We start from the raw sequence: 144,179 nt of genomic DNA, 5'->3' as shown, positions 1-144,179 counted from the left end.
CCAATCTCTATATTATTAGTCATATCAAGAATGTGGCCTGTGTTATCATTCATCTGTCCTCCATTTGTCTGTATTCTGTTTTGTTTTTACCATTGCTGCCTTCAGATCAATGCGCTCAAGTTACAGGTAAGAAGCTGTTCCATCATTCATCCTTTTAGCCCGCGCTTCCTTTAGTGTAGCTTCTCAGGTTTTCCTTCACGGCGTCTGTGTGTGCCCTTACACGTTTCTGATTATTGTCATATACACTTAAATGGCAGATTTGACATTCACACACACACACACACACACACACACACACACACACACACACACACACACACACACACACACACACACACACATATATATAGTATGCAGAGGAATAAACAGACAAATAAGCAGGTTTGAGAAAGAGAATACTTGAGCAAGAGACCGTGAAATGGAAGAGCACAGGATGAAAAGAGGGTGGTGGACTTCATTCTTTTGCCTGGCGTAGGAGTGATGCTAGTCGATGAGCATTACAGCAGTGAGACAGAACTGAACATGCACACAAACTTCCTTTTTTCTCAGTACCTGGGCCTCTTTCCTAGTAAAAATATCCCCAAACAACTTACCCTGAAACAGTTCTTTATCATTTTTCTATACTCAGAGTGTTGCCTGTCCATTCCTGATCGACCCGTCATCCCGAGCTACACAGTGGCTACGCACACATCTTCAGCAGCACAGACTAGAGGTTATCAACCAACAGGTAAAGCCACACGCACAATCACACTCATGCATATCTTACATCACACATTAGGGGTAATTCACTCTCCTATTGCATCTGCAATCTTCACACATGTGCACTCTGGTGAAAACTCTAAACCTAATTTATCTCTGAGGTAACTTTTATGGTTTCAGGAGCCTGTAAAGCCATTACTGTTGAACATCTCTTTGAAGTGTTTCATTAGATGTCCTCGATTGATCTTCTTGTCTGATGAATCCAAGTCTATTTTAAGTTCATTGGTAGACCCTTATCATTCAGTGCATAGTGCTCCTTCACCTGTCAGGTTGTTAATTTAATTGTGTGTGTGTGTGTGTGTGTGTGTATATATATATATATACGGTATGTGTCTGTGTGTGTGTGTGTGTATATATATATATATATATAAAAGAAAAAATACTTATTCATTCATTCATTCATTCATTTTTTATTTTTATTAGGGATGATAATGATATTGCTCTGATATGTTTCAGAGTACTGTCTCACCAACCAATATTGTAATGTAAGATATTCTTTCAACTGTGTGCTTGTTTTCTATAGGATAGTAACTTCATGACATCCCTTGAACTGGCGGTCAGGTTTGGAAAAACCCTCATCATCCAAGAGATGGATGGAGTTGAACCGGTGCTCTACCCGCTGCTTAGGAGGGACCTCATTGCACAGGGTATACACACACACACTCACAAACACCACTTTTATGCAAAGAAGGTGTGGTGATAATGATTGATTATGCAACCCCAACCACTGTTTGCTTGCTCAAAAGCCGACCACTTTTCTACACACTGTAATGAAATCCTGTTTTCAGGGATATTGCCTCAATGTGAATGTTGTTAATGAGTGCAAACTATTCTGCACCTCGACGTTATCTACCCAACTATGATGTGTGCCTGAAGAACTTTCAGATTGTGGATATATATATATATCTCTTTTATATTCAAAGAGTTTCATCTAGAATCCTGGGTCCTCATGTGGCTCCTAAAGGGCCGGGGCTGATGTGGTGCAGTACAACCGACAATCACAATCACAGTTTTTATGGTTGTGTGTGCTGGGGGGATCTCTTAATACCCATGCTTTCGTCAATACTTTCAAAACCCTATCTTCAAAAAAAGGGTTCTTTAGAAATAAATGCTTGTGGGTCGAACCTCAGCCCTTCAGGATGAACCCTTTTGGAACCCGTATTTCTAAGAGTGTAAAAAGGTGAAAATAGGATTTAAAGTGGACACTGAGGACACAAATACAAGCTTCTTTGATACAGTATAATGTTGTTAACAGAGACTCTCTTTTTGTCTTTCTGTCCAACTTCGACACATCCAGGTCCTAGATATGTGGTTCAGATAGGAGACAAGGTCATTGATTATAACGAGGACTTCCGTCTCTTCCTGGCGACACGGAATCCCACCCCCTTCATCCCCCCCGATGCTGTTTCCGTGGTGACAGAGGTCAACTTCACTACTACCAGGGCAGGCTTGCGAGGACAGGTAACCCATGTAACCCACCCTCAAGTGCTGTGTAATAATGCAGTGTATATCCAGAGCAAGTAGTGTATGTTGTAGTCATACTGTCTGTCTTTCTGCTGTCATGCTGTCTGTCCACTTGCCAATTTGTGTGTGTGTGTGTGTGTGTGTGTCTTTGTGATAGCTGCTAGCCTTGACCATCCAGCAGGAGAAGCCAGAATTGGAGACTGAAAAAACAAGACTGCTGCAACAAGAGGAAGACAAGAAGATACAGCTGGCTCAGTTGGAAGAATCCCTGTTAGAGGTACACATGCAGACATATAGCATACACTGTGACAACAATGTAGAGGAGAATTCTATGTGTTGGAGTACTACGAGAGCTTGTTGCTGGGGTAGCACCCTATACTGTATTATGTATAATACAGTATGCCTACCATGTCTACCTACTAAAGCACAATTATGTAAAATGGAGCTTTATCAATATATAATCATTAGACAGGGTTGAGAAAATCAGTGTTTGTCTCCCTTTTATTCTTATTTGGAATGCTCACTTACCCCTGCACTGCAGAGCATATAGTTTCTAACTCACACTGCTGGTTTGAGGAGGGTGTAGTAGATACATATAGATACAATGTTTACAGATCAAGCAGGGGGAGTTGCTGAGCTGCAGCAAGGATGTGATTTGCACCACCCTGCCACCTTAATCAGAGGGCTACCATAGGAATGTTGGACGGGAGTAAAACCGCAACATTTCTTGCACTGCGTTTCTTTTCAATTATTCATGCGCTTCAAACCTGGACAGAGAAATTTGTAGACAGGTGTTGGGTAATTTTACGTCCACAGTAATGAGGAAAAAATGGAGACAAAAAGTCAAACAGATTGTTACTGTCCAAATACTTAATGGGGCGTCCTGCACTTCACTATCAAACACACACACACACACACACACACACACACACACACACAGTTGATAGACATTGTGATACATAGACACTCAGCCTAATGATCATTTTTTATGCACACAGTCTAAGGGAAATTTGGGCACACATAGATAGTGCCAAGAGTAGGATGTTAGTGCTTCAGTGGTACTAGTGGTATGTAATTATTCCAGAATTGTGGGAGTATATTTGACTTGACATTTCCATGCTCCACTGCTTTCTCATATATTTTATTTGAATAAATTCCATCAGTTTGTTTAGAGAATAGATTCCACAGGATGTAGTGGGCGAGTCAAGCCTAAAAATTATGAATAAATAAAAAAACTCCACATCAGGCTATTTTAAAACAACACCTCTTGCTCCTGCAACTGTCAGATCAGACCAGATTTCAGCCAATTGACACATACGGGACAAGATACTCTCTGTGCATCTTGTACTCTTTTATCTCTTACTTATTAATCGTCTAATCCTTGCCTTATCCTGTTGTTTGTACCTGTCTGTCCATTGCTCCTTTGTCAGACCCTGGCTACATCTCAGGGTAATATTCTTGAGAACCGGGAGCTGATCGACAGTCTGAACCAGACCAAGGCAAGCAGTGCCCTGATCCAGAAGTCACTGTTGGAATCACACCAGCTGCAGGCCTCCCTGGACCAGGTACTGTACCTCATGCACACATGCACACACACACACACTCTGAAAAAATGCCAGGGAAAACTTTTCATGGCTTACCTCACTGCACCACTGTTTAATGGGATTGTTCGGATTATTTGAAGTGGAGTTGTATGAGGTACTTATCAATATTCAGTGTATTACCTACAGTAGATGGCGGTTGGCAGGCCCCCAGTTTGGAGAGGCAGGCACGAATACTGACACGGAAGAAAAGCAATGTACCACTGTGGACGGGGGTAGCAGCAAAATATACTTTAGCCACCTAAAAGAAAGTTTCTGTTTGAATCGGTTTGAGTTTAAGCTTTATTAATAATAGTTTCTTAGACAGCCCTTTTATCTATGCTCTCTTTAAAGTCACAATACCCCATTGACACATACAATATAGATACATTTCAGTTCAGTTCCTCAATGGAAAATATTCTAAAAGTAGCGTACACTTAAAATGATGCTGATTATTTTAGGGGCTACTATATGTTTTGCTGCTGCCCCCGTCCAAAGCAGTACATGACCCTGCTCCTGTGCTCGTACTCTTGTCTGTTTCTCTAAACTGGGGGTGTGCCTACTGTGGATACGCTGACCATCGATAATTACCACATACAACCCCACTTCAAACTAACCAAACTATTCATTTAAGTGGTTCATTAATTTTGTAAAGGCTTTTTAGTCATGAAAAAAGATAAAAGTGATGCAGAGAGAATCTGTATTAAACAGTGGATCACTATAGTGTAATAACAAAAAAGCTTCACAACAACTGCTATTCTCTTCTAACTCACTGATGAGAGAGAGGAAATGGGGATGGAGAGAGAGAGAGAGAGCACAGATGACAGATAGACTAAGGTAGAGGGAGGCATTGACGTACAAAGATACCGACAGTCAGAGATTCAGACAGAATGTGAAATGACATTTATTCCCAGTCTGCAAATGTAAGACGGCTCCAGTTTTGTGTAATTTCTTGAACAATCCTGAATACAAAATTAAGATGTTTTGGCTCTTACTTAAAAATATGCCGTGTTATGCAGTATTTGGGCACAACCATTTCGGCTCGTCTGAGTGGTCTACAGATAAACAAACTCACAGCTGCAGTTTGCAGTAACATCAGATTACACAGTTGCACAAGCAAGGAGCGACCGTAGATTCATTACACTATCATCCTCTAGGGCGCACTGTTAAACCAGAACTCTTTTAGTTATTTTCTCTCAGTTGCTTTTATTTATTTTTCTGAAATTAACCTCCTCACACCTCCTGTCGCATCATACATCGCGTTGTCTTCTCTTTCACTCTCCTTCCATCTCGTTTGCAAATACATGTTTTCTATTCTACTTTTCTTTGAATCCCCATATAAATCCCTTTCCCTGCGATCCTTCCATCGGTGGTATCTTTTGTAACTCTCCAAAACATCTGGTTCCTTTTCTGTTGCCTCTTGGTGTCTCTCTATCTCCCTTTCTCTCTGTCCTCTTTTTCACTTCTACCATTTTTTGTTTTTTAATGTAGGAGCGGGACGCCTACCTGCCTCTTGCAGAGAGTGCCAGCAAGATGTATTTTGTCATCACAGACCTGTCGAAGATCAACAACATGTACCGCTTCAGCCTTGCTTCTTTTCTGCGCCTCTTCCAAAGGGCTCTTCAGGCCAAGAAGGTGACTGGTTGACACAACTCTTCTAGTACTTCCCTTTCCATCCAGCACAGCAGTGTGTTAACATGTTTATTGTGCAAAAAGTGTTCCAAAAAACGTGCCCCTGAACTGAAATCGACATCAATGCAACACCATCATGCAGCTAGACTAATTAATAAGTGATTAAATTGATTGACACAAATACTTATATGCACATTCAAAAGTAGGCTTTCACGTAAACGCACAACAGTTCGGCAATCAGGGCTTAAAAGGGAACACACCAGCACACAATCAGGCTTGTGTGAGACCCGGTTCCACAGTAGCAGAAGATGTTCACTGATTTTCAAAGTCAACTCTTCTCCTTCACATTTTACGGCAAATTGTCTAAAATATCAAGGATCCTCTCCTCTGCAGTTCTGTTATATTTGATGAAATACAGTGTCACAGCTTACGAGTTATGACTTAACTCGTGGGGCCATCTCTGCCATCACTGCTTTATAAGTCCAAAAGAAAAATGGCAGGAATATTATCTATAAGACAAGTTGTTGAGGGGAAAATGTATCCCAGTAAAGTCTCTGAATCTTGTATTATCCACTTTTCAATGTAAGTCTACAGCTGGTTAGCTTAGCATGGCTTAGCATAAAGACTGGAAACAGCACCTCTGAAGCTCACAAATGAACACTTTGTAGGCAGTGCATTTACATGGGCACATTTGACAGAAATATATGTTTAACTCCATTTACTTTATTTCGATATATTTTATTTCAGTTCAGGTCAGCTTGATTCATTTCATCTCCTTTTTGTTTTTACTGAGTTTATCTCAGTCTAACCTGTGCAGCTGGAGAGCATCATAGACTATCTATCACGCTGCTGTTCTCCATCTGAGCCCTAAACACTCTCTGATAACCAGAGTACACACACACACACACACACACACACACACTCACACACACAGAGGCACACAGACATTGGGTTGAGAGATTGAGCACTAATTCCTCAAATCCTGTGTGGGTTGTTAGAGCCAGTGCTGTCATCCAAGAATGTCACCAGGCAGCAGCTGGTCACCACTGTTACGTGTGTGTGTGTGTGTGTGTGTGTGTGTGTTGGGAGGCTTGTGGACACATTCAGTGAGTGAGAATACTCTCTCTCTCCCTTTGTATCTTTTAGTTGTTTGTTGTATTCAATGAGAATGTATTATTTGCCATGAACTGCAGATGGTTCCTGAGATCTGGAAGAGAATTTGAACCTCTCATGTCTGACATAACACACTGAACAGTCCTCTTTTTAGTTCACACACACACACACACACACACACACACACACACACACACACACACACACAAACACACACAAACTATTTAGCAGTCACACACACAATGTCTATGCTCAGGTACTGTATACACAAAGTGCTAACTTGCACTCATTAAGCAGGGTTTTACATGAAATACATGCTTGCAAAAAACCTCAAACAGTGATCCAGGAAGAGGAACAGAGGAAAAGAAATGCTGGACTGCGAATATGGGACAGAATAAGAAAAATCCATCTGGAAATTCCCTTTTTTGTCAGCATATTCCTCTATTTCTCTGGCATCTTATCTCTGTGTTTGATTCTCATGGTCCCTTACTTATGTTTCACTATTGGATTTTCTTTTCTTCTTGTCTGACCTTTTTGTGTTTAAAAGAACACCAACTGATAACTTTTTAACATCATGTGACACATATACTGCGTTTTATCAATGGAACCTGGGGGGGGGGGGGTACTAAAGCTTCTTATGACATCATATCCACCATCATACCTCATCTCAGCAGTTTAACATCTCCTCTTTGTCCGTGTGTGTGCATTTTAGGAAGCAGAGAATACTGAAGTCAGGATTGCTGCTTTGGAGGCCAGCTTGAAGAATATGGTGTATGAGTATGTCTGCCGGTCGCTTTTCAAGGTAATACACACACTTACATACAGAAATAAAACCAAATGTGGTTTTGAGCATCTCTGACTTAAAGCTTGATGAAAACCATCAGGGTGTGCACTGCAAAACAGGATCAGTTTGTTTTGAAGTAGACCTCCAACTGTTTTATTTCTGCCTTGTTGTTCCTTGTTAAAATTATTCAAATGATGGGATTTCAATCTGAAAACAACAATCTGCCAAAAACACTTCACTCATCATGAGCTGAAAAAGTCTCCTCTTTCTCTATTCATTGCTACAGAGAAATGATTTTGCTACCAAATGAATAAGTCAGTTGTTGATTCTGCAAACAATACTTCAATTATGTTTTTAGCTCAATGGACTATTTTGCATGGCATGGCCTAAACTGAAATATGGGCTGAATAACTAAAATACAACAAGTGCCTCCAACAAATATTAAGATTTATCCCAAGAAAAAGTGCAAGTATTATTCTGGAATGTTGATTTCTTCACCTGCACACTCCTGCTTTACTTCTCCAAACCTTTCTCCCCCACTGCTATCACAATGTGTTCTGTCTGCTATCACAATGTGTTCTGTCTGGCCTTTCAGCCAATGAGAACGCAACTTTTAAGCTGGTTTACTAGTAACCGGGTTGGTTGTTCTCCTGTTATCTTTGTGATTTTGTAATATAAAGTAGAAGTATAGCAGTATTATTGATTCTCTAGACTTAATGCACAATTGGATAAACACACGTATATAATCAAACCTCTGCAACTAACACAGTAATGAAGTGTCAAATATTGACCAACAAGAGCAGTCATTGCATCGATCAGGCAGTAAATGGTAAATGTAATTTCTCTGTTTTTTGTTTGTGTGTGTGTGTGCGTGTGTGTGTTGCCTGAATGAGCAGAGTGGGGGTGGCTGTTAACTGCTGATCACGTCTAAAGGCTATAAACCCAACACTTGCACACACACACACACACACACACACACACACGTAGACAGCAGCAGTCCAGTCATTAGCAGAGGAAACACTGGACTACATTAGCAGTGCTCCTGTCAACACCCCCTATCTGTGCTACAGAAGACATCACTTGGGGGGGTCCAGTAAAAAGATAAAGGTGGATAATGAGCGACAGAGGACACAAAATGAGGGCAGCATAATGGGAGAATAGAGAAAAGCACAATTTGAGAGGAGACCATATTAGAAAACATTATAATATATCCATCTTTGTAGAAAAAACAAACGAACCATCCCATATCTTTGGAATATCTCTGTTTTTCATTGCCATGGTAGGCACTCAGACTATTCTATGTGCGTTGAATTCCTCCACAAACTGATTCAGCTTAATAGGATATTGATTGAGCATGGCTAGACACATCAAAGTTTGATTAAGAATCAGGGTTACTCTACCAAATATATCAGATTGGTGAACCTCAATCACAAAGATTGTTTTTTAAATGTTTTTATTTATGGGTGTAAACTTGTTTATCTAATGTTACTTGACTTATAATGAGATGTTTCATATTTGAACAGCTTTTATTTTCTCCAAATAAGCGTCCTGAACAACAATATTTTCAGTGTTTAACTATACTGCCTGGATTTCCCCATGTCATATTTAATTAAGGCTTAACAGCATTTTGTTAATTGACATATTAAAATGAAAATGATTAATTAGGGACGTGTTTACTGAACAGGCAGGCAGATATCTGGATTAGATACTGGCAAGTCGAGCCATTTTTTTTTTTTTATAGCTCAAAATCATAAATTACAAATTTGCCTCATGGGGGTGTAGCAACTCATAACGTAATAATTGTCGATAATGTAACAATTTAAATTTATTAAAAGCTCATCATTTAAGAATCAGCCAATCATTTCCAAAAACCATGAGCACATAATGTAATAACATTTTTATGCATGATGTAAAAAGTTATTACATTTGGACAAATGGGAACCCTGTAAACCGACGATGCTCAAGTTAATATACTTGCATGGGAATTGACTTGTCTTTACATAATGATTCTAGTGATTATAATACAGTGATCAATTAGTCTCACACCAGCGCACAGAAAAACTGGGCACATGCACGGGATACGAGCACATACCTGTAGAACTGTATCTTCTAGCAGAAAACCGTTCTCGCGAGGGAGCATCTCTGCTTTGGAGGCAGTGATGGAATAGACGGTGGCTGATGTCTCCGCTCCTTTGATTGGTCATTTTGATCAGATCACCGTCTGTTATCGGTGGTTCGATCCTCGGCTCCGCTAGTCCATGTCGATGTGTTCTTGGGCAAGACACTTAACCCCAAAATGTGCCTGCGGCGTGTGAATGGTTGTGAGATCGATAGAGATCTTAGCCCGCTTGCTTTTCGTGGTTGTAAATAGAATTTACGGCTGTAATCTGCTGATTTTGAGTGGTTATTGTGAATGCTCTGATAAATAAATGTAAATACATAATGCTTTGTTTGTGATGACGGTTTGGTTTGAATAGCAAGCACCTCGGCGTTGTCCAGTGTGCTCCAGGCACTATGGATTTTTTATTTTCTCTGCCCCTTACCTGCTGTAAATCCCCTGTCAGAAACTCTTATGCATGCACACTTTGACTCGCACAAATACAATCAATAAATAGTTTTCTTACATTATGTGCTGATTGTTACTTGGGTGAGTGCGATGCATCCCTCAGTACATGCAGTAGTTTGAGTTACAGTCATGCGCAAAAGTGTGACATACCAGAAACAAAAATATTTAAAACAATAAATACAACGACAGAGGGTGATTTTCATTATGCTAACGTGCCTCCTGGCCTCCCTCACTTGCGTCTCTTCCTCGCTTCCTCGTCTTAGCTTCTCACAGCGAGGATGTGAGAGAAGGATGCGAGGATGGAGGAGCCGAAGCTGCCAATTGAGAAATCCTTGGTTCCACAGCGTCAGTCTTAAGCGATGGCAGTTGCATCAAACTGTGTGTCACACAAGGTGCGGGATTTATGTCACGCCACCTGATAAAATACTTTTGCATTGAATACACCTGTGTTTCCTACATAGGTATAAAACAGATGATGTGACATAATCATGGGATCACTGTCTGCCATCTTACCTGGGTATTGTTCTACCTTGTTCTATACTTCTAAATCTCATTTCATAATATATATTACAGTTGGCAAAGGTACTTCAAGTTCGACTCTCATCATCCCCGAAGTGCCTCAATGTATGCCATTACTATATTAATTTAGATTAGATTGATTTTCTTTCTCTCATGTGTATCTGATTGTAATTGGCTGCCTATGGGACATAATTCTGAATCCATTTAGGATTTCTAAATGAACTATATTGCTTGTACAGTACATTAGCCATTCAGAAGACCAAAGACAAGTCTTGCATATTAAGTTCAGGCAAAATTGAAAAAATATTATATACAATTATGAAATTCAACCAGAATGTTTGTTTTTTTTCATTCTCGACAGACCCAGTTGTCTTACACTCATTTCCTTGAATAGAAAACAGTATTGGTGTTTAGGTAGAGAAACACATGGATTATAAAGACACCATTAGCTTCTTTAACCAATGGTTCCAATAACAGCAAGTCTAAGACTGGACCCAGGTTAAATGGCCGCCATATGGTTCCATCCCAGAATGGCACGTCTTTAGAAGATGTCACATCTACTGTTTTATATGGTTTCCTCGCTCTAAGCTCTTCCAGAAGCCTCGTCGCTCCTCAAGATGCATTTGAGGTATTTGAAGATCTTCCATGATGGCGGAAGGGGAGCACGAGTTAGAATAATGAAAAGCAGGCTGAGTGAGCACAGGAGCCAGCAATATATAGCTCAAGGGTCCAGGTGAGCCTCATCAGCTGGCGACCCTCCCATGTCAGCCAACAAGCCTGCTTAGGATGGCCAAGACAAGCCTTCAGGACAGTGGGAGGGGGTGTCACACCTGTCAACGGAGGTTCCTGTCCCGTCAGAGTGTCAGTATGACAGCAGACTATACACTCACAGATTTGTATCCTCTTTGCACTTAGTTTGCTTCATTTCTCTCTGACACATGACATGTGCTCACCAGAAAAAAAGCGGGACATTGTGTCACTTTTTGTTTGATCCGTCACATCATGTTGCTCGGCTCCCTCGGGGTTCAACTGCACCCACAGTCACTTCCGTTGATGGAGTTGAGCTCGGTGTAAATCATCCAGACGTTGGATCAAGAGACAAATCATGAAGAGGGTCGGGAAAGAGGGCATGGTACTGGTAGTGAAGAGCTCTAGTCCAAATGTAGCCTGAAGGTTATCCTTGCCGCTACTGAAGCTGGCTTTTCAGCTGTTCGTAAATGATGGAATGTAATATTAGTTGACAGGCAAATATGTGCTAAGAAGGTTTTTCAGTACGTGGAATATACGCTTGGAGTACTTTGAGTGATTTTTTTGTTTTGTTTAACTCAGTTCTTGCATGTGTACAGATGCCTACCAAAGAATGCAGAGCACCTTTTACAAGCTTATTTTAATTTGTTCAACATTTCTCCTACACTTTCAGTTATATTCTTAAACCTTTATCACTACTAAACATGGATTCTAAGATCAAAACACACCGAGCTGAGCCCTGCAACAGCTGAGATGGAAAATGAAACAATAGGGAAACACTACACATAATGTGTGACTGAAATCCACCACCTTCCTTGGAAAAAAAGATATTGTGTCAGTCTGTGGGGGTGAGTGTTTATGTGACACACTACCTGACCCGTTTCCCATGCGCTCAACCTTCTGCAGACAGCTTGACACAGGAATAATGTGGTCATGTGGATTAGTGTACAAGGGTCCCGCATGGGCTGCATGGTCCTCTGTTTGGAAATGTAGGCAGTTGCACACGATTGGATTGCATTGGCAATTTGCAGAATAGCATTATTCCTCAAGTGTTACTTTAGTGTTGCTAGTAGTACATAGTTTAAGATGCACTTTAAGGTGGCTGTCAAAGACCACTGGGAGTCTTCCTAATTATACCCTTACCTAATTATGTTGTAATTCAGTAATCACATCTGAATGATTATAGCCACTGTGGCTGCAGGACAAGTTTTTCATAGACTACTGTCTCCATAATGTACCTTTTTTTTTTTCAGTAACACATCTAGTAGCAGTGATAGCAGTTATATAGCTAACCTGATTAGATTAACACACTCGTCTGAATTATCGCCACTTTACAAAACACAACTGCATTACATGCTTTTTCTAATTCAGTTAGTCCTTGCTAGCCAGTTGTTAAGTGCTTCAAATTAGATATACATAAGTGCACCAAACGGCAAGCTGGGAAGCAGTGTGGCTGTATTTTAATGGGAGTTACATCGGGTGCATTGTCTGTTATTGAGTTCAGAGAATCAGTAATAATACGTCCTGTAACTGAAGAGAGAATTATAATGCTTTTGGAGGCCATTCACACCACATACATTAATTTAATAGGTCAGGTATGTAAGGAAAAGCACATCGAGTGTTTGTGTGCATTGTTGTCACAATACGGCTTCATGGTCTAAAAGTAATGCAGATGCTTGTGGCAGGAAAATGAAGAACCAGGTTAGCTGTGTTTCAATATCGTTACAACCTCTCATATGTATTTTTGTCTATCTTTCTATTTATCTCTTGAATTATTTACAGTAAATATTTGATTGTTTACAAGTTGTACTTGTTAGTGATTTTGTAAAGATTGGAAGAAAAGTATGGCATGAGAGCAATAAGACTTGCGTTAGATTGCTTTTTGCATTTAGGGAGGTTACAACAGCCAGTGTAGTTCTTGAAGTCTCTGTTGTTGTTTTTTTACCAATGGATAGCAACTCTTTACAATCCCTGTAGCTAGGCAGATATAGCCGCACATCATACAACGGGAATATGAGTGTGTTTGCTCTTGGTCTAGAAGAGATGCGAAGACTTTGTGCTCTGCCATGACTTTCTTTGTTAGTCGTTGGGTTTTGAGAAGAGCAGAATTCTATGTGATCATATGTGACATATTACAGCCGTGTTTAGATCTCTCCTTCTCTCTCTCTGTCTCAGGCTGACCAGTTGATGTTTGCGATGCACTTTGTGAAAGGCATGTACCCCGACCTCTTCCAGGAGAGTGTGAGTAATCTTTGTAGATTATAGTATCTGCATATTTAGGATTGCATAAATACAGATTTCAGTGAAAAATGAAACATGGCTAATTTCTAGCTTTGGACCTGCCACATGTTAACACGACTCTTTCCTGTAGGAATGGGACGTCTTCACTGGATCCATTGTAGGAGAAATGTTTAAGAAAGAGGTAAGGGAGCAGCTTTTTTTCGGAGAAAACACAAAGTGCTATTTCTGTACTTATACCCCTCTCCTCTCTCGGCAGGACTTCCCTTCTTGGATTGATCAGGAGAGGCAAGGGGCAGTGGCCATTTTGAAAGTAAACACAGTGATTTACACGCTGACAAACTCCCCTCAAAATGTGTACATTATTACACCATCAGCTACATGTGCAATTATTTATTTAACATATTATTAGTTTTTTTCCTCCAACCAGCAGACATGTAAAAAAAGAATAGCTTATTGTGACTTACATAGAACGGCAGTGAAGCCTTAAAGTCCTTACTGAGTTTAAGATTTATCTCACATTATTTCTCGACCACTCTTTCACCCTTTTAACTTTTGACCGTCTCTCTTTCACAGACTACATTCCCAGCCCTCTACCAATCCCTGTGTTTGAGTGACTCAGACCTTTGGCTGTCCTTCTCGCAGAGCTCGCAGTGTGAACAGGAAATCCCATCATCAATTGCCAAGAAGATTTCTCCCTTCCAGCAGGTCAGCTTTCAATCAAAAAAAAAAAAAACACTCATTTCATCAGCCAAATGGAACTAGGTATCGTCATCGAGTGTGTCAAAAGTCTACACACACACACAGTTGTGTTTTTCGCCTCAGTTTATTTGATTGTTTCTCAGCAGATTTCAGCAAAATCTGTTGTAATTAGTAATTAGTCTGTGGGTCAGGGAAGAGCTGATAATGCTTTAGTGCAGATAGCACCACCATTTATCAATCACATTTAATGTTGCCTTGCTCTTCTGTGAAACATAGAAACAAAATTACTTTTTCCCTGGAATTATCCTACTCAAAATGAGACTACGGTATAGTGCACACCAATTTCTGCCTAAACAGATTGTCTGCTTTTTTATATTGTTGCAAAACTGTTTTTGATTAACACTAAAACTACTGTTTCATTTATATGCCGCATAATGCTCTTAGATTTTTTTTGCCAAATTCCTGTATGTGTATCCTATATTCCATACACGCATAACTCTTCAACACATTGTGCATTTGCAACTGATTTAATGTTAATTCACCTATAGACAATTTCACAGATGTAAACATTCCAAATCTGTCCCAGTTTAAATCACTAAAGTCAAGTATACACACTTGACTGTCACAGCAATTGACCTCATCTTTTACTTTTTGTTTTGTGTTCTTAAAAAAATATCCAAAAAATCAACATCTAGAATGTATCCAAAATTATGTCTTTTTTTATCTTTTGGATATATAACATTTTAGTTTGACATAAGTGGAATTGACTTTCTGTCTATACGGTTTTAATTGATGGCTGTTGTTTTTTTCTTCCCAGCTGTTATTGGTTCAGGCAGTCAGACCCGACCGACTACAGAGTGCCATGGCAGCATTTGCCACCCAGGCCCTGGGTAAGTGTTTCATATTTCATTATTATTTTTGATAAATGTTGCCTAAGCTGGCTGGACTTAAGCTCAGGACCGTGTCTACTGACATGGACCAGAATACACATAAAACAAAACAAATTATTATTCACAATTTCCCACTGAACAGCCACAACAAATACATCACACTCACGCCCACCAGACACCTAACTGCTCTGGAAATGGGTCTCGTCTTTATTGATATTTTTAAAGGTTTCTCTTCCTTCCTTATTTGCTCTCACTTGGTCAGACCTCGTATCACGTGAATGAACTACACACATTCTATTCTTATGCACACCTTTTTAAAGTGTATTGCAGATGTTGAAGGAAACCAACCAACACACAAACTGATGCTCTGCTCCGTACAAAGCAAGTTACGTTTGATGAGCTGCTGAAAAATGTGAACAACAGGACTTGTTTTGTTCCGATAGAGGTTCAGTAAATATTTGCCCTTCTGAATTTGAGTGTGATTACTCTGAATAATGAGCTGTAATCATCACGACTAGATCCTCATTTACTGCTTTTGATAAACGACTTCTACTTCTGCACTCATTCAGCTCTATCGAAAAAATGTTTTGTTTTTCACAAGCACCTTCTGCCTTCACACTCCACTCAAGCAAAATCTTCCCAAACAGAGCTTTTATGTTGGATCTCGCCACACTTGTCCACTTCATGACAATGGTGTCATTATTTTTTTCCCCCCCGATAGTCCTCTCCAGCTCTTCTCTTCATGTGTTTTTCAACACGTTGTCACTTACCTTGAGTAAATGCGACAAAAACAAACACAATCACATACTTCTCTCAGTCTGTTCTCTTTTCTCATTTTCTCTCTCCAACACTGACACGAACACACACACACACACGTACACACACAGTAATAATGTTGCTAGAGAGTTAGTTTATTGTGCCTAATGAACCCATTCATTGAGTCCAGATAATCCTAATGGCGTTTTGTGTGTCTGCTTCTGCCTGCACTCTCTGGGACGCTGCTAATTGCTGTCAGGTGAAAGTGATATGCAGGTGTTAATGTATGTGTATGAAACTCATTTTTAGTTGCGCGTGCTGTGTGACAAAACACACAAATTGACTTCTGATGGTTTTAGGTTTATAGGTTCAGCTTTTATTAGCTACATAGTATTGTTTTGTTGTCTGAACAAGAGCATGTACATTCATCTGTCCATCAATGTCAGTGTGTGTGTGTGTGTGTAGCAGTTTTTGAGCTGCTTACAATCCAGTTATTCACTAATGCCTAAAGTAATTTTCCAGACAATTAAGCTTGCATGTTCAAAAATATAAATAACATTATATTTGGAAATTTACAAAATAAAATCATGTTCAAAAAATGTACAACACAAGACCCCTGCTGACTCAAAGCAAATTCTGTGTTGTCCAAATGTTAGGTCTAAGTCTGCCTCCCTGATCATCTCATTGGAAATATGAATTGGTCACACTATTAAAATGGTTAATATCGACCTTTGTAACAGCTTACATAACACAACATTTATAATATAACTTAAGGTTTCAGTTTAAGTTAATACAATGTTGTATTTTGAAGATGTTATTCTCTGGTCATGCACTCTACCAAACACACACATGCATTTTAAAAAGCCTTACTGGGTGTGTTAACCTTGGGGAAATGATGTGCTTTGGATGTCAGCATCTTTGTCATATGAATATTCATTAGAAATAAACAATAACTCAAGGCCAAACATTACTTATTTAAATGAGAAAACACACCGCCAAATAGAATTTACATTTTGCTCTCCCAATTGCTTTTGACAGTAAAGTAAAACCGTATGAATGTATGATGTCATCAGGTAACAGTGGCCCAGTGATATTGAGTCTTTTTTTGAAGGCTACAACCAAATAAGCTTTTCTTAAATATTTAGGTAATAGCTCTTATATCAAACAATATAGCCACATCCCAGTGAAATCACCATTGGTGCTGTTATAGGGACCCAGTATTGGTTCCATTGATACTTTTCTATGGAGAATCTTCAGGATGTGTCTGTAGTTGACTTTTTCACAAAATGATTCACTCTGTTGATCTACATGTGATTCATTTTAATAAAACGCCAGCCACAGGTAAGACTCAAACTCATAACCTTCATATTATGATACTGACACGCTGCCTAATTAGGTTTAAACATTGTGATTTATTTGTATATTTGTATTCTAATGCAGGTGTACATGCACTCTACTTTAAATCACCCGTCCAATCTGAGGCTAGAACTCACATCCTTTAGATTATGACACTGACACTCTGTCTACTGCACCGACAAGGCCACGGCAACTCAGGCAGTCCTAGAAAAAAACTCAAAGAAAAACAATCCAGTCTGGATACTCAATTGTAACAGCGTATCTGCACACCAAATTACTCACACAAAGACTAATCCGAGTCTATCTATAAGAATGAGCCCAGTCACCCTACGGAGAAAACAAATTGAGTCTATTTCTTTCTGTCACTACCTGAATGTCACGAACGTAGTCGAGTGTTGGAACTTAGATTGACTGGTTAATGGAAAGCTTCTCCTTGCTGCTCAGATCCCTCTTCACCACAATGGTCCGATGCATCCCCTGAATTATTGCTTACGTTGCACCAAATCCGCCATGACTGGCCTCACACTTGGAGTTGTTGACATCTCGACCGCTTCACACTCGACGGCAAAACGCCCCAGTGCATGCTGAAGCTAATGGTCTGATAAAGCCAAAAGTTTTGCATCATCTGCAAAGAGCAGAGAAACAATTCTGAGGTCCTCAAATGGGACAGTCTCCTCCCCCCAGCTGCACCTCCTGATCCTTCCTATTAAAATAACAAACAGAATGGGTGACGAGGGACAATCCTGGCAGAGCCAAACGCCCACGTTTGACTTCTTTCCAAGAATACAGTTATAGCTCTCACTAGAATATACAGATTACTGTGGAAAATATCAAATACAAATGGAAGATATATATATACATACAAATGCAAACTGTGCAAAAGCTAATATAGCTAGACAGCCTGCAGCCTAATGACAGAATGCAGGTGACATTCGCTTAACGTTAGTCATCAGCAGGCAGGTTAGTTTGTCAGATGTGTTACCGTTAAATTGACTTGACATTAGTAACGTTAGGCTGAACTTAGGAAGTCTCAAAATCGATATTAAAAAGCAGGCTGTAACGTAATGGTGTACAGTGATAGGGAAGGTAACGTGAGCTCGAGACGTTAGCTAGAGACGTTAGCTAAAGACGTTAGCTGGTCGTTAGCGGGTCATTCATTCAAATATCGATAAATCTCAAATCATTTGTATTGACAATAGCTACAAAGGATTGACTTCCTTTCGCAATGCCGGTAAGAAGACAATTGGTCAATTCTTGGTCGCGATACGAGCGCTGATTGGCTGCAGCGGACAATTCTTTTGTAGATGTGTGGTAACAGACGGAAAGGTGATTGGCTGTCACAACCAAGAGTGAGCTTGACTTACGGGTGGCAGGGAGGCCATGAAAGACCTTTAAATCGTAGTAAAAGCCTAAATTAATAACAATCCAGTCTGTATACTTAATTGCAACAGTGTATCTGCAAACTGAAATACTCACACAAAGGCTATAATCAACCCTAGATGCTTTGTGTCGTGACCCAGCACTACAGCCACGACAAGACAACTACACCTTAACTTGTTTTCTCTAAACTAAATCCACTCTAGCATTGTTTCACAGGTGGTTTCAATATGACATTCAAAGGAGCCCCAGTAGAAAAGATGAGGTGACAAAAAGGATGGAAGGGAGAAGATGTAGACGGGGAGAGAGAGAGAGAGAGAGAGAGAGAGAGAGAGAGAGAGAGAGAGAGAGAGAGAGAGAGAGAGAGAGAGAGAGAGAGAGAGAGAGAGAGAGAGAGAGAGAGAGAGAGAGAGAGAGAGAGAGAGGAGAGAGAGAGAGAGAGAGAGAGAGAGAGAGAGAGAGAGAGAGAGAGAGAGAGAGAGAGAGAGAACTTTGATGAGCCAGAATACTCTGACTGCCTTGCTTCCTACTGATAGCAAAAAGCTCTATTGACTGAAACGAAGTGTCAGCTGTTGTGCAGCTGCTCCACGAGTTCTAATAATAACCCTGGCTCATTGAGGGGCACACTCCAGCCTCTGTGGGTGCCTATCTGTATATCCGTGTTTGTGGGTGTCCATCTTTGAAGGTGAGTATTATATTTGCACCACATTGACTGTGCAGTAAATTTCTCCATAGACTCAAACTCACAACTTTCAGACCACGAGACTGACAAGCTGCCTACTGCACCAACGAGGCCACGAGAGCTTTTGTCCAATATTGGAAAAGTAAAAGAATAACCATTTAGGATGACACTGGAAAAGCTCACCTATCTTAGCTCTACTATTCTGTTTTTCTATTTGAGCTAATTCCCCGAAAGCACACGTGTCACTTTTTTTGTCTCTTCTCATTGGTCTGTGGGCAGTTCTAATACATCACACAAATAAAACCGTCCCGTACACCGTCTCGATGAAGAGATAGCCCTCACACGCCTTGAACGCCAAGTGAACCCATTGATTGAAGGTGTGATGTGTGAATGTGCATGACGTGGGGGAGAGTGTGTGTCTGAATGAGAGAATGAGAGAACGAGAGAGAGACATACAGATAAAAAAAGAACAGGAGACATGAAGATTTTGTGTGTATGTGTATGTGTTTTTGGCAGCAAATCAGTATGCTAATGAGGCATGGTCTGTAATCCTTTTACAGCTAATCTGACTCAATCCCTCCAGTCCAGGCCTGGGCACTGCTCACGCACACAGGCATGCCTGGGTGAACACACACACAGACACACACTCTTTCGCTGGCATGCTCTCTCTACTTTTCAAAAATACAAAACCCTCTTTCCCATATACATAAAAAGCATCTGTCTTTTCGTTTTTTTTTTCACATCAATCAACCAGCTAAGAAGACGTTTTAACAATCAATATGCAGATGTTTCCGGGCACTTTCTATAATGTCAAGTGCTCATTCATTCTTAGCCATTCAGTGCTTCCTCCACTAATCAGTGTTCAACCATAGGGAGCCTATACAGCATCCTCTTTTCGTTGGCTCCTCGTTGCCCTGATTGTGGGTCATAAAAGCCAAGGTGAACTTTGCTATTCACAGACAAGAGGATGCTGGTCTGCAGCAGGAATACTGATTACCTGCCCATGTCAAAGGTAGACGTGTATGTATTCGTGCACGCACGCGCATGTTCTGGAAATGCAACCTTTTTTTTTGTAGTCGGACCGCTCGAGCCATGTGGTCAGATGACTGTTTTTCTTCGTGTTACCATGGTGATGCAGCAAAAGGTCGCTCTGAGATGTTCTCAACCAAGACCTTGTGCGCGTGCACGTATACGTGTACTTCTAGTGCAGCAGATTTCATTTGGCAGCAGACACCAAAAGAGTTTTTTGTCTCAACCAAAATAAGCACAGTGCGTGTGTGTGTGTGTGTGTGTGTGTGTGTGTGTGTGTGTGTGTGTGTGTGTGCACGCGTGTGTGTGTTTGTCTGAAAGAGATATCTGCTGATACATGTGTGAATAACATCACAGTGGAATTTCCAACAAAGCCACTCACACTGTGTGAGCCTGTATCGCTGCTTGTGTGTCACTATTAACCCATATCTGGTATATCATTCATTACATTACAGCAGGATTAGAGCCTAATGCTCAGCGAGGAAACACACACACACACATGCAGAGACACACACATGCACTCAGGCGCATACACAAAGAGCCTGGCTTCTCGACGCCAGGGGGCTGACTAGGTATTCTTCTGCTATATGTGTGGTGAATACTGCTGCATACCTAGCACTCAGTATGCACAGCACATCACGCGCCTAATCTCTCGCTCCCTCCATCTCTTCCTCTTGTGCCCTCTCACTCTTTCTTCATCAACGCCTCCCTTCTGCTCTCTACCTCTTCTTCTACTTTTTTCCCCCAACCTCCCTTCCCCATCATTCCCCTTTAGGCACTGTCTACCCCTCCCCGTTCATGCCCTCCCTCTATCATTCTGCTTCCTTTATCTGCCACGCTTGTGTCTCCGTCTTTGCAATCTACCCTCACTTAATGCCCTTTCGCTGCTACGTACTGTCATTTACGGCCACTTCTTGTTTCCTGCTCTTTTTTTTTTTGGCGTTTTGTCTGTCCCCTCCTGGTGTACCGTCTCTGTGCAGTATATCCGGTCACTTTGAGTTTGAGTAACATATCAACGTTAAACGCAACGTCGAAACACTCTCTCACAGATCTGTCGTTCTCACCCTTTCATTCGTTTTCCGTCTCCCCTTCCTCTGCAGGTATGAAGGAGCTTTCTCCCCCTCCTCTGAACCTGCGCCGTCTCTACGCTGAGACACTGGAATTGGAGCCGGTGTTGATCATCATCTCTCCAGGGGCAGACCCGTCCCAGGAGCTTGCAGAACTAGCAGCCGAAACTATGGGCAGGGACAACTTTTATGAGGTAAAGACTAACAAGATGAAATGGGGAAAGTAATAGCAATTTAACAAATGCTATGAAATGTTTTCGACAGAGATACCAAGATCAGATAGTCGATTGTAAATCTGATGAATTCTAAAAATGGGAGTCGTACAAGTTGTTGAATGTCGTATTGAAACACAGTTTTGAGGCGTAACTCTTGCTAATGTTCTGCCAGTGGAGTTCATCCATTGTAATATATTTCAAGACAGCAAGACGCCTGAGAAAACGGCTCCTTGTGGTTAATACAGCTATTCAAGAACAATGCTGGTGTCATGTATCTTTTTTGTAATGATCAAGGAATCCACTGAAGAGATCAAAACCCACAAAGAAATGTATTTATTTGACTAACGAGTAGTGTCTGTGTAGTCCAAGCGTTATACACAGGAGCCACTGTGCCATATAACACCGCCCCCCTCCCCCACTGTCTTAAAAAAACTCCAACACATCCATGAGTCATATGCTTAGCGTGACATGTTCCTTCATTACAGTTTGAGTTGTATTTTTAAATGGCTTTGAAAAGACCTCTTGCCAAAGAATTATCAGTAAAGTGCAAATTGAATAATTGTTATTTACAACTTATATAATATATTCTATTTTGGTCTCTATGTTGATGTACGTTTTTCTTTTTAAGTAGGCGACTCCTCCCACAATCAGCTCACACTCTTAAGGCTCAAAATGATTTAATCATATAAAATGTGTTTTATCCAAGAATATTTAGACAGTTAACAGAAAATACATATTTTTACCATTTCCACTGTAACTACCACCAACTGTGTGTTCAAGCGAACCCATATATGGGGCACTAAAGCCATACACGCTATTTCCACTGGTATTGGTGCTGCATATAACATTATTCTAAGTAAAATCAGTTACATATAAATCCGATTAGCTACAAGTTACTAGCCTCTATGTTGGAACTCCATTGATAAAAATCCGATTGGGAATCCCTCTTACAGTATTTCAATGTTTCTCCTGCTGAGGAGAAAGATGGATTCAAATATGAGATCAGATTATCTGTCCACTTACTTCTGAGAAATGCCATTGAAGAATAAAATGTTCCACCCCACTGCCTCTCTCCACCTACCGCCCCCACTCTGTGTGTCCAGATCTCCATGGGTCAGGGACAGGCGGATGTGGCCTTAGCTACACTCAGAGAATGTTCCCACAATGGAGACTGGCTTTGCCTGAAAAACCTTCACCTCGTCACTACATGGCTACCGCTCCTGGAAAAAGTAGGTACTCTGTGTGTGTGTGTGTGTGTGTACGGTCTTTGTGTGTGGTAAGGCCTTACGGACATGCGTTAACATCCATCTGTGTGTGTGTGTGTGTGTGTGTGTGTGTGTGTGTGTGTGTGTGTGTGTGTGTGAGGGTGAGATTGTTTTTTCTGCAGTTTGTGCTTTTTGGCTGAGAGGGGATGTGTATAATATTCTGCTATCTCTAATTATTGAATAATAGGACCTGACAAGGACCCCTATTTATCAATTCAGGGCGAGAGTGATCAAATGAACCCGGTTACCCCACTGAGATTCTGTATGTTTGGACAGAAGGATTGCATTACTGTAAGATGCATTGTGTCATCATTTACTGTAAAATGATATTAAACTGCAGCCCCATTTGTTCAAAGGCAGGTGTGCATCAGGGGCCGTGGTTGGGGAAAGGCGAATCAAAAGAGATAAACAAACTATGTTTACCATGCGGTTCAAATACATGATGCAATGAGCCAGCAAGGGGACTATAATAAGTCAAACACTAATAGGATAAATCCATTATAAGATTTCCTGAAAATACATTCGTGAAAGATGTCCACTGAAATGAGAGAAACACTTTTTCACATAATCAGTTTTGGGTTTGGGGTCAGGTTGGGACAGTGGAGGGGGGAGGGGTTGTATGTTATTCCTTTTTTCATCCAGCTTGTCAGTGTTTATCTATACTATTACAACACTGCTACACACACGCACGCACACACACACACACACAAGGACACATTCTGGTGGCTGCCCAGATTTCCATATCTAAAATTACCTTCTGTCCTTTGCCTGCACATACACAATTTGCTTTCTACCTGTCGGCCCATATTAGTCTCTGTTGTTTGTTATTGTGGTTGTGTTGTTTCCATGTGTTTGTACCGTGCTTGCTTTACGGCACACATCTGTCTGTCTGTGTGTGTGTCATCCATAGTGCCCTTGTTGCTAGTCTTTTGTTTTTTTATCATTGTGTATATGTGCTTATGTGTCACATTACAGTTAGTGGGTTAACATGTGTCACTTGCGCCGTGTTTATTTGCATCTGTGTGCTTTTCCTGGGGTTCTGTTTAGTGCTGTGTCACTGTAGCAGGTCACATCTCACTTGGAGGCACAGTGATTGGCCTGTGTCCGTGTGTGTGTGCCCTCACCTGTGTGTGTGTGTGTGTGAGTGCATGAGTGTGCTCCAGGGTTAGCCTGAGATCCTTCCAGTCCAGAGTTGTCGGTGCTCTCGATGTGACTTAAACCAAAGCTTATTAAAGCTCTCCTCTTCTACTTTTGTCCCTCTCCGTTCCACTCACCTTCCCTTTCTCTCTGACTAGTATGTTATTTTGTATTTTTTCTCTGTTTTTCTCAATTTGTTTCCACCTCTTCTATCAGTTTTTCCTAACATTCCTCTTTTCCCCCTCTCATATTGTTTAGCTCTCTTTCTGTCCGTCCCTCTGTCTCTCATTGTTTCATCGTCTCGCTCTTTGCCCAGCCACCGATGAAGTTGGGTCGTCTCAGCAGTCGAGCTTGAAATGAAAAACCGACTCAACAAGGGGAACGAGAGAGGCAGGGAGCATAGGAAAGAGAGAGAGAGAGAAGACACAGTGGATGTAGAAGGAGGGAAGTAGGGAAAGATGGACTGAGCCTCAGCCGGCAGGTGGAGATTCTACCAAGAGAAGGCTTTGTTTTAGTATCTGCCTCTGTTTCTGTAGTTGTGTCCATCTGCTCAGTATTACTGTATCTCTCAATGTAGTTACAACATTTTCCAACTTTTGCCATCTGTCTCTCCCGTCCTCTCCTTCTTCACTAAACCAGTTGGTCAGTTAGAGAGAGGAGAGGGAGGGAGGAGAGGGAGGCAGGGAGGAGAGACGGCGAAGGAGAGCGGTCAGTGTTCATAATTGAAGTTGGCAGTGCAGATGTCCTGTCATCCCTGTCTACTCATATTCTTCCACTTGCACTGTTTTCTGTCTCTCATTTTTCACATCACCCCCTCCATCAGACTATCCATGACTCTAAATGTGTCTCTTTCTGCCAGTCAGCTTAAAATTCAAATAATTACAGATGTATTTGCTTCATAATCCCATCTATTGGGATATAATTAATAGCGTTCATCAAATCATCCTAGTAGGATTGTATCAGGAGTTACTGTATCTTTTAATTATTATCTCTAGTGTGTAGATGCAACTTTCCGCAGACACACACACACACACACACACATACAAACACATATATACATACTCAATGAGAGACAGCTTGGAGTTTTCTTCAAGAGAGTCCCTGTGTTCTGTGACCATGTGTGCTTCCAAAAGAACTAATTTGGTTCCAAATGACGCAGAAACACATTGATTACAATTCAGTGTGTGGGTGTTGTGTGTGTGTGTGTGTGTGCATGCTTTCGTGTGAGTACCCAATCAGATGACACAAGACCCTGAGGTGCCAGCATGCTATTTTTAACCACAAGTCTTTGAGAAAACTATGAGGGGGAAGGAGTGTAAAGGAAAATAAAGCTGGAAATTGAGATGAAGAGACATAGATGGAGGAGAGAGAAACAAATAGATAGAAGTGAGGTGAAATGTTTTGTCGTGGTGACAGCGCTCATTGGACCACACTGTATAAATACAGGTTGAGTGAATATATATCCACATATCTTTACAAAGCTAAACATATGAATGTAAGGGAAGGAAAAAAGTTTTTTGGTATAATCTTCAGTTGATTATTCCAAAGTTATGGATATGAAAAGGTGCAGTATAAAGTTATTAATCTACTCTTGTGTGAACTTTGCCGTTAGCACTTTTAACCCACATCAAGAAGGTCGTGTGTTTGAATTCAATCCAGCTGGCTTTGACTTTATTCATATACTGGGATAGACTCCAGCCCCCCGGCAACATAATCAGCTTAGAAAATGGATGATGCAGTGATGCATGATGCAGCGTCTGGACAATGTGTGCAATCAAAAGCTCAAGTCTTCACTAATTGTTCCAATTTATGAATTTATTTATTTATTTAAATTGTATCTTTCGAAATACAGTATATGTGTGTGTGTAAGGGGATAGAAAACCCTTAGCTAAGAGTTGTATCTACAGCCAGATACTACTCCACAACTATTCTGGTCTCATGTTATTCCCCTGTGGCGATGTGTACCACGTTTCTAATGTGTGTGCTGTCCTTCCTCCGCAGGAGTTAAATGTGCTACGTCCCAAAGCCGGCTTCCGTCTGTGGCTGACGGCTGAAGTTCACCCCAGGTTTCCTCCCATATTGCTGCAGTCCAGCCTCAAGATCACTTACGAGGTCCTCAGACACACACACACACACATTCACCACCACACACGTACAGTAGCTCACGATGATAGTTTAGTTGTTGGGTGACGTCGATCTGACTGAACTTTACACACGAACATGCACCCTCGTTGCCCCAGCGGTGCATGTTTCTAGGTTGTAGCAAATTCACATATGTAGGATGTGTATATGTTTGTTTGATATGTCATGTGAAGTCATGGCAATGCGTATGTCCCTCTACCCTAAATATGGATATAGCGCATTTCTAGTCTTCGACCACTTTAACGCTACATGTTATTCACCCCTTCACACCCATTCATACATCCATAGCATGCAAGGTGCCACCTGCCCATCAGGCTTAATTAAGCATGCACAGCAACTCGAACAGCGTAGGCGCAGCCTTTGGGAGCTATTGAGAGAAGACCCGCTTTTATCTCTGAGCCACTGCCTATATAATGACTTCCGACGCAATGCAGCCACATATACAGTGCATTTGTAAGGAGAAGGAGCCTGCAGCTTATGTGTAAGCCATGCGTGTTTAAGTGCTCAGTGGGCTTCTGATGAGAGTCATGCACAAGGGGTTAGCTGCTTAGGCAGCCAAGCATGCTGCATGCTCAGTCTTTCTGTCCGTCTGTCTGTTTTTCTTTTTTTTTCTCTCTCTCTCAGACACACTCGTGCTCTTTCATGGAAAAACATATTGACATACTTTCATATGTATGAACATACATTCTGAAAACATGCCCCAGAGACTGTAATATATTATTTCTGGACTAGTTCAGGACGAGTGTCGGAGCTAATATGTCAAACCAAAGATAAACAGTTTGCATGAGAGCCGATATACATAGATACGTTGATGCCAGTGGGATTGTTGTTGGACGCTTCGGAGCTGATCTGCACTATTGGTCAATGGCCTTTTCATTTGATTCACGTGAGATAAATCCAGTTGTCGTAAAGTTTTTATATACTGTACATGTGAATTTACAGCGTGTGACACTGCATGCATGACCCGCTTATCTACAACCCACTAATCACCGTGACAAGCTCCATCACCCAACTCCAGATACTTTACCCCGCACTCTACTCCCCTTTGGAGTTTAGTGTTGAAGCTTCACAAAGTAAATATGCAATAGTGCCTCGCAATAGACAGTGTCAACCAACGGCTTTAACTTCTCATAGAGCAAATAATAAATGCTAAAAATGTATTTCCAATGAAAACACACAGGACCAGGATGCAGTAGCTTCATGTGAGAATAGAAAGTGACAAAAAGTGAAATTGAATTGCTGGTATCTAAAAGTAGAGCTAACATGTTACTTTCTTATTAAGGGTGAATAAAAGTGTAAGATGAAGCTTCAGTGATGCACATGGGAAACTGTTACTGAAGTTAAATTCAGACTGAGGAAGTACAATGCAAAACAAGTAGACATCTTGCACACACGCTTCATCTGCTAAAGTTAGTAACACATGTAGCGATTTTGCCAATTTTGGTACAATTTAGTAATTTAGTACATATGCCTTACCGACTGTGTTATCAAAACCTCCAGATGGAAGTACCAAATGTTCAGCAGAGCTGATAATGTGTGAAATGATGTCAATGTATGCTCATTGTTTCAATTCTACACAGAGCATAGTGTTGCCAGAGGAATCAAATGTACAGAGAGCTGTTCAGAGACACAGTTTGCGCTGACTCATGGAGAGAATACGGCAACTTAAGTACAGTATAACAGGAACATAGGTGGCAATACATGTGTCTCACACTATGTTTGTTCATAGTCTCTTGTCGTAGTTCCTAGAGACACTGATGTTGGGCTACAAAATACTTTAACAGAAGGTTAAACAGAAGAAGTCTTCAGCCCTCTTAATATGATATCAATTCTCTGCCCTTGCTTGACCAGTGTCTCCATGTTGTCTGACCAATCTAGTAGTTTTTGTAAAATGTCAAATCTTTGCTGGTTAGAACACTAACCAGACGATAAAAGGAAACAACATGACACACGTTAGTCTAGCCATCCACACATATTTGATGAGTCACACTCTCGGTCATGTCGGATCAGTTGTTACCCAGGTCTTACAATTCAGACAAATAGTCTCACAATAATACAAGCTCACATGTTACTATAACTTGTTTATTAACTGGATCCCATGTTTCTGTGCTTGTATGACGACACTTTGTTTAGACCTTGTTATCTGAACTTGCATAAACATGTGACTGTTCCTGGACAGTCCATCTTAATCAAACCCTTTCTCCTCCTATCCTTATTAACCTCTGTCTATCCTTTCCTTTGCCATCTCCAGGCTCCTCCTGGGTTGAAGAAAAATCTCCTGAGAACATACGAGTCGTGGACTCCTGAGCAGATCAGTAAAGGTTGGCTCTTCTCTTTCACCGTGAATCATTTTCTGATGTCAGTTGCCTCAAATTTTCTCTTATTCTAAGCAGCGATGCTGACTTTTTGAATAATGTTATCATGTGAATTTGTGGAGATGTCTCTGCTTTGTGTACATCCTACATTTAAGCTAACAACCAAATGCAGCGAATGAGTTGACACTGAGCTTCAATAATTTGTGCCTTGTTTTAAATTACAGTAGAGGAATAGTTAACAATCAGTGCATAATTAGTACCTCAGGCTACGCCTACTGTGAAAATCCCAGCGAGCTTTCAGGTTCAGGGACAGAAAATGAACAGCAACAATCAACAACAAGCCATCGACAGCTGAACACAGCACACTTGAATCTCATCTCAGTCCTTTCTGTTGTATTTCGTTTGATGAATAACAAGAGATACCATGCCCTCAAGGTTAATAACACACAGATACTGATAATCAGTTATATAGTTATTTTGGTTATGACATGCTGTTGATTGTTTGTGTCCAGGAGGCATCCTGGCCAGAGCCCAGTCTCTGTTCTGTCTGGCTTGGTTCCATGCTGTCTGCCAAGAGAGGCGCAACTACATACCACAGGTAAAAAAAACACAAATACCCCAATGTAGACCTGAGTGGTCATACTTCATCACAGGATAATAAACTCAAATGACTGTAGCAGTACAATGCCATTTAAAATAGTCAAAATATAACACATGTTTAAATGTTCCAATAGTCCTGGATTCAGGACGTAGACAATTCGCATAAACAAACAAAACGAACCGACACCTTTTCTTAAATACTCCTGCCATTGGATTAAAGCTCTTTTAATGAATGCTACTTGCATTAGCCGCTGTCGCATCTAGATACGCTCCCGAACATTGATACTTACAGCAATATAATGTGCTTTAATGCCACTTGGAATTACAAGCTATTTGGTAGTTTTTACTTGTAAAGCCCAAAGGTGTAGTTACACGCACACCCCCACATACAGCATGTGACCTTATTTCCACAGTGGTTATTCACAGCACACATCTATACACAACACATTATACAAATGTATGATTTATTTATTTCCTGGCCAGTTCAAGACAAGTACAAAAAATACAGATTGATACAAACAGGGAGGAAGTTACATAAAAGTCATCGTCTATGCATAGACACCCAAAGGTAAAAACTTACCCCAGAGGTCACTTATCTTTGTCCTTATTGTGCTGAGCCCACAGTATAGTGTTTGTTTGTGTATGCTATGTATGCGAGGCTATGAATGTGTGCGTGTGTGTGTGTGCAACTGTGAATAGTCTTTATAGTTCCCTGCTGTTCAACACGCACACTCTGCAATTAGACTAAAGGGTTTGCACTGTCAAGTCAGGACAGCGGAAGCGTGGGCAATACAAGTCCTAGCAAGTCACACACTGTTGAGGGATTTTAAAAAGGAGTCAACTGAAAAAGATCGAATTGACCCACTGCGTTATGGTAATAGTTACTCTGTTTTGTTTTTTTAAACTGATGTGCATATCAGCTTTAACAGTCTCACAGCAGAATAAATCCAAATGGTCTGTTTTAACTGTGCCAGAATCAACTCAAAATGTTCGAGATTGAACACAGTGTTTCCTCATTTGAACTACAGCTCTGAGGATAAACCATCTCTACATGACAAGATAGAGGGTGTGAAGAACCACATCCCTATAGAGACTATTTGTTTTCTCAGTTGAAACCCGAGGCGGAGATGAATCGGTACAAAATAGATAACAAATCAAAAACATTGAGGGAAATGATGCTAAACAATAGACTTACAGTATTAGACTAGTGGGACGAAACTGTGCGTAGGTAAGAAAGTAAGCTCTGTTTGAACTTCTCTCTCATGCTCTCTATTATTTCTTTCACTTTTCATGTGTACATCAGAGTGTAACCCGATGAATGAATTTCATAAAGGGCTGTGTGTGAAGTGTGTGCGCTGCTATCTTCATAATTAAACCATTATCATGAATAGCCCACTCTCAATGACAGCAGGATTTTTCTCCCTGCCTGGACCGGAGCTGTCCAGAAGGGCCGTAAACACTTTTGGCTTTCCAACACGGTCAGACGACACATGTACAGTACGCACTAGTTGGTTTAGAGCATAAGCCTGCAATCGCTATGCACAATAACTCAGGAAGGAACACAATAAAGTTAAACTAAGTCCACTCAATAAAGCTTCTTGAGTCCGTGGCTTTTGCTTATTAGCTGGTTTGCTTGTGATTGAGGAGCGCGAGTCCAAACTAATGAAACACTCAGACATTTTAACACAGGCGAAATAAGATGTGCTTGCACTTGTAATTACTGGACACTTGCCGCAGTTTGCTGTGTCATGTTCCCAGTTGTCACATTAAACGGTTGCTTTTACAGTTTACAGCATGTGGATGTGTGGAAGTCTCAAGAGGCACTGGGACTCATTTGTCTCAGCGTGTATTGCAGCGATGCCTCAGAGTGGCCCGTCTAATCGAATGATACAACATCTCTGCAGTTACCGCAGGAAGGTATCTCTCTTTTTGTCTGCTAACCAACACACAATCAACACAGTCCCGGTAAACCAAAACACTAGGGAGGACTGTGGCAGAGAACGTGTTTTCGTAATTAAACTGCCACAAAGTTTGCACACTTGTTTCTCCTCTTTCTTTGTCTGTCTTATCCCCCCAAGTTTGGTCCCAATACTCTCCTTTAGACCAGCCGCCTCATTGTGGAGTGGTTTGGGAAGGCAAAAAATATTGATTGCCCTATAGGAGAATGTAAGCGTACATAACTAGCATGCAATATCCCTTTGTCTTGTACGTTTCTTGGGGATATGTCTCTACTTTCCTCTTTCCTTGTATTATTTCACTTTACCCTGCTTACTTGTTTTTCCACATTTAGTTGTTACTGGCCTCCCTCCCCGCCTACCGTCCCCCTGTCTCTCTGATTTTCTCCCTCAATCGCTGAATCTCTGGCGAGTGATTTTCATTTGAGCTGGTGATGTTGTGTTCCTCATCCAAGAACATGGACGCCTAATTACTGAGACAGTCACAGCTCGTTTTGTCCGCTCGACCATTACTATCTCTCCCCTGGCTTTATCTGCTGTCCTCCCTCCCTCTCGCATTTACGTATTCTCCCCCCCCATTTTCATCCTTTTAACATGTCTGTGCAGAAACCACTTATTTTGACAAGACAGAGGGATAGAAATAGAGAGGGAGGGAAGAGAAAAGAGCAGAGATGGAAGCAGAGAGACAGGCTTTCACATGTAAGGTCATGTACAGCCTTAATAAAATAGAACATTTACTGTGTGTGTGTGTGTGTGTGTGTGTGTGTGTGTGTTTGTGTGTGTGTGTGTGTGTGTGTGTGTGTGTGTGTGTGTGTGTGTGTGTGTGTGTGTGTGTGTGTGTGTGTGTGTGTGTGTGTGTGTGTGTGTGTGTGTGTGTGTGTGTGTGTGTGTGTGTGTGTGTGTGTTTAGAAAGATCCAGGGTTTTGTTTGATGGCCGTAGGAGAACAAGAAGATTTACCAATTATGTCTGTGAGCACTTATTGTGAACTACCTAGTTGCATGTTCACCAAAGTAATAAAGTAATTGAAGGCACACACACACACACACACACACACACAATCAATAAAGACGTGCAAATACACATACACAGTCACCATTATAAGACCCATACATTGAATCGTTTCACTGAATGAGTAGCCAATACTATGTACGGTACAAGAAATGCAAACATGCATGAGCACCATCTGAAATCTCGCTCATACATTTATAACCACATTTATCAAATGAAGTAGAAACATGCCCCACTATCTGTGAATACACGCACAAGCACAAAATGACTGAACAAATAACACCCACTTATTCATTGAAAGAATTACTGAACATGCCTACACAGATTCCTCCACCCCTCACCTCATCCACCTACAGCATCAGTGGGCAGATTACAACTGCTGATTGAATAGCGGTGAAATGCAACAAAGACACACTCGCTAATGGAGACTGCCCTCACACTCAATTATCTTTTAACACTTCTGTGATTTTTTTTTTTTTCTTCTGTGATGGTCAATGATGTGTGTGTGTGTGTGTGTGTGTGTGTGCTCTTTTGTTCATGTGTACAGTAAGTGTTGTCTGTCCCCCCCCTGTGAAGCCTCAGTGCTAATGTCCTGACTCCCTGTGCTCCAAGACGCAGTGTTGCATCATTCAACCGCTACTGCTTATTTTCGCTTCATTGTATTACTAAGGCAGTTTATATCAGGGCTGTATTACAAAATACAGGGTTTCTGAAAAGTATCAATTCAGGTAAATTTGAGCTGATCATTACAGAGGCAAGTAGATGTATTTGGATGTGTTAAAGTGATTTTGTATCGCTAACACACAGAGTGGATCGTTATCCTGAGGGCCACAAATGACATTATATTGAAAGATATATCAACTTACAACACACTCTCTAGTACTTTGCAATCAGCTGTCTTTACTTTCTTGGGCTTGTATATTCAATCTCAGGGGTAGAAAAATATAGCTGCCATGTAATTAAAACTGCAGTTGCCCACGTTTGCTTAAATATTAAGAAGGGCTGTGAGGGATGATACATCAATCCTCAAACACTGTATGTGATGTGAGATTTTGAACGCCATCTGTTACTGTTTAGTTGACAAATTCTGAAAGTAATCCATTAGTACTTGATGTGTTCTGGCTATTGTAAATGGACTGCTTTTGTAAAGCGCTTTTCTCGTCTTCCGAGCACTCAAAGCGCTTTAACACTGCATTTCATCATTCAACCATTCATACACTGATGGGCAGGGGCTAACCGTGCAAGGTGCCACCTGCCCATCAGGACTCTAAATAACATTCATACAACAGCATGTAGTACTCACACACCGTAGGAACCGTAGCAACTTGTGCTGTCGACATGGACTAGCAGAGCCGGGGATCGAACCGCCGGTCCTCTGATTGCGTGACGACGCTGCTCCACCACTGAGCCACAGTCACCCTATTGTACCGGTAGTAAAATCAATATATTGTAATTATATCTGTACTTATTCCCCCTCCTCTGTGCTTTATCCAGGGTTGGACTAAGTTCTATGAGTTTTCCATGTCCGACCTCCGTGCTGGCTTCGAGATCATCGACAGGCTTTTTGAAGGTAGGAGGGCTGGCTACAAACATCACAATGCAGTGGAGATCTCTGCTCTGTTGATTTGCTCTGCAGCACATATGGTTTGCATTTGCATCTCTATGCAGTGTGTACACATGTGAGCCTTTCATCGTATCTCCCTGTCTGTCGAGCACAATAGTGAATTGTTGGTGTTCTTTTGTTCTGTGTGCACTCATTACACATTTATAGCTTTCTTTGTGCCTGTGTGTCTTGGTGTCTTCCAAGATGGTAAATCTTTGCAGTGGGAGTTTGTCCATGGGCTGTTGGAGAGTGCAATTTATGGCGGACGGATCGACAACCCCTCTGACCTCCGCATCTTACGCTCCTACTTGGAGCAGTTCTTCTCTGCTCGTCTCCTCTCGTCTTCCCTCTCAGCTGGTCAGAGAAAGAGCAGAAGTGGAACGCGCTTCTTTCCCCCACAGATCAGCCTCCCAAACTCTTGCTCCATACTGGTAGGTTGTCAGGATGACACAGTTGGCGTAACACATACAGTTGGCAAGCACACATTTGAATGCAGTTTCAGGCATAGAAGCTGTATGTGTGGCTCCTAAAGATATTCAAGAAATGAATTCTTGCTACAGAGAAAAAGAGGAGCACATCTATGTTGTTAAGCTTAAGCTGCTGGTCCCAGGTGCACTGGCAGAGAAGCCAAAACAATTCAAAGAAAGGGTACTGAATTAATGCACCCAAGCTTTTCACTGACTAGATTTAGTATTTTTGGTTTGGTCAGTGTTGAAGTTTCACAAGTCCATGTTATGCCACTACAAATAAATCCAAATATGTTGGCCTCAAGTTTACACAATTGATTTGTTATTCTATTGCTTTGCATTCCGTGAATGCAGCTTTTGTGTACACAAAGAATAAGGGAGCACACACGCCCAAAACAGTTTGAGATGTCATTTGAGAAGCAATTGAGAGGCCGTTTGTGAAGCAAAATAAATCAATATGGAAGTCTAGTACTTTAAACTGTTTAAATCAATGTAACAGTCAGAAATAAGTGGGAGTTCAATTTTAGTATTTAAAAGTACGTTTTGTACCAAATGGATATCATTAGAAAATCTGCAATAAACCACACAAACAACACACTTAATGATGGGCTAGATAGCAGAATCCTATACTCCCACATAGCAATCTAACAAGCACGCTACAAGTTTTTGCTTTTTCAGTTTATGACCATGTGTTGCTCGGAAATGCAAAATGTTGTCTTGTGTTATAAAGCCATTGCGAAAATAAGGGAGCATGCTCACATTGTCGCTCTCTTTATATGGACATATGGATACATTTCTGTGTGTGTTTTCCCAGGACTACCGCAGCGTAATAGAGAACCTCCCAGAGGATGACAGACCTGCATTCTTTGGTCTGCCTGCCAACATAGAGAGATCCTCCCAGAGAATCATCAGTTCCCAGGTGCACACACACACACAGCCACCCGCTTATTCCCACAAACACGTACACACACGACCACCACAACCTCCATCTCTTCCTCTAATACTCAGTGATACAAACTCAAAGGCACCCGCACCCACACATTTATTAACATACACTCACACAAACTAACAGGCAGATTCAAATATATGCTGTAGCAGGAGCACACAGCAGCACGTTCATTAGTGCATATATGCACATGCACTGTTCATGCTCACAGAACCACATGCATTTACGTGCATGCCAGTACACACACAGACACACACTCCCACCCTTCCATTCTGTCAAAAACCACTTCAGACATGCAGGTGCATTCACACTGATCATTCATCATTCATCTCAGTCTATTTGTGCGTGGGGACAATAATCACAATACTATTCCAAATAATCATCAAAATATGCTTAAAACTCTTAAAATGGAACTAAAACATACTGGAATCATGTTACCTTACATTCTGTTAAGAAACTAATTTTAATGTGTCTCAGATGAGACATCTTATTTGAGAAAACCAATGTTAAATAATCACAAATCATAACTCCCCCCTGCATAAATAAAGACAAAATAAATGAAATAGCAAGAGTGAGTGTTCTTTGTACGTGGTAATCCCTGTGTTTTTTTAAATCAGGCTCTATTTTTCTCTTCTCTACCACGATAGAGAGCCAGACAGATATCTTTAGGATATTAACGATTATCCCGATAATGTAAATTCACCACACTCGATCAACTTACTGTTTTTTATTGCGCTTCTAGATAAAATCCTATATTGTCCCACCCTATTTGCACGTTTTCTCTCATGTGTCCGTCCGCATCATATTCACTGTGTGTTTGGGGAATGTTCTGTGCTGATCAGCAAAATGAGGTATCAGAACCATTCAGAGCACATTTGAATTGTTCAGTATGGTTTATATCAAATCAAATGTTTTATACCTTTTAACCTATTGCAATTTTCTTATGTTATAATACTACAGCTTATTCTTAACATACAGTGTTGCAGGCCAGCTAACTGCACAAAAGCATGAAAAAAAACCCCAGCCGTCTTAATGAAGGTATTCACTTTGAAAGCTTGTGGATCTCGTCAGTTCAGCTATTGGTGTTTTCAAGCTCCTGCAGCTTAAAACAAAGCTCCTGTCGGTGAGTCAGGTCAAGTAGTTCCTTTCAAAATGAAGTCTTAGTTTATCACTTCTTCACTTTCACTGCACTATTTGTACAGGAATGTTGTGGTCAGATTAAATAGGAGTTTACTCTAGCTGCCAGATTGTAGGTGAAACCTGTGCAGTTGCATTCTATGACACTGCAGTTATTTCTGTTTGTTTTCTCTGGATTCGTCTCGATGTGTTTGATTGTGTGAGTTGATACATATGTGTGTTTACTCTTCAAAAAAAAAACCACAACCCCAGTCATTGTCAGCGGGAACCGCCTCCATGGTGGAGACACGAAAGCAGTTTATTTCAGGTTCAAGACTTCAATCCAAGGTTAAAGGATTTTACCAGGCAGCCATCCGGCTCTATTTATTTCACTCTGAAATCAAATTCACTTTGCTGAGGCATGAAACTGCGTTAAGATGGGTAATCCATCACAGTGAATATCACATCTGCTTTTATTGTTCTCAAGGTTATGTTGCCATTCTGTGGTCATTGCGTTGTAGCAATAATGTAACGTTAACAAATAGCTTAATGTTCAACAGTCTTCAAAAAGGGAAAAAAGAGGATGACTTTGGAGTATACTGGGGGAGGTTAGACGTATGCGGGTCCAAGATTTTCAACCTTGGATCCGCTTGACATGCAGACTGGGTCGCCAAAAATGTCTACGGCTGATATAAAATAAATGAAAATTTTTTTAAACTGCATTTTTGAGCTCACAACAAGCTCTATAGTCACAGAACTTAACAGCTCTGTAACTCGGTCGCTGTCACGTGTTCACATGCTCTGGGTTGGTTTTTGGCTTTCTGTCTGTTTGCGCTCTAGTTTATGTGCAAACAATGTTTCCAATGATAACATGTGTGGTTGCAGATGGTCTGTAATATTTATGCTCATGTGGTCTTGAATATTCATTTATTTATTTGTGAGTGTGTGTGTGTGTGTGTGTGTGTGTGTGCGTGTGTGTGTTTGTGTGTGTGTGTATGTGTGTAGAGGTTGATGGCCACTGCATATTCTGATCTAAATCAACGCAACACTCTCACACGTACAACAAATTGAGTGGTAGAATTGACAGAATGAGATGCTTTTCGTGTTTTTGGGGCTTGTACGTGTCTTTCTGTGCGTAATACTCCTCAAACACACTTAAACCCTGCAGAACCATTACAGTTTGTGTTAACAGTCCCCGTGTGTGTGTGTTAATGCATTTAAGTCCATTCACATTGTCGGTGTACTCAGTAACCCACACACAACTGGCCAGTTGTGTGTGGGTTACTGCGTCTGGGTCTCCACCTATCTCCTCCACTCCTGCTGTTATTTATCACTGTCACGTTCATTCATTCTCTCTCTCGCTCTCTCTCTCTCTCTCTCTCTCTCTCTCTCTCTCTCTCTCTCCCCCCCTTCCTTTATGCCCACTCCTCTCCCCAAAGACCCTTGTCACTGTCTGTGGGTTGGGCACTTAACCACACACACAACTGAACGGATAAATGCATAAGCTCAGTTTTAATGACGTGGGTCAGAAGGGTCTATAGAGGATTGCATTGGGTTGACAGACAAGACAGATGTATGATCTATGTGCGCATTGTTTGTTTTCATGTGCAATGCAAATGATAAGGGAGTATTTTGAGTTGTGTTTTGAGATGCTCAGTGATGGCAGCATTATATATTTGGGTATAATAGAATCCGTGCTTGTGTTTTTTTACTGCTCATTAGATGTCTTCATTGAACGCCATCTCGTCTGAGACCATGATAAATAGTCCACTGATTAAAAATCCTGGATCACATTGAAAGTGAAAGCCTGAACTAAATGGACTGCGATTCAAACTGAACTCTCTTGCACATAGACGTTGTCTCGGAACTTTTTCTTCCCAGTTTGTTATGACGGTAAATGCAGTTGCTGCCAGGTAGTAATTGCTGGAGATAGGAATAATCTTAATATATTTAAATCCTTATACATTTGAACCCCAATATATTTCAAATCTCCATCCTCAGCTGCCTCCCCCTTTCAAACAGACATGCTTGCACATACACACACACACGCACACAAATACACACACACGCACGCACGCACGCACACGCACACACACTTTCCCTCCTGAGCAAATAAGATAAAGCAGGTGTTAGTAAAGAGTTCTCCTGGACCAAATGAAAGCCATTTATCAGACACTTTGCCTTCCTCGCCACACACATGTATAGAAACTCACACTGTTCAGCACACACACACACACACACACACACACACACACACACACACACACACACACACACACACACCATGTCATGATAAAAGCACTCTCCAATACTCAAAGCCAGAAGCTAAGCATGCTTGATTAGGTGTGTAAGAAGCTGTTAGAGGATATGTTTAGGGTTCAGCCTTTTTTCTCTTGCGACATTCCGGGATCTGAAACAGTGCTGACAGTGTAGCCACCAGAGGTGTCAATGACATTTTATTACAGTATTTTAAGAACTAACAGTGATTTTCTTTTTAATCATACATTGCTTTTGGGTTAAATTAGCAAAAGTGGATATTTATTTTATTTACATTTGTCTTGTTTTTCCACAGAACCTTCAGGAACCAGGTACCTCTGTGCAACTTCTGCTAAATTGATTCATTTTTTGTGTTTATATTTCATTGACTTACAGGTTATTTACCAACTGCGCGTCCTGAGCCGCTCAGTAGCAACAGGTTCAAAGTTCGACAGGGAGCTCTGGTCGAATGGACTTTCACCCGTCCTTTACTTGTGGAAGAAACTCAACCAGGTCAGTTATTTTCCAGTTCATCTTTTATCTTTTATGTCTCATTCTTTTCCCTAAACTAAGAACTCACACTACTGAGTCTTCAGCCAGAATCAAACCCTCTGTTGTATTTATTCTGCAAACCAAACTGCAAAGCTGGCCCTATGAATTTGTTCTTGATTAAAACGTTTTAAAGATGTCTTAGTACTCTATCTGACTCTTAACCTCATACACTAAAATTTGACTGGGAATGTTAGCGACACTGTGTTAAGATCAGTGGTGGAATGTAGCTAAGTACATGTACTCAAGTACTGTACAGACGTACAATTTGCAGGTACTTGAGCATTTCCATTTTTTTCTACTTTATATATTTTGTTTCTACTACATTTCAGAGGTAATATTATACCTTTTATTCTTCTATATTTATTTGACAACATCAACTACAAGTTACTTTGCAGATCAGATTATTAATCTGACTAATGATTAAATTGACCAATGAATTACGATATATTAGCATGGATTACTTTAACAACTTAAAACGTAATTAACATTAGCACCACTTCACCAGTTCAACATTACAGTGATGAACACATTAATGCAACTTATTATATTCCAGTAATAACTGCTGAATAACCACATGTCTCACACCATTTTGTTATTACACTCATAGTGGTTAAGTATTTACATATTGCTTGGTAAAAAGTTTTTGTAGTTCTTTTCCAGCTTTGACAGCTCCTTGCTAGTCTTTTCTTGGACACAAAATCGTGTTTTAAATTGCCCATGCAGCAGCAACTAGTCTAAATTAAAAGCTGTGAGAGCTAATTGGAAATAAGTAGAGTCTAATTGAGCACCCACTGCGTGTGATAGCCACTGGCTGGCCTAGTCGGGTCGCCCTGTTGTGTGTGGTTGCTTGGAGACAGGCACCTTTTCAAATCCGAAGGACATTTATCTCCACATTAAATAATTTAGCCAATATATTCCCGCTCTCTTACTCTGCCTCTCCTTTATTCACTCTCATGCTGTAAATTACACATGCTCTCCCTCTCCTTTTTTCTCTCTCTCTCTCTCTCTCTCTCTCTCTCTCTCTCTCTCTCTCTCTCTCTCTCTCTCTGCACCTAGCTTCCCATAGATCACAATCTACCTCTGACTGCTGTCAATTAACAGGCCCTTTGTGGTCAGCTAACCCTCTGTGTTTGATAATCAGCGGGTGTGTGGTCCCCGAAGTGTGTGTGTGTGTAAAATGTTGATGTTCAACCTAAGTGTGCTTCTGTATGGCCATGTGCATTCCTGTGTCTTTAAACTGTGTGTGTATGCTTTTTGGTGACTGGAGATATGTATGTATTTATTTTGACAAAACGGGGGGGGGGGGGGGTACTTAGGCAATCGCAAAGGTGTAGTCAAGCTGAATCCCACCACTCCAGCTTTTTTTTCATTGTGTCATTTATCTCTCGTGTCGCTCTCCATTTCTCAATCCCACAGCCCCGACCATCCTTCTCTCCCTCTATTTCCTCCTCTGACTCTTACTACAAGTAGACAAATTGAAATAGAATGCAGGTACAGAGCCCGATATCTGCAGCAGAATACAACAAAATATCAGTGTTTGTATTTGTTTTTTTATGTTGTGTATTTGTATTTGTGCACAACTACAGACACAAGCACTTGGTGCACTTCCAGTAGATCTCTGTGTTAACTAATACAAACAAATTGTCCCCTTAGTCTACACTGCAGAAAGAGAGATAATTCCCATTTTGTTACATCCTGTTGTGGAAGACCCAACAACGGAACAATTTACTTTATGAATGTTGAGCTAAGGAAACCCACAGGGAACACTGGAAAGATATACAGTCGTAATTGAGGAAATCATTAAAAAAACAAGCCATAGCATGCTGATGCACAGCAGCGGTTACAAAATGCATTATACGTCTTACTCTACATAACACTATGTCCACACTCCTGTGTAGTGGCTCATTAGAGGAGACTGTTTAGTTGATGTAATTTTAACAATGTTCCAGTGATAATAGGGACATAAAGCAATGCCAGGACAATTCTACTATATTATACAGTGATCCTACAGTGAAGCACTTTAGCCCAAGGTAAAAACATCTTAAGTTATGAGTTAGTTACAATGACCAGCATCTAATTATATTTGCTGCATTTTCTCCTTGCTCTCTGCACACCCTTATCCCCCGCTTTCTCTTTCAGTCGTGGAAATCTGAGAACATCTTAGAAATCTATCTTTTTATTCTGTCAATATGCTAATATGTCTTTCTGTCCGTCTCCTGTCTATCAGGGTTCTGCTCTGATCCATCAGAAGGTGGCCGCACCTACAGAAGGTCAGGGGTCACCGGTCCTGTCATTCATCACTCTGGAGCAGTTCAACGCCATCCGCTTGGTCCAGGTGCGTCAGATAATAAGCGCTATTAATAATGTTAAACGTGTTAGGTTAGAGTGCATTACATTGTCAAAAAGAAAAATATTCTCACTGGGTATTCTCAACGCTTTCATCAGATAGCATAGGTCCTGTACCTTGCATTATAAATGAGATGGATATGTTAAAATGTTAAGAGTTATGGAAAATGGGCTTTGCTTCATGAAGAAGTATGGGATGAGTGTGAGTCATACACAGTTAGATTCATTCATCTCCTGGAATGGGCATTTTTAGCAGCAGTCTGTATGTTACTTGTTATTTTGGGTATATGTTATGTGCATGTGTACTGAATACATTTGATTGTTTTAAGAGAGCAAAGTAATAAGATGAAAATGAGAAGCCCAATCAGTCAATCAATGGCCCGTCATACTGAACCAGTTCCCAGCAATCAAATGACACCCCAGGTACCAGTGCTCTGATATATTGGCACAGTGTGTTCACTAAACTGTAAGTGTTGTCACAGAGTATTCACCAATCCCTGGCTGCACTGAGCAAAGTCATCAGAGGGACCCAACTGCTGACTCCCGAAGTCCAGAAACTGGCCACTGCCCTGCTCAATCAGGAGGTAAGAAAGGAGAATTAGAGAAATGGAGGAAAGGGGAAATACATTGAGATACATAGAATGTGTATCTTAACAGTGTGAAGTGAATCTTACTCTTCGCTACATTGTGTTTAGAGGTGTACAACTTCCCCATACAGGGATGAAGATGAGACCACCAGAGCCGACATATACGCACACGCTTTAGCCTACAGAGCTGAGTTGTACTGTGGACTCCGTAGCAAACGCTGCATGTGTCCTCGTTTGTGTCCCCAGGCTGAGATGAGGACAAAGGGGTTATGATGAGGTAGAGGGGGAGAGATACACAATCAACCCTTTACTTCTTCTAAGTTTGTAATCTCCTGGGAGCAGCCTTGGGCATGATTCCCTTTCTACTGCTTTCCTCATCTCTCTTTTTATATTAATCAGCAGGCCTGAAGTCTCAATCCCGGTCTCTCTCTCTCTCTATACCAACTTTTTCCGCTCTTCATCTCTCGTGTTTTCCCTCTCTCTTTCCTGGTCTCTCTCTCTCCCTTCTAAAATATTCCTTCACAACAATTAGCACTAAATACCAAAGCTATGAAATGTCTTTCGCTGCCAGTTAGTTTGTGATATAGTTCATTGCAATGCATAAGACACAATTCCTTACATGTTTAAAGCATTTCAACTAAATGTCCATTATAATTGTATATCACAACACCCCAGACGTTGTTCCAATCAGCTGCTTACCTTGCTAAATCAGTGCTCATGGTCACAGTAAAGCTAGGATACCCATGTTAGCCAAAGAAAGATATAAAACATGGATGATTTCCATGTTTCTTTTAATTATCCATCTGGTACGGGTTTCCACCTCATAGTGCATTATGGCTGACTTACTCCTGTAACTACTCGGCTTGTAAAACAGATGAGCTCTCACTCCCATTTCACAAGTCTACGCTGCCCTTTAATTGAACTGTTAAAACACTTTCCTGGACCCGACACTACAGTGAGCACAGTTGTTCTCCTCGACGCTCATCTTTGGACCCATTTTAAGACGTTCGCTCCGTATGCGATGTACGTAATCAAACTGCAGCATTTTAATGAGTTGTTTGTTTTAACGTATTCAAATGATGATGAGTTATGACCCAGAGTGGTGGCACAGGCCTGTTTCTAAGATATCCTCTCCCAGAGAGAAAGTGTACAGAAATTGTCTGGAGTATTCTTGAAAAAGCAACAATCCTTAACACCTATTAGATTTACTACCAGCAGAATTGAAAACGTGATGATTTATCTCACACTTTAGTCTTCACAGTCAATAATATTAGATACAACTGTCTCCAACCACGAGACATTATGAGTTTGGCTTCTGTTTTAATTAACCAACCATCACTGATTAGCCCGGTTTCAACTAGAAGAGGAACAGAAAGAGCCGCTGATGTCATTGATATATTTGGATAATTAGGGATTGTAATATTGTAAAAGTATGGCAGGCACAGCTCCGGAGAGATCAGCTCCATTGCACCTCTCCTCAGCTATGCAGTAAAAAATAATTAGATACTTGGAAACTACCCAAGCATCAGAAGAGAGTGGTTAGCAGCGCTGCAAAACAGAAAGATATCACCACTGCCTTTAGTCAGCGGAAAGATCATTCAAATCAAGACATGAGGACTGGCGTTTTGATTAGAGGTTGAACAATCTCAAGTGTCGGTGAATTTTTCAGTGCCAGTGGTAAGAATTAGCATGTCAATAACAAGCGGCAACCTCCGATGCTGGGAAATGAATCCTACGCAGAAATGACAAAAAATTGCAGTTCCACTTCAGGCAGTCTCCAAAAGCAAGTCGATCCCCGTAGACCCCCATTTTAACAAGCCCAACTTTACAGCAGAAATAAACATGTCTACAGTTGGGTACAAAAACTGTACCGGGGGAGAATCTTCATATAACTCACCCGTTTCAATTATATTAAGGGTTGAAGTTAGGCATCATTGAGGGCGCGGCTGCTTTAAGTGACATGCTTGTGTCGTCTCAGGCTGCTAGCTACAAATTTAAGAGCTCACTATTTATGTGCCTTGTATGTAAACAAACGTGCTAAACATCACTAAATGCAGCTGAGAATAATTTAAGAACATTTAAATATATACTCTGATCTGCTTTCTGTGGGTATATTTGTTTTCTGGCATCATTAACTCTGATATATTTGCACATTTCAGTCATACAACTTAAGCTGCATGCTCGTCTCCTCCCACTTCAGCGTGACACACACACACACACACACACACACACACACACACACACACACACACAGCAGGGAAGTGACTGAATGGTTGACTTGCAGCTGGGAGACATGCAAGGTCCCTTTAGTTCCATTATGACGGTCAAGCTTGAATAACATCAAATTCTTAATCCTCAATCTCCTACTGTGCATATCTGTGCATGTGTTTGTGTTCGGCACTTCTTTGATCTCTGTTTAACAGTTTAAGCAAGATGGACTGCCTAACCTGTTCCAGAGTTAACAGTTGTCTCCTGAGGGGAGTTTTCTTTTGCCACCTACACACAAATGTGGCATTTGTGAGTGCCTTCCAAAATATCCCCCTTTTAAGCCTTTCAAAACTACATAAATGCCTGTTTTTATAAACAGCCTCTTACGGTTAAGGGAAGGCAACTAAAACTTTAAAGATTTTTAAGTAAACCAACATTTACTGTACGTTTTGTACATCCATCCACTCCTCCTCACCCAAATTCTTTGCTGCATTATAGATCATCTATCACACTTCTTCACAATCGCACTAATCACAAGAAAATCCTCCACAGAAAAACAACAGCATTTGTTGTTTTCTGTGGGGGGATTTTTTCTTTGTTTGTTGCCAAAGTCCCTATGGCAGCACGACCTAGAAGAGTCAAATGTGCTTTTGCTACAGTTCCAGTGTGAGACAAAGGTTCATAAGCAGATGGATTAAACAGATTAACTGCATCATGCACTTACATGATGAGCCAGACACAAAGCTGTATCTGTGTACGCGAGAGTCTTTTGTCACTGAAGTTTGGGACGGCGTTTCAGTTTATTGTAAACAGTCAAATATTTATAACCGTAAGACAAGTTCTAAAGATTCACTAATTTGCATATCTGCCAACTCTAACCTTTTGAGATCAGAAGTTTACACGGTGATGTCACCTCTGACATCATAGAAAACATGGACATTCATTGTGTTTCATCCAGCCTCGGAGAATGTATATCTTTTAGTGACTGAGGCACAGTGTTTGAATGTGTGTAATATGGGATGGTTTTAAGGTGACCCAACAGCCTTTAGTGATGGGGAGCGAGGGGAGAGAAGGGTTGCCAGTTGCGTTCAGTAAGTTTAAGAGAGGCATGTTCAGTGGACCACACTGCAGTCTGACTGACAGCAGAATGTCCACACCCAAAATAATATGGTTTACTTTACCTTCTTGCCGACACGTATTTTTTTATTAGTTCGGCCCTAAATAACTTGTATTCCTCTCTCTGCCTGCTTCCCGTCTGTCTCAGTGTCCTTTAACATGGCAGAATAAATGGGAGGGACCAGAAGAGCCAATGCTGTACCTCAGAGCTGTAGTAACACGGGCTCTCGCCATACAGGTAAACGCATACACGATGCATGCTGTACTTTCATTCTTTATCTGTCGCCCTCTGTGTGTCTCCCTTTCTCCCACAGGCACACAAAGAATACTTCCGTTAAATAGACACATGCACATGGAAGCAGACAAACACACACACACAACACGGTTTTAGCTGTGGTGGTACATTTTAACTTTGGAGAATTTCTGAAGCGATAATAGTAAAAGAAAGCATTCTTCTGCCATGTAGTCATGAAACATTTCTAAAAGATTTGGAATCTGGTTTGTGATAGATTCACAAAGGCCTGCTTCTATCAGGGGGCTTGTTGTAACATTTGTGTGGGATAACTGTAGTCAAGGCATTTGCTGATGACCTCATTGGTTATTAAAAACACCCAGAAGCCCCTGGGAACCCTTTGAACTCTCACAGGAATAGGACTTAAGAGGCCTAAGAGTTTTCTAATCAGCAGTAGTATACTGATCGAGGGATCCATTTCAATCCACCATGCATTTATATCCATTTGTTTCCCATTTTGTGATGAATGTTACAGTAGGACACGTTTAGATTTCTTTAGTTTCAAAAGAGGACTCTGCACCTCAGATATCCCACGCTGGCCCCAGACCCGTTTCTGGTGTTTCCCCTCATGACAAGAGTCCTTTAAGCCGAGGACCAGTCTAAGTACTTTTGGGCTCCCGACCAAAATTATTTATGACTGACTGAGGCAACGTGTTGACTAAACCTGTGCCAGAAAAAATTCCAATGTTGTTTTGAAAAGGGCTCAATAAAAAAAAAAAAAAAAAGCGGATTATTATATAAAAGCATGAGGTTCCGGGAAGTGTGTGCCCGAGGTCGGTGCCAGGAAGTAAAGGTTCTGGCTGAAGTTCCTCTCGACTGTGTCTGCCTGTACGCCTACCTCAATATGTCCTGGCAGACTAGAATACACGCATACACACACATACTCAGAAGTTATTTATTTTTATATGAATTCGATGCATTTCGTTATTCATGTGGGCGAGCCTCACTGCTTGTGTCTGTCTGCCGGCCGGCCGGCCAGCCTGCCTGGCTGCCTACCCATCTGTTTGTGTGTATGTCTCCCTGTCTGCATGCCATCTCTCTTCTCTTCCTTTCTGTCTTGCTGGCCTCCCTGTCTACCTGCACTCCATCTGTCTTCATGTGTGTGTCTATCTGGAGGCTGCACTGTCCTTAACTGTCTATTTCTGCCAATCAGTACTGAGTGATGTCTCTGTTAGCAGAGTGTCTATGTCCTGTTAGCTAATCAGCCTAATAGAGGCGGAGACGGCCAACGCTGCTGCTGAAGAAAAAAAAAAGTGCAAACAGCACAGCGGTGCACCCCAGACGAGCAGAGCGACCTTGAAAACACTCAAATGCTCACACACGCATATATGCAGATAAATACTATGCATACCAGCACACACTGGCTCGCTGTGCATCTGCCTGTGAATGTGACTGTGTGACTGTTGGTATGGGCTTGCATTTGTGCATTTGTTTTCTTCTTCTTGGCATTACGCTCGTCCCAATTTATCTCTAAAGCCAGCGAAGACTGATGCTGTGCTTAAAAGGAATCCATTCATAATAGAGATTGGATCAGATGTTTGCTTATCCTGCCTCTATTTGTCAGCAATTTTCTTCAGCTGACCTCCAAAATACACGCGTCTGCAGGCGATTTAGAGAAAACTGCCGACCGGTTAAAAATACAGAAATGCATAAAAGAAAGGGGCCGAGAATAGATCAAAACTTCAATCCAAGGCCAACTCTCAAGGCCCTACATCTGTCCACTGCAGCCGTACGGGCTTGTGTGTCACGATAAGCTCGGCCGTGCGTGTAAAAATGACGGTGAAATCAGTTGTTGTGCCACTCGGCACACATTTCTCAAAAAAACAGAGAGGCACTAACTGAGACCTAAGATTGTATTGTGAGATATCATATCAGGTTAAGTCGTGAGCGGTGCCTTTGACAAAAATAACTAGTTTGTGCAGGGGAAACAGCAGGAGGCTGCTTCCATGATCAAAGCAGTTGTTGCTGAATAAGGAAGACTGGATCAACACGTCTGAGAGGGCTCGGAGGAGTCTATCTGCAGTCATACAGATCCACTCTTCACGTTTGTTGTCTCTTAGTGTCTTTGCACATACACATCTCTGTCTTTGCATGCATGTGTGAATACAGTATACACACATGCTCAAATGGGAATCTGTGTGTGTGTTTGTGCAATCACTGTATTCCCATTAGGAGGTAATTGGGGTTCCAGTGTTATCAGCTTGTTGATGTGGTGATAAAGGGACAAGGGGACATTAAATACTCTATTGGCCACACATTTTTATTGACTTTGTGTTTTGCTCTGTCCCTTTGTAACCCTTTTTATCTCTCATTAACTCGAATGGAAATTGTGATCATCCCACTCACAGATCGATGTTCTCTATAAACAATGTAAAGAGCCAAATACGATGCAAACATCGATTGTTTTTGTGGCGACAGGGTGAAATACATTTTTGAGCGAATATTTGAAGTATTTAGAGCCGTCGCTGTTTGTGTCAAGTTTCACCACATGAACCCAAGAACATGGTGTGTTTTGCCTCTTGACTCTTGTGTGAAACTGATGAAATTGTACGGATGAGTTATGTGTTATCTTTGAGTGTTTAGTTGTAGGTTTGTAGTTCATTAATCTGTGTGTGTGTGTATGATTTATTCTGTGCATCCAGAGTTGGGTGGAGCGTGCAGGCAGACAAGCTCTTCTATCAGACACCCTAGATCTATCGGAGCTCTTCCACCCCGACACCTTCCTCAACGCTCTGAGACAGGAAACGGCCAGGTAATACCGAATGCGTGTGTGTTTATGTGACACAGAAAAAGTGCGCACGCTATAACAAAATAAAAAAAATACATCTTTTTGTGGTTTTAGGTCCATGGGTTGTTCTATGGATAGCTTGGTGTTTGTCTCATCATGGAGGAGTCCTATTGCACAAGCCAAGCTACAAGTCAAGGTAGAACTGTGACACGTGATCCTACAGAACATGCATGCAGACACACGCTATACTCCCATCCAGCTGCAGAATACGGGCGCTATAAACAAGGCAGGCTCTGGCTGAGTGATAATTGGAAAATAATGGGAGTTAAAGATCGCAAGATTAGAATACAGACGCAGATATGAAGGCCGGATCTGACAAAAAAAAAGAGCAAAGAAAGTTAGAGAGCTAAAGGTTTGCTGAGACAAGTCTGCTTCCCTTGACAGCAGTCAAGTGTGCTTTTGTCATCCATTTAATGTGCACACATTCATACAGTTAAAGAACAGCGAACGGAGATATTCTTCTATACCACTTTCAGTCTTAATTTATTTCCCTTTTTAATGCTCTGAGTCAAGGGTGATATAGTTGCATCGTCTACAATCTAGATACTTTTGGTCATTTGTTTCTTTTTTGTCATGCCAGTAACAGTTGGCACGGCACGACTTGACTTGCACTTGGATGAAATATACAAAGAGAGAGGGGGAGGGGAAGGGTGTGGGTGCTTAAAATCAGGCTGCAGCTGCAGGGAGGGAAGGGAAATTCTCCGACATCTGACAGAGAAAGAGAACGGGGATAATTGTTGTGAAGCAATGAGGTCTCTTACACAAACACACACACACACACACACACGCACAATGAAGCTTTTTCTGGATTTGTCTCTTGCTCACTCTCTTGCCTTTTTTTGCCCAGATTATGGTGATTTAGTAGTTGTCTGTGTGTCTGACTTGATGCCAGAATTCCTTTTATTGTCTGCTCCACTGTGGAAAATCCCTGAGTCACTGAACTGAATATACTCATATAAACACTCTCTCCCATGTACAATCTGTATAACATGCTAGTAAATCTGGTCTTCCTCACATGCTCTACATTTCTCTTTGTTAACACACTCTGCCTTCTTTTCCTTCCTCTTTTCATGTCTTTCTATCTCACCAGACTTTTTGACTTCATCATTCTCTCTCTCTCTCATTTCTCTCTCATTTCTCTCTCATTTCTCTCTCATTTCTCTTCCGTTAACACTCACTGTTTTATTCTCGTCTTTGCCTCCTTTAACTTCTCACGCCTTCTCTCTCTCTCTCTCTCGCTCCTTTTCCAGGTCGGAGGTCTCCAGTTGGAGGGTTGCAGTTTTGACGGCGTTCATCTTTGTGAGAATCAACACGACTCTCCCAGTGTGTCGGCTGTCCCGCCTTGCTACATGGCCTGGGTTCCCCAGGTATGTGTTCGTGTATAGAACAGCAACATATTGTTGCCTTCACCAAGGAGGTTTACTTTTCTACCTGCCTGACATTAAAATGTGTGTAAAACATGAATATATATTTGTTGTGCTGTTTGAGTGTTTATATTGTCTGATAAAATCATGAACAGTGATTGACTTTTAATACATCCTCAGGGAGTAGTTCAACCAGAAAAGTAACAATTCGACCGATGTATTCATATACAAGCAGTTGTCAATGGCAGAATGCTTAACACTTGCCTTCATATGGGGATTTTGGGGGATTTATTCATTGATATGATGTGTTTGTGGGGGTAGCTGAGAAGCACAAACAGGCAATGTGCATACATTCATTTATTTGTGTGTTCTACTTTTGATCCTAGAACTCTGCTGCTGACTCCGCGGCGTCAGAGGAGAGTATCTGGCTGCCTCTCTATATGAGCTCAGAGAGGGTGAAGGTGGTCACGCACATCCGTCTTCCCTGTGGTGCGAACCCCAACCAGTGGATACAGACCGGAGCTGCTCTCTTTCTCAAACAGCAGTGAGAGGAACGTAGGGCGAGCAAATAGAGACAGCAGCTTTTGTGAGCACCGTGAGCTTGAGGTGAAGATAATATCGTCATGAAAGTCGAATTTGCCCGGGGCATCAAATACTGGACGAATTATGAACGCTCGGAAATGTCAGGCTCTGATGCTTCATTTTTTTAAATTAAGCACACTGTTAACACACTGACGCTGGAAGGAAAAGTCCTTTACTTTCCTTTCATGGACCAGGCAGCCAAATGGAGCAACAACATCTTGAGACATGAAGATGATATCATTTGGATCTCAGGCAGTAATAATCTTTGATGCCTCTGACTTCTCCATGTTAGTCTCACTACTCCACTCATCTTTATACGTTTCATAAAATAGTGTAAAACATCAGTGAGTCTTGTTATTTTGTTAAAAGAGCTTTTGAGGAAAGCAACAATATCCACATTTCCATAAGTGTTAGATTTGTTTCACAGTTATTTTCTTGCCTGAGCCCTTATTTATTTAAAATGAAGATGAAATAAATGTCATTATTGCTCTACTGTCTAGCAAAGGTAGTCGCTAACACTAGCAGGCTTCATATTAGGTGCTTTGTGAGAAACTCTCTCTTGATTTCATTTCAGTGCAGCATCGCTTATCAGTGTAGAAGTGAGAATGATATTTCCAAAGCACCAACACAAAGATGTGTGTGTGTGTGTGTGTGTGTGTGTGTGTGTGTGTGTGTGTGTGTGTGTGTGTGTGTGTGTGTGTGTGTGTGTGTGTGTGTGTGTGTGTGTGTGTGTGTGTGTGTGTGTGTGTGTGTGTGTGTGTGTGTGTTTCAGGGCTGGGCTGACATTCCACCCATCAGTAGTCACAACTGTTCAACAGTAAATAATACAGATCACAGCTCACTCTGCTGAAAACGGACTTTACAGGAGTGTTCCCAAAGCCAATGGTAGTTCTCTCTCTCTCTCACACACACGCACATACACACTCACTCACAAGCACTCAGTTAGTCCCTAACCTCTGTGTGATTGGTTCTGAGCTGAGGTTGAGCGGAGTCAGTGAAGCTATGATGGATGGCCACAGAACCACAAGGGAGGGTATAAGATGTGTTTGTGTGTCTCTCTGTGTGTGTGTGTGTGTGTGTGTGTGTGTGTGTGTGTGTGTGTGTGTGTGTGTGTGTTTGTGCATGAATCCAGCCAAGAGCATCAAACATTTGATTGATGGCTTAATTAAGCTATTTTTTTTTCCTTCTGTATCTACATTTTTTTCCTTCGTATTCATGCAGTTTGTGCAAATGTTTGTGAGCGCGTCTGTGTGTGCACTCTTCTGTAAATGTGTGTGTTTGTGGAGACAGAGAAAAGGGTTGAACTGAGGGAGGAGTGGGTATTGTGTGTGCACTGCAGTGTGACAAAATGGGAGTGAAATGGAACAGCAGGTTTGAGGAAAAAAAAGAGAGGATTGGATTTCGGCGAAACACGGCCCTCTGGGTCAGAGAGTGAGAGAGAGACAGAGGGATGCCGGCATAGAGAGAGAGAGAGAGAGAGAGAGAGAGAGAGAGAGAGAGAGATGATGCAGGGAGTGAGAAAAAAAGGCTTTAAAAAAACCGAATGAGAAAACTGTAGAGAAACAGGAAAATAAAGGCGACGCAGGTTGGGAGGAGAGCAGGGGTTAACGGGGACGAGTTGGATGGAGAAGGTTTTAACAAGTAGAGTCTGGGTATTGGAGAAATGAAGAGGAGGGCAGAGTGTGAAAGAGAGGGAGCAGATATTGAAGAGATTCTACAGTGTTTACAGCTCCTACAGTACTGAGCTGACAGGGGATTTGTTCTTTCTATGATGTAAAATGATATGAAAGAAAAAGAGAGAAACCCTTTGACCCCACATGTTTGTACACATGTATCTTTGGCATATCGGTTAAATGTTGCTGCATTGAGTATAAAAGCCTGATTAGTTTTCGACCAAAAGCCTCTCAAAATTCAACATTTCAAACCTCAAGTTTTGATTTGACTACTGTCCTGCAGGCACAGATGGAACAATTAACATCAGCATTGCAGCAAACAAAAGAAATGCTTTGCCGACGGCTTGTTTCCAAGGTAATGTGTTTACAGTTTTGTCTTTTGTCTCAAATTAGCATTCCGAGTTTGACAAACTATTGTGATAAAATTCGGACTCTGGTGACGTTCGGTTGCTGCTTCAGTGAGATGTTTGTTTTTGACCTCAAACCCACACAATATGAGTCATTACAGAGTAAAGATTTCTTTACAGCACACACGTCACGTTGCTGCACCTGAACTAATCTGAAAGTCGATGCTAAAATCAGAACAGTCATAGAAGCCACATAGAAACACAGCATAACTAGAGGGGCACTCTGAGAGCACAGACTGTGTGTGTATCTGCCTGATTCAGATCCGCTCAGAAGTGTAATAGGTTCTTCTTTATCCCATGCTTCAAGTTTCATGAAAATCAGGCCAGTAGTGTTTCTGTAATCCTGCTGACAGACACAAATAAAACCTAACTGAGGTAAAAGGGTTTTATTTCTAATGTTTGATCTCCTTCCTGAAATTCACCACACTCCAACAAAAATATCAAAAGTTGTGTTTTTCTGTCTTCCGGTTTCAAATCATTCTCTTCTGTTCTTTCCATTCCCCTGCTTATTGTGACTCTCTGTCAATTCTCCCACAACTTCCTCCACTTATTCTTAGATGTCACCATTCACAGTGTTTGGGGCTTTCCTATGTTGTTTCACCAACAATACAATACAATGTTTATGTAAAGCTCGCCTGTGTGAGACATAAACATGTAATTCTTCTCCGATAATCTTTCCAACGCACGTATTCGTAACATGTAGTCCAACATAAACACTTAAGAACAGAAGGATGTAAACAGAACAGAACCAGATATGTAATCACGCCATCTCAGAAGTCCCATTTGTTCATTTAACATCACAGAGTCACTCCGTGCACAGCTTGTCTAATGCATCTGACCCTGCATGGTATTATAACGTCGCCTCCCAGCATGCTAACTGGGCCGACATCTGGTCGGTCCCCATGAAAGGGTGGTGAAATGTTTTGGGTTCCGACGATGAGGCGAGATTTGTCATCTGGGTTTCCGGATTTAAAATGTTAAATCACTGCTGCATCAGACTTTCAGCCACGTTTCAGTGAGAGAACCACAGGAGCCTCTGATGTGCCACAGCCAGCTTGCAACATCAGACTGACCACTTCCCCTCGTACACCGTACACGCTGTGTTTTGTGTCCGGGTCTTGAGAAGGCTTTTGGACTGGAGGTCTGAGGGGGACAGCTGGTGATGACACCTCTGGTCTCTCCCACTGCTTCCATCAGCTTCACTGTGTGATTCCCACATTTCACTGCAGTCCTGCTTTTTTTTTTTAATAAACACCCACCTGGATTGCAAAAGATGTCGCAGCATGTCGCGTCACGGCAGAGGGTTTTTTTTTTTTAGGGGTGGGAAGTGCGAGGATAAGCTAACACCTTCCACAGGATGCTCAGGAGGGGGAGGAGGAGGAAAAAGTGCTAGAGAATACACTACAAGGAGGAGGAGGAGGTGTGGGGCGCGATGGGGAACATCACTGTTGGAGATGATGAATCGGATCGATCCAGTTTCCTTCAAGTGTGAGACCAGCACCATTAACCCCCATTTGCTCAGGAAAACGTGGAGTGTATAATAGTGCCTCATTCTATTTATCAAAGTATATCCATCTACATCTAACTATCTAAATGAAATGATAAGTCTGGTAATATTTTATATTTGTCTTGCTGTCTATAAACTACATGGAAAGACCAAAAACCAACAAACTATTTGTACTTTTTTATTATTAAATAAAACTTTATTTGTCATATTTGTGAGCCATGTTTCCTTTACATATTCAGCAGGCTCATCAGCAGGTCTATTTACCTACATATAGTAAAAATGTGTCCCGCAATAGGGTGCCTGGTGGCCCGACAACCATTTTATGATTCACCATGAAAATGATTAAATTGGCACTGGGAACTTATTTTTTATACTTTTATTGTAAATAAATAGCCGGAGTGCATGAATAAACATCTTGTATAAACTCAACTAAATGCACTATTTAATGAAGAGAAATACCAGATATATCTTTCATATAATCCTAGTGTCAATCCTTGTACTGAGTCTACTTAATTAATAAATCAAGTTAATAAGTCTGAAGTCTGAAAATGTTCAAAGAAAGATGAGTCTTTACGTATTCATTTTATCTGATGAATATTATTAATGTTTGCTTGTTAAATGGCCCCTGGCCTCCTGTCATTTTGCATAAGTGGCCTCCAGGCACAGCAAGTCTAGTCTCCTCGTAGTTCACTCTGAAACTGTTTCCTGTGCCTCGTCATCCAAAAGCTCAGTTTGAACCAGCCGCTGCCTGCAACTTTTAAAAGTGAGACAAAAAGAGAAGAGAGTTGAAAAGAGTCATTTTTGTTTGTGGATTTTTTTGTATTTCGAGGTGAATTAATAAATGAAAAATACACATATGCACACAAGTCCAATGCAGCTCTGTCACCCAGGATGGGAATATAGATTTTTAATAAGGCACTATACAAGTACTGTAGTTAAGCCGCTGCCTCTGCCAGCTCGAAAATCCCCGTCTCCCGCTAATAACAATATATGATGCCCAATGAACATTCAAATAATTACACAGCATTATTACTCACATTGTAAAGACGGAAGGTCCAAACGATCTCACATAATAGAGAAGCACTGGCCTAATGCCTTGAGATTAAATTTAATGTAATCATGGCAACAACAAAAAAAAATCTTTCCAGTTTTGATATCATACCGTTTCCAAGGCCGAGGAGGCTTCTGGGTAAAATGGAGAACACGTCAAAGGGACCTTCTCCTCATAAAAAGGCAGTTCCAACGGATTGTTTTTTTATGACCCCATCCACTGATGATGACAGGAAGTGTGGCTGAATGCTCTTCAACATTTCCAAAAAAAAAGAAGCCCTTGTGTTAATTTGGGTGAACCAATCCTGTAAGAGTCTACACAGCATACTTACTGTAACATATGAGTGTCATATATAAAATACTGCGAGTGTGTATACAAGAGACAGGAGACAGAATATGAGACAGTTAAAAATAGAAAAGAGCCAATCTGTACAATAAGATCCTTTATGAAGTAATGTGGCACCATGTTTACTCCCTTCAGGAGGTGAAAACACAGCTTTTGTGTTGTGCGGAAAGTTATTTCATGCCGTTGCTTTCTTTAGATGTGCGAGTGGGAATGATGGCACACACACACATATGTTCTCCTCAGTATCCTGTCTAACGGTGTGTGTGTGTGTGTGTGTGTGTCTGTGTGTGTGTGTGTCAGCGTGCTCTTTCCCTGGAGAGATATCCTGCCTCCAGCGGAGTCAGAGGGGCTGACAGATGACCACAAGGTCACTCGTCTCTCTGCTCTTTGATCCTCTCAGGAGACGCAAACACACTTCAGGGGAATTTCCTGCTCTTTTTTCCTTTCTTTTCCTCATCTCGCTTCTGTTCTCTCGGTCTTCACACTCCTCTTTAACTCTTATGGTACGCTGCTGCGTTTACACTTTTTTTTTCTCTGCTTCCTTTTCTCACCCCCCCCCCCCCCCCTCGCTCTCTTCTCACCTAACTTTCACTCTTCCCTCTTTGCTCCTCGATCTCGTCTCGTCTCGTCTCGTCTCTCTCTCTCTCTCTCTCTCCTACTCTAATCCCTGATCTCCCTGCAGACTGAGGGGATTATTGTATTATGGCTCGATGTTAGACAGAATTCCTTTAGGACTTCTTGTCATCTCTCATGCGGTATTTGAGACTATTGACTGGTTTAAATGGTGGGACAAAAAGACAGTTTAGCCTATTCTTTTTTTTTATCAGGAATTATAACCCTTAAAAGAGTTTTCTTTTTTTTTGATAAACGCCCTGTGTCTCATTATAATTAACATTATACTTGGGGTTGTGATTATAAAATGAAACTTAAAAAATAAAAAGTATATATATATATATATATATATATATATAAGAAATCAACGGGTACATGGAAATATATATGATATAGTGTGTTGCCTGTATGTTAATGTGTTTGAAAATTCTCACTGTAGCACTGTAGTCTGTATTGGAGATGTGAGTGTAACTATCGACTGTTGACTGGAAGAAAATGTGGTTCTAAAGTCTGTCTGCTCTTCTTTAATCGGTACTTATTGTAAGTGCTTACACGCAGGAGTGGAAGTAAGAAATTATCTTTACTCTCATTACTATAACAAATCAATATATGTGTATTTTTACTCTTTTGACTATTCTTTAAAATCTGTAATTTAACTTTCACTTGTTGTTATTATCCCAAGTATTGTAATTTATCACATTTCAAGTTGCATCCAGAGTAAAAACAAAGGTATGCAATAGTGTGCCTGCCATATATGGGTATAAAGAAAAGCTGCATCGACAGCATCTTAATTAATGCTGGCTGGTTTTGGGGTTTAATACACTATCTGGCCAGCAGGCTGAGCGACACAATCAAACACACTCATAATGTCATGTGATCAATAGCTGCATGCTGGATCTGGCTAACATGCTAAATGCTAAAATGGTGGTTCCTCATGGAGACCTCTGCTGTCACTGAAGAACATCAAACTAGTGAGGTGAGTGTGAGGCCATTCTGCTGTTTGACACTGCAGAGCCTCATCCAGCTCCAAGTGTTTGAAAACTTTGAGGAGCACAAGGGGACAGAGAGAGTGAGTGGACTTCTTTACTTTCATAGGTCTATTATATAACATCATCATATACATATTTTTCTTACCTTCCCTCCACCTTTCTCTTTTAAAAATGTAACGCAGCACCGTTGACTCAGAGTACATTTTAACTGACGTACATTTTACTTTTATCTAAGTACATTTCGCTCTACTTGAATAACAGTAACATTCATTGTACCTGAGTTAAGTGTTCTGTTTCATACCTGCGGCACAGAGGCTAAGGACATTTAAAGAAGAAAGTCAGCCCTTTCCATGTAACACACTGTATAGCTTGTTGATTTATGTCCATGAATTAAGCAGATGCTTTGCGTAGAACGAACAATAATACAGCTTGTGATGATTCAGCCTGGCTGACGTTTGTATATTCAGTCCACTGTCAGAAAGTAAGGCCCATTAAACTGAAGAGGTCTCCCCAATAAAACAGGAAATGGAATTTTATATTCTGTCAATAAACTAGGATGTTTCATTGGCAGTGCTGGACGACTTCAACTAGTTTGACTTTCTCTGAAGCACTTCTAGAGGCTTTACGTTTGGCTTTAAGCTTAACACTGAGTTTATGAAAGTAATCCAGTGATCCCTGTTCAACATCTTTAAAATGATCTGTTGAGATTTCCCTTCATCAGGTAAGGTTAGTCAACTTCTTCTCTGAAAAGGGGAAACTTGGATTCACAAACAGCATTCAGACATAAGAGTTCAACATCCCCAACGACGGAGAATAAATGCTTTGCTCGATTAGCGCCTGGTGCAGCAGCTTGAAAACATTTAGTTAGAGGTTTCTGCACTTTGCCCAGCATCCTTTTTTTAAAGTCAGCTTCAGCAGTTTTTGTCGTAGTCAGTACCTCCTGAATTGCTGTCTTTGCAAAACGGCTTTCCATCAGTACAGATGCTCCACAGCCGGCCCTGGCTGTTGCAAAGATCTCTCAGCACCGGGGCAACCATTTAGTATATTACAACAAATGCAGATGGATGTATCACATCTTGCTCTAGATTCTGTTTATCTTTTCATTGGAGGATATGGTGATAAAATAAACTTCTAGCCACATCCATCTGTATAATTTGTATGTTCTACAAGAAAAAACGCATTATAGTCACTGAGGAGTTTTAAGAGGCATATCATCTAAATGCTTTTTGAGGGGAACCGTTTCTCCGCCCTCAGCTGTTCTTTCTTCCTTGATGGTTCTATAATCTCGAGCTAGTTATAAATCCACTTGCAGGCGACAAAGACTCTTATCTCAGATATTGAAGTTTCAACAAGCGATTTGCGGTGTTTCTCCCCTGGTGGATCGTTGTCACCGCCACACATCCCATCTGAAAGCTGTTTTCTGGATTGATTTTTACATGAGGCCTTTCAGTCTGAATCAATCTGATTCCAACTTGTGGTGTCCAAATGGTGTCTGTCCACTGATGCAGTGTGTGTGTGTTCCAGTGTTACCGTGGGGTGATTTAGAGCAATTTTGTGGTCCGACCATATAAGAAGCTGTTGTGTGCCTTCTCTGTTCTCCAACATGCTTTCTCATTGACGTAGCTGTAGCTCACTGTCCGGCCTGGCTATAATACAAGTTGAATTATAAAAACAATCTTGCAGGAGATTGGACTGTCCATCCTTCCTGCTATAAAAGAGAAAGAGGTTGGGGGCGAAGGATAGAGGAGGGGCGAAAATGAAAGAAATGATTAAGAGAGGGCGATAAGGAAAGGGAGCGGAATATAAAAATATAATTAAAGTGGAAAAGAATACAGGACTGTTCTCTCTACCTCATGCTCATGTATACAGCTTCTTTCCTCTGCTACATACGATCATTCCAGATGCCTTTTTAAGTTACCGTTGAACAAGCCATTTCCTCCTGATTCACATTGGTTTATCGTCGCCGTCACGCCGATAGAGAGGGCAGGAGTCATCAGGATTATTAAAAGAGACAAAAAAAATACTTAAAACAAATTATTTGGGGACTTTGCTTCGCCTAATAATATACAGTGAGAAAGTAAAAGGGACAGGACACAGAAATCTAGCGTTGCAGTGATTCCAGGTTGGCCCCGGTGATCCTCTGCGCACTCCGTCTAATATTGAAGAATGTTCCAGATTAGAAAGCTGACAGCAGCTAACTGACCAGCTGCACTAACCCCTCCCCTCTGCCGTCACAGCCAATGGAGCAGCGTAGATTAATGACCCCCTCAGACCCCCCGGCCAACCACCAAACTCGGTTCTCATCTCCTGCAAGGGATGCCCTTGAGCAAACTCATACGCACTCATTCAACCAGGTACACACACACACACACACACTCACAGACACACACAGCTACACACTCACCACTTAATTTAGCCTCCTCTGAGGGCAGCGGGCCTCTCAGTGCTGATGTTTATGGTTTCTCTGAACTTGCAAATCACCGCGGTTATGGCTGGGCAAATTTATGACCACGGCCCTGTCTACGAGCCCTTTAGACAAACCATGGATCACCCACACACACACACACACACACACACTTACACACTTACACAGTTGCACACATCAGGATATTAAGGATGATACACATGCTCAGAGAGCAAAAAGGTTTTTTGTTGTGTTCTGTGGCTCATCGTTGTATGTAGTGACCATCAGATTTAAAGCTGATAAATATGCAGCTTCTTTCGGGTTAATGAATCTCTGCGAGTTTCTTTTTTACGAGGAAGGTGAGTGTGTCGCCTCTACTGACAGCAGGATGTCTTGTCTTTGAGCTTTTGTTATAAGTGGCCTCTGAAGGACCAGAAGCTTTAAGGTGTAAAATACAGATTCTGCAGTTGATTTAGTTGATCCTGCTTCCAAAAAGGGTCCATTTTCAGTGGGTCTTTTAAAAAAAAAAAAATGGGCAACTCAATCATTTTGAGGATTTGTGGTCAAAGTGCAAGGCTTTGTTAGAAATTGGGAGTTTAAAGTGGATCTGTGTTTGTTTGACAGTGCATGCTATATAGCGGTGGGGGATTTGCACCAGAAAAAACAGCATTTTCATCATTTTTTTGTTTTCTTTCTTTCTCACCTGTATCCATTTTGCTTTTTGATGACTCATCGTGACCTTGGCTGCACTTATGTGGGGGGAGAGGCACAGTCGGGGGAAGTGTCAGTAACAATCACGCAGTGAATGCCTGCCAATTCAGACCAAGTGTGGGCTGACACTGGCCAACTCGCATAAAATCCTAAGAAGAAAAAAAAAGAAAATCCTCTATTTGACTCCCTAATTGCAGTGTGTATTACTATTGTCCCACATAAGCGTCAGTATGCAGCATGATACACAGAGGTTGTTTTCTTTATAAATCTAAGGCAGTGTTTGGTGGATGCCACATTCCCGTGTGCTGCTGCTGCTGCTGCCTTCTAATGTTATTGAAGCGTTTCTTACATAAGACAGCCATTCTCGTGGGACAGGAAAGACGCCAAATGTATTATTTCCTCAAACTGTTTCAACATTAGCTGCTCTCAGAAGTTTATTTCCTGAAAGGTGTGATGATTTTTGCTCTTCCCATGCTGCAATATGGACGCCAGTTTCCTCTCAAGAAGCGTTGATCTGTGGCGAGAACGTCTTGGAATAAAGAGAACATTACCTTTTGAAGAGAAGCAGAAGAAGTTGTTTGATTCGCTATGATTAAAGAGAAGACTTCTCTTAATTGCAGAATGTTTTCGTTTTGCCCTTAAACTGAACTCTGCACGTCTAGATAAACAACCACAGAGACGGTTCTCTTCATGAAAATAGTCCCAGAGTCTGTTGAAAACGGGAGGATTTGAATGGCAATAAAACTCGTGTTATCTTCGCCATGAGGATCATGTGATCGGTCACGTATGTGCGTGCGTCCGCGAGTGAGTGTTCACCTCTGTCCACGGCTTACAGCCCATTAGTATGTAGAGGAGAGGTTAGCCAAATGTGGCTTGTATTCATTCACACAAAACAGCAGTGGTCCTTGCAGACTCACCTGGATCTGCACTCTGTTTAGTGTATCTCTCTAGTGTGTAAATGCTGTTAGTCTGTGGTGTCAGCGTTCACAGGTATCTGCCGTCACGTCGGTTATTTCTGAATACAATCTATTTGCTTGCGCACCAAAAAGCTCAACTTTAAACCCGACTGAACAATGTGTGTTCCCTGTGCAAGCATGTAACAATTTGTGTATATAGAACATCATTGTTTTCACAACCTTATTATGCTTGTGGATTTGCGAGCCTACTCGTATCTGCTTTTCTGTGCGTGTGCTCCAATGTGTTTGTGTACGAGAGAGGAGAGATTGCTGTCTTTGGCTTTCGTCTGTATCATCAGCATTGCATCAGCAAAGCAGCGGAGTGTTATTGAGACGAGTCTCAAAGTAGCTCTTCTCAATCCTCTGTCTTGAGGAACACAAAACACTCTTTTAGCCCCCGCGTGCCTCGAAAATCTTTGAATTTTGGCAAATAGTTGATGATGAAAATTCTTTTAAGTCTTCAAGCGTCAAACTTGTGTCAACCCTAATTAATTGTGTTTTCCTGTGAGTGGAAAAATAACACATTAACCCCAAAAGTTCCCAATTTGACATGTTTGTCCAAATTCAGACCAGCTCTAATGTGACTCCAGGTGTCCATGCAACAGTGTCTACAGTATGTTTTAATGCCGATCAGCCGTGTGTGTGTGTGTGTGTGTGTGTGTGTGTGTGTGTGTGTAATTCTACTAAGCGCTGTAGCCAGGGCAGGATTAGTGCAGCGTTTCTGTCACTAACATGCTTCATTAGTCAAGATGAAGTCAGCCAAGCAGTCAGACAGAGGCAGTCTGACAAAGCAGCTGAACAAATTGAGTGTGTGCGGAGGAATGCGAGTGTAGACAGTGAGTGAATGTGGAGTTGAATAAGGTCATGGCATCTTTCGTACCTGAATACTAACTACATTTGACAATTTTAATAAGCATTGCATTCCTCTATTTTCCCCGTATGTGTTCAGTCCATGTGTTATTATAAGTTTGTCTTTGGAATGAAAACATTTTTGGGAGAATAAATTCAGAAGCAAAGCTGACAGAACTGCAGCCGAGGGTTTGGGCCTGAAAGCCAGGACACCGAAAGGGAAAAGTAAAGTTAGAAAGGCAGAGAGAGAGAGAGGCTTTGGTCGAGATGGAGAAAAGGAGAGAGGAAAATCTGGGACACCAAGAGTGTGAAAAGAGAGGAAGATAAGAAGCAGGGGGTTTTCTTTTGGCTGAATTTAACAAAACAGCACCTACACTGTCAAGAAAAGGAAGGAAGGAAGGATGGAAAGGACTTCGGAGTATCATTCATATCAAAAAAGAAACAGGAAAAGAGAAAGAAAGGGGATCAAAAATAAGATATAAAACAAATGAATTCATAGAAAGTAATATTCACTACAAGGTCTAGAGCTATAGATGAAAAGCACAAACACTACGGATACAGAGAGCAAAAGGAGAAAGTACTTCAGCAAAAGATGAAAAGTAAAAAGTTAAATAAAGGTAGCATGATGGAGTAAAAGGGTAAAGACATATCGAGTGGCAGGAAGGAATTAAATGGAAGGTGAAAGTGTTTTTTAAAGAGAACAAAGAGGAAGGTGAGCTTGATGGAAAGTCTGACAATAGTAGAGACAGTAAATAAATGCAGTGAGTGCTTCCTCAATGGATGGAAAATGGGGAGAATATTAACAATTTCTCTAAAGGAAGACTCGTGAAGAGGGAGGGATACGGCTTCAGAGGAAAATGACGGCTTCTTTAAGAGAAGAGTGCGAGGTTGACTCATCTTTATCTGTAAGAGACGGATACACAGTGGAAGCACACCGCACTAAAAACAGGCAGTGTCTGGCTGCATTGCTTTTTAAAGGCTGCGAAGGGAGAGAAATGGTGTTAATGGCTCCAAAATGCTTTTAACACTCCTCCCACACAAGTCAGGCTCCTGCCTTCTCCATCTTGCTTTCACCGGTCCAATTACAGCAGCAGGAGGCCCCTGGTTTGAAATTTAAGATGACGCAAAGTGGGCACCGCAGAGCGAAGCGAGGAGAGAGCAAAAAGTGACAGATATTTAAATCAAGTTTACCGTATTAATCTTGGTGTGTTAACTATTAACTGTTCTTCTTTTACACATTGACAGTGTGTGTGTGTAGTTAGTCAGTGTTTGCATTTGTCTCTTCAAGCCACTTAAACTATAAATGCATCAGCAGACACTGCTCTGATTTCCATTTGAATGCAGAGAATATGGTGGACTTTACAAGTTGTATGAATAACCAGCAGGATGTGTAATCCATACAACTTCTCATATCTCTATTGTCATTCATGTGATCATTAAAGACATGGACGTACTCCCCCAGCCACACTCAACCTGGCTGTGCCTCAGATGTCAGGCCGCCTCACCTGTTTAATACAACATTCAATTGATACGATGACCGATCAGATCCCAGTGTTTCATGGATAAGCTGTGTGCCTCACTGTGTGGGTGTGACTTGGATCATTCTGTTGTGTGTAAGCCTTGACAGGCTTGACTTAAACATTGCTTTCCTAACTTTGTAAATCAAAATGTAAATATGAACTACGTGGATATAAATTTCCTGAATTTTTATTTATCAAAATATTGGTGTCCGATACCAGATGACACTGTTGCTGTGGAGTGCTGGTTGTACGAGTCTATAGCCTCAGTAAATGTTGGATAGATGTTCAATTTATCTACGCGTATCCATCAGTATTATGACCATATCATTCATAAAAAGTCTAATTTATCTACTGTGATGTAAAGTCTCTTGACACCACTGGCCCGCTGGAAAAACTCCCTGTGTCCTTGTGTAAAATGATTACACTGACTTCACCATAATTGCAAATTTTCATAAAATACGATGCATCTTGTCCGCACTACAAGGGGCGCACACATTATACATCAAACGTGATATATTTGTGTGTAGCATATCAGGGGATCTATTAACAGAAGTGGTATATATTATTTTCATGTTTTCTTTAGCACATAAATCACCTGAAAACAAGAATCATTCTGTTTCCGTTAACCTAGATGGAGCTGTTTATTGTCTCCATACTGAGCAGGTCCTCTTCATGGAGTCCATATTGTTGTCCGATACGGACAAACCACCAAACACTGGCTCTCGATGGGGCCGTCCTCGCTTTGTGTTAAACACCGTAGTTCTCCGACATGTTTCTGTTGGTTGCAATCTGCAACCTCACCGCGAGATTTCGCCAATTCCTACACACTGGCCCTTTTTTTTTAAAGCACCATAAATTGTATTTTTGATATATTTGTTATTACTGACCATACAACTGAGAATCAACTCCTGCTTTTACAGCTGGTTTGTCAGTCTATGTGATTGACTGACAAACTTTGCGAGTTTTACGTAGCTGAATGTTATTATCTTCTGAAAAGAAAACGCTGATTAGAACAAATAAGCAGCCAAATTGTCTTATTTACCAACTTTTAGCACATTGTATTGCACTCGTAAATATAAAAAAAGTGTCAAGATGTCGTACAGACATTAATAATGGTCTGGAAGTTTCCACCAACATCATCAAAACCAGGTCAGACGCTCACAGACACTCACTGTAAATGATGTAGCTGAGGGGCATCCAGGGCAGCCAGTCTGGACTTTATTTAGTGACATTGTGTGTGTGTGTGTCTGTGTGTGTGTTTGCATTTGCGTGTTCACTTGGATGTGTTCATCTGTGATTGCTCACATCACTATCTACGTACAGTATCTATTGTGTGGGTATGTATCTGTGTGGTTGTTATAAGTTATGAGTTATGGCAGTCAGACTGAGGTGTCAGAGAGCAGATTTCCTTTCATACTGCACACACACACACACACACACACACACACACACACACACACACACACACACACACACACACACACACACACACACACACACACACACACACACACACACTCATAGAGAGAGAGAGATAAACAGAATGTCTCTCTGCTACTGTGTGATTACAGACCGCTTATCACACTCATAAAATTACACACATTCAGGTAAACGCAATAATAACATACAAACGCACAACCAGGTCACTCTCATGTTCCAGTGTAAAGCTTCTTATAACACTTACTGACATGTTTTCCACATCATCATGTGATGATGACACGGTGTGTGTGTCTTTCCAACAGTTGAGCCCAGGAAAAAAGTGATATTCTAAATATCATTTGTAATATTTTTGTCCTTGTCACTTCCGTTCTGTCCTTATATTCAAAGAGTGTTTTCCCAAAAATATTTCACTATGACTTTGTTCCAGTAACAACAATAGCTGCTGGTCTGTTTAACAGATGAGTGGCGGAAACGTCTTTGTCACAATGACTGAACAGAGAGCACTAATTCACAATGCGTTTGAGGGGATTTCTCTTCTCCTCTCCTGTTTTGCCAACACCAGAGTGAAGTGATTGCATTTTTGGAGAACCTGTCAACACACCTGATACTGATGGTGAATCCCAATCTGTGAGCAGTTTGTTTTGCAGGGGGGGGGGGGGGGGGGGTGTTTATAGGTCAGCAGGTCATACTAGTTGTTTACTCAGTTGGTGAAGTCAAGATTTGTTTTGGGCCTTTAAGCTGCTTTTTGATTTTCCGGAGGGATGGTATGTTTTGGCGAGTAGTTGTGAAGACTTAACTTGCAATAAACTTGCTTCTTTATGTAGTTGGGGTTGGGTATGAAAACGTAATGTTAAGTTGCACTCATTTAAATAATCATTCATGTTTTAGTTAACAGTGAATGTGGCCTTACATCTACATTTACATGACAACTGGACAAACTCCATTTACTGATGGAGATCTTATGATTGATCAAAATCCTCAGAAGAACTATTGGATCTTATGGATCTTGTATGGATCTTGTTTGCCAGGAGAAGACTATTATACAAACTATGACTTTATTAAAGGACTGAAGCTTGTGTTAGGTGACGTTCTGTTTTCTTGTTTGATAAAGCTAGTGTTACAGACTAACATCAACATAAGAGAAAACGCAAAACACCGACACCCACGCATACACACGCATTTACCTGAACAGGGAACTGACCCATTGACTTCCAGACGAGGGAACCGTGAGTGCAAAAATGCTCACTATCGACTCATTTCTTGGTTTTTACGACTCCTTCCTGCAGCACTCTGTTATCGAGACTGTAAAAGTAGGCTCCAATGCAGTTTTCCCTCATGTAGCAGCTGTTTAAATACCAACAGTGGGAACCTGAAGTTAAACAGGGTGTTTAGTGTTGGTTCACATTCCCGGAACATAAGTGGCTGTGTGTTTATCAAGCATTCAGGGAAACAACGTTGGAATACTAATGTTTTATAAAGATGCCACAGATGAGCTGTGATGGTGTGTGTGTGTGTGTGTGTGTGTGTGTGTGTGTGTGTGTGTGTGTGTGTGTGTGTGTGTGTGTGTGTGTGTGTGTGTGTGTGTGTGTGTGTGTGTGTGTGTGTGTGTGTGTGTGTGTGTGTGTGTGTGTGTGTGTGTGTGTGTGTGTGTGTGTGTGTGTGTTCAACGACCACAGAAATCCCTTTCCAGTTGTGGTTTAGGTAGAGTTTGTATTTATTGTTTGTTTAGTGTCTGAGAGGTTTTATCCTCAGCACTCACTGGGTCTTGACTCGTTCTGTACTTGGAGGCAGCAGAGCCACTGGGTAAACGGAGCAGATGCCTTTGGGTTCATGGTTACAGCTAAAACCGTTGTAGTTTATCTCAGTTCCTTACCAGCACTTGTTTCTTGCCATACAGGGACACAAGATCTACTCTCAAGATATAAATCATCTAATCACTTTGGTCTGCCCACCACTTCGGTTATACCTCAACAACCATTTGATTGATTTTCATAACATTTGGTAGAGATATCCACGGTGCCCTGAGGATAAATCTTAATGACTTTTGTGATGCCCTGAATTTTCTTCTACTGCCACCAGCCGTTCAAAGTCCAGTGAATCTCAATACCCACTGGCTGGCTTGGCACAACATCTCGTGCAGACATTCATGGTCCTCAGAGGAGCAATTCCACTGACTTTGGTGATCCCTTGATGTGCTAATGTTAGCATGCTAACACGCTAAACTAAACAGGCGAATGCGCCAAACGTTATGATGAATGTCAGCGTGTTAGCATGCTGACGTTAGCATTTGTGCAGCCTCACAGTGCTGCTACTGTGGTTGTAGACTCTCTGTCTTGTTTTAGTTCACCGTCTAGACAGCAGTTGACACAACGGACGTTGGGATTTCCCGTCTTCAGGAATTTATTGAAATGATTTCTTGAATTTTGACTTTGTTTCCCTTTGTCACGTGATACTGAGACTGTTGAATCTTATATCTTGTGTTGATGTTGTAGACCAGAACTGATCTGCTGGATATCGATGTGCCTGTTACTGCCGTGGGAACACATTCATACATTTTCTTTGTCATTGAACTGATAAAGTATTTCTCATGTTTTGCTTGTCTGTGCATTGATCTGATGGGAGATGCTGTTTGCTACTGTAAACGTGTTTTCTGCCATTGTGAACTTATCTACACAAAGTAAATATACAGAGTTCCAGTAAGGCATCTGACAGCACCTGTATTCCAATAATGTGATAACGAACACAACTACCCAACAGCTACTGAAATAGCCCCAGAAAACATCTAGTGTGTGTGTGTGTGTGTGTGTGTGTGTGTGTGTGTGTGTTAGATGCCCTGAAGTGAGCTTCCTACCATGTGTTTCCTGTTTTTTGCACCTTCATTGGTCCGACCAACCCCTGATCTCCCAGACGGGTTTCTCTCACATGCGCACACACACAAGCCACAAAATAAATTCCTCCACACAGACAAACCACAGACGGCACACTTTCCTGCTTGGAGCGGTCACTAGTTGAAGGCACTTTGTGATGTTGTTTTCCAGAAGCTGCTATTTCCTTCTGTCGTGCTTTTTTTTTGGGGTTTCTCTGTGTCTATCTTGAGAGGTGGTTAGGTTGAGTGTGTGTCTCTTTCTATGTGTTTTTAAAAAAAATGTGTTATGCCTTCTTTATTATTTCCTCTGGAATGAGTGAGATCAGGTGTTTTTCATTAGTGTTACTCCTGGATTGGTCAGAGGTTACCACTTCATACTGGTTGTTTACGCATAAGTATGTCTGATTTATTGGGCCTTGAAAAGGCTTCCTATTTTCTGTACGGAAGGTATGTTTGAGTAAGTGGCTATGCAGATGTACTTGCTATACAACTCTTGTTAATTTTGTTGGGATTGGATCACAATTCTGGTACACAATGTGAAAAACATGTACGTGTTGAATCGTATCGCTAAGTGACAGAGGGAGGGTGCTTGTCGGAGAGTTAGATATAATAAATGTGGATGGATAGATGCATTTTTTTCTTAATCAGATTTTATTTGCTGTTTTATTTAATAGGGACACTGCACATTAAGGGACACTGATTGTGCAAGAATCGCACAAATGGCTATTTTCCACCCATAGTCCCTAGACGTTACAAAGCCACCCTGAAATGAAAATTCAACAGCTATTGATAAAAGCATGAAGAGCAATAGAGAAAGACAGCCAAAATTCCCTGCCAATTTCAAATTGTGTTTGCACTGCCAAATCATTGCTTGTCCAGGAAACCACCAGTTGCCTCCTTGGATGCACAGTGAGTAGTTTCACCTTGGGAGTTTCATGTTGTCTCCTGCAGATTGCCCCATCCCTGTTGAACAGATCCACCTGTAAGACTTATGCAGAGACCAGGGCTTGATTGCCAACTCTGTTTGTTGCATTGGCTGAGCGAGACGCACTGATGCCAGGGGGAACTGAATCTTTGGTGAAAGCAAGTGATAGATTTAGTGCTATTTTCTCACAGCACGAAGGACCAGCATGCAAATCCCAAAGTTATGCCAGTTTGTTGGATGACTGTTGTCATCCAACTGTTGTCACCATTTTCAGTTGTTGTGTTTGTTATAGTTTGTGCTTCTGTGTCCCTGCTGTTAGTGTACTCAAATTGTAATTATCTTATTAAATTATCGTTCTACTTGTATAAAAAGAAACTGCATGATCTGACACAAATAGTGGCATGCTAATATTGTATTGTCTGGCTGCAGCTTGGTGTACTTATGGGGATTTGCCTGCAATGGAAATGTTATTTATTTATTTCGTTATGGTGAGGTGATCCCTGGGCTTGTCCGAGCCACAAATCTGAAGACCTTTTCAAAATTGGCCGAACCATTTTGTGAGTCCTTCTTATCATACTATATATCTTTGGTCACATGGCAATACTGTCTTTGCAATATTATAACATGGTTGTATCTCAGAAACCACAAGGAGCACAGTCAAGTATTTGGACTCTATGGGTTTACTCACAACACATTGACTATCAAAGATATGCACACGTATGCAGTGTGAAATAAAAGAACATTTGATGCATACAATGTTAGCGTTTTTTCCTCATTTTTCAAAACATCCTGACACTGACTATTAAAGTATGTACTGTTGGATACTTCCCCAACGTTTGTTCGTACCAGATTTCAAGACTTTAGACCAATCACTGCAAATGTTGGAGCATTTTTTACTTCTCGTACTAAATATAGTCTATAGGCACTAGTTGGTCCTTTTGAGTGCAATTGTAAAATATTCTACAAATAGAGACAACCTTTAAGACTTGACAATAATGACATGACAATGTAAGAGGCGTTTGGGGAAAGAGTAAGGCCAGTCTAATGGACAGTTTACATTTCATGTTGGTATATGGGGGGAAAAGACACATGGAACAAACAGAAATCATACCTGCTTTCTCACACATAGATGTTACTCAACATCCACTAAACTGCCGTGTGTGTGTGTGTGTGTGTGTGTGTGTGTGTGTGTGTGTGTGTGTGTGTGTGTGTGTGTGTGTGTGTGTGTGTGTGTGTGTGTGTGTGTGTGTGTGTGAGACAGATACAATCCAGTACATTTCACAAAGCAAACCCCGACAATAATACGTCACCTGGCAGGTAAAGCTCTTAATCTCATATCAATTTGACTCAAATCTGTGTTTTTCCTCTGTCTTGCTGATGTTTGCAGTTTCTTTTTGCAGGGTTTGGTGTGTTGTACGAGTGTATGTCTGTACGGCCCTATGCAAGTTTTATGTGTTTATTTATGCATGTATTGTTTGTTACATGAGTGTGACTGTGAGTGTATGTGTGTGTAGGTAAGCTCTTTAAGCCTGTGCACTCGGTAATTCAGGTAATTGAATAGCCTGTAAGAATAAAGTGCGCCATGAGGTTCCTGTGCTGCCAGAACAAACTCTTTTATTCAGCTAATACCAACACACACACACACACACACACACACACACACACACACACACATATTGTATGCACGCCACGCAGACACAGCACTGAATCACTTCCATCAAATTAAAATGACTCCGCCGCCTCAGGGCTTTTGTTATTTGTTTTTTTCCCGTACCCCTCTGCCTCTCGCTTTCTCTCTCTGATCCTTATGCCCTGTTCTTTTACAGTGTGACACTGTTATAAATGTAATTTCGCAAACCTGGCTTTTCCGGAACTATGAAAATACAAACCTTGTTTGTGCTTGTCTCCATCCTTTTTCACCGTGTGTAAAACTTTTAAACACTACAGACGGTGTTTCATCCATCTGAAGTCCATAAAATATAGAAGCACAATAAAACTTCCCATTAAAAAAATGATCATCTTTATTCATCAAAAACTGTTTTAATTTATTCTCAGCTGGAAAAAAACAAAAACGTAATCTGTCTCTGCAGTATTTCACAAAGATTTGCAGTTCCTCCTGGAATGGTAATATGGAGAAGCTTGCAGATTCCCAACACACAGAAAGACACACACCTCACTTCTTGACTTGCACTTAAAGTTAATCATTTATTTAATGGAACAGTTTGGATCTGAGAATGTCATTTTATTGGACTATTTTAAATGTGCCAGTGAAGACCCACAAGTACAACTATCCTTTTTCTCCTTATGTCTGCAGATTCCTCACATATGGTCTTTTTCCATTATTCAAAAGAAATATCTAATATTCATACCTAAATGAAAGCTGTTCTATAATGTAGTGTGAAAGGAGGGAGGACGGGACTGGAGGTTGGGAAGGTCAGAGAAATTGTGTGTGTTTGAGTGTATTTCGCAAATGAGAAGAAAAAAACTGCAAAAACAGGGGAAGTGTATGCCAAAGAGAGAAGCTAGGTTGAAGTGAAGTCAAATCTTAACCCACACATTTCAAAACAAACTCCACAGACCTCTCATCCTTGGAAACGAGGCAATCTGTGGTGTTTCGAGCACAACAGCAAAATAAAATAACTCGTAATCCTGTTAAAATGACTTTGTGGATGGTGAAATTAGATGCTGTCATGCTGGTGCCTGTTTTTTTTTTTTTTTTTTTTTTCTTGTGTTCGACATTGGCCAGAGAAAAAAAGAAAGGACAGCTTGACAGTGCTCCTCAGCTCAGTGTGTGTGTGTCTGTGATGTTAGGCAGCGCTGTCTCGCTACATCGTGTCTCAGTTATGGGTCATATTCTCACCATTCTTTCCTCCACGCCTCAATGACTTCATCAGCTCTCCTCCACCTCCTCATCATCTGTCTGTGTCGCTTTTTCCACGTCTGTCTGTCTCTCTAAAACCCTCTTTCTGTCTTTTTTTTTTTTCACCGTGATCGTGTCTACTTCTCTCCATCAGTTCTGTTCATTCTGCTCCCCCAACTCCTCCTGTCTGGCCCCATGTATTTCTCTGTCAAATGTAACCTCCTTCTCCCTCTGATTGTTTCTCTTAAGTCAATTCATCCAACCCTTGTCCAGGCTGATTAACTGTGATGAGCCTCCACCTTACATTAGAACATGCTTTGTGCTTTTTTCTCTTGGCAGTTGTTTTTTTTTTTACCACAAAATTAACCCAGCTTTTGTTTTTCGAAGGACAGCAACTTGCTGAGTGTGGGCAAATTCAACTACAGCTCAGCAACATTTTAATAATGATATTGAATGATACAAAAAAATCACATTACAGCAGCTGCAAAGACTGTGGACGGCTTGAAAAGCAGAAGAATATGAATAGATTTGTCTTTATCATCATGTGTTATCATTTATCAGGTTCATAGATGCGTCTTCACAGAGGCTCCATCGTTTAATCTCGGATCAAGCTCTTGCTGCTGTTTACATTTATGTCACTACATGAATGTGCTACTGAATCTTGAATCCTTGAAGATTTCTAAGCTGTATCTAAATTGAACTTTTGGTGAGCTAAGCTGTACTTAAAGGGTCAGGTCACCCAAACCTTTGCACATTTAATTGAATTTCCCTCCTTCTCTTGCTGTTTTGAGACAAACGGTCTCCTTGATAGGTGTTGTCTTCTCTGCCATCCATGCTACTATAAATAAAGGGTATAAGGGGCCCTTCATGTTTTTTACAGTAAAGGTCTATCTACACGAGAAATCAGTCTTTAAAACACATTCCAATGTAGGCTTGACACTTAACTAAGACAGAAACAGCATTACATTAGAAAGTGGAGGTGTGGAGGTCAACAGAAGTGGGCATTTAGGAGGCAATTCAAAATATTCAATGTGATTATGGATATTTTAGGATCCAGGATTTGTGGAGCTTGACCCATACAAAAGTGACTGAAATCAGGATCTCTTAATTAATCTCTGCTTCTATGATTTTGTACATCCTTTTTGGAATCCGACCCTTGTGAGTTCACCACTTTATGGATTTCTTTGTAATATTTAAACTTGCATTCATTGACTTTTGAAAACCAAAAATCGTGACCTGAAGGACGCCATAAAGGTCTGTAGAGCTGAGGGGGAATGCAGCGTCTGATGATCATTATCTGTGGGTTAATCACAACAAATGACACCTTTCTCATTACGTGTAGTTTATTTGAACCCATTTTCAATATACAGATATTAATCAGTGAAGCTTTTAAAGAGGGAAATCAGGTGGTAGCCTAAGAAGTTGGTCTTCAACAAGATACATAGAAAAATAACCTCCGCTGAAGCCCAAGCTCCTCTGATTTGCAGCTGTTCTCCTCGGAGTCATTTGTCACGCCTTGCCCTCAACCACTGACCAAAGTAAGCACTATGAATGTGGTTTGAGAAGAGCAGTGAGCGCTGGAAGGTATTATGTATAAGAGCGGCCACCCCCATGACTAATACATGACAGTAAGATGGAATATCTACAGTCACTTTACCAGTGTTCCCAAATATGCACTTAAGTCTTAAAGTAACACAATCAGATAAAGGGGGAAATGGGAAGTGACAAATGGGGCATCAAATTGTAAGAAGATAGAGGGAAACACTCAAAGAAAGGCAAAGAAGCCTGGGTGACTTCATGGCCGTGTCACAGGGAATCCCTCGGGTTCCCGTGGATCTCGTCCAATGAGGCACCGGCGGTGTGGTTTAAATGTATGAGAGATGTATGTGAAACATGACTGGATCAAAAGAAAAGTGGGATACCAGCATGAAGGAAGCCCATAGAGACTGAGTGGACGGTTGGACTACAAGTTGGAAACACGCAGGTAAAGCAGGAGAAGGCCTCAATGATGGTAGTTTGCATGTTTAAGAAAAAATAGAAAGGCAACATGAGAACAGCCTAATCTTTAAAACAAAGCAAGTAGACATTGTGTGTGTGTGTGTGTGTAGGTGTGTGTGTGTGTGTGTGTGTGTGACCGCAAGGAAAAGATAAGAAGCTGCTGACAGACACAAAGCAGGCCTCGTAGGAATGGTGAGTTCAAACAAATAGCATGCCCCCCCCCCTTTTCTATGACCTTCTCTCTCTCTCTCTCTCTTTCTCTTCATATTTACTTTTTTAACCTTAATCTTAATTCCGCTCACTCTTGTCTTTCTTGCCTTCAGTCTTCCTCATCTCCACGGGGGGACTGGGAGAAGGCTACTTTGTTTAGTCGAATCTCTTTCTCTTAGAATAACTCATACAAGTGATGGACAGATGGATGAGAGGGTGGATGGATGAATGGGTGGACAGAAAGATGGATGGATGGACCAGGGAGTCTGCTGTGTAATGATAACGGCAAAAGGAAGGGTTGCCACAGCAACTGCTGGGACAGGACGCAGCCTTGAGAGGTATAGAAAATGACTTGAATGAAAAGTGATGGGTAGCCAGCCATGTATTCATCTAAGAAATGACTCCTTTTGTATACATTTTGATCATTATCATCATCATCCAAAATGTCTGTATTGAACAAGGAAAGATGAGAGGAAAAGAAAAGACATAAAAACAACAATAATGTAAATTTGTAAGTTCAACAGACAGACATAACAGGACAATGCATGACGTACAGTATTCTCTTACATAATGTTGCAGTGCACTCAGTCTATTTGTGGTTCACCCAGACTTTGACCAGTTTATCGAACCATCATCGTTCTTCATTGTTCAGCACTCATGTTGTTATTACTGTATGATGGGAGGACTCAAACTGTTTTGAATGTCTTGATTTATCCAACTCGGTGCTTAATAATATGGAAACAAATGATCAAGCTTCCTGACTTTGGTGATCCCCTTACTTTAACTCTAGTCATAACCGTCTGGTTGATATTTCTGTTTTGTTTTTTTATGAAATGTCTGGAGACCTACTGGGTGGATTGCCATTACATTTCCTAAATATATCCATGGTGCCCATTGGGTCGATGATAAAAACGTTGGTGCTCTCTTAAATATTCATGTAGAACTATCATCAGGTCAAAGTTTCTATTTGACCTTTACTTTGGTTTTTGACCAAATTCCTGCAGAAAAAGAGAGAAAATCCCATCAGCCTCAGCTGTGCTTTGTATTTAGTGCTCCGTGATAAACTAAGATCCTGAACTTGGTTAACATTATACCCACTGGATTAACATTGTCAGCATATTAGCGTGCTGACGTTAGCATTGAGCTTTGCAGTAGCATAGCCTCCCATAGCATGACTAAACAGTTTCAGCCTTCTTAACTCTCACACAACACATTCTGCAGCCGTGTTCAGTTGTCATGTTGACACTTGTAAGTCGTCAACATGGGACGTGTCTAATCTCCATGATCCGTTCAGCCTGATTATTGGGTAACTTAACCTTTCACATGTGGCTGCACGGCTGCTGACTCAAAGAATCGGAGTAATTGGGAGACATTTGACTGGCACGACTTTATGACCTCTCTTTAACCCACCACTGATCTTTTGGTCTTCACAGCATTTTTGAGTGCAACTGTGTGTATGTATATGTACGTAAATATGTCTGTATGTATGCATGTGTATATATATATTTTTTATTATTTAATTTAGTTTATTTCTGAGTTTATTTTTAACCTATCCAATTATTGCCTTGTTTTTGCTGCTTTGTCTGTCAAAGCATGTTGTGAACTCTGTTTTTAAAGGTGCTATATAAATAGTTATTATTATTATCAAAGCACATCTCCGGTTTCCATGGTGACCTGTGTGCGAGGACATATGCGACAGCAGAGCAGCCTTATTGTTCAAATCTGCTTTTTCTTGCTTTCTGTGCTTGTGTTCATACCCAGTTACTCACTTTCTCTCTTTCCACCGAAAAACACTCCGTTACGCTCGACACGCCATCAAACAAGCCACTGGCCCATATCGTATATAAAACACCGTGGAGTCAAACATCTGATCAAAGCAGTGTTTAGTGAGAGAAAAAGCCAAAGCACTGGAGGCAGTAATAATAGAAACACTTTATATATCATGACATACCAGCTGATATGTTATTAAAACATTAGAGAAACACACAATAAATTATTAAAGTAAAGCATACAGTTTCATCATGAATCATTTTCTCAATACAGCAAAGCAGGTTTTTGCTGAAACTAACCACTTTTCTCTGAGTTGAAAATATGACAATACAATCCCCACAATCCTCAGAAGGGAAGCTGGAACTCTGGACCCAATCAAATTCAAAGCATGAACATCCAAATGTGTCCAATGTGTGGTTTTGATGCTCTTAATTTATGTAAATAAACCAAAACAATAATCTAAACAATTACACGACCAGGCTTAAATGTCTGAAGTTAAGATATATGTGGCTTTGATGTAAAGAACTGCAAGAAAAAACAAACGCAAAAAAAAGAAGAGGAATGTCACTTTGGAGCACGCAACAATGGAATGTGCTGATAACGCCAGCAAACTGGCAGACACAGGATGCACAGACAGAGACACACACACACCCCTCACATCCATTTAAAATGCATCCATTTGTAGCACATTTCATAAAAGCTCTTGCTAGAGAAACTATATATTTTACAGCGAAGCATCTTGTTTTTTATCTGGCTCGTTGGCTTCTGAAATGATAACGGGGTAATTTACCTGCCAACTGTCCTCTGTGAAGTCTGAACAAACCACCCAAGCCGTATGAGCTTTGTGTTTACCTTCAGTTTCAAAATGCAAAAGTTTTACAGCCAAGTGAGGGGCTGCTTTCTAAGATGAGCTATAGCTAAAAATGACTGTGTGTGTGTGTGCGTCTGGGGTAAACTACTTGGAAATGTGACGACCACACAACCTGACACGCTTTTAATATATTTAAGATTTCTTTGGATATTTTGGATCCAACACCTGCCAAATAACACCTGTGACTTACACATGCACATGGATGTGCTGCCGGGTTTCTCTGTAACCACGGAATCGTTTTAGTGTCAGGTTATTCTTTTTTTTTATTCGTTTGAACAAAGGCAGTGTGTCAAATCCCATTTTCTTTGTGTAAATCCGGCCTGTAAGTGGGCCTGATTGTGTGACACATGGGAGGTGATGATGGAGAGATGACAGATTTTTCTTTTATTTCTCACAGCTGGGTCATGTATTTGGAAGAGATAAGCAGTTACTTTGAATTATTGCTCTATTTCTTTGATACTCTCGCTACCTAGGTACCCACACACACACCCGCAGACACACAAACACACACACACACGCTTGCACGCACAGTCACATGCTGACCGTTCCCATGCTTGTATCTGCTGCCAGCTCTCACAGACTGTTGGTAACCCTCCACCCCTTAAACAAAAGGACCTCTTCCTGAGCTGTTACTGGCAGAGACACACACACACACACACACACACTTAAGTATCAGTTGTATTTTCAGCAGAGACCTAGAACATTACTCTAATTCCCACAGATCTTTTTTTCCACTGTGGTACCACTGCAGATTTATAAAGCAGTGGGTCAGATTGTGATACATTTGAGCATCTTTGTCAGGAAAAAAGCAGCTTGACAAAAAAAATAATCAGGCGAGCTGAATATATGAACATGCTGATTGGAATCGCTTAAGTAGCTTCAATCTTTTCATGATGTATCTTGAAAGTGGCTCCTATCTCATCTCTCATCCAGAAGTGCTGGTAATATACGAATAGGCGGCTTGATTGTCCCTTTTCTGTCAGCCGCCTCTCCTAATCATCTCTCTCTCTCCTCTTACAGTATGTGTTTAGGGTCTGAGGATCACAGTTCTATCCGTGTTAGCAGAATTCCAGTTAGCAGTTGGTATGCCAGGAATGCTCAGGAAACTGGGCAGAGCGCAGCTGCCCGATCCGACATCTCCCTTTTTTATGTGTGAAGAGAGTGAGTGATGAAGGGAGAGAAAGTGTGTGTGTGTGTGTGTGTGTGTGTGTGTGTGTGCTTTAGAAAGAGAGAGATGGAGTCAGTAACAAAGAAAGAAGGGAGCGGGAAGTACATGGATGGAAGGACAGAGAAAGGGAAGCGTGATTATATATTATGTTGGTGTGCAATTCAGATCTGTAAGGTTGTGGTTTGCTTAATTTCACATCAAGATGAAGTGTTATTTTGGTTTACACTTCGTCCAACTCCTCTCCCTCCCTCCTTCTGTCTCACGCTCACTCATCTCAGCATGCTCCTGGCACGATAACTGCCTTAAGTTTCTACAAACACTCTTTTTTATAATATAAAGGAAGCCAACCTCACACACACACGAGATAGGAATTAAAAAAAACTGTGTGGTATGGTATTTCTTTTTTTTGTGTCCAAAGTATCTTCCGTATTTGGTTATCGGAGGAAAAAACTGATTTTAAAACAGCGAAAACATTTAAACAGTTTAAGCATTTACAGGTTTGGCCTGTGTACAGATTTACACAGGTTTACTTGCAAGAACAAATGTCATATGGGTATAATGAAAGCAGCGGTTTGTCAGTCCAATTGGTGCCTTCTTCTTTTCTGCGTTGTTGCAATTATATGAAGTCAGTTGCAAAATAGATTAAAGGAGAAATTGTCCAACAATTCCAGATGCGTGCGCCCGTTTGGACGCGTCAACGAGGGGGCTGGGAGGGACAAACGCACTCGCACTTTTCATGGTGCATGAGGAAGATCTCATCGATGACCCAGCGCACCCGCGGCCTCCGATGGCGCTGATACAGAGAGACGTCCGGGCTGTACTTCAGCACCTAAAGGAGTCAAGAGAAGAAGGCAGCGAGGAAGGAGAGAGGTGGTGAGAATATGCCTGGATTGTTGGTGGGTGTTGAACATACTTTGTCAACTCATTGTAGTTGATGGCTCCCAGTGAATCCAATTCGACAGACATGAGAAATGTGGAGAAAATAATGAGATGCTGATGTAAATATAGATTAGATAGAAATAAATGGTGTACTGTGAAACTCTGGGGGCCACGAGACAACAATTACACGTCCACTGTTTATCTCGTTAATCATAACCGACCACACTGGAATTCCTCTATTATTTTAACAGTTATTCACTCTTATTTGTTTTCATGGTAACTTGGAGCTGGAGCCCTTCCCAGTACTAAAACATCCAGGGCATGTTGCCAATGGATTCACTGCTGACTGTGCAAAACGATAGCAGTATACAATACACACTGTACCAAATATCAGTACAGTGTGCACATATACATATACATATACATACTGTTATTTACAATATGCTTTATTATGTCAAAAAGTTTTTCAACAAAAGCTAGACCATTATTTATGTGGAAAAAAAAGAGGTTACAAGGTCCTGTTTCCCCCGAGACTTTAAATGTGCAATGAAATCGATTTTATAGTTAGAATTAGTCCATGTTTCACTATAACTGACTGTTGCAGTTGGCCAAATTGTTTCGCTGGTGAAAATGGAGTGGAAGTACAAAATGTTCCACAACTGATGCAGTCAAATTGTTCTACAAAACCCAGTGAAAGCAAGGCTGCCCATGATTTATGTCAGGACTTTCAGGCACTGAAACAATAGTGTGAGTAATAATGTGTTTCTTCAGAAGTAAAGTCAGAGATGGAGGCAGTCACAGGTCTTCGACTGCCTGAGAGGAGAGGAGAGGAGGATGGAAACCCCTCACAAAAACACAAAACCATATACTCTGACAAAAACACGCCTTTCTCATGCTCACACATACACATAGCACAATTACAACCCAAATCCTACTTTTGTCAAAATTTCTATTGTGTGATTTTTCAACGGCTAGAGAGAGAGAGAGAGAGAGAGACGGATAGAGAGAGCCCTACGGACCATGTTTCAATAATGAAGCTGTACAAGAACAAAGACACAAAGTAATGGAGGGAAGAGAGAGAAAAGAGAATGAATGACAGGCTTAAAGAACAAGAATGGTGCATTGCAAAGGGATAAATTGAAAATGGGAATTGGGGAGAATGAAAGGATGATGGAAGCCCAGAGAGACAGAGAGACTGATAGAATGCTAACAATGCATCGAGACCGATACGGAGAGATTAGAGAGAGACAGACGAAGGCAGACAACGAATGGAGGGGAGGAACCGGGAGAAATTGTGAGGCTGATGGTGCATTGCTGCTTCATTGTTGATGCAGCGCCTGCCTCTGTACGCCCCAATATCTCTCTCCTACTCACTCACTCACTTACTTACTCGCAGACTATTTTTTTTTTTTAGCCCCTTTCAGCCAAGCGCCTAAAATGTCCTGGAGATTTGACACGTCAGTCTCGTGTTTAAATAAACCCAAGTCTAAATTGAATGCCGTCACTTTAATTGAGCATACAGTATGCAGAGGTACGCAGAGGTATTAAATGCACGTTTTTTTTTTCACCTTCTTAAAAGCTCTGTTTGTCATTCTATTCATCACTTTGATACCCATGGAAATAAAATACAAATTGTAAATATACTGAGATTCTTTTCATGTCGGATTAATCTAGAAAAAGGTTCATTTTGATGGTGCAGGACAAAAACAAAACACAATCATCAGGCGTCAGTCAATCTAAACCTCCATGCCAATGCTCACAGTATGAATATCTACAAATGATTTACATACTGCCTGTCCGCTAATTCCAAACGTCTGATAATTGTTACTTATGCTTCGGCACAGTCGGAGGTCCTCTATTATTTTGCTCCCAATGTTTTTTACACTTAAAACATTGTTTTTAAAATCACTAATAACCGAGAGAAGTTCCTTTTTCTCAGTCACATCATTACATTTGTAATTTGAGTGACGCTGTGACAGATCTTCACCGGTGTGTCTTCATTCTGTACGACCCTACCTCGTGTAATTTGAGTGTCTTCTTGGAGGCCTCGCAGGTGCAGCCGTTGTTCCAGTTCTGAGTTCCGCAGCCACAGTTGCCTCCACACTGTTTGACGAGCAGACATCGAGGGAAGAAGACGGCGTTGGTGGCCTTCAGCTCCTCGCGCAGGTTCACGGAGTAGTTGCGAGGCGTACAGCTGTACCGCTTGACGTCTTCATAGAGACGGTTCAGATCAACTGGAAAGTGAGTGAGAAAAAGACGGAAGACAACTCGTTAAGTTTTTGTTGTATGTTTCCTCTTTGCTGTGGTAATTTTGGACTGCACTGAGGGAAGGGGGACAGGGAGACAAGAAGCCGCTTTGATTTATTGCTCGTCTATTGCTTCGTATCATCATTAATATCAATGCGTGACATGTTGGAGACAACGACGGAAGAATGAAACTGGGGGAAGCAAAGAAGTTAAAATATATGCTCAGTATTGATTGAATGGTTGAAGGCAGAGAGGGACTATACGATAATGGCACAATTCAACAACAATTGACTGGGAAGGAACAGATGGGGAGAATATATAAGCCGAAATGCAGAAAGAGAGAGCATAGGCCAGAAGAGGAAGCAAGGGCCATTAATTGATTGTAGATTGAATTCATTAACCGCAGTCTTTCTGCATGTCATCACTTTGGAGAAATTCACCTCATTTGTGCACATAGGACCTTTGCTCATTGGCATCCTGCATTGGTTTGAAACTCATTTCAAGAGAAGCAAAGGGATTACGGGACAAGCTGATGGGGGAATGAAGGATTGAAATAAAGGTTCAAAACCAGGAGCTCCAGAACCATAAACCTGATTAAAATCTGTCTATATTTCTATTTGTTTCACGAGGATTATCACTAGAGGCAACTGACTGAATGACAGAAGTGCACATTGTTGCTCAGCACAAGGAGAGCCAGAGGCCAAACTGTAGCTGTTGAGCATTTATTTTGAGATAGATAGATTTATTTGTAATGTGCTTAAGGAGGGAGCCAGAACAATCATCTCAAACATTTGTTTGAATTTTCTAGCATGAGAGACATTGAAAGAGGATTTGTGGTGGACACTTTATACTGCTCTTATTCAGGGTTGGTAGGGTTTCTTAATAAGATATTCTGATACAATTAATAATTACCTGTTTAAAAAATGTAGTCGGCAATACAAACGTGTCTTGACTTGATTAGTTTCTGTTACTTTTAGATTATACTAATACCAAAAATGCTGAGATGTTGCTTTCTTCGTAAACATCACAGTACAGTTCAAGTTCTGCCTTCCAGCTCTGACGATACTGTCTTCATCAAAGGACTTGAATCATTTGGCACATTAGCGTTGTCGGATTTTAACTTTCTAGCAGCAGCAGTACCCATATAAATAAAATGAACCTACATGCAAATTTAGCTGGACCAGAAATTTTAAGCTGTTCAAATTCCTACAAACCGTCTTTTCACTCTGGGAATCCTCTCGGCAAAAGGAATAATCTTGATGAACCTTACACTGTGCAAACCATCCCGCTTCGCGGAAACCCGTTCTTTATTTAAAAACGTATTTCACAATTGTGATCCTGCTAATAAGACCCATTTTTACTAAATGTTTTTTTTCCCCTCTAATTGTAACGGAAGACAGTTCCCCTTTTACATAAAGCTGTTCAAAGTATTACATTACATTACATTACCTAAATCTGCTCATATTCTGCAGGCAATCCAGAGTGGCCACAAGTGGTTTGAAGGACAAAAAATAAAAGAGATGAGACGAAGAATAGAAAAGAAAGAAGAGCAACAGTCAGCTGCTCTCGTCACTGAGGTCATCAGCAGGATAATCATCGACACACTGTCCATGATACCATGATATGAGTGTCGATTACACAAGGCCATTAGACCAGTGATTTTGCTTTATATTAACGCACAACTCTACACTGGATTAAAAAAAAGACATTACACAGACATTTTCACTGGACTTTTAACTTTCAGACAGTTTTGGTGTGTTTCATGTGTGACTAACGCTTCCATCAGGAAGAGGCTTCAAATTGTGATATTCAATCAAAGTAACTTTTTTTCTACCTCTCATCTAAAATGTTGCCACAAAGAAACCGTTTATGTGAACCAAATCCTGTAAAAAACATTGCATTCTGTGCTCCTTAGCTTAACTCGGGATGTAAATATGTCAAATAGTTAGATAGGCTAAAGCACCTGCAGCCTATATTATGTTTTTCCAATATTGGTACCACTTGTCGGCACTAGGAAAACTTTGATGCTGTTTTTCTCAGAGGTGCAGGACGTATGCATTGCAGTGAACAAACAAGGCCACGGTGAATAAAATATGACAGGAGCAAAACGCCCCGAAACGGCTTGGGGTTCAGAGGGTTAATGGTCTCCTAAGGTTCAGAAGTGACAGCCCTGAGTACCATGGGAGGCACCGACTACCATGTTCACATGGACACAGTCTGGCGCTTCACTACCTGAAGAAACCACTTTCGGGGAGGGTGACTGAACAACCTCTCAGCAGAAACAACATGACAAGAAGAAATTGCTGATGCGTTCAACTTTATAGTGGAATGTGACAATCCTCTGGGCCAAAAGCTGAAATCTGACAAAGCAGAGTAGTGAATGGGGCTCGCCTTTTAGGCAGTAATGGTGGACTGAGCCTATTCACCAGTCTGAAGCCATTCAGCGCCAATACCATGAGTGGCTGCCCAAGTACTGCCGTCTGTCTACTGCGCTGGGTCCCCACAAAATTACGGTTAAAGTGGCAGCATCACCAATTGCTTTTGTTCTGCAATCATGGAGCCATTCTCCATTCGGAAGCTATCATAATTAGTGTATGACTCTACGCTGACATTACCCATTAAACAAATGCAATATTCTTCAAACACGTTTATTTGCAGGGAAGATTAATCAAAGGTTATTAGACCATTGCTAGATTATTTCACTTCATTTAAGTGCAATGGGCTTTTCATGACCCAATACAAGAATAAAGGACTTTTCATGATCAACGGTTTGCGGTGAACTACAGCTACAATACTACTTGAGTGAGATTGGCTTGCATTGGCTTGTGTTTAAACGTTGCTGCAACAATGCAACAACAGAGGTTGGTTATACCAGAGTCTTATTAGTATAACAAGACATTTTCTTGATGTGCAATTTTGTGCGTGCGTGACATACCAAAGTACGGGGGTCAAGGGAACCCTATGAGCATTGATAATCAATAATCAATTATACACAAAAAGAGCTTTTTGCTGTGGGGGTTTCCATTCAGACACGAAACATGTGGGAAGCCCAATGAACAACAATCAAGAGAGAAGAGCAGGCGGCATAATCATTTGCTTTGGCAATACATAGAGAGGGATGAAGGTAGAAGGTGCAGTATTGGTATATTGACAACATTTATTGTGGTTCCATCTAAGTGGTAAGATTGCCCATGTGTCCAGCATGTGTTTTTATTTTAGGCCTTTTCAGTTGCATGGCAAAAAAAACTAACAAGATTAGACACAATAGCCATATAGAAAGGAAATGCAGCAAATGGAAGCTACTGTGTGTCCATGCTTTTGCGTGCGAGGTGTTTTTGTTCGCGTTTGCACGCTCCTCTGAAATCCCTGCATTCTGTCTTCGAAACAGTCGCTGTGAGCACATCCGCCTTACAGACGGCTGAATGAAAATTGGATTATGTCTGCATTTGTGAGTCTTAACAGGTTAGATGAGGACAACTGATTCAAACAGTGTGTCTGTGTCACGTTTAAACAAAATCAAGGTAATTTATTGGCGTGTATTTTGGATAAGTGGAGACATAACAATTGGGTTGACACCAGTGTGCAAATTTGCATGAAAATAGTGAGAGACGAACATAATGATCATTTGCTACTCTGATAATAATGAAACTCTGCTGTACGACCTGGTTTGAACCTGTTGAAATGTCATGTTTCATTTGACCACCGGAACAATAACAACTGCCTTCCCCAACTTATGATGTAACATGGAGTAAAGATTCACCTCGTCATCAAGGACTACAGCCCACTCTGCTACACTAAATATGCTTTTGAGGATATCAAGAGTCATGACAGGTGTCTTAACATTTGTAATGTCTGCTAAGCAAAGTGATGTAAAGGTGGTGGTGCAAAAGCACGGTGAGTGTTTCAGTCATACCGTACGAGTGGAGATGAAGGCAAAGGTCATGTGGGAGTGTGTGGGCGTGTGTACTGCGTGCGCTTGCAGGGTCGAGCTTGTGTCTCTTGAACGGGAATGAGTGTAATCTCAGGAAAGCAGCGGCGTGGAACCCTGTCAGGGGGACTGCGACAGAAAGACTGAGAGCAAGCAAAGCTGCGAGAACGACTGTCACTCACAGAGCCGCCAACATGAAGTGTGTCGTATCTGTGCGTGTTCGTGAAAAATGATCAATTTTGTTCTGCCCTAAAGTTCTAGTCGGGGCTTTTTGTATTGTAATAATCGTGTTAACTTGTTTACGTGTTCGTTACTTGGTCTTAAAAGTTTCCCAATTAATATTGCATTTTGACTTACTGTCCTTCTTGGGAACAAAGGTGGGTGTGAGCTTCTAAGTGTGTGTGTGTGTGTGTGTGTGTGTGTGTGTGTGTGTCTTAATGAAAACAAAGCTAAGCTGCTGACTGTGGCAGATTTCTGCTCTGCTGCACTGGTTGAATTTCCAATTAGAGAGAGGTACGCATGTACAGTGTATCAAAGACCTGCGGCACCTATGCACCTTTCTGTAGTGCTGCAACACACACACACACACACACACACACACTCCCCATATATGGAGCCTTCTAATGCCAGCCCAACACACACATGCACTGGTAAACAGAGATAGATTTGCTGTCAAGCACGACTGTTTACTAAGGAGCAGGAGAGCCCTTGGGTGGAAAGACAAGAGAGAGAGATAGTGAGGCACAGGTGAGGGAGACGAGGTGGAAAGCACTCGGGTCTGCTGCAAGCTTTAATACTTCTATACTGTAGACACACACACTCCCCCCATGATTGCGTGACTTGTGTGTGTAATAAGCGTATTCGTGCCAATACATCCGCTATCTCTGTGCATTTTAAGGACAAAATCTATTGCCTCAGTGACCCCAGGTTGTTTGCACTGACTTTAACAGTAAAGAATTGCCTTGAACGCTGGTCCCGTGTCCCCTTAAATCTGTCACTGACTCACATTTAGACCCACTAGAGGGCAAACTGCTCATTTAATGACGCAACAGATTAGTCGGGCTACAGTATGTTGTTGCATCGTAATATGATGATCTGTTATATTTCCAGAAAACTAATAGAAATCTCTTTCAAGTACAAAAAGTACTTTCACACCCGAATTCATCAGAAAGCTTTTTTTAAATCCCATTTCTTTCCCTTTTCAGCTCAGGAAAGTAAAATACATAGATGTTTCTTCTACCTTTTTTTTTTAATATAATTCTTTCTACAAACCAAATTACATGGCGTATGAGATACACTCAACCACTGAATAGGCAACACTTCATTGACACATTTTCATTGGCTGTCACCTGTGCTATATTTCATTAGACGACAGCAATGTGGCTCCATTGCAGTCATTACAGCCTCCGCTAATACGTTTTATGTATGGCCTCCTGCTGTGGGGGGGTCTTTTGTGGCCAGCACAAGGCGGCGTGCTCTCCCCTCCCCTCTACAACACCAGCTAACAACGACTGCACCAGTCTGCAGCGAAATACTGTGAACGCAGCAGAGTGTTGAGCATCACCATATGCAGCACAATAAAATGATTTGAGAACATCAGCATTCTCATCTTCCTGCATCAACTTTACAACTGTGACCGAACATGTCACTTCCAGCCCGCTGGCCTCATTATAAAAAGTTTCTTGTATTTACTGTATACTTAAACATCATTCTAAGATCGTTTTCCAAAGTCTGTCTAAATGTCTATCCATACAGCAAGACAACACTGTACAAAAAGCTTAAAGAGCATCTGCTTGATCCACCTGATCCTACACCAAGCGTGTTTTTTTGTTGCTACACAATTTCCTCCCTATAATTAAGCCCAATATAATATATGTATATCTACAAATATAAGGATCTCCACTAGAATTATTTAACGCCCCATTTAGCATTATTTTCTATGTTCATCTACTCAAAAAACCCTATTCACAAGGGGCTGCAAGTACTCTGCAGCTCGACACAGCTCTTTGGCACTTGTACTAAAGGTCATTGTTTTAGTTCTCACACGATCTTTCTAATGAAGCATTTAGCCATCCATCGGAGCCTAGCTTTTTTTCGTTTATATGCAATTGCTGGTTAGACACCAAATTGTAGGGCTGCTTTGTACATTTGTGACTATTTTAATGCTGCAAAACTGGCGCTTCCTTTCATTTTCGATTCTTTATTTTTGATATTTTGATAGCATCCAATGAATAGCCAATACTGTCTCTTCTCTTCATCATATCTACTCATGGTCTTCATTACAGTTCTGTATTGTAATGTATGATCACATTCCACTTGCAGCAGTGATATTAGGGCCAAATTAAAATGATTGTTGTCTTACTAAAAGCAGATGCAGGTTTGTGTATGTACGATTCGGGTTTAGTTCTCTGCAAAACAGCATTTGTTTAAGATTATGTACATATGTTTGTTGGACATGTATGGCTTATAAAACGTGGGGATTTTAAGGACATCTTACCTTTATTATGTCTGCCTGCCAGTTGATAGGCCCTGGATTTATAATGTATGTGTGTTTGAGTATAGATACTGTCCAGGTCCTGTTTCCATGTTTCTGGGCTCAGGGATCTGAGAAGCTGTTCTACAGTATCAAAGGCAGCTATGGTCCGGTCCAAATCCTCCAATGAGAAAGGAACCTCTGTGACTGCCGCTGGCTTCTGCCCTGCACCGCTGTCCTGCAAAGAGCAAACGATAAAGGCAAAATTAGGAATTCTGTTACTCATTTGAGCCTATTCTAACTATTGAAACATTATTACCGAAGGCCCCGTGTAAATCAGTTTATTATTTCCTTCACCATTTATTATCTTGTGCAGATCTATAATACAAGCCCTTTTGAAAGGGTTACTGGAGAGCCAGGGACAGAGTCACTGTGATGTTTTGCATTGTGTTTGTAGGGAATCAGGTGGCTATCCTGAATTGATTTTTTGGAACCCTAACCCTTCTTCTGCAGCTAAGGAAACATCGGTTTTCATTGCGAGCACTAAAGAGATATCTGAGGATTCATTGGAAGATTTGGAGGTACCAACCTGCCGCTTTTGGTCATGCTGACTCCTCTAACACTTGTGGTCATTAAGGAGATCCCTCATAAAAATGTCAGACGGAGCTTTTAGTGAAATGAAAACATATTTTCAAGGCGATGTCTTGACCTGATGTCCAATTCCATCAGTGTCTTCCTCCACCGTGTAGCTTTTTCTCTCAAAATCTGTAATGCTTTTAAATTACAGTAATATACTGTTGTATCTCTCTGTATTGTGGTGTGTGTGTGATCAAAACACTTGAAAATGGTGCATTTGCTGTGGTTATAAATACTCTCCATGCACTCATACAGCATGTCAATATTAGAGTAGGCTGATATTGACTGTACGTTAAGAAAGCAGCCTGTAGTCTGTAGTATAGCACACTGTGATGGAAATACTCGTTCCACATATGTATGTAGTGACAGCAGTCTATAAGCAAACCTGGGAGTGAGACCGAGTTAGATTCAAACGTGAACATGCTTTGCATGCTTGAAACGGTGGCCTTTACTTTGCCACAAAATCATTATTGCGCAAATTCAACAAAGTCCTCCTGAATGGGTAACCATTTCCTGATTTTATATATATATATATATATTATTGGTGCCCTTCATTTTGCAGCAACACTTTTGAACACCACTTTATATCAAACAGTCAGTCACCCTATTTGTAAATGTCAACATCTAGTCTGACATGCAGATTAGAAACAGTGACACATCGTAAAGATACAATAAAGATAAGCAAGAATGTTAAACAGGGAATTTATTTTGTTTCTTTTTACGAGTTAATCTTATATGATTTTCCTTTATATGTTGTTACTTTTTCACCACAATGAACATTTACAGAAGTAGCAGCATATTGCACAGGTGATTCCCAGGGGACTCCTGCTCCTTGCTGCAGGCTGTTTATCTAGCTAGGAGGCAATATGCAATCAAATGTGTATAGTATTTAGGAATATTACATCTTTGACATTAGCTGCCATAATCAGCACTGACTTCCACACAAATCAAAGGGCACAAGGGTTGATGATGACAACATGTTAGGAGACTAAGATTCATTCAAGCTAACAGAAGTACACCTTCAGAGGGACTTCAGTGTATGAATGGTCATTTTAGTATCACAGCATGCTATACAAATGTGACTCTGGTTCATGTAAAACAAACGCTCCATTAGATTACTTTTCAAATACTGTAAATATATATATTGTCATCTGATGCAATTTGTATTTACTATCAATATTAATTGTAAATTGTTTAAAATGTGTTTGTTTTCATCTAGGGCTTTCAAACCAACGAGAGGCTGAGCGCTAAAACAATATCCGCATTACAATGAATGAATCACACTTTCTATTTTCTCAGTAATGTGAAACATTTGTCAACGTGAATTTAATGTAACACGACAATTTAAATATAAAGTGAAAGAGGCCAACAAGAGGCACATGTACTTCCCATCTGCACTGGCAGTGACGTATCCAAACATAGGAAAACACACACACCCACAGAAATGTAACCATTACCAATCCATGCAGAAAAAGCGCCACGCAGCCCAATGCACACTCATTATTATGGTCACATATGTCACTGAACCCTACTGCTCGTACACACGGACACACACCAATTACACTGATGTACGTATAAAAACATTAGCCTAAGGAATCATGTCATTTTACATCTGTGGCAACATATTAAATACATTAAGTACATGGATGAATCTATTCTGTGTGGCTATGCGTGTCTATGCAACAGGGCCGTATGTCGTATCTATTAGTGTAGCCATTGTTCCCTGTTGTGTTTAATAACGCATGTATGTGGGGTGCCAAGGGTGGAAGGGCAGCTAGGTCGTATGTGTTTAAGTACCATATTATCTGTGCTAGAAACAGTATCTCCATGAAAGTTACCAACAGATTAGTTTGGAACAAGGGAACTGAAGTTTTTTTGAAACAATTGAATAATCCCGGTGATGGTAAAGACATTTTCCTAACTGTACGTCTCTTTTTATGTCCACATTTATTTATTCCATTCAATGGCTAATGTGTGAGCTCTGTTTCTAAGTTTTTTTAACAATTCATAAAGTGTGTATGTGCATGCATGACTCACCAACATGAGCGTAGTGACAGCCTCCCAGTTGGTGTTGGATGCAGGCAGAGGGGTGTCATACTGCAGGAAGGGACAGCAGAAATCATCAATCATCAGTTGATCAATTGTGGACAAGAACCGTACCGAAGAAAAGGAAAGATGATTATCAAATGAATGTACAAATATTTGGTGTTGCCTTTGAAAAGGTCAAAGTGCTTTTCAGTTAGTGGTAAAAGCAGAAGGATTATGACGGATTGAGGCCTTCAGGTACAATAAAAAAGAAAGAAAGAATCACGATCTTGTGTCGAGGAGTTTCGCAATTTCTCAAACATGACATCCATATTGTATATATTTCGTCAGTGATGGTTTGAGGTTAGGCAACTGCAGTAAAAGCACATGTTAAAAGTTGAAGCGTGTGGCTAAAGGCAAATGGATTTCATCTACCACTCCATGCTCTTACTTTTTTTTAAAACTTTTTAAATAGTTTACTTTAAACACAGCTTGTTGGAGACGGAGTGGAGCTTCACATGGTATGTACGGTTATCCAAGATATTCAGGTGTCTGCCTGTCTAACTGTTGGACTGTCAGTGTGTGAGGAAAATGCTAAAAGAATTTCCAGAGAAGCTGGTCACAGCATGCCTTTCTGTGTGTCTGTGGAAGTATTGAGATTCTGGTCAAAGCACGTTGAGATGATAAAACACTCATCAGACTGACGTATTTGGCACACATGCACACATTCTTCATCTTTTTCTTTCTCTCTCTCACACAGGCACACACACCGTCTCTGGCATCACCCTTTTCTCTCACACACACACACACACACACACACATACACACATACACATAGGAGCTTACTGGCAATCGAATCCCTTTCCTTGAAGAGTCTTCAATACCATCTCCAGTCAATATGGAACAACAAATAAGTCTCAACCACACTTCAAAGACACTGTGCCCTCACGTAGTCTCTGTGTGTGTGTGTGTGTGTGTGTGTAAGTGTGTGTCTGCTAATGTAATAGAGTTGACATGAAAACTTCTCATCCGTGTGCAAGCGTTTTTGTTTTAACATATTTTCGCATGTGGCCTTTGGATAAATGTACTCATACACATAAACGCACTACCAAACCAGCTGTGATTGAGGTCAGAAGGTTTCCTGTGTGTGTGTGTGTGTGTGTGTGTGTGTGTGTGTGTGTGTGTGTGTGTGTGTGTGTGTGTGTGTGTGTGTGTGTGTGTGTGTGTGTGTGTGTGTGTGTGTGTGTGTGTGTGTGTGTGTGTGTGTGTGTGTGTGTGTGTGTGTGTGTGTGTGTGTGTGTGCGCGCGCGTGTGCGTGTGCGCGAGTAAATGCATGTTTACAGATTCCGAGACTCATTTCCTTTTAAGGTTGAATGCCTCATCAAGCACATCTGGGCCACTTAATGGTTGGAACAAAGTTCAAGAGACGAGTATGTAGAGGGCGGACTGATAGCCTCTGAGCACACAGGCTGTGGTCACCTGACAACTACGCCACCAAACTTCTACCCTCTTGCGAAAGTTTTCGTATTATTGCTTGCTTACAGCAGATGCACCTATTTGTTGAAACTGATAAACTAAGGAACTTTGCTTATTTCTCTTCTATGGTGTCAAAAACAGATGAGCAGGTAGAAAAAGGTGTCTTGTACAGTACAATTGTGGGGGATACCAAACAATCTTGCATAATAATGACCACTTTTACACAAGCTGAAGTGAACCAGTGTTTGAATCGCATGAAAACAGGCTAGGTGTGACTAAACATCCACAGATTAATTGACTACAGTTTTATAAAGTAGTATACACATACAAATGTACCATTTATACATTCTGGATTTTGTGATTTCTCATAATTAGGAAATGGTAGAGGATGTAAATACAAGTCTTTGTCAGTTGTAGCAATGATTAGAAATGCAAAATGTGGTGGCTACATCTGGGCAGGACACACAAGGATATACATTTTGTCAAGTTGCAAGTTGTTGTTTTTTTATAAGAATTTGAGAACAATTTATGAAGCAATATTTGTTATGGAAGCTAAACGTAGTATTTCAGGCAATAGTCGCCATATTCACTGGTGGCGTGGGATCAAATTCTTATTGACAGTTGCAGTCGAGCGGAGGGGACACCAGGGAGCTACCCTTTTCAACCTCCATTTTGTACAGTCGGACACTAGAACGTCTGAGGATTAAGTGTGTGGTGGATGGGGATGAAGGCACAAGCTTTTCCCTATCGACTTTTACTCCGCATGACCGGTTATCTCGCTTACAGCCAGAGGACATTCAAGTTAGTAGATAAATCACACCGGCCACATTTATGCTGTCTCATCTCTGTCTGAGTCTAAGCTCATTTCTGAGCTGATGCCAGGATAATGCTCCTTTTCATGTGGTTTACTGTGACGCTTCTGGTCTTAAGCTGCAGTACGTTCATGTTTATATATCAGGGTCATTAAATTAGTGGAAATGTACATCTTCGCGGTAATTCCAGCAGCAGCAACCAGAGGCTCGCTTGGTGTTTGCAAGCCCACAGCTGGGGTACTTAAGGACTTAAGAGATTGCTACTCAAAGAACTTAGTGCCACCAAGAGCATCTCAAATAGACTTGATAACAACATCAAAACACACTGATAATGAAAAACTATTTAGCAAATTATGATTCATCATGCTACTTGAAAGTGTTTGATTGGAGCTGTTTCATTATTAGGCATTATCTCAGACACACATGAAGGTGTAATATCAGTCTGTATGGGAAGCACACGTTACATGACTCAGAACGGGATTCTGGGAACTAACTTGGATTATATTTCCTGATCAATAGTCTTTTCCCGTTGCACCTGGCTCAGCAGCTTTTCTCAGGAATAACCATCCAAAATACATTGCCGTTGCTTGTATGATCTCAGACAGTAAAATCAATAGTAGAAACCAACAGAAAGAAAAATCGCTAAAGTTCTGAAGTCATACATATATAAACTGAGACGTGCTTCTGTTCACTATAAATATCATGGTTTGTGCATTAGAGTGATTCTTTGAGCCGTTCCAAAACCAAATTTAAACAGCTGCTAAACAGTTTGTATTGTGCAATCAAACGCACTCATTACTTCATGTAAGTCTACACGGCAGACGAAGAATCACAGCCGCTGAAAACAAGATTTGATAAGGATCAAAGAATAATGATTTAGGGGGAAAACAGTGACATGAATAATGAGTAAGGGCTGTGTTGCAGATGGTGGTCTTTTGTTTCTTTGGAGAGGGGGAGCTGTTGTGTTCTTATATCGGAGGTCAATTTAGATCCCAATCTGTGGAAACCTAACCAAACCTAAAAGAGACAAGATCCAAAATGGACCCAAAGATAATGAGACGGCATCTGACATTTGTGCGACCTTATTAGACCCCATTGACACTAAGTGTGCCGTATCAAATGCACATGAGTTTTAATACACTTACATACACTTAAACACATGATATATTGTATTTGTCTCCATTTGCCGGATCACAATTGTGATTGCAATCTGTCCAGGCTACATTTAAACTTGCATAAGCCTCACTCCAGCACAGGGAATTGTGTGAATGCTCCTCAAGCAATTTGTTCAATAAAAAATGAAGAACAAAACGACACTTCAGCGTTTAAGTTACGACAATAACAGTTCAGCAGCTACCTACTGTAACGACTGTGCAGAACTGGCACAGGGACAAGCGATACAAATGTTTGTCTTCACTGACACCGCTGCCTCACCTGTTCATCTAATCAGGTGTCAGATAAATGCCACTGCAGCTTTTTAACACCCACTGGGTGTTGCTTTAGAGACCAAAATAGCTATCCAGGATGCATGACGTGGCCAAGAAGACCATCACTGAAGCGGCGCAATGCTCCTCTAATTAACAACCAGCCGCGAAAGATCATAAAGAGTAGCTGCACATGTTATTTTCCCTGCATGTCCCAGTTCACACTTGCTGTTTCGCCTCTAAAAACACATTTTTTTTCTCCCTCTGGTGATCATTGTGACACGCACGTGATCAGAGTTAATGGTGAGTCTGCTCGGGTGTTAGATGAACGAGAGCCACACAGATTTGAAACATGGCAGGTGCTTAGTGGTAAAATTGTGTTTTGGTCTTTATTCAATCTCTGTTCCCTGTACGCTTTCATCTGATTTGCTTTCCCTCAATGGTTTTCCTTTATCAAGTCAACCTCAGTCTACTCCACAGCTCACTACCTCACAGATGCCTCTCTTTCTCTCTGCCTCTCTCAGTTCAGGTTGTTTTAGCCATTAGCTGACATGCCGATACCATCTCCGACACCTGTTCTCTCCTTCCAATGCTGCTTCTCCTCGTTCTCTCTCTGCTTCTCTCTTCCTCCTTTCCTCTCGCTGCCTCTCCTCTCCTCTTCCCTCTTATCTGTTCGACAGGTCTTGAGAGAACAAATTAGACCTGCTAAATTAAGCCACACACACAGCTCCAGTCTAGCTGAAGGGAAGCTGTGAGTGTGTGAAAGATGGAAAGATATAAACACACTCAAACACAGGAGCTATTTGAAAAATGGGGAATGAGGAAAACAATGGGTGAGGAGGGAGGGAAGATGGAGAGAAGCAAACAAAGTTTGAGAGCGAGAGAGTGAAAGAGAGAAGTTATATTTTAGGGTACTTTTACTTTGTTGCCACCATGTTGGTTGAACGTGGTGAAGTTCCTCTCTTGTATTTTTGATTGAGGTCGTTAAGGGCTCATCCGGCTCGAACATACAGCCTATGACTGTGTTTCCCTTCAGTTCAATTCAAGTTATTTTTGTATAGCCCAAAATCATAAATTAGCCTCAGAGGGCTTTACAATCTGTACACATACGACATTCTCTTGTCCCGGAACCCTCACATCGGAACAGGAAAAACTCCCCCAAAAAAACCCTTTAACGAGGAGAAAAGAGGAAGAGACCTGTGGGAGAGCAACAGAGGAGGGATCCCTCTCCCAGGATGGACAGAAGTGCAATAGATGTCATGTGTACAGAATGAACAACATAACAGAGTTACCGCACATTCAATGCAATGCACATCCCTTACACTGTGTGCCATGTCTGCCGGACACAACTTAGGACACATAGATTTGTTTTGGTCTTTGAGGTCATCTGCATTTCTGGGATAGTCTTTATTTAATCTGCATTTAATATAGATGACAATGAACTATGGTTATTTTTAGCTCTTATTTGATGTTTGGTGGGACTTTAAATACTTTGCACAGTAAATCACATGTACATGTAAAAAACAGGATTCTACTTTTCTTTTGCCTTAAAATTACCTCCAACTCAACCAGATATCCCTTACACATTAATGCATCAATAGTAATCCAATAATGTTGTACTGTACAGTATGAATACTCTGCATTATGAGTACTTCGACTTGTGTTGATAATACTTCTGTACCTTAAGTTCAACTTAAGCCTTTACTTGTAATTGAGCACTGTGATTTAGTTTCTTCTACTTAAAGGATAACAAGGCATAACGAGTACTGCCTGTATAGCTGAAGCCCAGTCTGACTCACCGGATGTAGGCTGCCTATTCTCTTCCCCTTCATCTATTTTGCAAGGGCACTGTCTCTGCATCCTGGGCTTTGTCCTGCCCAAGACGTCTGTGATTGGTTTAAAGAAATACAAACGAGCCAGAGTGTTGTGGAGATAGGTTTGATTATGCATGATATGTAATAGCTTATTCCTGTATGATATTGTTGCTTAAAACTCATAAAAACACACCAATCACACAATTCCACTGGGAGATGTTACTACATTACAATGAACATACGCACTGTAGTTTATTTTCATACATTGCCATGCAGCCATTACCACTAAGCAACAAACCAAATGTGTGTTGATCCAAAGCTAAAAAGTGTCTCCAACAAATACCCTTAAAAAGAAAAGTAGGAAAGTACTGACCCAAACATTATTGGTTGCTCTTGATCCTTTCATGGGATTTGGAAACAATAATGAAAGCCTTATCCTTCAGCATTTTTCGGGTGCTAAAAATAGTTTTTTGCTGGGGATGTGTAGAGCTTTTTGTACATCTTGTGATGAGAGCCATGGTAACTGTATATATGGGATCCCTCTCTCTCTCTCTAACTTAACCTCTACTCCATCTGTGCCGATAAACTTTTTTTTTTTTCTTAGATAATAAGCGACGCCACCAGTCGTGATGGTGTGTCTCGTCCCCTCTCGCTCCTCTGCACTCATAAAAGAGGAAGCCAGGGAACATTACACCAGCTGTTCTTTCTCTTCTCCCTTTTCCCTGTGATTAGAGGGCGGGAGAACATCTTCAAATCAGAGTCCCTCTCTTTCTTCTTTCCTCTCCCTGACAGAATGACAAAGCTAATCTCCTTATCCGTTCGTTTGACAGCCTTTAAGAGAACACTTTCTCACCCTCGCCCTCCCTCCTGCCCTCTCCCTCCACCTCTCCTCAACTGTCAAGTGGACGTGCGATAAAAGAACAGTTGGCTAATGCATTTTGCCATTTTACCGACGGTGTCACTTGATCTGCCCTCTTTCCCATCTTCATATCTCCCCCTATCACCCCGTCTCTTATTGTGGAGGTAAAAGAATGAAAGAAGCATTTAACCCGGAGCATTGCAGCGGTACTTGGGCTGAACCCGATGTGACAAAAAAATAATCAAAACTTTAGGCTGTGTCCCCAATAACAGCTCATGATTCATCCACATCAGCTGTGTGTGTGTGTGTGTGTGTGTGTGTGTGTGTGTGTGTGTGTGTCTGTCTGAGTGAAAGTGCACGTCTCACCACCAGTGAGTAGTAGACTTTGAATCCTGGCTTTGCAACAAAGTAATCGTCAGACTTGAAGGTGACTCTGAGCATGTTGTTTTTGGAGTTGAGACTAGGCGGTGCCTTCAGCCCACACCAACGACCCCAAATTATAGTGCTGGTCTCTGATTGGTCCTCCACCTCCACAAAGTCATACCTAGAGCGAGAGATATGGAGATGGAGAGGTGGATGAATGTGTGGGAGGGAAGAGGGAAAGATGAAGGATGAAAATTGTTGTCAAGGAAATAGGAAATGTCAAGGCAGTACAGTAGTTTGACATTTTGGGGAATACATGAATACACTTACTTGCTGAGAGTTTAATTAAGAAGACCCATACCACTCTCATGTCTGTTTGCTAAATATGAAGCTGGAGCCAGTCCCGGGGTAGCATAGCTTAGCATAAAGACTAGAAACAGAGGGAAACGGCTAGCCTCCACTAGTTTTGTGTTGGTACTGATTTAAAAAAACAAGATGGAACCTGTTTATCAGTGAGCTTTAGAGGTTCTGGCAGGAATATTGTGTTACCTTTGGAAGGAGCCAGGTTAGCTGTTTCTGGCTGTTTCAAGTTTTAATGCTAAGATAAGTTAATCAGCTGCGAGTTCCAGCTTTATATTGTACAGATATAAGCATGCTATCAATCTTCTCATCTAACTTTAGGCAAGAAAGCTAATAAACCTGTTTTAATTAATGTTTCCAGATCTCAGCAACTACTTTGGTGAGTACAGTAGTATTATCAAAAGCAATAAAATGATGTCTAAGTCATCGTGTACATTTAGCTCATTCTGACACTCATTAGTACTTTAATTTAATGATCTCTATTGATCAAAACTGTGATGAGACAAATTTACGATGTATTCTCAAAGCACTGGGCCACCCTGCCAAACCACGAGACAACAAGCATTTTGCAGTAAAAGTTTTTGGATGACTTTCCGGCAATCAACGTCGCAGTCAATTAGTGAGTCCATCTATCAAACACACGCATGAATGCACACGTACAGTCGATGTGACAAACAAGATTTGAAAAAGCTACGTTTCACCCTCTCCCTGCCTTTCCAAATCTCCCCTCCCCCTGCTGCTCCCCGTTGTCTTTTCATCAAAGTGCTTTCAAAGACGGCTGAGTTGCAAATGGGGATTAAAACGTCTATTTTCTTGCTCCAACCCAAGGACGAATTTCTTCTACTTCTTGCCCAGAAAGCAAACTTCAACTATCCGTCTGTCGTAGTGATTCAACCCTCTAACCTTCTTAAATTCTTCACTCTCACACCCTTTCAATCAAAGCTTATTGTTGGTGTCCTATTGTGCACACATCAACACACCGTATTAAGATATTTTAATGGTGCTGTTGTGTGTCCTTTTAACTTGAGACTTCTGCTCCATAAACTTTTACTTTCCTCTCTGTCACTGCAAATGGTCCTCTCCATCATTTGTTCACTCACACTCTGGTTCTTTAATCACCGTTACTTTCATCGGACTTTTCACCTTTACGTCCGCTTGTAATTCATCAATACTTCTTCCTCCTCCTTGTGCTCTGTACCTCTATCCTTCTTTCCTCCATTCAGGTATTGCCCCCGCTTTCCTTTTGTTTGTTTCTCTGCTCTGCTCTAATTATCTCTTCTGAATTACATCACTTCCTCTCCACCTGTTGTTTTTTTTTCTGTCTTTCTTTCTGAATCTCAGGTTTTACCTGCACACTCCATTCTCAGCCTCCTCCAGGCCAAAGTGTCCGTCAAACTCCAGGTGTATGCGGCTCCCTCGTGGCGCCAGCAGTTTCCATGACAACAGCAGATTGCGGGGGTAAGCGTTGGGGAAGCGCGGGCTGTGGATGGCTCCGCCCACTGCCGTGACCGAGATGTTTTCCTCTTTGCGGTACGAGTCTGCGGTGAAGCGATTGCTGTCCGTTAGTGGTTACAACTAATCAGGTGTTTAGTCCAGTTGTAAAAAATCACAAGCAAAGCAGACTGTTTACGTGCTAAACACAAAAAAAAAACAATTACAAAAGTGACATCAGTGTAATGATAACATGACCTCAGCAAAGGTACTTTAAATCCAGCACTTATAAAGCTTTTAGCTTAATGTATAAAGACATAACTTAAGGGAATAGTTTCTGGAAACACACTGATTCGCTTTCTTGCCAAGTATTAAATTAGTGGATGATATAACTCGCATGTCTGTCCCTTCAATATGAACTTACAGCCAGCAGCTGGTAAGATTAGCTTGGAGGCTGAAAGTGGCTAACCTGGCTCTCTCTGAAGCTAAAAGAAGTCCACCTAAAAACTGCAAGTTTGACGGATTAGACAAACAAGATGTAATGTGTTAATTAGCAAGCTTTAGAGGTGCAGGTAACCTTCAGACAGAGGTAAGCTGTCTCCCTGTTTTTCCAGTCTTTATGCTAATTAAAGCTGCATTGTGGTGGTAGCTTCATATTTACAGACAGATGTAAGGTCGTTATCCTTCTATCTAACTCATGGCAAGAAAGTAAATAAGCTTATTTGCCAAAGTGATGAGCTATTCCTTGAACTGTGTGCTTTCTAGCGTGGTTTGTAGAGTTTGGAGTGTGAAAAGAAAACAAAGTATACAAGATAACAGGAGAAAGGAATAATCCATCTCATCTCTATCGGGATAAAGAAGGCTTGATTATGGATCTGCTGGACATTGTGTTTTTAAGGACGTTTATGATATGCTTGTGTATCCGTCCTGATGGTGGTTCCAGAGAAAAGGTGAAGACATCAACAAAAATATTGAGATGCGTTCGGTCATGAATATCAACAGCAAATTTGAGGAGGTAAAATAAATGGGCCCCTTGGTCAAAGGGAAATTAGGGATTAATTAGAAAATTAGGGATTTATCAAAACCATTAGAAATAATTCTCTGGTGACCAATAATCACATCCTGTTTAATAGCAGCTCTTGAGAACAACAGATCATCACTACTGTCGCCCTGAGCTAAATACTGTTGCAGTAAAATATATTCTTGTCAACACAGGAAATAACTTGTGCATGGCATGAACTGCAAATCTAAAATGTTCAGGTTAAGCTTTATGTAAATTTGCTTTGAAGCGCTTGTAAATAACAGTGTCTGTTCATTGCAGTGCTGAGCCAAAACCGCAAAATCTGTGTCTTTACTGTTTCTGTGGTCTGTCTACTTTACTAGCTAAAACACACACACACACACACACACACACACACACACACACACACACACACACACACACACACACACACACACACACACACACACACACACACACACACACACACACTCTCTGTAATCCAGGGGTATTCAATCAAAATTCAACCAGGTCCAGTTGGAGAGAATTTCCTCATGCAAAGGTCTGGAACATAACAATAATGTCGAAAATGCGCTTTGATTTACTGCCATACATATTGAAGCAGCCAGGCAGTTGTATTAACGTCTGTATGTAATGAAAACCTGGCTGTCTTATCAAATAAAGCAAGTTCAATTGAATAATATCTCAATATTTATAGTCAGTTTTCAAATTTTATTGGATGAATCATAAATAATACATACTCCAATAACTATTCAATGTTCTTCTCTCGTTTCAAGTAAAATGCGGGATGCATTTAAGAATAAATTACAGAACAGAAAGCTTTTATCTTTTACCTTGAAAAAAACTTAATTTTAGAAAAATGAATTGAACTGAATTGTCCTGCAGCTTTAAATTCAGTTAATTCAGGTGTTAATTCACCACTTGTCTCAGCTCTATTCCCCACTCCGCTAACATAATTGTTGGGCTGTGAATTCATGTAATCGGAATCTGATCACATTGGGCTCTTATATTGTTTATTTTCTGTGCGGATTTGAGTGGGAACGTTTGCCGAAAATATTTGTGCTACGTCTCGTAGTGGCGCTTCACATTGCTGCTTTTAATAATCGCACCAGTCTCTGAACACATGAGACATACTGGTTTTGAACTGTCCATGGGAAGACTAAACATAAGACGCTCTCGTTTTTGGAGAACGACATGTGACTTTGTTGACCTCACGCACCTTTCTGACTACTCGGTCTCTCCCCTCTGTGTTTATATCACTCACTCAAGCCGCGATGCTTATCCTAATACACATATTTGAATGGCTGAGTAGCATCACGTGAGATGATTTGCAACGCATGTAATTGGTCGGTGTGTTTCCTGGACGGCTGAACGAGTGCCGTGAAGTCACACAATAGAATTTTATAATTCTCAATTATCTATCGGTTGTAGGTTGTTCATGTTTAAGTATAATATGAACAATAATTAAGTACCAATGAACGTCATAGTCATTAGTCACACTAATCAACTCGATCATTATTCAAACTTTGATATTGCACAATATACATTTTCCTTAATTAGTCATTTTATTGCTGACTTTCTGAAAATGTGAAACACACATACACAGACAAACACACAGTCTAAGGTCAGGCTGTGTGCTGAAGTAGGCTGACAAGGCTGTATTTTCTGAGCTGTGTGTGGTTTTTGAGAGAGAGAGAGCTGAATGCATAATCAAGCCACCACAGCCTGCACCCTAGGGAGATGATGATGAAGCTTTGGCCCTTTCCTCCACCTCTTCACTGCAAACTTCCATTAATTCCTCCCCCTATTCTATGCCATATTTCCCTCTCTCCCTTCTTCTTTTTCTTCTTCTTCTTCTTCTTCTTTGCTTTAGTCAGTAATTCTGTCTCATCGGTCATTCTTCGGGACCCTCTGCTAATTCTGGCTCTAGCAGTTAACACTGTCCCTGTGTGTGTGTGTGTGTGTGTGTGTGTGTGTGTGTGTGTGTGTGTGTGTGTGTGTGTGTGTGTACACATACACAAATTTGTGTTTGACAGATTGTGTACTTTCCGTTCCAAGCATTTACTGTATGCTTGTGTTAATGTGTCAATGTGCGTGTGTACATTTGCGTGTGTGTTGGGGCAGAGTTTGTTTGTAAAGGAATTCTTCCACTCTGCTGATCAGAAGCCTGACCCCGAAGGTCCATTCACCCACCAAGGTAACTGGGGAACAGAGCTTTGTGTGTGTGTGTGTGTGTGTGTGTGTGTGTGTGTGTGTGTGTGTGTGTGTGTGTGAGATTGACAATCGAGTGTCCCTCTGTATGTGTTCATGTGTATGTGACCACGATCGTTTTTTTGCCGTTTAATACCGGGTTTCTATTTTCAGATAAGATAAAACGCGAAAGGCTCTCGCTAGAGCTAGCGTCCGTTTAGGGCTGCTGTACAAACACGGCGGTGCAAGATGGCGGACTCCGTGGAAGACCACCCGCTCCCTATGTAGATACAACTGTAGTAGGACAGCACTGAAGGCTCAGGTATACAATACACGGCCCGTCACTGGTAAAAACATAGCGGCGCAACATGGCGGACTCAGTGAAGAGCTCCCTATGTAGATATAAACGGTTTATTCTAACGTAATGAAACCACAACAATTCTTAGTTTCATGTGATTACACACTAATAAAAACATAGTTATCAATATTATGTTTCATTTCTGCCAATAAATACCTCTGTGTTATATTGACAGAGAAAGCTGATCTCTCCTGCTGCCGCGCCAGCTGTGCCTACATGTACCAGGATGCATTGCACACAAAGACTCGCATAACGTCAGTGAAGGAAATATTCTTACACCTAAGCCGAAAAATACAATCGCACAACTTCTGAATTCAAGTTTCTCTCTTACACTGAACTAAGACGGGCTTAATTGCCTTGTTAACTCATCGTAAAACACACTTTATTCAAAGCAGACAGAAACAAAAAAAATAAAATTCACCTAACACGTCTTGGTTAGTTTTTCCAAGTCACAACAATCAGTAACTCTGGTTTTGTCAGAATAAATTCTAAATTCACAAAGTTAGATGTCACCCCGCTGTAACGGTACGACTGTAGCGGCTCGTTCTCCGAGATCTCCAGCACATCACTATCCCAGTGAGGACTAACACTTTCATGCCTAGTAACGCACACACGGCTCTCTCTCTCTCTCGGTGTTATCGTCGGCAACGGCATCTAAAAAAAACTGCCCACGCTGACATTCATTACAGCAGAATGATTCAGTCTGTTGGCATCTGAAGGCAATTTGAGCAAAGGCTCCACCAGTTTTATGTTTGCTTTTAACAGCTCATGTTCGGCAGGGTTCCCGCCGGCCCTATCCTCCCCGCTGCAGCCGCAGCCTCAAGCAGCCTCTTCGGCTGAATATCCTAGTCAAATACTGCACAATTCCAGATACCATTGTCACTGCTGGAAACTTAAGCAAAGAAAACAAGGACGTTTTTGAGCGGTATAGCGCCTCACAGCTACCGATGCTGAAGTAGAACAACACATTTTGCAGCTAAGCGCCACAGAGACAGATAACATCAGTAACGACTGCAGGTGTTTTTCACACTGACACAGATAAGGTTGAAAATGGGCAATTTTCCTATTAAGCTAATCAGTAGAAGAAGAGAAACTGAAGTGAGTAAAGCAAGCAAAAGATTAAAGTCAAGAGGGAACTCTTCTCAGTTTCCATCTTCATCTGATCATTCCAATACACACATATTTCACAGTGACATGGACATCTGGAATGAAGCTAAGTGGTGAGGGAGAGAAAATGGTTGGCAAACGCAGCTTTATTTAATATCTGTATAGTAACAACGGCTTATATATCAGCAGTCCGAGGTCTTCTGTTTTTACATGACGAAAACAAACTCATGCTAACCGCTGATATTAAGAGTTAGTTCCTCTCACTCAGGCGTGGAACGTACATGCTAGTCGGCCGTTGGCTGAGGTCTGCTGTGTGTTCAAATGCAACACAGGCGACGCGAGCAGTCTGCCTTCCTCGCTACTAGTTATCTGATGTCGTTTTGTTGTGTCTGGGCCTCAAGATCGTTCAGTGAACTCGGGGATGCCAGCACTGGTTTAGCAGCCAATGAGACAGGATGCCCATCAGATTTAATTTAGTTTGATCTCTGTATGTCTGTCCATGTTTTTGCCAATGTTATTGTTTTTGTCCTGGACACTGAAAACTTTATTTAGTGACACGTCCAGCATCTCTTGCACTTGTTTGTCCCGGAGACGTTTTGTGGCCATGTAAAATCCCTTCAAAATGCTTTGGCTTTAGTTGCTGATTGGTTCATACAAATTCATGCAAATGATACAATGATGAGAAAAGACGTTTCTATTAAATATCCAGCCCAGAGATTTGACATTACTGGAAACTGGCACGGACATTCTGTCTGCCTGCTTTGCAAGGATAGGATTTTGGGTAAAAGGGTGAAATGGAATCAGGGCGGAGCAGAACATGCGTTGGGGGCACAGTGGGATACGCAGTGTAGTCAGGAAAATGGGAAAACAGTGACACATTTTTGTTTAGCTCTGTACTGAAATGAAAAAGGTGACAATGCTGACTTTAAGCTATAATAGTGTTGGAGGATTTTCACATCTTAATCTGGTAGATCGCGCAGGAATCCTAAACCTTCTCGACATAGTCCCCAATTTGTGTTGCACAAAACAGCAGTAATATTGTCATTAACTTACAGCGCAGTACAGGCAAGTCAACCACAATTATGGGTGAACAGCGTTTGTTATTGTATTTGGATCATAGAATTCAGTCCATCCCTGACTGAAGGGAACTGCAAAATATTGAATGAACGTTGTCTAAAAATGCAACACACACTTTCATGTGAGCGTGAACACCATCAAGTCAGCTATTCAACCTCACAGCCTGTCTTGTGGTCGGATCCAATTTGCTGAGTACAGGCAAAAAAAAAAAGAAGAATGTGTCACTGTCCAAACACTGCGGAGAGGGCACGGAATGAATGCAAGTTATGAAATTATGAAAGGGCTGTTATTACTGGGCCTAACCATGCATGAAAAGACATGTTCTTCCACTAAATCACCTCCAAATATGTAACCCAAAAAAAGTTTAATTGGTGTCTCTCACTTGCGCTCGTCTTCTCCCTCGTTTCATTTCTCTTTAAGACCACTCATGTTGTCAGTTACAGTAGCACACAAAATGTGATTATCATTTCATTAAATTGCCATTGTTAATCAGTAACGATCACTGCTGCCTGATGTGGCATGGGGAATGCACAAAAAAAACACTTAAGTTCTGTGTTTTAATATGTATTTCTTATGAAAGAGAGCGGCAACCATAATGGCACCATTTGGGATACAAAAAAGTGTTTTTCATATTCTTCCAGGAGTGGGAAAGCTCATCTGCTTCAGCGAGTTGTAATAGTGGGCAATCCTGCAGAAGAGGCAGTGAATAAACAGTCCCTTGTATCTTTCATCTCGGATGAATACCACTGTTTCTTAAAGTGCTGCAACTCATTTTCATTTTCATCTTCATGCTTCATCAGTCTCCCTTACACAAACCTTTGCAACATAACATCACAGCACATACGGGTATCTAATGCTTTCTATTAACGCAACAGACTTTTTGTTTTAAACCATGTTGCGTAACACAAATTTCTTCTGAACTTGACAGAAAGTTAATGTTCTGCAATCTTCAAGGGCTGATGATATCACTGACAGTCTCACGCCCACCCCGAGATTCAAACACCACACGCACAAACTTTCACTGGCAATTAAGCTTTCAGTTTCCTGATCTGACACTTGTGACAATGATGCTGCGTGATTGTGTGATGTGCGTGTTTATCTGTGTGGCTATTAAGAGTGTCTTTTCGGGTGTGAGGTTGCAAGAAAAAGTTCTTGATTGTATGTGTATTTGCATAGATGCACACGTCTGCCAGGAGGTATGTGGGTAAATTCTCACAAATTAAACTTGGCTCTCCCACCTCCAGTGCCAGGGTGTGATGTTCTTCATTGCTCTGAGATCTATTTCTGATCCAAGTGCCAATCACACTCTAATCACCCAGCAACCAATGTGCATCAGAGAGCAAAGCATATCTCAGTGGAGAACGTACTGAAGTCACAATAAAAGAACTGATGTTAAACTTCGTATTTCTGTCCTAATTAAAAGTGCCACATATGTGCAAACCCTTATATTGAACTTCATCCCTTTTTAGTCTAAGTCTCTATTCTGTGAAGACCAAACTATAGTTTTCTAGAGTGACAGCTTGCTTATGATACATTCTCACTCAGAGAACACATTCCCACAGGACATTACCTATAACAAGGCAACCCCATTTCCTACATCTGTCATCCCGTCTAACATATCCTGTCTGACTTTCATCTACTCAAAATGAATTCTCCTAAGCCCCGACACAAACTAAAGGGACACACATAATACACTCACTCTCAGCTGGGAAGAACTCCCCTGAGACATGCAATGTCGCTGTTTTTGTTCTTGGTGGCAGTCCCAGTTTCTGTCTAAAACAATAGGTGTTTTAAACTTTCAAGGGATGGGATTTGCTGTTCTTTGACAACATTAAATTGTTTATTACAATATTAAAAACTAAGTAATTACATCCGTTTTATAAAATCTGAAAAATTGTACCTTGTGTCGCAAAGTTTGGGACGTTTAAGGGAAATATGCTGATTTGCTTTCTTGCGGAGACACCACTTTCATATCTGACCATTCAATCTAATACTGCCAGTAGCTGGTTAGCTTAGCTCAGTCCAAAGATAACCAAATCTGATCATCCACCAACCACTCATTAACATGTTGTATCTGTCATTTGTTTGTGTCGGTACAAACAAAAACAACAACAAACAAAGAATAAAAATGACAAAATAAATACGTTGTTTTGTTTGTTATTTTACAACGGGCCAAAACGTGGCCAGAAAATAGCCGGAACGGACTATTTCTTGGCTGGGAGCAGTAACTGCCTGGTGTCTCAGATGGTTGCCTGGCAACTGAAAGCAAATGACTATATATTTCCAAATTGCTTTAATATGAAGGGGAAAAAAATATATAGTTTAAGTACACAGAGCACGCACGGACATTTCAATGACAACACGATTAAGTAGTGAAAACAATCAGTCTGTCCGAATGTTAAAGACAAGTGTCGGAAAGAGTCTGACATGTGAAGGAAAAGACTATTTAATAAACAGTCGACAAGCTGCATCGTAGTTTGTATGCAGCATTTGATTACTTCAACTTCATTTGTATTTAGAGACGGCATCTGGGTCAACCACTGGGTCGAGTAAATAGGGATTGAATTTTAGTGAGTAGGATACTTGCCAATTTGGCTTCAGCATAGATTAATATGCTCATAGATAATTCACAGAAATATTTGACTGTTAAAAGAAGAGACACTTAATCTACTCCCCTTCTCTATTGCTATTATTTATTATCATTATTATTGCAGGCCCATTTGCTGTCATGCATTGTTATCTGTTGAATTGTTTATTCATCTGTGTGTGGCAACAGAATGTAAAACATTGCCCATTAGCAGCAAAACTGCTGCCTAACACCGTGAGCATGTGTGCCCTTGTGCGCGTGTTTTTATGCGCGTGTGTGTGCATGTGCGTGTGTTGGGTGCAGGAAGCTGTCCTTGTACCCTCAGAGTATTCCCACCCATGAGAAATAACCAAAGCCTTCTCCATCTGGCTAAATGTTCACGGCCTGTGTGTGTGTGTGTGTGTGTGTGTGCGCGTGCGCATCACTATGCTGCTTATCAAAGCCTGTGCTGCCTCCACTGTTTTGCCACTCTCTCATGACAAATCAGCTTTAAATATTCTCCCTTGTTGCTCAGTCACGCCCATACAAGCACAGAGGCATGAAAAAGACACACACACACACACACACACACACACACACACACACACACACACACACACACACACACACACACACACACACACACACACACACACACACACACACACACACACACACCCTAGAGGTGAACACTGCATGCCGTGGGGTGTCAGCTTTGGTCAGCATCGGCTCTCTCCCCACATTTCTCCTCCTCTCTCTTCTTCACTTCCTCTGTTCTCTCCATCCTGCACCATCTCCTCTACCTCTCCTTCCCTCTCTTTTTGACCATGCCAGAAACCCTGATGCTCTAAAATATATATTTTAAAAAAAAAAACAAATGTACACCAGATGTACATTCTCACATTTCCAAGTATTTCACAGCTCAGGGAACCAAGTCAAACCCTCCCCCTCCCTGAGGGCGTGACCATCGGTTTGACTTGCTCCCTAAGGCATTAAATGTTAATAAATTGAAAAGGGTCAAAAAACATAGTGTGTCACTACTGTATCTCTCTTCCTCTTGCTCTGTCTCATATATTACTCTTTTCTTTTAGATGATCTTTTTGGTCCAGCCCCACCTTTGCTGCTAAAACCAATTAACTTCCATCCCTTTCTTTTATGCACAGAGACTGCGTGTTTTTTTGTGCAGTCAGTGTAAAAGTGTGGGGAATTGGGATTCTGAAGTGGCGCGATGGCATGGAGAGGAAGGCAGACTACAGGAGGGGATAGACTGAAGGGACATTTCAGTTTTTCTCCAGTCTAACTAACTGAAATTATGATCAAGAAGGAGAATACATGTTTAAAGAAAGGGTGTGGGAGTGTCTGCTGCGTTCGGCAGGCCACATAGGCACTCATGTGTGCTACATACATGCAGAGACAGCTGAACTGTACATATTCATGAATTATAGAGAACAGCAGGCCTATATATATATAGCATATAAGCATCATGCGCCTTCAGTTGGACACAAAAGAGCTGCTGCAGTAGCTCGATGGCCATAGAATGTGTTCAAAAAGCATAAACCCCCGAGATATACACAAACAAAAACCAAACATCCATTCCATTTACGTCCTTTCTTAGAATAGTGCGTCAAACGGCAGGAAAAAGGTCTGAAAAGGTGACCTGAAAAGTCATTTCATCGGTCTCCCGGACAAAAGACCTTTGTTTGAACCATCCACATCCCCCTCCCACTCACCCTGTGTGGACTCGCTTAAACTGCGTCAGTTGCTCTGCCCATTATGTTGCAGGTAGGTGCGGCACGTACACACACTAAATGAGCGTTGGTGTCAAGACGCCAAAAAGCCCTGACCGAACTGCATGACTTGAGGCCTTGGGAGTAAGAACGGGTTGGACATTCATATGTTATACAGGGGAGCGATGTTCTCCCGTCGGACGCACAACAAAGAAGTTGATGGCATGTCTCCGAGCAAAGCCAGCCTCTAACTGTTAGTCAACCCAGAGGCCTGAATCTCAGAAGCTGTTTCCACTAATCTGTAAAAACTTTATGAAATGGAAAAATATGCGCAATAGCTGCAGTATCATCATAATTTAGATTTCCTCTCACAAAAAGTGAGGACAGTTCTTTAAAAATGTATTTATTCATAAACTTTTCTATCCACTTCCAATTATTGAATTTGTGTGTAATATGTTAAAGCTTGGCTTGAAACTTATATCTTGAAATATGTTCTAAATATCTTGGTTTCCCGGCAACATTACCATAAAAAACTTTCTATTTTGAAGCTTTTGGAAAATATTTATACTACACGATATTAGTTCACCATCTGACTCAAATATAGGTCGTATTGTTATTCATAATGAAAGAAATCAGGCAGGGTTTTTCATATTAAATACTGACCATATGCAGGAAAGACCACATTGAATCTGTCTGCTGTTTTTATGTGATTTTACAGTGTGTTTTACAGTAATGTAACATGGTATAAATGTTTATCCACCACTTTAAAGTCAAAACTGCTCCACCGAATGAAAACCTGCTCAAAGGTTGTAGACCTAGCTTCTTGAGAAGCCCCATGATTCAGCCATAATAACATATGAAGGCTGGCCAATAAAAATATGTATTAAGTTTAGACTGAGGCACTCATTTGTGCAATCCTAAAATCAAATATGGAACATACAAATTCATGTTGAAGGGTCTTGTATTTATTGTCTTGTGTGTTGCAAATGGAGCCGCTGTGATGCAAGAAAAATGTCAGACTTGATCTGACAACAAAGTATGATCGTCATCATCGTCAGTACATATTAATTAGCCACCCATTTCCCCCTAGCTCTCTCTCTCTCTCTCTCTCTCTCCTTCCCTTTAGTTCTTATTTTCAGTGTGAGAGCGTCGGCATGTGACAATGTGCGTGAGAAAGTGTGTGTGTGTGTGTGTGTGTCTGTGTGCTTTGTGGGTATTTGGGTGAGCATATACCTCTGTTTGAGGATTTAGAAGATTTTGTGTGAGTGCATTTGTGTGTGAGAGTGTGTGTGTTTCTTTGAAGCCGACACAAAGGCATGTTCTGTGACACGGACAGAAGAGGTTAGACAAACAGCCACGGACTTGACAAAAACACTGCTTTCTGAGCTTACCGCAGTCTCTCAGACTGACCACACAACTCTGACTGAAAAAGTAAGAGGGGGAGCAGAAAGACAAACAGACAGAGACAAAAATGTGAAGACGGACAAAATGAAAGTAAAGAAACGTTAGGAATCCATCCGTGTTACATTCATGCCAATAGAGCATAATGAATCTAGAATGAGAGAGAACGGAGCTGAAGGGCAGTGGGGTGGATGAGAGAGAAACAGGGGAAGTGATTGAGCGGGGTAGAGAAGGACAGAGAAGAAGGGAGTGAAGGGAGTGAAGGGGAAACGGGCAGAGAAAATAAATGCGGGCAGATAAAAAAAGAAAAAGAAAGAGGGAGCACTGGCAGTGGAAAGACAGAGAGGGAGACACTGCTGCAGCTATTGTACTGTGAAAAGAACAAGGAAAGTCCGCAAAGCCCCAAGATGCGGAAACAGATCAAACACTGCATAGGATGCACCAAAGAGCATCAATGAGTTCCACTCATAAATAAGCAAAGATAACGTCTTTGAGTGCATATGATGTAGTTATGTGCATGTTTGTGTCTGTGGGTCCCTTGCTTGATGCGTGCCGATTTGAGCAAATCATTATTTTTGCTTTTATTGTCTATTTCAAAGAGGAGAAACTAAGAAGAGAGACATCATTGGGAAGCTGTGACTCACTTAACATTTTCTTTGGTTACTGGGGCTTTTCTGCAGGTCCTTACATCTTCACCAGCGAGTCTCAATGGTCCTCTTGGGCCTTTGATTAGCATTAGCATCCACTTAGCTTTTGTGAGTGCCTCTCAGGCATCTATGACTCAACACCTGTTTTGGGGACAAATTAGCCTAATGGGTATAAAGAAGAGGGATGAGCTGCACTCTGCCAACTAGGGCAGAAAATCGACGTTTGAAAGGTTGAAAGGATAATGTCCATTTTTTTAAGTCATTCTTAAAACTGAAGGATGTTATGTGAAGTAAACAACTTGGGAAGAGATGAAACAGACAGCTTACAAATGTTATTTTGCTGGACCTCAGAGATTCTATGCCCCTTCCTCCAAACACACACAAACAATTCTCACACTTTTCTAACCTGAATTGAAAGACCATACCACATGCCACATGCCATGTTTTCCAAAGTGGTATTTTTATATTCCGTGATGTACCTGGGGCATCTTTACTTAATGTTTTTTTCACTGTGACAATCTCCTACATTTTGTATGTGTTGCATTGCAGAATGATAGTTGTTATCAAGACATCCAACACTCAAACATCAAGCCAATTTGGTATTCATACTAACGTCTTTGTCAGTGTGAACACACTACGTCCTCAAAGCAAAGTTGACATTTTGTGTGAATGGAAATGGGACACGGCTTTCGTCCTGTTTCGACAAGCTAATCTCTGTATCGCACTAAGCTAACATCTCTACATTCTCCGTGTCTTGTGCCAGTCCACTTAGCATGCCTCCGTCCTCTGCTGTGATGTGCTCTTGTTTAACACTTTGGCTTAGCTTGCTGAATAATGCAGAGGGGACCAACAGCTGAGTCAGCACTGAGGACAGGTCAGTGGAGACGCTGTTGGCGAATGGCTCAAGCCGCTGAAACGCACAGATACAAAGGTGGCGCACACACAAGCAGATGCATGTGTAGTAGGACGCGAAAATATACATATTCATGGTCATATGCATGGAGACGCTTAAACTGAGGAGTCACTAACACATGCACATATAGAGACACAGAGAGAGAGAGAGAGAGAGAGAGAGAGTGAGAGAGAGAGAGAGAGAGCCTAAGGCACAGAAAGGTAATGAGAAACCTAGCTGTGCAAAAATGGCATTGAGGCAAAATATGGGGATGAAATGCATTATCAATGCAGATTAAAGCATGTTTCATAGTCGTCACATTTGCCTTTATAACAATGCATAATGGCACATTATGTACAATGGGCCCTACTTCACATCAGTCACTTCACATACATTCGCTTCTTAGAACTGTGTCAAGTGCAAGTCAAGTTTTTTTTTGATGTGTTAATAATATGCGAATAAATTGAAGGCTTTCCTGTAGATAACATCTCGCTGAATGTTTTCACTTGTCTACATCTGTGCTGGTTACACATGTTGACAAATGCATGACAAAATTCAATAATAATTCAAAATGTATTGTGTTTAAATTGAATCATACTGTGATGACATCATATATCGAGATGTCGTGATACACAATTGCGTCGCCTGATTGATAATAACAAGAACATACTACACGCATCCATTTCTGATCAAACTCAGTTGAACCAAACTATCGTTTGAATCTGATTCACTCTGTATTTGTGTGCATGCATGTGTTCATAACCAGTGTATAGCTGGAATTGTTTTTGTATTTTAATACAGGAGTATACAAAAATAGGCTTTACCATGTGGTTATCTCATATAGAGCAAAAAACATGCAATATCGTGACATAATATTGTTAAAATAAATGACCTCATCGTGATAGAAGATTTTGGCCTCCCAGCCCTACAAGGATAACTCACAGCAGCTCAGCCACATATACAAACTCTACCTCAGTCACAGAGATGTACAAACAATAATGTTTAACTCTCACGGTCTTGTACACCATGCCTGCATGCTCATGTGCCGTACAGATACACTGCTACGGTGTTGCACAAACAGAGGGGTGAAGGAGGCGCCAAAAAACAACGTCTGACAGAAAGCTCCATCTTGCTAAATGAGGAGGATGGAAAATACAATCTGAGAAAAAAAATTGAGAAGTGAAGGGGACAAGAAAAAGCGAGACAGGGAGGAGGACAAGGAGAAAGAGAGAAAGAGAAAGGAAGGGTGGGGAGGAGGAGTGATGATAAGACAGAGAGTAAGAGAGGAGAAAGCAGGTGGGTGAAGGAAGCCGGCTCAAGTTGAAACGACAGATTGTGAGGAGGGTTTGAGGGAGGGTCAGTACAGAGAGAAGCAGAGGATGAGGGATGAGAGGGGCTTGTTTCTGTGTAACCTCCTAAACTGTGATGGAGTGTATTTACCCGCACTTCATCAGCAATATCCTCCCTGTGTGTGTGTGTGTGTGTGTGTGTGTGTGTTTGTGTCTGTAAAATATGTGTGGCTTGCTGCAGAGTGGTGTGTGGAGCATCTTCCATGGTATCTCTTTGTCTGATGCGGTGTATGTACTAATAGGAATGCGAATCAGCAGACGTTTCCTGTTCCTGTAAAGCTGAGGGTGATTTTCTGTTTTGTGTAACTCTGGCTTGAGGTTGGCTTAATGGCTGGGCCTTTGTTATACTTGTCACATATCAAGAAATGCCAGCGGATTCTACAGATATTTCTGACGTCGGTCATTCAAACTGCTAAATGACAAGAATAGCATCTTAAGACGCATCACGCCGCGTGCATTTTTAGAATTGTTCAGCCTCTACACGTGCATTCATGTCTGTGCGTCTGTTTCTACATTAAGGGGCTAATGTGATAATGTGTGTGCTTGTGAGAAAGTATGAAAGCCTTGGTGTGTGTGTGTGTGTGTGTGTGTGTGTGTGTGTGTGTGTGTGTGTGCGTTTATAGTGCTTGTTAGGGTAGCAGTTGGCTCCTGCTGACAGCTTCTGCAGTTTGAACAGCAGGGCTGACGAGGACAATCAATTAGCTCTGCATACACACACACACACACACTCGCACACACACATCGATATTCACTTAATATGTTCACAGAAGAAAACGCACATCGAAGGCCATATACGATAAAAAACAGTCACAATATCATACACATCTAATGTAATAACTGGCCACAAATTGTGTTTCCTTTACATTTCCCTTGCGTTATGTTTCAACACATAACTTTATGAAAAAACTGTGTGAAATTGGCTGTTGCTGGGCTGTATGTGTGTGTATGTACATTTCTTTGAGTGTGTGTGTGTGTGTTTTAGCTAAGCCCCAGCTGTGGTAGCACAAGTTTATCAAATATCAGCCTCGATTCCTCTTAGGGCTGCTTGGACGCTGTTTGCAAGATGTATGTTTGTGTGTGTTTGCTCTGAGCGTTGTGTGAGATGCTGAGCAGATGCTGATGTTTTGACAGCCCCCCTGCTCGCAGTCTGTCTGTCTCACATCAGCTGTGTGTGTGTGCGTGTGTGTTGTTGTTGTTGTGCTGTTGTGTATGAATGCGTGTGTCAGGAAGCGTGTGTGTGTGTATGTGTGGTCAGAGCGCAAGGTTAATCAGTGGTCTGACTGTCAGTGTGTATCTGACCTTCTATCTACCACTGGGATCACTTATCCTGCTCTAGGCTCCACAGCAGCACCACCCTCCTGCCATTTCTTTCCCCTTCTCCTTTTTATATTCTTTCTTTCTTCCGCTCCTTTTTCTGCCTGTTAACTTTTCTTTCAGCCTTTCTCGCATTTCTTCCCCTCTTATATCCCTCTAACAATGCCTTCTCCCTTTTTTCCGTCTGTGCTCCGATCCATGTCCCCGATCCCCATTTCTCCCTCTCCCCTGCAGTGTTTGTATTCTCTACTTCCCTCTCTGCACGTCCTCACATTCTGCTGCTCAGATACCAAATTCAGAGGGTAACAATGATTAAATGAAAAGAGGACAGGGGAAGCTAATGAAGACAAGAAGAGACAGAAGGAGAGGGAGAGAGACAGCGGGAGAAATGCTGAGATACACAAATGGAGAATTAGAGAGAGTGAGGGAAATATGGGGAGAAACGCTGACAGTTGGAGAGGGAAAGATAAAAGTGTTTGACAGAAGAGAGGAAAAAAAAAGAATATTTTTCATTTGTGTCAGAGCACCATTGTCAGAGTAACAAAGACATAGCTCTCACAGTGCACTAGAGGATTTATTTCTCTCTCAGACACACACACACACACGTAAGTATATAAATATATATATATATATAACACACAACATGAATACACAGTGTTTATCTCTTTCCTTCAGCAGGGGCGCATCTCCTGGGGTGAGAGCGGTTCCTGCTCTCATCTTTCTGCAGTGTCACTTCTGACATTTGTCATGTTCTCACCCTCACTTAGCCCTGGTGGCAGAAACCCACTGGTGTTCACACCATTTCTTTTCAGGATCTGTATCTTGTACTTTAAAAGTTTCAGCAGGTACTGAAAACACTTTAAGCACTTGATTCCTTGGTGTGTTTTTCTTGAGAAAACATCCTAAACTGCTCAATATCCCTCTGCTGTTTCACAGAGGTTTTTTATTCCTGTAGTGTCGTGCTGGCCACCTAAACTTCTGTGGCTTTTTTTTTTTTTGTTTACTGACTAACCTGTTCTTTTCCATTCCTTTTCTTTGTCAGATTGGAGTGTGAATGAGATATTGGGCTTATAGACTCCTATGAAGTCTGAAATGAATATGATGACTTTGGTTCTGTTAGTCAAAACACATTTATTATGTGAATACAGAATGTAATATATAGATAGGATTCACCAAACTCAGCATCGCAGAGATTGGGCAGTGACAATAATAATTCCTTATCCAGGGTAGCCTAGATTCAGAGCTCAACAGATGGATGCATGGTTGGAGGTAGGGCTTATAAAATGCCAAATGAACAGCAGCAGCCTTAACTGGGCGCAGCAGTTCCAGAAGAGTTTCCGGGTGAGCGGTGCAGCAGCAGCAGCAGCAATCCCAGCCTCCATACACTGCCCTATTGCAGAGGGTGCATTGGATTTATGTTGCATTATATTGGGTGTGTTAGATCAGCCCGTTCTCATTCCCAGGACATCGTAGTTGGATGCGCTGGGATAGAAAGTGAGCAAAGGGCACCAGAAAAAGCGTCTGTTGGTGACAAGATGGGATCAGAACGTATTGGATAGGTGCGAGTGCAGCAGTGCACTCATGTTGTGTGCCTCAACTACCTCCCAAGGACATGATTATTTTCATCATCTGCTTATCTATTTTTTCGATTGATGTCGGAAAAGGGTTAGTGAGAAATACTCTTCTCAAGTTCTCAGAGCCCGAAGGGATGTTGTCAAATAACTTGTTTTGAGTGACAAAAAAAAAAAAGAACTATATTCAATTTACGTTTTCATAAAACAGAGAACAGCAACAGCTGCTCACATTTGAAAAGCAGGTGCCAGCAAATATCTGTCATTTTTACTTTACTGACCAACAATTCATTCATTATCAAAGTTTTTACTCAATCGACAAATCATTTCAGCACTATTTGACTCCACTTCTATGACGCAGGCAGAGCCTAAGCTGCTTCGTTGTTTACTTGTCCCTGAAAGCTTCCTTAGTGGGCAGAACACAAACAAATATCACATGCCGAAGATGACAAAGCCACTTGTGATAGTGGGTCAAAGCTGCCATCAGTCAAACAAACAAGTGTGTTTAGTCCGTATTGGTTGAAAATGTGATACATTACATTGTTTGCCGTTCTGAGGATGTTTGCAAATCAGAAAATGAACACCTCTCCTTTGGATGGAGCATGATACATCAATGCTTTGATTTCATGTACAAACTCTGCCTGCAGCTTGATTGAACTGAAAATCCAAATAAGTGCCAAATAGCTGCACTTGAGATCCATTTAATTTCCTTCACAATCCCCTCAGAGAGCCTGTTTCTATGCAACACCTTGCCTGAGGGGATATCAATGTAATTAACACACCCGCTACAACTACAGTGGCATTGTTGCTCAGCAGTTACTCCTGTAAATAGGACGTGTTTGAGGCATTTTACTAGAAGTGATTCTGACCGCTTGTGTTGGTCCAACACTTTACTGACACCTAATGTTGCTATTGCCTCCAATTTGTCACCCAAATGTATGTTTGTATTAATTGCTCTCACATTGTCAACGGTGAGGCATTGCAGCTTCACTACTTCAAGCCTGACCTTTCACAATAAAAGCCCTAGATATATGCATCATTGCTTGCTAGAGGCAATTGCTAAGAGGCAATTCAACAAAATAGCTCAAACCTTGAATTCAAGTAATGCTTAGCATTGGGTTTAATCAGAAATATTGCCAATTGAGCCCTTTTGCTTTTCCTAATCCTCCACCATTGTCTTGTCTTTTAACTTTCCTTACATCACGTGATAAGTGAAATCTGACTCTGCTGCTGCTGTAAGTCAATTGTATTGATAACACAATTAATATGAACTGCTTGTACTTAAATTAACTTACTATAGTACTTAGTATACTACTTATACTTAACTAAGTATTTTACAAATTAGAGGTTTTTTTTGATTTGATGAATGTGGGCACTGATACACGAAAATAAACTCAATGGATTTTGTTTCTATAAAAAACGGTAACACAGACTAGCACAGTGAACCTACCCTAAACACCCAAGTACAGCACCATCCTCTCTCTCTCTCTCTCTCTCTATCTCTCTCTCTATCTCTCTCTCTCTCTCTTTATTTCTAACACCCACACACATGGATCAGAAGTTTTCTCATGCAATTACTGATGAGTGAGTCACATTAGTTTTGTTTGTCAAGGACTGAGAACGAGCAAATGATAAGGGAGAAGCTCACTATCCATCTAATCTACATGCTCTTGCAATTGCACACTCTATTTCCTTCCCTTTATTATCCCACATTCTTATTCATTGGTGTGTTTCTCACTTTGGACAGGTGCCACCCTGTGTGTTCACAAACGTTCTCTCTCTTTAAAAACTCCCCTTTTGTTTGTGTTCACGTTCACAGCTTATTCACCCTCTCCCTCACACTCCTGTTTCTCCTTTGTTCCGTGCACACTCTATCACTCTTTTCACACCTCTACTCTCTCTACCTCTCGTCTCTTTTCATATCCATCACACTCACTCACCCTCCCTGGCTCTTTCTTTCACCTGCATGTCAGCTGTTTTTGTGAAACAGCCTACACCACCTCTCTCTCTTCCCCCTCCTTCGGTTCCAGCTCTTTGTTTTACCCTGATCAACCTCTCATCTCCGCTCAATTATAACTTTCCACATGTTTATTCTCCCACTTTTTTTTTTTTACAGTTCTGTTCATTAACTCTCTCTCCCTACCTCGTATTCCAATTTCTTCTTTTTCATCCACTGGTTTGATCAACTTTCTCCCTTAATTGGTTCCTGCATCTCTCCTGTGTCTCTTTCCATGCACCCTCTAGCTCCTTCTTTCTCTCATTTTCCTGCTCCTCCGTTATTCACTGTGCCAGTCAGATGACTCAGCTACAAGACTGACTACACATGACTAAACATCTGTCTCCCTCTCCCTGTTTCTTTCCTGCTCTCTTAATTCCCCTCTACCGTGTCCCCAGCTCAGCTCAATTTCAAAAGAGCTTTATTGGCTTGTAAATTGATTTAGAGTAGCCAAAAGAAACTAAACACATCAGTGAAGGTAAATAATTCTGCGGAGAAGTATGCATTAACAATAACAGAAAGAGTCAGCTAAAGCAAAGCTTTGCAATGTAAAGTAGATACACAGTAAGCTAATCCAATCGGTTACATCTGTGATATCTATCTTACAGCAATAGTTTGACACTTTGGTAAATTAGCTCATTTGCTTTCATGCTGAAAGTTATATGAGAAGATCCATTCTCACCTCATTATGAAGAGTGATTTCAATCTTCTCATATGCTTCTCAGCAAAAACACAAATAAGTGTGAATGTGGAACTATTGCTTTAAGTTTGCTAAGACCAGCTAATATGAGCCACCATAAGCTACTAGGGTGGCTGACCAGAGGTGCATGGTTGCAGTAAGACGGGGGGAAAGAGTAAAGTCAGTTCTTAGCATATGTTGCATGGACCGGTAGCCGTACGCAACCCGGCTGCTGGGGAATGACTGACCTGATATCAAATCCACTCACACTTTACACATAAAGCAATACCACACGAAGGCAGCGCACATTCAAGATAGACAGAAGGCTCATGTACAGACCAATCCTGTCATATGCATTACTGACAAAGGATAAAGTCTGCCGCACTGAGCTAAGCATTACATTGGAGTTTGTTTTGATTTCCATCGTTAGGCTGCAATTCATTGCAGCAATAGAAATGCTAAAAGATAACGTTTGATAATTTATCAGCCACACACCCACCCAAGCTTGATCTTTTGTCTCTTTTAAGGGATTCAAGCCACCCTGCCTCCCACAATTCAAACAGTGGATTTACTATTCTGCTTGGGCATTTATTTTTATTTTTTTCATATCTTCACACCTTCCTGAAATTTCACCAGGGTACTTCGTATTAGACGGTATTTGGTTAAAAAAAATAAATAAAAAATACACTGCAAAACTTAAAAAGCTGCTCGTCACTAACATTAGAATAGTTGTTCCACCTTAAAGGTCAGTGCACCTTGAGTGAGCCTGAGCTGAAGTCATCGCTTACTTCACGACTAAGCCCCTTCACTTTAATTAGCAGGTGGCAAGCAAGACACTAGATTTTGCCTTGTACGCTGCTACATTCACAGCTATAACGTTACTGCTAACTTCATACTCATAGTAATATCATCTGTGGCGAAGGTACAGCATGTTGATAAAGCTGGTTGTGCCTTCTTTTTTTTCTTTACGATTTGAGTTTTGATCAGATACAGAGATCAGATAATCTGCTGATGTTTGGCGCTATACTCTGTTCGCTCTCCTTCTCCAGAAATACCTTATCTCCCCCTGACCCCTTCCACTCCTCTATCAGTCCTCCTTTCTTCCATTTCCTTCTTTATACTCTGTCCATTTGGCTTGCCGTTGGTCTCACTATCTCTCCTTTGAAGCTGACGGGGCAGAAAAGTGGAGGGACAGGTCTTTCAACTTGGCATATCTCTCTCAACACACCTTTTCCCTCTTCTCCTCCTATTCTGTGCCCTCTAACTCTCCTAAGCTCCCTTCTAAACTTCCATGCCTCTCCTGCTGCCCTCTCCTCCTAAAATGTCATGGGAACTTAAAAATCCGTTGCTGTCCGGAGTGATGAGAGCGAGGCAACAAAGTGCACAAAGACAATATTTGTCTGTCAATTCACGTACAGATCTTTAAAACGTGCATGCATGCATGCCTGTTATCCCTTCAAACAACTCCTACGGCCTTTCCAGTTGTAGTACAAAGAAAATGATAAAAACATCTTCGTGCCATAAAACACATCTATGCACCGGGTGCTCCCAAAGAAGTAGGAAATATCACATTCTCCACAGCAGGGGATTCATGAGGCATAAGGCACATAAACCTTTCACACCACAATTTCCATTACAAAGCAAACACCTAGCTCGACTCAATTTCCAAGGCATCATCTCAGTCTTTGCTTCTTCGTCCAAGTGGTCACCACCCTATTTCCTCTACTCCTCCCTGCAGGGGAGGAAAAGACTGCCTGCCAAATGTTTAGGGGTGGAACAACTTTAGCTCATGCGATTTCTCACATGAAAAGTGTGTGTGCGTGTGAGATGACAAGTGTTTATTGTGGGGGGGATTCCCTTGAAAGGGAGATCCTGTAATTGTGTTAGTGTGTCGGCCTGGGTGGGCGGGTGGGGAGTACTTCCATGTTGGTTGTCTGGAGAGTGACTCATGAATTCCAATAACCTCAGTGACACTCCGCCCTGCTGTCACCCCCGTGTTTAACATGGTGACACAAAAACAATATGAACCCCATTGCCTCCTGTCTTAAATCAATCAAGATGTTGCAGGACGCAGTGACCAGGTGGATGGCCCTCCACCCATGCCATGAGTAAATCTTTGTATTCCTGCAACTCAAAGCGCAGAGTAGGAATACTTAGCTTTAGATCAGTTGATTAAATGGACCGTAGCCTTGTACTGAATGCAATTGCCTTTAGGCAACAGAACACCTTTTTGCACCTCCTCCCTCCTCCCACCTAATTTTCTTTTTTCATTCCTACACACAACAATGTGCTATATTAACAATCACATGAAGTGCAGGAGTGAGTATGACACATCAATTGGGGGAGGGAAGTGACAGCATGATCTGAGTGGAAGGTAAGACAGATGTCACTATCGCATGACTTGAAGTTGATAATAAAAATAAACAGGTATATATTTATATTGAAATGTGTATATGTAGAAGCCTGATCGAACAGTTGGGGTACATAGGGTCATACCCTCTGGTAGAGGACGGTGAGTTTGAGGAAAGTGAGGAAGAATGAATCAGGTTTGAGAGGCAGAAGCAATACTGGTACTGTAATTACACTTACACGTCTGCAGGCTGATGACATCATGTCCCTACTCTATTACTGCAAGAGGTTATGCGAAGAAGATATCATTGACGTTATTGTAGAGCAGTCAAATCTATACGCTATACAGTTGGATGCCAACAAGCCACTTAACCTCACTGCCAATGAACTGCTGCACAATACAAATGTTCTGAACAAGTATTTCACTTAATACAGATTTCCCTCGGTGTTTTACTGCCATTATAGCACAGCATTGCCCCGAGGCAACACACAAATTACACACAGTAGTTACAGTAGAGTGAGATTGCTTGTCTAATTGTCCGCTTTTTATGTATACTTTGTGAGACATTAGTGAATGACTGTATTTGTGTGTGTGTGTGTGTGTGTGTGTGTGTGTGTGTGTTTGTGTGTTTGCTATCAGAGGCAAGGCCACCTCAAGTTCTGAGACACGGTTAAGGACCATGACATCACACTCACTAACATCACCAACACCTCGCTCAGCTCAGCTCAGCATAAGAACACGCCTGCTTTTGTGAGCACAGCCAATCATACTGTATTATTTGTACTATATAACTTGTTCCTTTTTGTATCTGTGTCTGCCCCCATTTTGTACAGCGTGAATGTCGATCTGTTAAGTGCATCCACAGTGAGTGTTCAAACGTCTGTTGGTTTACAATGGTTGGCCAAAAGTATTATCCTTGTGCAGGTAGCTTTGTGTTGTGCAAGTGTTCAAGTGTGCAAGTGTGCAAGTGTGCTGGCGTGCGTCTCTGTGACAGTGTTTGCCGCATTATATTTGCTCATGGAGCCAACAGGGTGAAATAGCTTTTGATTAAAAAGAGCTGAAACAGATGGGGAAAGATCGCAAGATAAAGAGAGACATGAGAAAGGGGAAGATTGAAAGAGGAGGGTCTGGAAAGATGGAGTGATATGTAGCGAGGCATAGACTGATAAGGCAGCACTGAGAGAGGAAGGCAACAGATAAGAGAAGACCTATTGGAGAAAAGGAGAGGAGGAATCAGAAAGACGCCAGGACCCTTTATAAAATATATTGTGTTTCTCTCCCTGAGTGGAAGTTATATTCTCTGTTTAGTGGCCATAATGACTGCATGATACAGACACTGTATGTTTGTAGGGTGTGTTTAAAAGCACGTTCATTCTCTACGAGCAAAATCTCAAGTTAAGCTGCGAGCGGTGTTTGTACTTTCATACATGGGTAAAGTGTGTGTAAGTAAATATTGTTGCATGACGTTAGTTAATCTTAAAAGTCAACAGGATTAAAGAAAAGTTGTGCAACACTGAACTGCTGCGCCTCAAAACACCAGTGTACAACTGTAGTAGCCCTGGTGTGCAATGGAATTAAACATTAAAAGGGAAAGATATTAATATACAACATGAATGAACAGGGAGTCTGAATAGAATATTGTAGCTTTTCAAGTAGGACTATACAGCATGTTGTGAAGTGTCCCTACTTGGCTGTGATAAATGAATTATTAAATCCATCTCGTAGAAAAATCCTGAACGTTTTAACAATTACATCACGTCTAAAAATTACAATCATGACACAAATCATGTAGTCATATTGTTGTGCATTTCTGGTGGCTTTTCAAAATGTGTGAATTTCTACTAGATCATGAACATATGAAGAATTTCTCTGAATATGCATTAAAGATTCACGTAACAGAACAATCCAGTAACGCTCCCTTCAAACTTAAAGCAGAGGCAGTCACAAATGTCCGGCCGGTGCAAAACGTTTTCTACTATCAGAGCATCGTTAAGAAAGACTCACTTTTCACAGTTAAAAAAACAAATACTACTGTATTTGTGAGCCACAAGAAACACATAATTTGTGTTGTTTGAGTTGTGAACGAGATGTTAGTGCTTGTGTCTGAGTTCACAGTGTCCGTGTCTGAATACTGTATGCTTGTTTCTGTCAGTGCCTGCACATATATACACATTTCTCTGCCCACAAGTGCTGCTTACACACACACACACACACACACACACACACAAATATGTGTAATCATATTTGGGTCATCTGGTCTCTTTAGCAGAGATAAGTTGTTCAGTGCAGAAAGGCCAAATAGTCTTTCTGTGTTTACATGTGTTTTTGTGAGTTTCCTCCTCTATATGTACTCTATCTCCCATTCCGCCCCCCTTCATTGCTCACAGAGACACGCTTCAATGGCAGGCAAAAAGAATGAGCAAAACACTGAACAAACACAGGAGAAAAAAACCTAGAGGGGAAATTCCTCGAAGTGAGCTAAGACATTCTGTCACAGCATTCACACACACGCACACACAAAAGTAAACACAGGGACACGTTCACTCTCAACTCTGTCAGGGAGATCTTTAGAGAGTGACAGTGTTCAAAAAAAGGTTACGCCAGCTCATCTTTTACACTCCTGTGATAGAATGATTAAACACTCATTGTTTGACTGACTGACTGCTTCAAGAGAACAACTCTGCTCTGAAATATTAACGGACATCTTTTCCTTCACTGAGTGCACTAAACCAATTATTTGGTTTGCAACGGCAAGTGTAGAAGGCAAAGGGAAATGTGCATCAGTGTGCACGTTTTTTTTGTTTTTTTTTTCAATTTAAACTTCAGCAAATCGATCAAGCTTAAGTATGTGTTTAACATAAAACATATATGAATGGCCTGTTGTGGATTTAAATCTCATACTGAGAAGCACTCCTGCCCCAAAACAAAGAAGTGCTTCACTTTTTCTCCTTAAATGTACTAATATCCAAATTCAGATCATTTATATGGCAAACGACTGTTTGCTATGTAAAGATATAGTGGAATACTGTTGTCCTGAGCAGATAATGAAGTCAATGAAGCACTTTTAAAGGAGAGGATGAGGCAAAGTCTATTTTATCAGAATCTGATGATGTATAGAAAAAACAATCTGTATGAGATAAAAAATCAAAAGTCCATAAGAACAACTAAGAATAAAGTGTGCATTTAAATGTAGTCTTAGACTCTTTCCTAGTAACGTAAAATGATAACAACTACAGAGGAAAGAACTGAGATGCAGATCTTTTTAAATCTTGTTGGAATGAGTAATAAAAACTCCCATTTCTAAAGTACCGTAAAAGCATGTTGGAGCTTTATCACTGCCTTCTTCTGAACTTTACGGCTTCATACTTTTTCCGTGAGGTAGCAGATACTTTTTTTTTCATCCTGCTGGTATTTTGAACCTTGACCAAATAAGAGTTACTGCAGCTGTCATCTCCGAACAGTATCAACTTTTATTTGGTAACGAGCCGTTTCTGTCATCACTCGCTGCTTTTCTCTCCCGTCCGTCTGCTCTGTCTCACAGCACTGCTGCAGCTCACCTGTCACTCTGTGTTGCGGTGTCTATGATGCCATTTGTATTCTTGACACACTTGTAACTGGAAAAGACCCGGCAACTGTTTTCTAACAGGTTGCAATCCATCACTCAAACATCTGTGGGTATTGACTTATCAAAGTGTGTTTGGACTCAATGTTAAATATGCGTGGCAGTTTTGGTTAAAACGATTCATCATGAACATTAATCATGAAAAATAATCTGAACTTCAGAACGTTTAAGAGGTTTTTGATGGGGAGCTACATCATGTGTGGACACTCAGACCTACCCCTCCATGTTATTCCTTTGTTATTAGCACACACGCAGGAGTGAGACGTGAGACCGTCGCCCAGGTTAGAACCTAATACAGTGGTATTTTCATGTTTCCCTGCCAAAAGCAACCCTGCAGCTGTGTGTGTGTGTGTGTGTGTGCGTGTGTGTGTGCATGTGTGTGTGTGTGTGTATGTGTGTGTGTGTGTCTATAATCAAAGGCACTGTAGCACCATGACTTTAGCCTCAGGGCCAAGTAAAAGTAAGCATGGCACACCTGCAGGAAGTTAGATAGGAAAGAGGCTCAAGAAGTCTGAAGACTGCAGCTTCAGTGAAGGAGGGATGCACTGCAGCAATAATAGAATGTTCTGGGACATGCATGCTCCTTATTTAAGCCTAAAAATCAGGAGCAGCTCGTCATCCAACAGACTTTGCTTATCCTCTTCTTTTGCACCCACTGAACATCATTTAACTGTCCCCACTCCGTTGCTGCTATACTCACCCAACAGTGTGTCAGCAAGTAATCCACTACAACAAGCCATGTCAGTCAACTGCCGCACTTACAAACAACTGATATCTATTTGAAGTAACACTGAGGTCACCACAAGTCAAAAATAAATATCACAATATACCATTAGTCTTTCCAAAACAGTATTTCAGCTGAGAAAGAACATAAAAAAGGGATTTAAACAAGTAGATCCAATGATGCATCAATTAAAAAAGCCACTTCCTGATCTAAACTTTATTTAAATAAATAATAGGCCAACAATTTCAAGAAGTCAAGTTATACGCATAGGCTACAATAACAAAAAATAAAGTATAATACAGGCTACTTAAGCAGACATTTCTTTTTTTTAGAAGATGGTGACTATAACCGACCTTTGCAGATACACTGTGTCAGCAGTAAAGACACGCTAAACACAAAGAAAAGGAGTGATGATAAAGACTCACCGTCTCTCCTGGTGTTGCCCCTCAGCACTTTGGCGGAGGAGAAATCACCCCATGTGACCCCGGTTAAAGTCCCCAACAAAAAAAACGTCCATATCTGGAAAACCACCGGTGAGCTCATGGTGAGTAATAAAGAAACTCGTACAAACTCTAAAGAACTTATCCGCCTTCCCGTAAATGTGATTCACTTGAAATGTCCCGCGACCAAGAAAGACAAAACTAACTTTCCATTCAGCAACTTCAACACGCTTTTATACTATCTCTTCTCCCACAGTATGAGAGCCACTTGTTGACTTCTATGTCTGACGCCTGGCGCACACGGTGTCCCGTCTTGTGCCAAAATGCCCCAAATTCCAATTATTTGTCCTCGTCTGAAAGTTACGCGCACGCAGCCACCGAGAGCAAAACTCCGAAACAATTAAGTGCAGGTGGCGGCTAACGTTGAAATAGCTCCGTTCACGGTCAGACATGAGTTTTTAGGCGCCGAACGTCTTATCACCGCGAAATAAATAAATGATGCTCAGTCACCGAGAAATAATCCGCATAGTTTACTGCTTTCTATCAGACGCGCCTGTGCTATGAAAGTCGGCGCGTCAAACTTTGAGTGGGGCGCGCTCACGGTGTGTGCGTGTATCTGTCTCTGTGTCTGTCGGTCTGTGTGTGTGTGTGTGTGTGTGTGTGTGTGTGCAAGTGTGTGTGTGTGTGTGTGTGTGTGTGTGCGTAATTTAGCGAGATGCTAGGGCGGGAGGTCAGAGAAGAGGAGCAAAAAAACAATTTAAAAGACACTTTAGTGGATCAAATCTATCTATCTATCTATCTATCTATTTATCTATCTATCTATCCATCCATCCATCCATCCATCTATATATCTTATTACTGTTTTATGTTAGTGTTGGCATACTTTCGTCTTCAAAGTGCATTGAGGAAATGCGCCACAGAGGGAACATTTTTTTTAAGGAAACCCTCAGAGGAGAGCGCAGGGAGGGTCATCAGCTCAATAGGGAGGAAGTTTCTGGAGTTAGATCTAACTACACAGAGAGCTAAGGAAACAGCTGACATGACTTAACTTGGATCCTGACGACAGAAAGAAGGCCATTGCATACTATTAATTGGGCAAGCTGTGTAATGGGGGCATCAAAGTATGCAAAAAAATAACTTTAGAATGATCTTGACTGTCATTTTCTTTTCATGGAATGATTTAATGATTTAAAAACAACAATTTTAACATGAATTCCTGTAAATGATGCCATCCGTCTGTCTGTTCCCTCACTCTGTGGTATTATGTTCAGATGGCTATCTGTTTAAAAATAAGCCCCCACAGCTCATCTAACACACAGATGACATGATTGCACTTGTTGAGGATTGTAATAGGTGAATCCAGCCAATGGATTGCCAGGAATTATTCAATAGGCAGCTTTGTGTAAGCCGAAGGCGGAGCATTTCAGACAGACTTTACGTTTGAGGTAACTTTAGAATTATTTCAGAATTATTTATCCACCGCTGTAAAATGTTAAGGTGCTTACATGCTGTAGTTGCAGCGAAACAAAGCAGTGCCCTCAACACTCCAGCTTGCACCCTCATGTAAAGTTCATTCAGCACCCCATTTCAATTCATTTTCACTTTCTCAATCACACTTAACACCCCATCCACCACCAGGTCTCATGTTAAGAGTTATTTAGACTTTATGGGATGAACTTGCCAACTTGAGGTTTCTGCTGACTCGGCAAAATGCCTTCTCATTACCCAGCAATCGGCTAATGAGTAATGCGGCACCTTTAAAACTTAGAACCACTTAGGGAATGATATAGGTTTATTAATAGAGAGGGGAAATTAATTCAAATTAAAAGCTATTAGACCACCCTGCTGAGCTTCAAAGGCATGATGCACCCGGGGAGTGAATTTCTAAGTACACATAAAGATCGCTGGTGGGCACAGATGTATCGCACGCCTCGCATTCACATGATGCGCACACACACACACACACACACACACACACACGGATACATTTGAATCTTCTTCTCATTGCAACTGCAACCTGCCAAGGCTGTAATTATAAGGAACATATCTGGACATCAAGACGATAATTTCACACATAAAGACAATAAATGACATCAATGGTGAAAACAGACAAAGCAGGGACAGGGCATGACACCGTACTATAAATACAGCTACAACAGTAGGATGTTTGAGTATGAAGTTAGAGAATCGCAGTATTATTTAGTGGATCACAGTGCAGTTTCAGTTTTCCACTCCTTCTGTCTTTCTGTGTGTGTGTGTGTGTGTGTGTCCGCAGCGTGTGTCTGCTTGAATGATCTGGCATTACTCTTGTCTTCCCAGAAGAGACTTCACAGTGAATAGACACAGGCTACTGTAGAGTAACCTTCCTGGCGAATATGTGTCTGTGTGTTTGGGGGCGGCAGGCTTGCCTCAAGGCTGAAACGTCAACCACTAAATTAAAAGGCGCTGATTTAGTCCCCATCACTGATAGACCTGTTTGTAATTGCTGAAGTTCCCTTGTGCAGAACTCCGCACAGTATTTTGTCTCATGCAAAGATGTTAGCAAGTATTAAAGAGCAATATTCCAAACAAGATTGTATGGGAAGTGATCAAAATTACTTTTTAAATACCACTTTAAAAGCATATTGCTGGACTGGGAAGTCCCGTTTCCTAAATTGTTGCTGAAACAGATTTCACTATTGGTTTTCCCAGATAATCTTGGCGGAGGCTGATGCCTATATTTAGGTGGCATACCAATGGCAGGTGTGTGAGCTGTGACTGGCCACAATTATAAAGTTTTACAGACGAGTATCTCCACATCCATTGTTCCGTGACCAGACGTCCCAAACAATTCAGTACAATCCCATATTAAGAGCAGTTTTCCCAAATCCCTTCCTGTTAATCCCCAAAATTAGACTGAACCGGAGTTTTAAATAACGATAGCCTTATAAAGCATTAGATACTGATCGTTGTGAATGTTGGTGCTGCCCACAGACATTATATAAGTGTACAGTAGTGTGGTAAAGATAAAGATTGATCTAAGAACAAATATAGCTGCGATGTAATGTAAGTGACACATAGCAGTGACACATAACCGCGAAGAAAAGTAATGAATTTTGTTGAAATAAAACACATACGGAGGTATATTAAACTATCATGGAGCTGACATGGAGCCCAGTGTCCCGGGACCTGCTGAACATCCAGCCAAAAATAGAAAAAAAACGTGACTGTAGGACGTGCTGGGATGAGTGCTGAGGGAAATACTGGTGGATCAATACTTTTCTTTCATTCTCATTTGGTCACCCTTATCCATTGTGACTCCCTGGTTTTGTGATAAGTGATCATCGCTGCGTCTTATAAAAGGTTTAACAACCTTTTTTAACTTTATGCAACAGAAATGTGGCTAATACAGCTGTACTGTATTCAAATGTATTTGTAGGTTACAACCCAATGAATTGTTTAGATCTAATGAAAAGTTTTTACAGTAAGATCTTTAGATTTTACAGAGGAACAGAGACTTTGCTGTTGATTTCTTGATATTTTTCAGCGTCAGACATCACGGAGACGGATATATCGCAATATGTCACTAGAGATAGCAATTTTCGGTGAATAGTCCTTTTAATGTATCGTTCTCAGATTAAGGAACGCATGAAGAAAATATTGGATTTTGATAATCCTTGAAGTTATGGCAATTAATGTACCTTACTGTTACCAAAGACTTTAAACAAGCAAGGCTAATTTCAGAGACATCCACCTCTGCTGTCCACTTTTTTCCTTTTCATACACAAACACACATATGTTGTTATAATAGACTTTCTGGTTTTGGTCCAACCATTGTGTGTGTGTGTGTGTGTGTGTGTGTGTGTGTGTGTGTGTGTGTATGAATAACGGACCTCCTCAAGTAGTGTGTTTGAGGCCAGTGTCTGATCCATCGATGATATTAAGACTTCGACAAAAAGAGGGTGAAAAGATGAAAAAGGGGGTAGAAAAGAGGAGGATGAGATGAAAAGTTAGAAAATGGATGAAAAGAAAGGGAAAGCTGTAAAAAGGAGTAGGAGAAAGATACATTTGGGAATTAAATACACAAACAAAATGAGGGCTGGCAAAGAGAGGACAGAGGCGGTAGGGCATGGACATTTAGGACTTGATTTAGAAAGAGAAAAATGGTGTAGTCAGTTACTCCGTCATCATTTATTGCTTTTCATGCCACGTAATAATTTCTATTGTCTCTGTCTCTAAGTCACTTCTATTCATGCCTGTGTGAGCTTATTCCTGCATGTAAGTTTGCACAAATTCTTTGATCTTTGTTTTGCAGAGAAATGTCTCACCCATGCAGTGTGGGAGTAGAACATTGTCTTTATATGTGACCAAAAATCTGGTAGTTGAAAATGTGTTTTAAATGCAACTCTGAGGGTAAAAGTTCAAGTTCTTGCCTTTTAAAAATGTAGAAATATCGTCTCCTTAAGATGCCACATCTGTCTGCAGACACTTGACGTCAGATGTGCTCCACCACTAATAGCCCAGACATCACAAGTCAAAGGTGAGGAGGGCAAAGATTTTCTCTTTTCATTTTTTTTATTTCTCTGCCTATTTCTTGCTTTGTCTGTCCCGTCTCATCCCCTGCTTACCTCTTCATCCTTCCATCTTTTGGCTTAATATCAGATGAAGGGGGATTAGCTTTGGGAGATGGATACGTGACCAGTGTTTTAGTGTGTGTGTGTGTGTGTGTGTGTTGGCATAGATGTGTGCATGTCAAGCATAGTACAGCTATTCCACAGTTTTAACAAATATAAGTCCAGCTTGTGCATAGGGAGTCAGACAGAAGCAGTGTGTATGTTGCCCTACAGATGTATGGAAGAAGTCATTTATGTTGCACAGATTATAGTAAATTATTTTTACAACTAACACTTGAAATGATGAAGGCACTTGCAAATGACAAGGTAGTACAACATATAAACCATACGTTGGTTTATGTTTACCTCTTAACCTAAGATCTCATTCAACGTTTTTCTTTTCTTTTTACAAAATGTACCAAAACACTGGCAAAGAGGAAGACGTTGGTAGATAATAATGAGAACAAATATGAAACAAAACCTAAATCATACACTCTAAACTAAAAGGAAATCTGGTTTGATTTGAAATCAAACCAGATTACTAAGCTTGTTTACAATATATTTTCTACTTGTTTTGATTTTCTGAGTGCTTTCCTGTACTTAAGAATCTTTAGCATGTAGATGCCTAACAATACTAATGATAAGATTTGTTGGAGTTGGAAAGGTAGACAGTAGACAAATGATCGATAACCCATCATTTATTTAATTCTATATACATTTTGGTTGCCAAAATAAAGCAACACATTACCGTCATCTGTTGTTTAACTTCCTGTATGTCTTCCTGTGTCTGTGCCTGCATGTCTTGGTCACCCTCTGGGAATCTCTTAATGAGCTTAACATCTGTGTGTGTATGAACACGCAACTCAAGTGTGTGTCACTACCCATATATGTGTGTCACCATATGAGCAATTGGGTGGGCAGGTCTTGTAAGGCTGGTTTCATGTGCTGTGCTTGAATGGTGTGACTGTGTAGGAGGTGAGTGCACGTCTGTGGAGCGCGTGGGTGTGAGTGTGTGTGATTGTGCGTGTGTTTTTCTGACATGCTCCGTTCAGCTGTGTTCCACTCCCGGGTTTCAGCAATTAGAGATTCTGTAACTGCAGGCTGAGTTATGACATCCTGTAGTCAAGAGGGATGTGACCCTGTGACCATCAGTGTGTGACGCATATTCACTGTGAACACACACGATCGACACACATTGCATGCACATACAAATCAGCTTTCATTTTGGCAACAATAGGTGTGATGCAATATTGATGGATGACCCTTTTCCACCATTAATGAGCTAATGTACTAAATAGAAGATTGCCTTTCTAATCAAAACCTATGATACTTAACTACGTTTATGCTGCTCTCTAAAGAGCGATACACATTCACAAGCACACTCAGTAATTTGGGGTTCAGTGTCTTGCCCAAGGATACTTTGGCATGTAAACTGTAGGGGCAAGGGATTGAACCACCGTCTTTCCGATAGCATCTGCTTTACCTCCTGAGATATTCAATAGTTGTCGCTTTTTGGTACACCATGCCCCCACATTTGAAATAGTAGAACCGCATTTATTCAAAATTGTTTGGCCTTTTGCTGTCTTGCATTTTAATCTATCGTTAAAGGCTGGAAAACCTCCGGCTATTCATGAAAAATAATTAAAGAAATTGCGTATGAAGGTCACCAATTACAACAGTGCCTTGTTATTTGCCCATTTGTTAGTCCTTTTTTCATTTGGATCCTCATCCGCTGTTACCATTTGAACAGCTAATTTGTATTACTTTATAATGCTAGAATCAACTTAATATGAAAAGGTAGCAGTCTTATTTGTGTAATTGCATGATTTTCTTGTGACTGCAAGTTCTGTTTGTGTCTGTGTAAGTGTGTGTGTGGGTATGTTGTGTATGCTTGTTGTCTGATGTGTTTGTGGCGGATTATCAGTAGGTGTGTTGAACTGGTTTGATGCACAGGATGAAGGGAGGATTATTATGACAAGCTTATCCGTCATCTGATTCTTTACACTCCACTGGCACAGTTTCAATTGACAAACATACACTTGCTCTATGTAAAGGCAACTATTAGGCATTAAATGCAGACATACGATGGTGTGTTAGGGCCATTGTAGGTATAAAAAAAAAAAATACAAATAAAATAAGAAAATTGAGGGGGCGAAGTGGTTAAATTTACTAGAAAAAAATGGTAACACTGTCTGCTGTCTGAATTTTATGCCTAAAGCAGTGTTCTTATGGAAAGGATGGCTTCTGAGCGAGGTAAAGTTCTTGGACGATATATATATATATATCTTCATCCAATGTTACAAAGTGAAGCAATGTTCCCTGAGAGAGAAAAAAACACACACTGAGACATGCATGAATATATGAAAGTACTTACATGCAGGCACAATTTCTGAAACAGACAAGTGCGCAGGACAAACAGACTCAAGCAACATGAATATAGACAACAACAGTGTTGAATGTAATACAAGCAGGCCTTGTACACATTAATGAGTGTATTGAAATGCACTCAATGTATAAGGACACATAGCCGCACACATAGAAAAAACATACAAGCACTTATAGGAACACACAAACAGATGTCATACATGAATCCGATGAAAGGACAAGGTCACTCACCCTCTAATTCATTCTCTCTCACACACACACACACACAAAAAGTGGTGAACAAAACATGGTTTAGTACACCACTTCTGTGAACGAACAGAATACTAAGCTTCCAACACAGCGCCAACCCCGACAGAGCTGATAAGACTTAATTGCCGTAGCTCCTTATTATCACGCAAACAGTAGAGTCGTAAAATGCTAAATTAAACCCTTCACGGCCATTACAAGAAAAAACAAAAAGCAAAACTTTATTTAGTGCCTAAGCATTGAGTAACACAACAAAACACAGACACAGTCTGCTCACCAGGACGTAGAAACCATTATGTTGCATTCAAATGTTTTTTTCTTAAACTTGAATGTTGCGAAAATCTATTATGCTGTGATAAGATATATTTTGCCTGCACAAGATCAGAAACTACAATAAATATAAGAAACTCAACAAACTGAAAATGTTGACCCAGATGGTCTTAATGGAATTGTTCTTATATTGAATTTATTGTAATCATATTTTATCATAAGCTTTTGTGGCTTCACATTGGAGCACTCACTGTCAACACATTTGGGAACTCGCCACACAACAGGGAAAAATGAAAGTGATTGATAACAGCCCAAGAACATTATACTCAGATTCACATCCGTATTCAAAGGCCAAAGCCACGGTACTAAAAATGAATGAATGTCAATCAAAACAAACCGTAACAAGCAACAAATGTCAGCCACTAAATTGCAAAGCAACCTGCATCAGACATTTTAAACCCAATATAGTTCAGTTAGCTGTTAGTTAGAAACAGACGATTAAAAAGTAGAAATGTTTGGTGCAGACTTCATGTGGGCATGCTGCCGGTTAATTGTGATGAGCCATGAGCCCCCACAATTATACAACACTCCTACAGCCTGGTGATCATTCCTCAAAATCTCTGGGGATCAGGTGGTGGAAAAGGTGGGGGTTGGATGTCGATATTAGCAACACGAGTGGCATGCAGCACTCACAGTGCAGGTAATTGAGGATTTTGTGAGAAGGGGAAAGCAGGGAAATGTATGAATGTAGTTTCTCTGCTTGATTCATGACGCAACAGAGGCTATGGCACTGACAATATTCTTTCAGCACACTGAAAACTGAAAGTCTTTGTCCAAAACAGTGAAAATGCAATGCAACCTTTACTAAAAAGTGGCTCCACTTGTCCAGGATACAGTGTTGATGAAGTGGCTCCTCTTCCTCCCTTTTGATGGATGCTCTGGTGTTCAACGCACCTCAGTCACAGGACACATTATAATGTAAATGATATGTATTTTTGTGTTTAAACAAGCTCCAGTTTGAATTCTTGTTATATTATATGAGTGATGGCAGGGACGAATGGCCAGACAATTTGCATGTCAGGCAAAAGTAACATGATGGAGGTATGTGTATGTATGACCTTTTAGATTTTGTTCCATTACAAGTTTAACTTGTCTGATTTTACTTCCACAGTATTTATAAATGGGGGCTGTATATGTGTGTGTGTGATAAACTGTTCAGATAAGTAAGTGGCTGAGAAGTTTGAATAAGTAGTCAGCTGTTAAATCCGTCTGTCGACTTTATTTACACGTTATGTATTTCTGTGTTTTTGTACAATGTGTGTGTGTTTGCATGTGCTGCTTCTAAATCACGGTTGCATATTAGGCAAGCATATGAATGTTTGAGGATTCCTGACCTGTGTGTGTGTGTGTGTGTGTGTGTGTGTGTGTGTGTGTGTGTGTGGGGGGGGGGGGTTGTCATTCCCTGCAGGAGAAGAAATAGGCTTAAAAAATGTCAAGTAACCTCTAATGGCCTATTAATCCCTGCGCTTCACCGGTGGTCTGCAGAGACGTTTCATCTTACGTGACAGGATAGCCTGATACCCGCTCACACCCACACACACACACACACACACACACACACACACACACACACACACACACACACACACACATGAAGCGGCGGATCAGACAAGGACATGCATTCAGACAAGTCACCACCTCTCTCTTTTATCAAGGTCTCTCATTCTCTATAAAGCTGTGTACAGTTATGTTAAATGCATCACAGGACTCAGGATAATATGTTAGTGTGGGATCCCCTGATGTATACATTTCCAATTCAAGCCAAGCCTGAAGGGGCATCCATTCAATTCAATGTGACCATGTAGCTATTGATGGAAATGTGCCACTGGCTGTCAGAACGTATTTCGTTTAATTTCATTCTCAAACTGTTTAAAATATTCTCAAGGAAGGGAACGTACTCCCCTGCCGTCAATCACATTTATGACAGAGTGAATGTTAATAGAATGTTAATCACCTGCCGCTTACAGCGTTGCCATATTCTCTTCACCCTTTCAATCAGTTTTACAGTAGGGGATGCAGTCTCAGTCAATTGCAGTACTTGCGACATCCGTTCAGAGGCCACAGATAAGGAGCTTGTGCATTGTGTATGTGCCACAAGCTCCTAATTGTACAATGACATAGAAACTTCTGAAAATAATGGAATAATCACATAGTTTATCAAAAAAGAGAATGTAATGTAATAAACAAGATTTTTACAGTACAAGCTAACACAACTAATGAAACACAGCATATGTAGAGTAGCTTTGCATAATTATAGGCACAAATTAATCTCAAGTGGGTGAATCGCTGAACCTAAAGCCAAGTATGCATAGGGAGAGGGACTACACTGCATCCCTCCACGCTCTTTAATTATTCAGAAAAATAATTCTTAAATCCTGTATTTCTCTGTTGGAGCTCAGTGGAAACAGGTCAGTGACCTTATTTTGCATTTAGTTTTACATTTCTTTAAAACTTTATTTATCCAGGGAAATACTTCTCCAACCGTGCCCTACTTCACATACATCATAACAGGGAGCTACTGTTGACCACTGAGCAGCTCCGTTGAGGCAATTGGGGTTAAAAGGCCTTGTTTTTGTCTGTGCAATACTTTTGCCAATTCAAGGGATCAAACCGATGATCCTCTTCACAAAGGCCTTCTTTTCTCACATTTAGGTCACTGCTACCCAAATAAATAAATAAAAACGTCACCATGGCATCACAAGAAAGTGCTTTAGATTCTGACTCTGGTTGTCTAGCTTCTCTCAGAGTGTGAAATCCTCTTGATTATACAGTTTCAGCCAATGCTTACCACACTCAGTCCTGAGGTGCTTGTCACCACCATTAAAACTGATAACACAAATGCAAAAGCCATGCTGTATACATACACGTTTAAGAAACAGAAATCATTGGATGAATGAATAGATGCACTGTAAAAAGAATAATGGCACTAACTGAACATTTAGACTAATATGAATGACTTTGCTTCCTTGGCCCAAGCCCAAGCTGCTGCTGAATAATAAAAAATATTGATAAAATTTCTTTGTGTCCCAACCCCAAGACAGACAAACTGAGCAACAACTGCTCGTGTTCATATTCCAATCATGTATCAGCTAATTATTCATTCCCCTCCAGCCTTTGGAGCAATATGAGTGGCACACAATAAATACATAGTATGCATAAAGATTGTGAAATCCTTCTTGCAAGCAGTCAGCCTCAGCTAAAGGAGATGTATTGCTTGCCAGTCCAAATGCTGGTGTCAGGCTGTTCCTGCCATTTCACTCACTGCACCTTCAGGCACTCTGAATGAAAGCACTCACTTACATTCACTTAGTGTGTATAACATTTTACAGTATATTTTCTTATTCTTACAGTCAAGGCCGCGGGGTAAATAATTTTTCCCGCAAATTTTCCCGCTGAGGGGAATAAGTAATCATATCTGGGTGGTTTTCTTTGTGAGGAGGCAAAATGGAGAAGATGGGCATGCGTTGAAGAGAGAGAGAGAGAGAGAGAGAGAGAGTGATGCATACAAATGAATTGCAAACTCAAGAGTATGAGCATCAAGTATATCTACATTCAGCCAAAGTACACTGCTGAGTCAGCTGGGATGATCAAACACCCGTGTCTTGTCTTGCATGCACAGATTTTCTTTCTTTATCTCTTTTGTCTTTTCATCTCTTGCTCCCTCCAATCAACCCTTTCTCCGCCTTTCCCTCTGCCCTTTTTATCATCCCTTCTATCCCTGTTTTCATGGATGCAAAGCTTTGTATAGACAATAAGACAGCAAACCTTCAGCATTCAGATTTATGTGCTGCAGGGAAAAGGTTCTCTGCAGCAACTCCAGAGGCCTTACGCACATATTTTGTGTTGATCCAATCAGAATCAAAGTACTTCCATCATCTATTTTCATCTGGTTTGTTCTAACTTTTTTGGACAAGGAAGTAAAATGGAAGATGGAAAGCCTTGACTTTATTTTGAAGTTACAGGTTTTCTTTTTCTAAGACAAAACGTATTGTCTTTCTTTTTTCTACATTTCATCCGTGTCTCGTCATTGATTGATGGTGCATTTAAATTTAGCCAAACAAGATGGCAAAGTTGGGCTGTCCACCACTTTGGTTCAGGTCGAAATATCTAATAACTGTTGGATAGATTGCCAGGGAATTTTGTACACACGATCTTGGTCTCCAGAGGATTAACACAAATGACTTTGGTAAATCTACTGACTTTTCCTCTTGCACCACAAGCAGGTTGACATTTAAAATACCTTGACAACAAATGCATGGATTACTGTGACATTTTCTACGATCATTGAGAATCCCACTGTAGAGGTGTAAATTATGAGTCACTTTGCTGATTCGTATTGTTTCGTTCAGTGTAGTTTAAAAATGCGTCGCCAGCGGCAATGCAGTTCATTCACTGTTTCCTGTCAGCACACACAACAGTACGTGAACATATCACTGTTTATACAGTAGTCATGTCAGCATAAGTAAGGATAATAGCTAAGCAGTCACTTATTTGCCACAGTTATCGCATCATGATTGTTTCTGCATTTGAGGAGGAAGTATTGTATTGTGAATCACAGCTAAGCTGCTAAAGTCCACTGCTTGAAGCTTAATGTCATGAATGATTCTGCATAATCAGTTCACTTCTGTGTTAGTTCACGTACTGAACTCCTTTATACTTACTTTGGTGAACCCCTGACTTTTCCATTAGAGCCGTCGTCAAGTCGAATGATGATATTGTCCAACAGATGATTTATAACCAAATAACTGCAAAACTAGCGGCATTCTAATGGTCGTCAGCTGCAAGTTTGACTTTGATTTATGCTTAATCAATGGCCGGGAGGAAGCTTGCCCCGAGTCTGTGCATGCACTTCCTGACCACTAGCCTATCCTAACCCTAACCATTTGTCCCTCCGCACCATCAATTCTACCATCAACCTCTGACTTTAGTGCTAATTAGCTGATGTTATCATGCTAACATAAATGCAAATGTTTGAATTGAAAGCACAGCCTCCCAGAGCTGCTTGCATATAGACTCATAGTCTTATTAGAACTTCTGTCTCATAATATGTCTCTTTCGTTTCTTCCACCTTTTCTTGGAACCTGCAATTGCTTATTTCTCTTTCCTCACATGTTTTTTTTTTCTCCATTTAGTCCTTTACCTAACTCCACACCCCTTCTAGCATCATTTCATCTCTACACCTTCCATCCATTTCTTCTTCCCTCTTTCCTCAATCCCTGTTTTTTCCTCTTTACCTTCTGTCCCCTTACACCTCCTAACACTGTCTCTCTCTCTCTCTCTCTCTCTCTCTCTCTCTTCCCCCCCAATCCTTTACCTCCTTCTCCCTCCCCACCCATTGTTACGCACCATCATCAATGCCTTTCATCCTCTGTCCCTCCATCCCTCTGTGCTCTGCCACCTCCCTCTTTCCTCTGTCCTCTAATCATCTCTCGATTTTTAATTTCCCCGGCAGACAGCTCCAGTGCTGGTCCATTTAGTCACAGGCTTTTAATTAGGAGAAAGCTGATTAGGAAGGCCACTCTCTACCCTGCTAATGGTATACAGTACACGCACACAAACGATTCTCCAACACACACACACTGCCACCCGTGCACACACACAAGCTTGCAATGGCAATATTATTTAATCTGAAATGCCATTCCCTCGTTTTGTGTTTGTCTTGTTTTAAGTAAAATACTTTTCTGAACATATGCTGGCACCTAACAGAAGTAAATCAATCTATTAGATAGATGAATGTGTTGTTTTGAAATTTTTAAACCCCGCCACACACACTGTGTCAAGCAGTGGCCGAAGGGAACGCACCGTGACTATTCTCACGGGAGACATTGAGCATTGTCCAGTAATTATTATTTGGTGTTATTTATCTTATACATATGATGCCATCTGAATAATTTATGCGGATACAGATATTTCTGGCTGGTCGGACCCATCAGAGCTCCCCTGACACAGCTGTTGAGTCATTTCAAGGGCTTTAGAGGATTTATAACAAAGTCTAACTGATCTAGTTTAAGCATTGTGATGACTTATTGAGCAGCGATATGGAAGATTGACAAGAGGAATGACAACAACAGTTATTCCTTTTATAGTATCATCTTCAAGTGAAGGCTTAAAGTAATCCTACTTGATCAGGTAAAGAGAAGAGAGAAAAGAAGGAATTATGACTCATAACTGGTGTGTGGGAGGAACAAGGCCAATCACAGCTGTCATTAACCCCCACGTTTCTATGAAACTGATATTTTGATGCAGTTAGTTTAAGTGTGAACAGAATGTGTCATGTACTATAAATGTAGAGCTCATGATACTCTTTCCTCCGACCTTCAGATGTTCAATGTTCCATAGAGCAACAGAAAAAGGAAACATGCATCGTTTTATCAAGCAGATATGGCTGGTCAAATCCACATTCCAACTGTGCAGTTAGAACATCTCAAAATACATTGAATCCAACTTGTACCAAAGAAGATTATCACAGCAGACAAGAAAGTTAACTCACTATCCAATCTTATTCTGCATTCCTGCTGCAGCTACTGCAGATTAGGGATAAAACCTTGTTTAGATTAGAAGAAATGTGCACTGCTTCTTCCCGGCACCTGACGGAGTATAAACACAGCTCTCCAGGGAGGAAATGTTTGTGTGCAACTGTGTGCGCATGTGTGTGAGCGATCCTCTTAACATCCCGAGGTGGCCATCAAACTTTTTGTTATCTTCCAGTTTTCTTGCAGAAGGCATGTGTCTTAGTGTTTGCATGGGATAAATCAGAATGCCTTAGGCATATTAAGTGCTGTGTGTGTGTGTGTGTGTGTGTGTGTGTGTGTGTGTGTGTGTGTGTGTGTGTGTGTGTGTGTGTGTGTGTGTGTGTGTGTGTGTGTGTGTGTGTGTATTCAGTGCACATGTACATATTAAATTAAAGCACATTATTTGTGTGTGTTATTCAATGGTGGTGTGAATAAACATTAATTTGTCCTTTCCTGCTCAGCAGGCAGCTACTGCGGTACGCAACATCAACAGCTGTTCTTTCTGCTATATAGGACAACACTTGCACTTTGAGGGCAAGTTTTAGTTTTCCTTTTCATGTCGTGACTTTCCTGTGTGTGAGACAATCACAAACTTATTTTTGAAATCAGACATTTTTATGCGTAGCTGTGTAAAATGCTCTGTTTGACTCTGTCATACTTTACCCTCCCCTCCTTATCTTGACTAACCAGTTGTTCCCAACACTTACTTTTGCACAAGTTTATTTGAGTTGCACTTTCCTCATTTCAATCAGTTTCTTGTCGACTAACCTTTCCTTCTGTTCCCTGAATACACCCACACACCTCCAAATGCTAAAACAGTGCAGAGACTGTGATTCACTCTGTGTGAGCGGCTGGCATTTTAACAATGCAGATTGAACATCAGTTTTCAATGTTGCTCATTAAATGTGTGCCAATATTAACACACATTTTGTCTAATCTTTCAGCACTAGGCAGGCCATGATTCATTTTCCTCCCCTTGATGTAAACTGAATTATGATCCTTAAACTTTACTCAGTGAGAGAATCAGAGAAGAAAACCTGATTGCTTCATTTAAAAGAAATGAACCAAACTAATGGAGAAAACGGTGTGATTTACCTACAGGTTTTTATTGATCGTAGTCTTTGAAAAAGCTAAATTTGAACTTCAGGGAATTAATATAGTAGCAAACAACTATTTGGTTTGTCCGGATACAAAGGAGTAATATCTACCCGAGCAGAGAATGAAGTCTCTTTCCCTCTATGTGTGTTGTAATCCGAGCTTCTCTGTTCTTTGTTCACATAGTCGAGCCGGCCACTCGTGCATGGTAGTGCATGTGAGTCCCTGTCATGGATGCATAAAGAGAACCCCTTACCGTTCATTCCTATAAAAATTGCTCACTGGTGTATGAAGCAAAATAATTAAATTAGTCCAGAGTTCAGATGAAAATACACAGATTTTCTGACCTCCCACATTATGGGGCCCATAGAGCAAGCACACTAGCATTTCCTTTAACCCCGCCTCCCAACCCTCGGTCAAGCCTCGTTATCGGGCTCATTCACGAAAACGGAGGAAGAAAAATAACTCTGGATTCAGCTATTGGTGCATTTTACAACTTTTAAGACCCAATGATTTAAATCAAACAAATGTAATTCAATGGGTTATGACATCTTTTTGGGCCTCATGGTATCACACGACTGACCCAGAACCTGAAATTCCAACATTTGGCCAATATGTAAAATTTACTTCAAAGCCAGGAGCTCTTCCTGGTGGCTTGGTCCAAGTGTGTGTGTGTGCTCCACTGGCTAGCTAATCGCTGCCGCTCTCCACTGCACTTATACGGCAGTTACGGCTGATAACACCGCTTGTCGAAGCGTAGCGCCCACCCTCCTGTTCCCCCTAAGGTTAACACTGTGAGCTCTGTGTCGGCACTGTAGCCGTGGTTTGCACTGTTAATGTTTAAATTCACCTGTCTCCTCTCCCTCCTTTCTCTCTCTCTGGTCATTGTCAAGTCATGAAGTATAGATGTGCCTTAATTTGAGTCGGAGAAAAGGCGTCTTTCTGGCTTTTGGTCTTATATTAGTGTGCATGTATGCACTTGTTTGTTGTTTGTGTGTATGAATCTTGTGTGTGTGTGTGTGTGTGTGTGTGTGTGTGCACGCCAGCCAATAAAAGAGCAGCTACTAGTGCAGCGGTAGATCAACCCTGTTTACACACACACACACGCACACACGCAGACCCAGATATTAATTCCAGCTGCTCTGGTTCTGTTCAAACTAAAGTAATTCTCTTCAGGGCTGTTCTTTTCTTGCATCTTTCTTACAGCCTTGAAGCCAGGAAAAGCGTATCATTGAGGAGCAGGCTGCCCTGTTTATTTGTGTGTGTACTTTTCTACGTATTCAAATTCAGTGTTCCTTTGATGAGTGCTGTGAGGTAGTGTAATTATATAAGTCAGCTGTCAAAATGAAGCAATTTAGTGAAGTCTTGTCCGAGATAGAAATTCGAACAATTTTGGGGGAATGGCTCCAGAATTACATCCAAATGACTTCCCCTGCTTCCATAGTATTGGGCACAATTTGTAGAAAGAATGTATGTCAGGTTTTCTGAAACACACGAGTAGTCATATGCAAATGTCTCTCTCATAAACTCCTATATTATCTCTTGCTTAGAGGTGGTAGAATCACAAAGCTAAAATACACCTGGTAAATTTGTTTTATGAGATTTATTAATGCTATTTATGCTACCATTCGGAGACAATAGAGGACAATGACATTTTGTTTTGGGTTCTCATTGTCTATCAACATGTGTGTCAATGTTTATCCATTCTACAGAAAGTAATTCCAATTTTGTTAAATCTACTGGTTTGGGAAATTTCTAGAAGAGCTGCCACGGTTTTCTAGTTCGAAAAGCTTAAGCAGAGTGACAGCCAAGCAAGTGGCGCGTTCATCCAGTCAGGTGTAGAGAGAGGTTTCAATTTAATGTCTCAGTGATTGAGAGACCTGTCAAGCATCTATTGTACAGTCTTTAAATGACATCTGTCTTAAATTCATCCATGACCTTGCCAGACACACACACACACACACACACACACATACACACCATTCAGTGGCTAATCTGTGTGTTCTATAGATATTGGATTCACATACCGTATGTGTGTATATGCACACACACCCACACAACATGTTTAATTATGAGTGTATTATCTCTCTCTCTCTCTCGCTTTCTCTCACACACACACACTCACACACACGCACACACACACACACACACACACACACACACACACACACACACACACACACACACACACACACACACACACACACACTCACACACACACACATGTGCCATGATGTCTGTGAATGTTTGTCTTCTTGCCTTCAATTCCTCAGGAAGGTCAGTGCGAGCTTTGGAATGAGAAAACACTGAAGGATTCATCTTCAGCTTTTTCCGACTGAGGCGTAAGTCACGGCACACATTGTCATGCAGTTACACAAGAATACAGACCTACGGAGGAAATTCACAGCTGGGCAGTCCCAAGTCTCTCTTTGTCGAATCTTCTCGGGTGAATCTCTGTGTGTCAGTTTTGTGTGTGTGCGTGTGTCTTCGTGAAAGACAGGGAATGCTCTGGTGTTGCGTGTCTGCAGGCTCTGCTTTTAACTGTAAATGTCTCTACGGGCCGCTGTCTTCCACTCATGTGTTCATCTATACTGCATGTTTGTGTGCAGTAGTCATCATTACGAGACACCCCCTATTGACCAATACTGTACCTGTCAATACCTAATTTCAGTTTGAATTGTTACAGTCAGTACATTTTTTTGAATACACAATGTGAGTGATGTGCATTAAGTGTGTATTTTTGATTAAGCAATACAATATCTGGTATTTTATTGGAACCCTTTTTTAATGGCAGTGTCTATGTGTTTGAGCAGGTTCATGCTGGTTTAGGAGCAACACACTCCAGTGGTGCGCATGCAGTAGAAAAAGCTGATTACTTTTGCTTATGTGTATCTGTATTTGTGTGTGTTAATTAGTGTTTATAGTGTTGCTCCCTAGCCAGTAAAACTAGACCAGCTGTAAAACAACCTAATTGCCCTCACAGCCCTGTGAGATAGAGAGGGACAGAAGGTAACAGGGGATGGAATGGATGAAAGAGGGACGGAGGAGAGAATGGATAAAACTAGGGCAATTAGCTAATAGAGAGATGCCCGTTTTGGAGTGAATGGAGGAGGACCGAGAGCCATTCTGAATTACATTAAAACACAACATATTCATTAAAACAACAAAAAGAAAGAATGTGAGATAAAAAGCAAGATTTGACTGAACTTATAACATTAATACATTTGTTCTGTTTTTTTAATTTACGCCTACATCAGATTAACACGTTTCGACTTAATTGTTCCGCATACCCTCACAGATGTTTTCACTCATTTTGACTAATTTGAGTGATTAAATTAGTTTAATGTTTGGTCCATCTATGCTGGGGATCAACAAACTCCATGTACTGAAAAGACTGCAGGAAGTATATCCACCCTAACAGGTGCAACCCGTTAATAGGTAATATAACTGAAAATATGCGTAGGCGGGCCGTTTGATGAAGATGATTTAGTTGTTTTGTAGGCCTTCAAACTATTTTAAGGTTCCGGCTTAGTCTGCATTTTGTAAACGTATTGTCAAACCCATCTATGCACATTGTAGGGGACTGTATTAACTCACATTGCATTTGGTAGTTTGACTTGCCTTACGATTGCTAGCAATGTGCTTTTTTGATAATCCCTTTGAGATCGAACAACTTTACCTTTCAATGATTGCACATTTCTGGAGGAGATTAGTGATCAAATGCTAAAATCTCCTTCCATATGTTATCTTTTTGTGTGGGGGCAGTAACACTCAAAATGCCAGTTGGGCCTATTTATATATCACTGAATGGCATAATTATTGGTCTCGGCACAGACAGTTTAACTGGCTTCATCTGGCTCCATTAGGCGGTGGCAGCCCTCACAGCGTGAGGAAAGTACAGCATGTACAGAGTATATGTGTATGTGTTCTTGTGTGTGTTGTTACCCAAAAGAGACAGAAGCACATGTCTGTCATTTCACGTGCACGCATACGTCATTGTACGAATC

The 144,179-nt window shown here is 41.1% G+C and overlaps 2 protein-coding genes across 3 annotated transcripts in view; one reads left to right on the top strand and one right to left on the bottom strand.

The window, feature by feature from the left end:
- The window catches only part of dync2h1 (dynein cytoplasmic 2 heavy chain 1), a gene marked incomplete at its 5' end in the record, with an annotated part of 94,775 nt that extends 43,929 nt beyond the window's left edge, over positions 1–50,846 (top strand). For both annotated transcript variants that reach the window (XM_079165911.1, XM_079165912.1), the window contains 28 exons: positions 629–727; positions 1,283–1,406; positions 2,057–2,220; positions 2,381–2,500; positions 3,654–3,788; positions 5,295–5,438; positions 7,261–7,350; positions 13,340–13,405; positions 13,536–13,586; positions 13,662–13,715; positions 13,979–14,110; positions 14,922–14,994; positions 21,295–21,455; positions 22,580–22,705; positions 25,880–25,990; positions 28,272–28,341; positions 28,848–28,933; positions 33,394–33,469; positions 33,707–33,933; positions 34,784–34,888; positions 38,684–38,800; positions 41,067–41,174; positions 41,668–41,769; positions 45,245–45,334; positions 48,031–48,140; positions 48,231–48,312; positions 49,427–49,543; positions 49,927–50,846. In XM_079165911.1, coding sequence (XP_079022037.1) covers positions 629–727; positions 1,283–1,406; positions 2,057–2,220; positions 2,381–2,500; positions 3,654–3,788; positions 5,295–5,438; positions 7,261–7,350; positions 13,340–13,405; positions 13,536–13,586; positions 13,662–13,715; positions 13,979–14,110; positions 14,922–14,994; positions 21,295–21,455; positions 22,580–22,705; positions 25,880–25,990; positions 28,272–28,341; positions 28,848–28,933; positions 33,394–33,469; positions 33,707–33,933; positions 34,784–34,888; positions 38,684–38,800; positions 41,067–41,174; positions 41,668–41,769; positions 45,245–45,334; positions 48,031–48,140; positions 48,231–48,312; positions 49,427–49,543; positions 49,927–50,088 — 3,102 coding nt within the window. In that variant the 3' untranslated portion in view covers positions 50,089–50,846. The remainder of the gene's footprint in view (positions 1–628; positions 728–1,282; positions 1,407–2,056; positions 2,221–2,380; positions 2,501–3,653; positions 3,789–5,294; positions 5,439–7,260; positions 7,351–13,339; positions 13,406–13,535; positions 13,587–13,661; positions 13,716–13,978; positions 14,111–14,921; positions 14,995–21,294; positions 21,456–22,579; positions 22,706–25,879; positions 25,991–28,271; positions 28,342–28,847; positions 28,934–33,393; positions 33,470–33,706; positions 33,934–34,783; positions 34,889–38,683; positions 38,801–41,066; positions 41,175–41,667; positions 41,770–45,244; positions 45,335–48,030; positions 48,141–48,230; positions 48,313–49,426; positions 49,544–49,926) is intronic.
- Positions 50,847–75,365: 24,519 nt separating this feature from the next.
- pdgfd (platelet derived growth factor d) lies at positions 75,366–125,283 on the bottom strand. Its single transcript, XM_079166573.1, has 7 exons — positions 124,998–125,283; positions 97,899–98,088; positions 96,194–96,371; positions 89,455–89,514; positions 86,806–87,019; positions 80,150–80,367; positions 75,366–78,083 (listed from the first exon to the last, which is right to left on the bottom strand). Exons 1-7 carry the CDS (start codon positions 125,113–125,115, stop codon positions 77,949–77,951), a joined length of 1,113 nt encoding a protein of 370 aa, XP_079022699.1. The 5' UTR covers positions 125,116–125,283; the 3' UTR covers positions 75,366–77,948.
- Between the last annotated feature and the right edge of the window lie 18,896 nt (positions 125,284–144,179).

This window comes from Pholis gunnellus, assembly GCF_910591455.1.
Source record: "Pholis gunnellus genome assembly, chromosome: 9".
In the NCBI taxonomy this organism is placed as follows: Eukaryota; Metazoa; Chordata; class Actinopteri; order Perciformes; family Pholidae; genus Pholis; species Pholis gunnellus.
This window is presented reverse-complemented; position numbering and strand designations above follow the sequence as displayed.

What these genes read in the sequence shown, in the direction of transcription:
- pdgfd (XM_079166573.1), bottom strand. Translation starts at nt 125,115, where the DNA reads ATGAGCTCACCGGTGGTTTTCCAGATATGGACGTTTTTTTTGTTGGGG. An exon ending in GGGCAACACCAGGAGAGACG is followed by an intron (nt 98,089 to 124,997) that starts GTGAGTCTTTAT and finishes GCTTCACCGCAG; the next exon opens with ACTCGTACCGCAAAGAGGAA. An exon ending in GCTGAGAATGGAGTGTGCAG is followed by an intron (nt 96,372 to 97,898) that starts GTAAAACCTGAG and finishes CTCTCGCTCTAG; the next exon opens with GTATGACTTTGTGGAGGTGG.